General features: G+C 42.9%; 2 protein-coding genes across 39 annotated transcripts; both read right to left on the bottom strand.

The window, feature by feature from the left end:
* Positions 1-455: 455 nt before the first annotated feature.
* Positions 456-15854, bottom strand: LOC106585600 (glutamine--fructose-6-phosphate aminotransferase [isomerizing] 1). 2 transcript variants are annotated; one of them, XM_014171987.3, is made up of 19 exons: positions 15702-15854; positions 10447-10554; positions 9996-10103; positions 9726-9851; positions 9493-9551; positions 9236-9370; positions 9082-9143; positions 8873-8964; positions 8673-8787; positions 8319-8482; positions 7084-7179; positions 6799-6896; positions 6477-6597; positions 6027-6184; positions 3344-3458; positions 2495-2622; positions 1814-1981; positions 1146-1307; positions 456-1022 (listed from the first exon to the last, which is right to left on the bottom strand). In XM_014171987.3, the coding sequence occupies exons 1-19, from the start codon at positions 15706-15708 to the stop codon at positions 978-980; spliced, it is 2067 nt and encodes a 688-aa protein (XP_014027462.1). In that variant the 5' UTR covers positions 15709-15854; the 3' UTR covers positions 456-977. The 2 variants fall into 2 exon arrangements, with proteins under 2 accessions (XP_014027462.1, XP_014027463.1); XM_014171988.3 differs by having other exon boundaries at positions 8885-8964.
* A 1366-nt stretch (positions 15855-17220) lies between these two features.
* On the bottom strand, positions 17221-79481 carry LOC106585601 (AP2-associated protein kinase 1). 37 transcript variants are annotated; one of them, XM_014171990.3, is made up of 24 exons: positions 78460-79481; positions 64005-64123; positions 63169-63277; positions 62916-63058; positions 62575-62696; positions 62293-62374; positions 61784-61916; positions 61483-61586; positions 60744-60823; positions 60496-60650; positions 59403-59590; positions 58651-58869; positions 57687-57880; positions 57208-57395; positions 56995-57090; positions 56405-56500; positions 52555-52659; positions 52280-52351; positions 50604-50780; positions 48966-49000; positions 48331-48441; positions 47393-47584; positions 46592-46689; positions 43021-43334 (listed from the first exon to the last, which is right to left on the bottom strand). In XM_014171990.3, the coding sequence occupies exons 1-24, from the start codon at positions 78620-78622 to the stop codon at positions 43316-43318; spliced, it is 3000 nt and encodes a 999-aa protein (XP_014027465.3). In that variant the 5' UTR covers positions 78623-79481; the 3' UTR covers positions 43021-43315. The 37 variants fall into 37 exon arrangements, 33 of the variants coding, with proteins under 33 accessions (XP_082824696.1, XP_045562866.2, XP_045562872.2 ...); XM_082968572.1 differs by having other exon boundaries at positions 50604-50666; XM_082968570.1 differs by lacking the exons at positions 46592-46689; positions 47393-47584; positions 48966-49000 and adding exons at positions 17221-18624; positions 18737-18800 and having other exon boundaries at positions 42583-43334; positions 78460-79480.
* Positions 79482-121896: the final 42415 nt, after the last annotated feature.

Genomic DNA, 121896 nt, shown 5'->3' with positions numbered 1-121896 from the left:
ATAACAATGGAGAGTTCTCAATAGTCTCTGGAACAGGTCAGTAGACTAAAGCATGATTTAATGGAGACTTTCTTCTTGGAAGCACTTCAGATGTACAGTCAGGACTATATGTATTTAATGAAAATCAAATTTTTTATCATTTACGTCCCTGAGGCTCCATTGGCCCTTGAAATGCTGTCTGATCGTGTGGACATTAGGAAACAAATTTGAAGATATTTATATATCTGATCGGCTGGTCTACAGCCCACCCCTTACCCAGATCAACAGTCATTGCTCTATTATCAATCAGATCACATTGTGACATGATGTGGGTAAAAAGTTCCAGCGCACTTGTACAAGCTGAAATTCCAGGTATTATTTCCCAAAAAGGGTGTTATCATTTTCAAAATGTGTGTCATTTCTAACTCACCGTAAGCAAAAAAAAAAGTATATATATATAAAAAAAGAAATGTGACTTAACTGCACTGCCCCTTTAATAATTTACTCAACACACACAAGAGTAACATGAACATTTCAAACAACAGATGTTTCTCTAGCTGCGAAAGAAAACGGATCCCAACAGACCAAATTATTGCACCAATGAAACAGTAACTTCAGCAAGATTTTCATGTGCAGACTCTTGACAACAAACAGCTGAATTAAATGTAAAACCAGCAGCAAGTATCCAACATCTAAGTTATGAGCACTGTTGTGTATCATCCAAAATGGCTACAGCTCAGTCTTTTCTTCAGTTGGATCATTAACTGCCTATAGTCCAGTAACCCATGGCAGCACCCAAATGCCAACATTACTGCCAACCCTTCCCACCACTGACCCCCCCCAAAAAATCATATCTATGATATAACAATGTCTTCAGATGTGTTTTGAGAGAAGAGACAGATACAGTACATGTTTAGCGTACCAGAGTAACAACTGCATTAAAAAGAGCCATGACACACACAAAACAGGAACGTTTCTGGATCTTCAAAGGACACGTTTCACTCTACAGTCACAGACTTGGCCAGGTTCCTTGGGCAATCCACCTGTATTGGGAGAGAAGAGTCAGACATGTCTACATTTACCAAGAAACAACAACCCTAAGAAATTAGCTCCCCATTATGAATGCCTACAGTAAGAACCCAACTCAGTGACAGTGCAGTACTCACGTCAAAGCCCCTGAGCACAGCCAGGTGGAAAGAGAGCAGCTGCAGGGGGATGACACTCAGGATGCCCTGCAGACAGTCCACACAGTGCGGCACTTTGATGGTGCGGCTCGAGCTCTTGGCGGTCTCGTAGTCATCCTTGTCACAGATCACGATGGGTCGGCCCTGTAAACCAAACAAAAGGCATTATGCTTCCAGCACAACATTGTCATAACCTTTAACCTGGAGTTCAGTGTTGAAATGTGAAACTTTGGTCCTTCCCTGAATAATAGCTTTGTTGACTCGTGTCTCAAACCCAAAGCTTAGGTCCACATCTGTGGTAGATTAGTGAGAATGGTGATGTCATGTAGAAAATAACTCCTCCCTTGCACTTTGTGGTGAATGTGAGGCCCATTTGATATTACTGCATTGTGAAAACAAATCTAATGTGTAAAGTATGAAGCACTTAATATCCATGTCTTTGAGTTGTTATATTTCTTTTTAGCCTGGAAGGTAGGTGGTCACTACAACAGCAAGCGGACATATCACTACCAGAAAACAAAATGTTTATTGAAAGTGAGTTTAACAACCAGATAAGGTCATTGGCAATGGTTTACTGTGGTTCCAACCTTTCAACAGTTGATGCGGTGGAAAGCTAAATGGTGTTTGAGATATCATGCGTCAGTTCTTACCGCACGCGCCACCACCTGCTGCAGTGCATTCTGACACTTGGTGTAGGTGTGGTCTCTCATGATGATCATGATGACGGGCATGAGTTTGTCGACTAGGGCCAGAGGCCCGTGCTTCAGCTCCCCGGCCAGGATGCCCTCTGAGTGCATGTACGTGATCTCCTTGATTTTCTGGAGAGAGCGACACACCCAACACCTCATTCAGATAGGAAACCACATTCCCATACACATTCAGGGACACACAACCTCAGAAAAACACCATGCCGACATGACATAAGTTGAGTATGTATATCTTATCTTCTTAAATTCTAAAGGGAACAGTAGACTGGCCAGGGAACACTAGATCAGATCCAGGAGCACAGCAGACTGACCCAGCACTGTGTGCCTCAGATACTGGAGGATTGGCAATCAACAGAACTTGAAGAATCCCTAAATAGTGTGGAGAGACATTTCTAAATCAGTCTAATTAGTTGCTGTGATTAAAAACACTTCAGCAGAAATTCCAGCAGGCTAGACTCCATTAGGGCTTGCGTGAGGCTGAGGCAGAACAGTTATTGTGGGCTATTGGAAAGTGAAACAACTCTGGGCCAATCTTCTCCTGAAGTATCTTAACACAATGATCATAATCTCATTTAGGAGTGGAGATTCCTTTCAGGAGGCGGAGATGGAGGTGGGCGTGCTGACCAGTGCTCCCTCCAGGCAGGTGGCGTAGTGGTAGCCTCGGCCCATGATGAGAACACTCTTCTGCTGGTACAGCTCTGCTGCCAGCCTCTGGATCTCGTCATCCAGACTCAGCACCTCCTTTATCAGGTCTGACACACAAAGAGAGGGAAGAAGGAGGAGCAGCAGGTAAACACAGATAGAGAGACAGGTACAAAGAGGGAAAACAAATGAGTAATCTTAGTCCAAGGTTATGAAATGAGATAGCCCTACAAAATATTCCTCTTCCATTGGCGGTACATTTGGGAGAACATGTCAGAAAATCAATTTCATCTAACCAAACTCCTGGATGAAAGGCAATACAGTAACACCCATCCTATGACAGTCCAGCAGGCCACTGTTAACAGGTCCTGGAGACTGGGGTCAATGGGGGCTTGGGTCAGAAAGGGAGACCGTTTAACATAAGGCTTCGGGTCCAGAGGAGTGTGCCAGGGCAAACAGCCAGGACTGACCCAGCTGCTGAAGCCTCCTCCCTCCCCACTGTACACTCTCGTTCCATCTCCCTCTCTGAGGATACCTCCACAGCACAGTCATTGCATTAGCTCTCTGACAATGCATATTGTTCAAAGAAAAACAGCCCAGTTGGAGAAAGATGACAGATAGACAGACCGAGGAGGCCCGCTACAGGCCTCAGCTTTCCCATCCCTCGCTCTGGCTGTGCTGACTGTGACCATTACTTACTGCGGTCTATACTACAGTAGGTCAGTGTGTCGAATAATCTGCACATCCCTTTGAGCATCACATACACAGAGGTTTATGGTCATTAACAGCACAGTGCAATGTCTTGGTAGATGTGTGTAGGGTCTGGTCTACCTGGCAGAACTCTCAGGCCCTGGATGATCTCACATCGCCGTGGCTGCATGGAGATCCTGTCGTCGCACATCAACAGCGCAAACATGATCAGAGCCACAAACTGACTGGTGTAGGCCTGCAAAACAACAGACACAGCCAGACATAATGCATGCTTAATGCTCCAGCAAGAAGCAGACAGTACCGAACACAGAGGTCCCAGGTGTCTCCTAGATGATCTTCTCTCTTCCGGTTCTAAACAAAAGGAATCATAGTCTTCCCTCTCTCCATCCTGGGCCAGAGACTGCAGAACCCTTCGTTTAGCAAAGGGCCTGGGTTGCCAGATCCCCAGGTTACTTTGCAGTACAGTTATTGGAGAAGTAGAGTCTTGTCTGGCTGCTCTGGTTGCCAGCTCCACAGTAATAATATGCAACAGATGAGAAGTGGATGGAGAGCTGGGCTGCAGGATGGGCTGGACACAGATAGGGCCTCTATTGCAGGACAGGAGAGGGGAGAGCTAGCACAGTCTTATGGGGACACAATCTGGCAACACTACGGATGAACACATCCCCTGACAATAAGACACTAGGGCAGGAGGTAGCCTAGCAGTTAGAGTGTTGGGACAGTCACCGAAAGGTCGCTAGTTTGAGTCCCAGAGCCGACAAGGTGAAACATCTGTCTATGCGCCCTTGAGCAAGGCACTTAACCCTACTTGCTCCAGGGCCACCGTTTATAAAATGGCAGACCTTTGGCGTAATCCCACGCCCGATGGTGTCTAAGGGGGAGTTGGGATCTGCCAAAAAAAAAAAAAAAAAAAAAAAACTTTTCAATTGCACAAGTATAAGCCCCCACCAAATTATTATTACTAGCAAAACAAACAGCACAGAAACAGTCGGCCCCAACTACAGTAGAAGTAGAACCATGATGCGCTTGTTTTTCCTGCTTCTGAAAAGTATCACCACCACTCACACATAGGTTAGAAGGCTCTCCGTACCAGTTTAGGAGATCTAAAATCAACGTTCTTCAAGAGCCCAAGCCATTTGACGGGACCTACTGGACGCGGTTGTGCTAGCTTCTACACCTGCATTGCTTGCCGTTTGGGGTTTTAGGCTGGGTTTCTGTACAGCACTTTGAGATATCAGCTGACGTAAGAACGGCTGTATAAATACATTTGATTGCTCTAAAGCCAAAGGCATGGTTGTAAAACCATCACACAACTATTTTTCTTGACAGTACTGGAACCACAGTCCCTCACAACTCTGACAGTCCTAGCCATCCACTCAGATTTGTGGCAGTGCATTTAATCCGGTTAAAACCCCCATCACTCCATCCAGAATGTCAAAAGAGGACAGAGGCTCACGCTAGCCTGTCAAAACACACTGCCGCAACCATGTCCCCGAGAGGCCTCAAACGTGCCACACGTCCTCCTCAGGCAATACGGCATGATGAGCAGTTAAAAAAAAAATGATGTAAGGCCACAAGCATACTCCAGGTTCTATTCAGACAAAGACCACAGATGGCTCTCATTTGCTTACATTCCCTCCCTCAATATTTATTGTTTGGCTAAGGGGGAGAAGTGTATTCAAGAAGTGGTGCCGTCTCAACTCCAGCTATCCCCTTCATTCTCCCTGACCATGTTTAGCAGGCATAGTTGTGGACAGCCCCAATTCTGAGAACAAGACAGACATCACCAGAGTCATCCAGTTTAATGTTCCCCAGAAGGTTCATCTGAATAATATTATGAAACGATACAAAACGGAGTCAGCAGGAACATGTATTGAGCAGAGGGTGAAATACATAATGTCCTCTGATGTGCTGTGCGTGGGCATGGGCCAGACAAGCAGTAAAGGACAGCGTCTTTGAGGCGTGCTTTCCAGGCTTTCTGCGCTGTGCTGGGACCTTGGAGCTGCCGGAGGGTCCCTGAGCCAAGCCCGAGAGCCAGAGCAGGGAGGGACCGGACTCTCTTTTTCTACCCCCCTCCCCCCTCAGCTGCTGAGTGGAACTCACTCCAGTCATCTGCAACCCCACTCTGGCAATCTGTAGGATCAGTGCTCATAGTAGAAGGAAACCATGGATCCTTACTTTTTACAAGAGTAAAGATTAGAATATCAGGCACTATGTGTTCTGTGTAGAGCAGTGGAATACAGCAGTTTAAATAACCTCTCTTACAAAAGAATCCAGACACTAATTTCAGATGAAGTTCTCTAATTTCAAGGGAGAGAGGGGTTAACCACATGTTCTATGTATTGACATTAGCGCCCAAGTGCTTCAGGGTTTGCCTTAACTATACAGATACCACCAGCGCAGCATATTGGCGTGAACCTCATGTCCTTGCAATAATAAGTATACACGGGTGATTATATAGACCAAGCCAAAGTGAAACTGCCTCTGGACTTCGTAACGCCGCTCCGCCTAATTAGGAAGGAGACCATTCCATTCATTTCCAACAATCCTACTGCAGTCTGACCAACTGAAAACCTCTGGAGAGGGATAGGAGGAATTCCCCCGCCCTAATAGGCTATCCTGAAGGGAATTTTCCCCCCCACCACAGAAGTAAAAGAAGTTGACATAGCGGAGTATGGTGGATGGAAGGTCTCCTGTTCCGACAGCTGAGTGTCTACAGGACAGTACACTACGAGAGTCAGTATGGGAAAGGAATCAGTCAGGAGAAGTGCTACACAGAGCAGCAGCGAGCCGGTCTCCTCACCTTGGTGCTGGCCACTCCTATCTCTGGCCCAGCGTTGATGTGCACCCCACAGTCTGTCTCTCTGGAGATGGAGCTGCCCACTGTGTTGGTGACTCCCACCGTCAGGGCTCCTCTCTCCTTACAGTAGCGCAGGGCCATCAGGCTGTCTGCTGTCTCGCCTGCACACAAAAGGTAGCAATGCAAATCAGCACTCAGGATAGATACTGGAACAGGTTGGACTATGTGTATATACACCGAATACAATATCAGATTCTATAGACCGGAATAACTGATATCATCAGGTCTTTACGTTCAGCATCAATGCATGAAGTAAAGAGTGAAAGAAATTGCTTTGCGTGCATTGTTATTGGGCTGAGCATGTACGAGACATCGCTGAAGCTGTATTGTGTGGGGAAATGAGTAAACAAAGCGGCAATGTTCAGGTCCTTGAGGAGACAGCGATCCTCCCACCTGATTGGCTGATGAAGAAGCAGACGTCGTCACGGAACACTGGTGTGTTTCTATCCAGAAAGTCGCTAGCCAGCTCCACCATAACAGGCAGCTCAGTCAACTCCTCCAGTACCTGGCGAGTCTGTGGGGAAAGATCAGCACTGGATCACACATGACATCCACACTGAAAAACATGTTTCCATGTACAAACCAGAGTAAGAACTCACTTGTGTCTTTGTTTATATAGTTGTTTTTCCTATCTTGGAGCCTTAGGCTCTAGTTGACTCCATTTTATGCTGGTGATATCATTCCTGCCTTATAAAAAAGGTAATCAGTTACTCACTGCCACCCCTGCATGGTAGCTGGTGCCACAGGCGATGAGGATGAGCCGTCGACACCTCTGGATCTCTTTAATGTGATCCTTCAGTCCACCCAGGGTTACTAAGGATACAAACAGAATCAAAATACAGTAATCATGTCCATTGTTTGTATTCAGATAGAAATTGATCATGAGGATACCACCTTGATGGGTATAATGACAGGCATGAGAGGGGCATAGTGTGTATTGTGTAGTAACTTGAGTGTTTTGTGACTTGACTTGTGTATTACACTGGAAAGGTAATCTCACCTGTGTTGTCATTGAAGTTGACCCTTCCCCTCATGGTGTTGACCACAGACTCTGGCTGTTCAAAGATCTCCTTCTGCATAAAGGAGCTGTAGTTCCCTGAAAAATGGTCCAAAAAACACTAGATCAGAGTCCTCAACAACATCACTTCAAGCCTGTTGGCTTTGCTTTTTTATAAAGTGTTAGGCATTTTGTAAAGGTTACTGTTGACGCATGATGACCACTAAAAGGAAGCCAGTCTGGAAAACATGTTGTTTAGTGTTTTATAGCTGTTGGGAGGTAAATAACACAGGAGATAAATGACCGTAATGACCTTGCTCTTTAATACAGACATTTATCAGGCATGTCTTGACTAAATAAAATAAGCAAGAGCCTACAGGGAGATTGTTGTTTCCTCGCACGGCCCTTTGTGACAATGAAATACGAGAGGGTTTTGCAGCCCGCCTCTGCGGAGACAGAAATTTAGGTCATATGAATTAGGTTTATTTCAGCAGAGCTCCTGGAATGGAGGCTGAGGAGAGAGAGATAGAGGCAGAGGCTTTAATGATAGGACCACAAAGGATTGTCTCCTAAAACTGACTGGTAGTGTATTAGCAACCTCTGCTGGAGACATGGGGAGCAGCAAGCTCAATATGAAGTCCTGCTAATGACCCGGGTACAGTACTCTACATTGGTGATTGATGTAATCTCCATGATGGAGCCAGGGTGCCCCTTCAGTACCTTTGATGTCAGCCAGGCAACCCCATAAACACCTGGCTGTGTACGTGTGTGTGTGTGCGCGTACAGAGATTGATATTAAAGGTGTGCCTGTGGCTGCCACTCAGCCGAGGCGGAAAAAATAGGATTGTGCTCCATTTTTCAAGCACTGCCGTCGTTATTGACCAATCACAGTAGAAAACGTAGCCTTCACAGTGATAGGCAACAAGTGCGTCCAACAGCAGGACCAGCTAACATGCCCACTCCAGCTAACTAACATTATCAGTTTACAGAGTCACGTTTAACAACAACAAAAATCATTATTTACTCATCCGTTTTTTTTATTATTAATAATTCCTGTTGCATTATGCCGGCCCCAGTAAATATGACCCTTGTATAGTGAAATGATTCTGACTGTATTGACAATGATAATCAGCAATTCCAGCCATTCTTGGGTTCTCAAAGTCCTCGTAGCACCATCAACATCTTTAGAGGGTTGACCCATGACAGTGCTGTACCCCCAGCCCTTACCCTCCCCTCACCCTTCATGATCTGCTGCAGCTCCATCTGCAGGGTCTGGATGGCGCGGGCAGGGTGGTCTCCGGCTGTACGCTTGATGCGGTGGATGGTGAGCCGTCCGGCCGTCACTGCTGCCACGTCATCATCCTCCAGGAAGATCACACGGTTGGTGTGCTCAATCACCGCGCTGCCAGGACAACAGAGCAACAGTGAATCCAAGTTAATGATGTTGTTAATTCCCACTTTCCTAGGAGAAAACATTCACCAAACAATTGTCTAGACTGATTCTAAAAGTACAGTTCATCCAAAAAAATACATCTAACGTTGCATGAGTGGGATATGAGTAATATAGAGAATAACAGAGTGAGGAGTCTGACCTGGCATCAGAGGCAAAGTAGTACTCCACAGACTTCTTTTCCTCTGCGAAGAGCGTGTGGCAGGTGTCCTGCTCCATCCTGGGCAGAGTGGGGCAGCCCTTCTTGTCCTTACCAGCTGGGGAGATACAGTTGTGTTCTAGACATAAAACAGCTCCCGTCTGCTCATATTCCATTCTGACTCACTGATAGAGAGCAGTTACCTAATAACGTACATGATCGGTACAGGATAGGAATGTGATCTGTGGACAGCTTGTGGTCACTTTTCACCCCAATAAGCAGAGGACCTCCCCTCCTATTTACATACAAACATAAACAAGTACAATCATTACATAAAATTAAAAGATGCATGTTTAATGTATATTATTCCTTTCCAACTCAAGGAGTATGTAGAAATGCAGTAGCAGTGTACCGGGTGCCTACAGCCTCTCCTGGGTAATGGACACTCTTGAAGACCAGGACAAAAGCTCCTTCCTAGGAGAGCAGATAAAACCATGTTTATCACAAGACAGGTCAGAGGGCCTTGTTTCTGGACAGTTCTGCTCTGTAGATGAACAGGCTCCTACCAGCTGCTGGGTCACTCGCTCCACCAGAGTAGCAAAGCTGAGGTCTTCACTCTCACGGTTGTCATACATGTACTTTACCAGCTTGGCAATGGTCTCTGTGTCCGTCTCGGACTCAAACTCATAACCCTTGCTCTCCTGTGGAATGGGAGAGAGTCAGTCATGGAAGTCTGATAATTCTTGCTGATAGCCTTGGCTAATGAAAGAAACCAACTGCCTTGGGAAAAAAATTAAATATGTTGAAATGTTGCTTTGCTCACCAGGAATTTCTGCAGGTCTTTGTAGTTTGTGATAATTCCATTATGAATGACAATGAACTCTAAAAAAAAAATATAAAAAACAAAAATACACATATACACTTTAATAATAAATGTCCCTCGTTACTCTATATAGTCAGTCAACGTGAGACTACTACAACTAGCAGAATGTGATGCCTATACAGGAGAGAGGCCCTAATAGTCCTACAAGTTTAAGAAATGTCTATGGTACTGACCGTTGCTCTTGTCAGACCTTTGTGGGTGGCTGTTGACAGGGCTGGGGGCACCATGGGTAGCCCAGCGAGTGTGGGCGATGCCAAGGTGGACATCAAACTCCACATCCATGTCCATGTCCTGCTGCTCTATGGGGCAAACACAAACACTGTTGAAAGGCAAGCCTCAAATCAACTGACATGTACCCAACAAAGTCGTTTTGAGTCATTGGTATTTTAGGCATTATATTTATCTACTCAGTAAACATCCTTAGTGCTGACAACAAGTCTTACTTGTGAGCTCATCATCAAGAGCCTTCACTTTTCCGGACTGCTTGATCAGCTGAATAGACCGGGCATTGGCCTCCCATTCCTTGCTGTTCCCTCCATCAATTCCAACACCTGGTAAAAAGAGTCTTATTGCTACAGAGTACACAAATATGCCTCTGTTGAGTGATTTTGTAGCGGTTATTTTACACATGCTACAGTTTGATAGCAGACAGAGCATCAATGTAAGCGTGACTAGATTGACAGACCTGCTCAAGACTAAGGCATACAGTGAGGCCAATGGACAATCATTGTTTTTAATGTTAGGTGAGAGAACAAAAACATGACTCCTGTAGATAAGCAGAATAACTGACGCCTGTCGACAGGCCTACAGTGAGAGGGAAAGGCAGCTAATAAACATGCAGACAGACCGACGCAGACAGTGTTGAGACAAGCCGCCTTATCTCCCTCAGCTCACCGGCAGAGTCATAGCCACGGTACTCCAGACGAAGCAGGCCTTTGAGGAGGATCTCCAGGATCTCCCGGCGAGTCCTTGGCACGTGGTAGTTCAGATAGGCAAAGATTCCTGACAGAAGGAAGGAGCAGGGAGACAGATTTCAACTAGGAAGTCAAACAATGATATACGACAAAGGAATTTCACTACAACTCTTTTAAGGGATTAAGTGAACAAATCCTAATAGTGGGTATTACCTTTTGCTTTTGGTGGTCTGTGATTAGGTCAATAGAGACCAAATAAAGCACGCATGCTTTCTGTTCATATATGCCGATTGTGTCAGAAACGCTGAAGGTTCCATTGGCTAGCTAGCCAATCTGATGTAATCTGCAGGCAGTTGAATTATTGGCTCACTACAATTCACAGCAACAACTACACCAAGGATTTCTACACGTGCAAACGCTAACACACGTAAAACATTTTATAATGCTCTGGTGCCATTTATCATCATATAGGAATTGGAAACAATGGTGCTGTGTGTAACTACACAGTAGTTCACACACCTATCTGTTCCTGAGGGCACAGCCTGCCCTGGATGTTATCTGCAGTTTTTACATGAAAGAGAGAAGTCACCTTGAGAAATGGACAGTGGGAGACTCAGTGGAACAGGGTGTTCTAGTGTTGGGGCAATATGTTGACAGAAGGATCAGGTGCTCTAGGCTATGCTTTTGTGCAGTTCAGAACTCATCTGAGAAGAATGATACCAAATGAAAACGGTGCCATTTATTACAGACATGCCTGGCTGAACAGAGGTTGGCCTACATACCATCACCACCTGGTATGGCAACTGCTCGGCCTCCAACCGCAAGGCTCTAGAGGGTAGTGCGGACGGCCCAGTACATCACTGGGGCCAAGCTTCCTGCCATCCAGGATCTATATACCAGGCGGTGTCAGAGGAAGGCCTTAAAAACTGCCAAAGACTCCAGCCACCCTAGTCATAGAATGTTCTCTCGGCTACCACACGGCAAGCGGTACCGGAGCGCCAAGTCTAGGTCCAAAAGGCTTCTACCCCCAAGCAATAAGACTCCTGAACAGCTAACAGCTAACAGCTAACCAGACTATTGCATTGACCCCCCCAGTTTTACACTGCTGCTACTCTCGGTTTATTATCTATGCATAGTCACTTTAACTCTACCTACATATTACCTCAACTAACCTGTGGCCCTGCACATTGACTCTGTACTGGTACCCCCTGTATATAGCGTCGCTACTGTTATTTTATTGTTGCTCTTTAAAAAATGTTATTTTGCCATTTTTTACATTTCAGCTTATTTAGTAAATACTTTCTTCACACTTATTTTTTCTTAACTGCATTGTTGGTTAAGGGCTTGTAAGTAAGCATTTCACTGTAAGATCTACCAACACCTATTGTAGAGGTCAACCGATTATGATTTTTCGACACCGATACCGATTATTCGAGGACCAAAAAAGCCGATACCGATTAATCAGCCGTTTTTTTTATTGTTTTATTTGTAATAATGACAATTACAACAATACTGAATGAACACTTATTTTAACTTAATATAATACATCAATAAAATCAATTTAGCCTCAAATAAATAATGAAACATGTTCAATTTGGTTTAAATAATGCAAAAACAAAGTGTTGAAGAAAGTAAAAGTGCAATATGTGCCATGTAAAAAAGCTAACGTTTAAGTTCCTTGCTCAGAACATGAGAACATATGAAAGCTGGTGGTTCCTTTTAACATGAGTCTTCAATATTCCCAGGTAAGATGTTTTACGTTGTAGTTGTTATAGGAATTATAGGACTATTTCCCTCTATACGATTTGTATTTCATATACCTTTGACTTTTGGATGTTCTTATAGGCACTTTAGTATAGCTTCCGTCCCTCTCCTCGCTCCTACCTGGGTCAAACCAGGAACACATCAACAACAGCCACCCTCGAAGCAGCGTTACCCATGCAGAGCAAGGGTAAACAACTACTCCAAGTCTCAGAGCGAGTGACGTTTGAAACATTTATATTTACGTCATTTTTAGCAGACGCTCTTATCCAGTGCGACTTACAAACGCTGTTAGCGCGCACCCGGCTAACTAGCTAGCCATTTCACATCGGTTACACCAGCCTCATCTTGGGAGTTGACAGGCTTGAAGTCATAAACAGCGCAATGCATTGCGAAAGGCTGTTTGAATGAATGCTTACGAGCCTGCTGCTGCCCACCATCGCTCAGTCAGACTGCTCTATCAAATCATATACTTAATTATAACATAATAACACACAGAAATACGAGCCTTAGGTCATTAATATGGTCGAATCCGGAAACAATAATCTCAAAAACAAAACGTTATTCCTGTTACATTGCACAACCTTCAATGTTATGTCATACTTAAGTCAAATTCTGGCAAATTAGTTTGCAACGAGCCAGGCGGCCCAAACTGTTGCATATACCCTGACTGCGTGCAATGAACGCAAAATGACACAATTTCACCTGGTTAATATTGCCTGCTAACCTGGATTTCTTTTAGCTAAATATGCAGGTTTAAAAATATTTCTGTGTATTGATTTTAAGAAAGGCATTGATGTTTATGGTTAGGTACAGTCGTGCAACGATTGTGCTTTTTTTCGCAAATGCGCTTTTGTTAAATCATCCCGTTTGGCGAAGTCGGCTGTCTTTGTTAGGAAGAAATAGTCTTCACAGTTCGCAACGAGCCAGGCGGCCCAAACTGCTGCATATACCGTGACTCTGTTTGCGAGAGAAGTGACACATTTTCCCTAGTTAAAAGAAATTCATGTTAGCAGGCAATATTAACTAAATATTCAGGTTAAAAAATATATACTTGTGTATTGATTTTAAGAAAGGCATTGATGTTTATGGTTGGAGCAACGTGTACCTAAGCGATTATATGCAATGCAGGATAGGCTAGATAAACTAGTAATATCATCAACCATGTATAGTTAACTAGTGATTATGATTGATTGATTGTTTTTTATAAGATAAGTTTAATGCTAGCTAGCAACTTACATTGGCTTCTTACTGCATTCGCGTAGCAGGGAGGCTCCTCGTGGAGTGCAATGTAAAGCAGGTGGTTAGAGCGTTGGACTAGTTAACCTTAAGGTTGCAAGATTGAATCCCTGAGCTGACAAGGTAAAAATCTGTCGTTCTGCCCCTGAACAAGGCAGTTAACCCACTGTTCCTAGGCCGTCATTGAAAATAAGAATGTGTTCTTAACTGACTTGCCTAGTTAAATAAAGGCCAAAATCGGCGTCCAAAAATACCGATTTCCAATTGTTATGAAAACTTGAAATCGGCCCTAATTAAATCGGCCATTTCGATTAATCGGTCGACCTCTAACCTGTTGTATTCAGCGCATGTGACCAATACAATTTGATAAGCCTATTTGTACCCAATTTCCTGTGCCCTGCCCCATTTTCTTCATGACAACCATCAATCACCCACATAAGCTCACAAATAGAACAATGGCATAAGGTTTCAACAAACTAGTCAAAATAAACAAACCTAAATGATGAAGGCCAAGAGACAATAGCTATTCTTAGGATAACACAATAATCAATGACAAATTCCCAATTAGAGGATATAAAGGGGCGGTGATAAAATACTGACTATGTAGAGGCACTGCAAAAGGAAGCAGTGCAACAGAGCATCAATTGAGAGCAGACTGGCACAGGGGGAAATCGAGGAAGGGAGCGCGGGGGGAGAGAGATCGAGGAGGGGAGCGCGGGGGGGAGATCGAGGAGGGGAGCGCGGGGGGGAGATCGAGGAAGGGAGCGCGGGGGGGAGATCGAGGAAGGGAGCGCGGGGGGGAGATCGAGGAAGGGAGCGCGGGGGGGAGATCGAGGAAGGGAGCGCGGGGGGGAGATCGAGGAAGGGAGCGCGGGGGGGAGATCGAGGAAGGGAGCGCGGGGGGGAGATCGAGGAAGGGAGCGCGGGGGGGAGATCGAGGAAGGGAGCGCGGGGGGGAGATCGAGGAAGGGAGCGCGGGGGGGAGATCGAGGAAGGGAGCGCGGGGGGGAGATCGAGGAAGGGAGCGCGGGGGGGAGATCGAGGAAGGGAGCGCGGGGGGGGAGATCGAGGAAGGGAGCGCGGGGGGGGAGATCGAGGAAGGGAGCGCGGGGGGAGATCGAGGAAGGTGGAGGGGGCAAATGGGCAAGGCAAGGGCAAACAAGGCTCAGCTTTGTTCAGAACGAGGGTTAAACAGAGTAGGAAAAATAAGGCTCTCATAAAAATCTCAGTGCATGTCAGCATTACCACCATTATTTCCTTAGGAATTATCCTGCAGCAGTTCAGTATAAGGAGCATCTATTTGGGGAAATTTTATGACAGAGACGACAGTGTCTGATTGTCTCTTCTACTAATGGATTTCATAGTGCTAAGTTCCCACCACCATTAAAAAGCGAATCATCCACACTATTTATACTGGTTCTGGCTGGCTATTCAAAACATAGCTGGGCGCTTCAGGAACTTGTTGTAGAGTCAGCAGATGAGAGATGATGAGTGGAGAACTAATCCATCACTATTCTAATATTCAGACACTGACAGGTTAAAAAAGTAAACACAGCTTCCCATCATTTTAAATCCCTCTACCTCATTCGAATCAATGTGACAATCACTGTCTGTCTATCATCATCATCATCATCAGTACCAGTAGTGGTCTATATTCTAGCAAGGAATATAACTTTGCGCAGTGCGTGCGTTCTGCCAGTCCTGTAGCAAGCTAGTATGTAACCTGATGAAAAGAAGGGTAGTTAGCCAATGGTCGCTAATGAATCCAAGTATAGAGTATAACGTGACATACGATAACATCAATGACAGGAATTATGGAGCGATAAACTGTCAATCAAGTAGCTAACAACGGCTAGCTGGCTAGTTAACGTTAGCTAACTATGCTAAGTTAGCTAGGTACTTATTGGAAATGGGTGTGTAGCACACGTTTTACACACATCAAAACGCTTAGTCGCCCTCATGACAATTTGTTTGATAACATTGTTAGCTATAAAACATCTGATCCAGACAACTTACAAGTTCACTTAAAAGATATGAACTCAATAATTTGATGTTAGTAGTTTGTTTTGTCTGGCAAACAAACTAAGCTCTTTCTTTAGATGGAAGCTCAGCTGTCTGACTGAAAACATTGACATCTCTCCAAAACCAGTTCTGTGTTAATCTCACAATTTGCATGTGTAAACTGTTGAAAATGTACACCTATTTAATTTATTATATCTAGCTAACGTTACTTACCACACATGTCAGCGCTTCTCTTTCAAACTAGCTAGTTTACACCAGGCTCAGCTCAGTTCAGTGTTGCCAACTAATTTTCAGGGTAAATTGCTAGAGGCAGGTTGATTTGTTGCTAAAAGTTGCTAAATTACGTTGTGATGTCATTGCGTGATTACGTAAAACTGCGTCATTACGTAGAATACACAATAACGTTGCTCAAATTGACTGGCCATCTCGGCGAAAAGTATGATTCGACATTTGTTCAGGTACAGACTCCCACTCTTTTCTGTACAATTTTGATTGAGGCATGTTGATTGATGTTGTAAGTTCTGTTCAAGATCAAACATTCGTGACCAACTATATTCATTGGGTTTGGCTCGTCGAACCCGTACTACTGTTGCTGCAGTCAGCCAACAATGATTTGCAATTTGCTCAAATTGCTGCTGGCCTGCTGCTGACGTCACTCACAATGCACTTTTGCAGCCAGGCACGTGTGTTGTGACTGAGTGTGACAGAGAAAATCGTTTTTGTGTCATTTAGAGGGGAAAATACGTGCATTTTAGCGTTTGAGTCACTTTTCAAAAGTTGCTAAAAGTTCAAAATACATTTTTAAAAGTAGCAACATGTATTGCTAGGTGCTGTTTGACAAAAAAGCTGCCAGGGCAGTCTGAAAAGTTGCTTAATCTAGCAGCTAAATTGGCATCACTGGCTCAGTTTCTCGTCTGACGAGTCAGATGGTCCCGCCCCCTTTAAATTCCATTGAATGGGATCCAAGTAGCCTCAGCAGGCTTCCCTTATTGGTGCAACGGCTGTCAATCCCGATTTTTACCGCCTACGCACTCACCCTGACATAGCAGCAGGATGGAGATAGGATATCCGTGGGCGCGAGTGAGGAGATGGAAAGTAAATTTGTGAAGTGTCAACCAACCAACCAATATTTATTGGTGGCTATATTATCGTAAAAAATCATGAAAAAAAACATTTGCTTTTTTGGTCTTAATATAAGGTTTAGATTAGCAGTGTGGTTAAGGTTAGTTTTAAAATCACATTTAAAAATAAAATAAAACATTTAATAGGCAGGGTTTATGTCTGTGGTTGTGGTAACTAGTGACAACCGTATTTATTCAAAATAACCATATTTATTCCCAGTTTAGTTTGATAAAATGTTTTTGTGTCACCATATTCATTTGTTACTTTACATCTGCCTTATTTTAACAGACTGTGGACTGCACAGAAATGTGTTTGTGGATGATAAATTCCTAACAAAAATGTATAATTTAGAGGTTTTTAATTGCTTATTATACATTCACATAATAGTAACAGACTTATAAACCAACTCAAACTTTCCTCCAGACCACACTATCTGTGCACCATTTCCCCTGTCAGGTTGACAGATTATTTGGTTGCCAATTTCAAATCATATCAAACTGTCACATGTGCCGAATATAACATGTGTAAACCTTACTTGAAATGCTTACTTACCAACAGTGCAGTTCAAGAAAGAACTGCATTCAGGGCATTCAAGAAAATAATTTCATACTTAATTCAATGCATTTTATTTATTTACATTATACAGTGCACATTTGTGTTTTATATGGATGGAGTTGTGCTTTTTTAAAGGTTCAGTGCAGTCAAAATGTATATATTGAACAACAGCTGATGAACCAAAGGAGTGAAACAATTTTATCAGTGTTATTTCCTGATAGCTGCTGGTTGAAAATACAATCTACACAGGACCTTCTAATCAGCAGGTTTGCATGTGTGGGAGTTTCGGCTTTCCATGGTGACATCACCATGCGGTAAATTAATAGACCAATAAAGAGTTCCAAACCTCTCTGACAATGACAGCTAGTTCTCCATTCTCCCCTTTGCAAAATCCTTACTTGAGATGTAGTTTTTTGCTAAAAAGCTATTTTGCCCATGTAACAGTGTAGGTTCCGTCCCTCTCTTCGCTCCAACCCGGGCTCGAACCAGGGACCCTTGCACACATTAACAACTGACACCCACCGAAGCATCGTTACCCATCGCGCCACAAAAGCCGCGGCCCTTGCAACGCAAGGGGAAACCCTACTTCAAGTCTCAGAGCGAGTGACGTCACTGATTGAAATGCTATTAGCGCGCACCACCGCTAACTAACTAGCCATTTCACATCGGTTACATCCATTTGAATGGAAATCTTTTACAGTAAGGTACTTAATTGTTACCCAGAAATGAGTTGATATTGATATGCAAACGGCTGCATTGGGCCTGTAATAACCAATACTTACTGAGTTATATGGTGTGATAATACTAGAAACTGTAATAAATAAATCGTCAGACAAAAGTTGAAGCTGGAATCCTTCACCTTGGAAGCCTTTCAAAGCAAGCAGCAGGACAAAGACACTACTTCTTACCCACTGAAACGCATAGCCAGAATGACTTGACAGCTGACAATCTCTGAGAACTGCTATGAAGTTCAACGAGAAATCTCTCCAAATAACCCTGCAGTTCCTCTTTTACCACTGCTGTGCTTTAGACAGGACTCTACGATGCTCATGAATCTGCTATAGGATGGAGTCAGGAGTGGGTGCTGGAGGGGAGAGGGTAAGAAGAATGTCTGTAGAGTCAGTAATCTCCATTGGACTCAGCCTTGGACAACTTCCTCTTGCTCATCCTTCACCTGGGAAAGAACATGACACGTTAGGATAGTCTTGTGAAATCGAGAACTGGACCAACAGGCAATCATGAATCATCTCAAATTCCGCAAGTTATTTTGTACAGGGTATAAACCTGCTCTACCCCTTCCACTTCAGGGACATAGAACTGCAACATATTCTGAATGCCACTCTTCAGTGTGACCATGGAGCTGGGGCAACTGGTGCAGGAGTCCTGCAGCTTCAGCTTCACAGTGCCATCCTCAAAGCCGCAATACAGGACATCTCCACCATCCTCCTGCACTGTGGGCCTGGAGGAAGCCACATTAGTTAAGACTGATACATACTGATACTGCAATGAGCAAAGAGACACTTCTGACAACAGGGAGATGTCAGAAAAAGGCTAAATACAACAACTAATACCTGATTCGGGTATCCAGAAGCTCTTTGATCATAGTAATCACCTCATCATCACCATCTGAGGGTGCTGTGAAGACAAAGGGAACAGTTCATGCAAACATATACTTACAGAACTTACAGTGTCTTCGGAAAGTATTCAGCCCACTTGAAATTTTTCACATTTTGTTACAGCCGTGTGGCTCAGTTGGTAGAGCATGGTGTTTGCAACGCCAGGGTTGTGGGTTCGATTCCCACGGGGGACCAGTACGGGGGAATTTTTTTAAATTAAATGTATGCATTCACTACTGTAAGTCGCTCTGCATAAGAGCGTCTGCTAAATGACTAAAATGTAAATGTAAAATGTTTTTTTTTTTTAACCTCATCTATCTACACACAATACCCCATAATGACAAACTAAAAACAGGTCAAATGTTAGCGAATTTATTAAATATACATCACATTTACATTAGTAATCAGACCTTTTACTCAGTACTTTGTTGAAGCACCTTAGGCAGCAATTACAGCCTAGAGTCTTCTTGGGTATGACACTACAAGCTTGGCACACCTGTATTTGGGGACTTCCTCACATTCTTCTCTGCAGATCTTCTCAAGCTCTGTCAGGTTGGATGGGAAGCGTCGCTGCGCAGCCATTTTCAGGTCTCTCCAGAGATGTTCGATCAGGTTGAAATCCAGGCTCTGGCTGGGCCACTCAAGGACATTCAGAGACTGGTCCCGAAGCCACTCCTGCATTGTATTTGCTGTATCCTTAGGGTTGTTGTCCTGTTGGAAGGTGAACCATCACCCCAGTCTGAGGTCCTGAGCACCCTGGAGCAAGTTTTCATCAAAGATCTCTGTACTTTGCTCCATTGATCTTTGCCTCAATCCTGACTAGTCTCCCAGTCCCTGCCACCAAATAACATACCTACAGCATGATGCTGCCACCACCATGTTTCACCGTAGGGATGGTGCCAGGATTCCTCCAGATGTGATGCTTCGCATTCAGGCCAAAGAGTTGAATCATGGTTTCATCAGACAAGAGAATCTTGTTTCTCATGGTCTGAGTCTTTAGGTGCCTTTTGGCAAACTGCAAGCAGGCAGTCATGTGCCTTTTACTGAGGAGTGGCTTCCATCTAGCCACGCCCATAAAGGCCTGATTGGTGGAGTGGAGTGCTGCAGAGATGGTGGTTCTCCCATCTCCACAGAGGAACTCTGGAGCTCTGTCAAAGTGACCATCGGGTTCTTGGTCATCTCCATGACCAAGGCACTTCTCCCTCGATTGCTCAGTTTGACCAGGCAGCCAGCTCTAGGAATAACCTTGGTGGTTCCAAACTTCTTCCATTTAAGAATGACGGAGGCCATTGTGTTTTTTGGTACCCTTCTCTAGATCTGTGCCTCGACACAATCCTGTCTCAGATCTCTATAAACAATTACTTTGACCTCATGGCTTGGTCTTTTCTCTGACATGCACCAACTGTGGGACCATCTATAGACAGGTGTGTACCTTTCCAAATCAATGGAAACAGGATGTACCTGAGCTCAATTTGGAGTCTCATAGCAAAGGGTCTGAATACTTACAGTACAAGTCAAAAGTTGACACCTTTTCTTTCTTATTACTATTTTCTACATTGTACAATAATAGTGAAGATATCAAAACTATGAAATAACACCTATGGAATCATGTAGTAACCAAAAATGTGTTGAACAAAATAAAATTTATTATGAGATTCTTCAAAGTAGCCACCCTTTACCTTGACAAATTTGCATACTCTTGGCATTCTCTCAACCAGCTTCACCTGGAATGCTTTTCAAACAGTCTTGAAGGAGTTCCCACATACAGTATGCCGAGCACTTGTTGGCTGCTTTTCCTTCACTCTGCGATCCAACTCATTCCACACCATCTCAATTGGGTTGTTGTCGGGTGATTGTGGAGGCCAAGTCATCCGATGCAGCACTGCCTCTCCATTCTTGGTTAAAAAGCCCTTACACAGCCTGGAGGTGTGTTGGGTCATTGTCCTGTTGAAAAACAAATGATAGTCCCACTAAGCCCAAACCAGATGGGATGGCGTACTGATGCAGAATGCTGTGGTTACCATGCTGGTTAAGTGTGCCTTGAATTCTAAATATACTGCTCAAAAAAATAAAGGGAACACTTAAACAACACATCCTAGATCTGAATGAAAGAAATAATCTTTTTAAATACTTTTTTCTTTACATAGTTGAATGTGCTGACAACAAAATCACACAAAAATAATCAATGGATTTGGAGTCACACTCAAAATTAAAGTGGAAAACCACACTACAGGCTGATCCAACTTTGATGTAATGTCCTTAAAACAAGTCAAAATGAGGCTCAGTAGTGTGTGTGGCCTCCACGTGCCTGTATGACCTCCCTACAACGCCTGGGCATGCTCCTGATGAGGTGGCGGATGGTCTCCTGAGGGATCTCCTCCCAGACCTGGACTAAAGCATCCGCCAACTCCTGGACAGTCTGTGGTGTAACGTGGCGTTGGTGGATGAAGCGAGACATGATGTCCCAGATGTGCTCAATTGGATTCAGGTCTGGGGAACGGGCGGGCCAGTCCATAGCATCAATGCCTTCCTCTTGCAGGAACTGCTGACACACTCCAGCCACATGAGGTCTAGCATTGTCTTGCATTAGGAGGAACCCAGGGCCAACCGCACCAGCATATGGTCTCACAAGGGGTCTGAGGATCTCATCTCGGTACCTAATGGCAGTCAGGCTACCTCTGGCGAGCACATGGAGGGCTGTGCGGCCCCCCAAAGAAATGCCACCCCACACCATGACTGACCCACCGCCAAACCGGTCATGCTGGAGGATGTTGCAGGCAGCAGAATGTTCTCCACGGCGTCTCCAGAGTGTCACATGCTCAGTGTGAACCTGCTTTCATCTGTGAGGAGCACAGGGCACCAGTGGCAAATTTGCCAATCTTGGTGTTCTCTGGCAAATGCCAAACGTCCTGCACGGTGTTGGGCTGTAAGCACAACCCCCACCTGTGGACGTCGGGCCCTCATACCACCCTCATGGAGTCTGTTTCTGACCGTTTGAGCAGACACATGCACATTTGTAGCCCGCTGGAGGTCATTTTGCAGGGCTCTGGCAGTGCTTCTCCTGCTCCTCCTTGCACAAAGGCGGAGGTAGCGGTCCTGCTGCTGGGTTGTTGCCCTCCTACGGCCTCCTCCACGTCTCCTGATGTACTGGCCTGTCTCCTGGTAGCGCCTCCATGCTCTGGACACTACGCTGACAGACACAGCAAACCTTCTTGCCACAGCTCGCATTGATGTGCCATCCTGGATGAGCTGCACTACCTGAGCCACTTGTGTGGGTTGTAGACTCCGTCTCATGCTACCACTAGAGTGAAAGCACCGCCAGCATTCAAAAGTGACCAAAACATCAGCCAGGAAGCATAGGAACTGAGAAGTGGTCTGTGGTCCCCACCTGCAGAACCACTCCCTTATTGGGGGTGTCTTGCTAATTGCCTATAATTTCCACCTGTTGTCTATTCCATTTGCACAACAGCATGTGAAATTTATTGTCAATCAGTGTCGCTTCCTAAGTGGACAGTTTGATTTCACAGAAGTGTGATTGACTTGGAGTTACATTGTGTTGTTTAAGTGTTCCCTTTTTTTTGAGCAGTGTAAATCACAATGTCACCAGCAAAGCACCTCCACACCATCACATTTCCATGCTTCACGGTGGGAACCACACATGCGGAGATCATACGTTCACCTACTCTGCTTCTCACAAAGACACAGCGGTTGGAACCAAAAATATCAAATTTGGACACATCAGACAAAAACAGATTTCCACCCGTCTGTCCATTGATCGTGTTTCTTGGCCCAAGCAAGTCTCTTCTTCTTATTGGTGTCCTTTAGTGGTTTGTTTGCAGCAATTTGACTACGAAGGCCTAATTCACGCAGTCTCCTCTGAACAGTTGACGTTGAGATGTGTATGTTACTTGAACTCTGAAGAATTTATTTGGGCTGCAATTTCTGAGGCTGGTAACTCTAATGAACTTATCCCCTGCAGCAGAGGTAACTCTGTGTCTTCCTTTCCAGTTGCGGTCTTCATGAGAGCTAGTTTCATCATAGCGCTTGATGGTTTTTGTGACTGCACTTGAAGGAACTTTCAAAGTTCTTGACATTTTCCAGATTGACTGACCTTCATGTCATAAATTAAGTATGGACTGTTTCTCTTTTCTTATTTGAGCTGTTCTTGCCATAACATGGACTTGGTCTTTTACCAAATAGGTCATCTTCTGTATACCACCCCTACCTTGTCACAACACAAGTGATTGGCTCAAAATGCATTAAGGAAAAAAAAAATCCACAAATGACCTAACAAGGCACACCTGTTTATTGAAATTGTGGGGTTATTTTTCGGTTTTATGCTTCTGCAGATATTGAATGTGCAACTATAATTATGGTTTATAGTACATCAGAACTTAAACAGGACAGCAAAATGGGTAGACAAAGAGAACATTGTGTAACAAGGTGTAGGCAGCTGACTTAGTGATAGGAGGTTGTGAAACCAATCACAAGGGGAGCATGTGATGAACAGAGTGGAGAAACAACTGTATGAGTGAATAACAGGCAACTGAGTGGTTGCTGACTCTTGAGTATACACTAAGAAGATAAGATCCAACGCCTGGCAACATGTGATTCGCCAGGAGGCTGGGACCAGCCTGTGCGCCTACGATAGGCTGAGTAAGTCTAAACCACACTCAGCCTCTACTCTGACAGGCCCGCTCTGAGCGGGAACTATCTCTGTCAGAGTATTAAAGAAGAATTTTGTGCTTAAACAGTTAGTTCTCTGTTTTGCCCTGCGAGGTGTTACAGTGAACCCGTATATACGAAAATTTAATTTACCATTTATTATGCTTGACTAAATTCTATTAATAAACAGCTGAAAATATATTCAGTAGCCTAGTGTTAAATTCTGTTCTGATACCAGATTCGATTGAAGCAACCTAACAAAATGCATTCCAGGTGATTACCCATGAAGCTGGTTGAAAGAATGCCAAGAGTGTGTAAAGCTGTCAAGGAAAAGGGTGGCTACTTTGAAGAATCTCAAAAATAAAATATATTTAGATTTATTTAACACTTTTTTGGTTAACAATTTGTAAGTCGCTCTGGATAAGAGCGTCTGCTAAATGACTTAAATGTAAATGTTACATGATTCCATGTAGTAACTTGATGTATTCACTTTTATTTTACAATGTAGAAAATAGTAAAAAAATAAAGAAAAACCCTGGAATGAGTAGGTGTCCAAACTTTTGACTGGTACTGTATGTAAATAGTTTAATATTTAGACATTTTCTCAAAACCCGTTTTTGCTTTGTCATTACGGGGTATTGTGCCTAGATTGCTGAGGATTTGTATTTATTTCATCCATTTCAGAATAAGGCTAAAGTTGCAAAATGTGGAAAAAGTCAAGGGATCTGAACACTTTCCAAAGGCACTGTATATACACACTGTGTGTGGGGTACCATTGTTATGGAAAATTCTGAAATAATTAATAATAATGAGTTTGAAAGTTAGAGGGTCTAATATCATAGCCCCAAGACATGCTAACCTCTGCTGTTATTGGTAATGTTGAGAAGTTAGCATGTCTTGGGGGTAGGGTCTTTGACCAGCTGTAACTTTCTCACTATTCATTATTCACATCCGTAATCATGGTAGCATCCACGTTAATGTGGAAGTGTTTAGAGACATTCATGTTTGTCATGAGGGCGGCTAAACATTTTGTTGTGTATAAACTGTGTGCTACACACCCATTTCCAATAAGTACCTAGCTAGCTTAGCGTAGCTAGCTAACATTAACTAACCATTGCTAGCTACCTGATTGACAGTTTAACTCTATAATTCCTGTCATTGATGTTACCACTTGGCACGACGTCACGTTTTACTCCATTCTAGAATTCATTAGCGAACAATGGCCAACTAGCACTCTTTTCATCAGGTTACAAACTAGCTAGCTACAAGACTGGCAGAAGGCACGCACTGCGCAAGTCACACTGTTTTATTCATTGCTTGCTAGAATATATAGACCACTTCTGGTACTGATGATAGACAGTGATCACATTGATTCGAATGAGGTACGACGTCAATAGGGGGACATGCTAACCTCTCACATTACCAATAACAGGGGAGGTTAGCATGTCTTGGGGGTATGATATTTGACCCTCCAACTTTAGGCTTTTCCGTAACCACGGTACCATCCACATTAATGTAGTGTTTAGAAACATTCTATTTTTATTTACTATAATAAAGTTACTCCAAAATGACAATGTATTATTTACCATTGGACACAAAATAGTCAAACAACCAAAAGCAACTGCAAATACATCCAACAAGTTTGTGTGCAAGTCACAAGCTGGATGTAGTCATTGCGTGCCAGGAATATGGGACCAAATTAACTTGACTACTTTGTTTATAAGAATCTTTAGGGGTGTCAATAATTTTGATTCCGTACCTTTTGAGGGAAAAAGTATTACTTGTTTAACAAAATATATTTCTCTGAGCAATTGTTTTAGTATAAAATAACTTCCCTTTTCTTTGAAGCATACAATACAGTTCAGCACTTTATTTACTGTACATTGTCGTTATTGCTAATCTTTATCAAGGGTGTCAATTTCTGACCCCACTGTATATATCCTTGTTATAAAGCCTATCCTATGTTAAGTGCATGTCTTGCACAGCCTTATACAGTGATTGTGTTTGCTCCATGCCTGTATCTGCACGAGGGGTGTCCTCCTCATTGACAACAGGAAGTCCAGAGGTGAAAAAGTCCATAATGGCAGCAAACACATCAGGTTTGATTAACTTCCATTCCAGATCTATATCTGTCTGAATAAGAAGTCAGAAATGGAGCAATCCTCATCCGTTCTAAGCCATGATTGTCATATTCTAAAATATATACAGTGCATTCAGAAAGCTCAGACCCCTTGACTTTTTCCACATTGTTACGTTACAGCCTTACTCTAAAATGGATAAAATCAAATATATTCCTTAATCTACACACAATACTCCATAATGACAAAGCGAAAACAAGTTTAGAAATTTTTGCAAAAGTATTCAAAATAAAAACATGATTAACTTATTTACCTAAGTATTCAGACCTTTTGCTATGAGACTCGAAATTGAGCTCAGATGCATCCTGTTCCTATTTATCATACTTGAGATGTTTCTCTAACTTGGAGTCCACCTGTGGTAAATTCAATTGATTGGACAAGATTTGGAAAGGTACACACACCAGTCTATATAATGTCCCACAGTTGACAGTGCATGTCAGAGCAAAAACCAAGCCATGAGGTCCAAGGAATTGTCCATAGAGCTCAGAGACAGGATTGTGTAGAGGCACAGATCTGGGGAAGGGTACCAAAAATGTCTGAAGCATTGAAGGTCTCCAAAAACACAGTGGCCTCCATCATTCTTAAATGGAAGAAGTTTGGAACCTCCAAGACTCATCCTAGAGCTGGCCGCCCGGACAAACTGAGCAATCGAGGGAGAAGGGCCTTGGTCAGGGAGGTGACCAAGAACCTAATGGTCACTCTGACAGAGCTCCAGAGCTCCTCTGTGGAGATGGGAGAACCTTTCAGAAGGACAACCATCTCTGCAGCACTCCACCAATTGCACCTTTATGGTAGAGTTGCTAGATAGAAGCCACTCCTCAGTAAAAGGTACATGACAGCCTGCTTGGAGTTTGCAGGCACCTAAAGGACTCTCAGACCACAAGAAACAAGATTCTCTGGTCTGACGAAACCAAGATTGAACTCTTTAGACTGAACGCCAAGCATCACGTCTGGAGGAAACCTGGCACCATCCCTGTTACGTTCCCCAGTTTCTGTGTTGTGGGTTTGTATATGTGTGTATTTCAGGAAATGGCTTCCTGAAGTCCTAAGCAGCTGATTGGTCGGCCCCATTGATGATTGGAGCTCTGACCCCGCCCTCTCGTCAGGAGATACAGCTGTTTTCAATTACCGACTCCTGCAGCTTTAAAAGCGAGAGTTTCTTTGTTAGGAGGAGGGAGCTTCTGGGTATGTCCACAAAAAACCCTCTCACCGGACTTTTGAGTTTGCTAGGGACAAAGAGTCTCTGTTTAATCGCTGGTGTTCAGCCAGCAAAGCTAACACCTTTGCTGATATTCGGGAGTTGATGCTGTTGGAGGATTTTAAAAGCAACCTCCCTGATAGAATTGTAGTTAATTTAAATGAACAGAAATTAGCGACATTGGTCCAGGCAGCAGTGTTGGCAGATGAGTATGCTTTGACACACAAGACTGTCTTTGATGCGCCTCGTTTTGAAGGCCGAACGATTACATCATCATTGCCTCGATCGGGTCGCTTTTCCTCCGACGACCCTAAGCCTTTTCACGAAATCCGTGAATGTTTTTACTGTCACCAAAAGGGTCACGTGATTGCGGACTGCCCGGTTTTGAAAAATAAACAAACAGTCCCTGTCACCATCCCCTAAATTGAAAAGCGTGGGTTTAGTCCAGTCTTTGGCTCGTCTGTTGGACCAAGTTATTGATTCAGCATTTAGGAAACCGGATCCTATCTATGCTCCGTTTATCTCTGCCGGTTGCGTTTCCTTAACTGGAGAACAAGCGGATCAAAAGCACATACAAATCTTACGAGACACCGGGGCGGCGCAGTCAGTAATCGTTACTGATGCTTTAGCCTGGTCTCCTGAAACGTATATTTCATATTACAGGGTATAGAGACAAAAACCATACCTGTACCATTAAACTGGGTCCACTTAGTGTCAGACTTGGTATCAGGACTTTCCCGTGTTGGTGTAGTGTCTACACTGCGAGTAAAAGGAGTCACATTGCTACTAGGGAATGATATCGCTGGTGGTAACATCACTCCTGTGTTAGAGGTAGTAGACAACCCAGAAATCAAAACTACAGATGATAAATTGGTTCAAGCATTACCCCATGTTTTTCCTGCTTGTGCGTTAACAAGGGCACAACCTCGCAAGCTAGGAGATGTGGTGGATTTGGCTAGTTCCATTTTTGAGAAGGTTAATTTTCACTGTGGAAGCTAAAACTAAAGAGATCGTGCTCTCACTCGCCCATAACCAGGCGTGGTCCGGACATTTGGGCATCACGAAGACTTATAACCGAGTCCGTCAACATTTCTTTTCAGGCCGGGTTTGAAGTCTGACGTTGTCCACTTTTGTAAAACATGTCATTATGTCAACTCACTGAGAAAGCGAATCAAACAGTTCCTTGTGCGGCGCTCTGCCCAATTCCTGTGGTGGGGGAACCGTTTGAACGAGTGATAATCGATTGTGTAGGTCCGTTGCCGAAAACCAGGTCAGGTAACCAGTTCTTACTAACAATAATGTGCAGTGCTACTCGCTACCCAGAGGCTATCACTCTCCGTACTATAAACGGCTAAGACTGTGGTGATGGCACTAGTGAAGTTCTTCTCTACGTTTGGACTCACTAAAGTAATCCAAATTGATCAGGGAACCAACTTTGTCAAAACTGTTCTCAAATGTGTTCGACTGTATTTCCCATCAGGTCTCCAGTCCATATCATCCAGAGAGTCAAGGGGCCCTCGGACGCTGGCATCAGACGCTAAAGGCGATGCTACGCAAGTATTGCATGGATACCAGTACCAATTGGGATGAGGGGGGTGCCCTTTGTCCTATTTGCTATCAGGGAAACAATACAGGAGTCCTTAGGGTTCAGCCCTGCTGACCTTGTGTTTGGACACACCCCACGGGGTCCGCAAAAAGTTAAGGAGCATATCATATCTCCTACACCCAGTAGCGCCCCTAAAAATGTGTTGGATTATGTCAGTAAGATGCGGGAGACTGCACGCCGCATGTGCGTTAGCCCAAAAGTCTTTCTCCTCGTCTCAAAAACGCATGAAGTTACATGACAAAGATGCTGTTGGCCGTTCTTTTGCACCAGGGGATCAAGTTTTTGTTTTGTTGCCAATCCCTGGCTCATCTCTGTCGGCACGTTTTTCTGGGCCATATCTTGTAGAAAAGAAACTCTGACACCAATTATGTGATAAAGCCCCAGATCGTAGGCATTCTTCCCGTGTGTGTCATTAACATGCTGAAAGCATATTATATACACGTGACTCTCCAGATAGCTCCTCAGGTAAGCAGGTCCAGCTCTCCGTCTCCAGTGTGGCTGCGGTGGTGCTGAAGCCTGGCTGGGACCTAGAAGAGGATAAGGAGGACGGGTTGGAGTTACGCCATACATTACAGCAGTGTGAACGCTTATGTAATTCGGCGATGCTGAAAAAGTTAACCCCTCAAATGGAACATTTGGATAACAATCAAACTAATGATCTTATCCTATTGATAAATAGTTTTCTCAATGCGTTTCAGGACGTTCCAAGTCGCACGTCTATCTTGGAACATGACGTGGATGTGGGGAATAATGCTCCTATACGTCAGCATCCGTACCGGGTTATTGCTAAGCAAAGGGAGGTAATGAAAAGTGAGGTAGCTTATTTATTACAGAATGACATGGCAAAACCCAGTAACAGCTCCTGGAGTTCCCCGTGTATTCTCGTTCCTAAGGCTGACGGTATGTACCGCTTATGTACGGACTATCGTCGCATAAATGCCATTACGAAGTCTGATTATTTCCTCTACCTCGCTTAGATGACCGCATTGATAGAATTGGCTCTGCTGCATAGTTAGTAAGTTAGATTTGCTAAAAGGTTATTGGCAGGTGCCTCTGACCTCTCGAGCTTCTGACATCTTGGCTTTCGTTACGCCTGATAACTTCGTACAATACAATGTGATGCCCTTTGGAATGTGTAATGCACCTGCTACTTTTCAGCGCCTAGTTAACATTGTGTTCACAGATGTTCCAAATTGTACTGCTTACCTTGACGATGTGATGATTCATTTGTCTACTTAGTCTGATCATCTCACCACCTTAAAGTGCGTTTCAGCGGCTGAAGAATGCTTCTTTATCCCTCAATTTGGCCAAGTGTGAGTTTGGGAAGGCTACTGTGAAACTTAGGGAAGCAGGTGGGACGAGGTCAAGTGTGCCCAGTAACTGGCAAAGTGGAAGCAATTGTTGCTTTTCCTGCTCCCATGACTCGCCGCCAGTTGCGCAGATTCCTGGGGATGGTAGGGTACTATCGTACTTTGTAAGAATTTTTCGACAGTAGTAGCTCCCCTTACATCTCTGCTTAGTCCCAAAGTACCATTTAAGTGGTCCCAGGACTGTAACTATGCTTTTGAGTCCGCCAAAGAGCTACTTTGTAGTGCCCCTGTGCTTGCCACCCCAACTTTGACAAGCCTTTTAAGTTGGAGGTTGACGCTAGTATAGTGGGGGTGGGTGCGGTTCTTTTGCAGGAAGATGAAGAGGGAGTGGATCGGCCCGTCAGTTTCTTCTCCCGTAAGTTCAACTCGTGTCAGTCAAGGTACTCCACCATTGAACAAGAGACACTGGCTTCATTGCTAGCCTTACAGTTTTTTGAAGTATATGTGCGCTCCAGTGCCTTGCCTATACTGGTCTTCACGGACCATAATCCTTTAGTGTTTTTGAAGCAAATGTACAAATCAGAACCGCCACCTTATGCGGTGGGCTCTGATTGTATCCTTGTACAATGTACAGATTCAATATGTGAAGGGTTCGGCGAATGTGGTCGCTGATGCTCTATCACGGGTTTAGTAACTAGGGATGCGTGTTGGGTTTTGTTATGTTTTGGGGTGGGGTGGGGTGGGCGTGTTACGTTCCCCAGTTTCTGTGTTGTGGGTTTGTATATGTGTGTATTTCAGGAAATGGCTTCCTGAAGTCCTAAGCAGCTGATTGGTTGGCCCCATTGATGATTGGTGCTCTGACCCCACCCTCTCGTCAGGAGATACAGCTGTTTTCAATTACCGACTCCTGCAGCTTTAAGAGAGAGTTTCTTTGTTAGGAGGAGGGAGCTTCTGGGTATGTCCTGTGTTGGTTGTTGCTCAGAGATAGCTTCTTGGTATGTCCTGTGTTTCGTTGTTGGTCTGTATGAATTTTTGTAAAGTATTTTGTAGCCAGTCCTGCTGACGTTTGTATGCCATAGGACTGTTTTTGATTAGTGAAATTGTTCACTTTAAGTTTGTATTCTGTTTAATTTGTTCCCAGGGGGGGGCACCTTGGGAGTGCTTAGGCAAGAAGCCTGCGGGCATACATATACCCGTAGTATGTACTATGTCATTGCACACTAGGTAAGACCTGGGCGGACCATGCCCTGTATTTTGGTTAGTGCGCCAGTTGGTGCTAGTTAGTTAAGTTGTGGGTGGGTAGGAGAGGGGGCTCTAACTTTTTTACTTTCTTTGCTTCCATCCAGCCCCTTTTCCCCAAATTACTGTGTGAAGGAAAATTCCCTGTTAACGGTAATATATTCTGCCTCTGTCATCCTTACCCGCACCTGCAGTCACATACCTCTTTCACTCCACGGGGAATTGAGTGTAGCAGGGTGTTGCGTTCCCTCTTCCAAAAGGCGTGCTTAACAATCCCTATACTGAAGCATGGTGTTAGCATCCTGTTGTGGGGATGTTTTTCAGCAGCAGGGACTGGGAGACTGGTCAGGACCGAGGGAAAGATGAACGGAGAAAAGTACAGAGATCCTTGATAACCTGCTCCAGAGAGCTCAGGACCTAAAACTGGGGTGAAGGTTCACCTTCCAACAGGACAACAACCTTGAGCGGTCCAGCCAGAGCCTGGTCTTGAACCCGATCAAGCATCTCCTGGAGAGACCTGAAAATAGCTGTGCAGCAACGCACCCCATCTAACATGACAGACCTTGAGAGGATCTGCAGAGAAGAATGGGAGAAACTCCAAATACAGGTGCGCCACGCTTGTAGCATCATACCCAAGAAGACGCGAGGCTATAATCACTGCCTAAGGTGCTTCAACAAAGTCCTGAATACTTATGTAAAATTGATTTTAGTTTTGAATTTAATAAATTCATTAATTTCTAAACCTGTTTTTGCTTTGCCATTATGGGGTATTGTGTGTAGATTGAGGGGGGGAAAAAACTAATCAATTTTAGAATAAGGCTCTAACGTAACAAAATGTGGAAAAAGTCAAGGGGTCTGAACTTTCCGAATGCACATGTCATTTTTCTTACATGCTGACCGCTCGCGATGGTTGCAAAATAAATGTACACATGTTATTCAATCATTGAACCCACACTGCTCACGCGCATCTGCATGGCCAGGCACTAAAATAGAAATTGGATCCATTTGTGACGCTCAACGAGCTGCAAGTCCAGCCTCTCATCGGTTTTAAGGAGCATATACCCACGTGCCATCTCATTGGTTTTTAGGGCATATACCCACATGGGTGATTCTAAGATTAACTGAGGTCCTCACTCCAGTGTTGGTTGTAGTAATGCACAGTAAAGTTAGTTGCCAACCGTCATATAAAGTCCAAAGGAGATGAGAAACAAATTCGGTTTTTCCGAGGATTAATTGTCGGCGTAGTGGACCTTGTGCATTCCAGGTAAAACAAACCAATGTTTATATCCCAGGACAAATTAGCTAGCAACAGCAAGCTAGCTTGCCATAAATGTTTAATGCTTTTTGACTTGTCCCCGAATTAATTATTGGTTCAGAGTTGATATTTCAACCTGCATGTCCTAATCACTTCTGGTGTGGGTTAACAAAATCAACGTGCACGCGTCCGGCTTAGCATGTTACTTTAACTCTGCATTGTCGGGAAAGGGCTCTTAAGTAAGCATTTCACAGTGAAGTCTATACCGGTTGTATTCGGAGCATGTGACATAACATTTGATTTAAATGACTGTAAATCTTACCTTGGTTATGGTAATGAAGTCAGTACCCAAAAAGACACCCTTGACACCATAGATTCTAAATAGTTGCCTGAAGAAATGAAGTTACAATGTTGCCCAAGATAAGATAGGGCTGTAACAAGATGTCTATCAGACTGCTTGTTTCTTTCAAATGTGTAAAATAGTTTTATCCCATATTGGAAGGCATGGTTTCAGTAGCCTAAGTCATTAACCTAGCGAGGGGTGAGCAATAGGCTTCCCGGGGTGCAGTAAAATCCATTGTTCCTTGTTCGAGGACCATGCGACCTGGCAGAAACTTCAAGCTGTTTGGGTTGGGAGTGTCTTGAGTCTGAATGAGCGGCACAATACTGTCAAATCATTTTTGCTATTGTGGTGCTACAACACGTTATATAGCTTGTACAAAATAGAGACATTTACATTAGTGCCTTCAGAAAGTATTCATACCCCTTGACTTATTCCACTTTGTTGCGTTACATCCGAAATTCAAAATGGATTAGATACTTTTTCCTCACTGACACCCCATAATGACAAAGTGAAGATGTTTTGACATTTTTGCAAATGTTAAATGAAATATCAAATTTACATAAAAAAAATTGACTCGGGTGTGAATTCTTTAATTTGACCTTTATTTAACTAGGCATGTCAGTTAACAAATTCTTATTTTCAATGACGGCCTAGGAACAGGGGTAGAACGACAGATGCTTTCAAAATGGTGGCAGTGGCCATCTCCTTGTGACAATGTTGAGTGGAGTCCAATGCAGTCCAATGCAGTCCAGCATACTGATATGCACGCACAGCAAGGCTTAAGAAAAAACATTTTGAGCAGGTTAAATTCGGATAAATGGATCACCAGGATCAACCATGCTAAATAAAAACAACCAGTCACGCAAGATTGTAGATAATCTGATTAGTCACATGTACCACATGCTGACAATGAACAATTCAATTTGATGTAATGTGGACAGAAATGTTACTTCCAAAAACCCATTATGAAAATATTCCTTTGATCAAACTCCCACTGCATCATTAGGCAAGTAGGGATATTGTGCTGACTGGGCTGGTGTATTTCCGCCAGTGAGAGGCAAGCTGAGCAACTAGCTAACTAGTTAGCTATTAATGTTCTATTAAACCAGTTAAAAGGTATAACAGTTGCAATATAATTTAACTTTAGATGGAGCTACAATCACGTTAGCGCACTAGTCTCATATCTGCGTCAGACCTCGGCTTGGGTTATGAAACTGTTAAGAGCTACTATAGCTAGCTGCTTACTTACTAATTAGTTGAGGAACACGAAGTGATAGAAAACGTGAAAACATGCATTCCTACAGCTCATTGATATCTTCAGTACTCAACGAATCCACAGAGAGAAACTTACGGACTTCAAATTCTTAGAGATACCTGACCTGCTTGTAAGTCGCCATGTTTCTAAACAGTGACTCAATTTCCGTAAACTCTGCTGAGGGCGGAAACCGTCCTTGTATTTTTATGTAAGCAAATTGTGTATGCCTTCCTATATGATACACAACCACAAGGTAGATGAAAGGTACATTTTATAACATTCATTACATATGGGTGTGTCTCATGATGATAAACAAATGCAACAAATTAAAACTATTAAATTGACTTGTTTTGCATTCATTTATTGATCTTTACATAAGGAAATACAACAAATGTGTTCAAATATTTTGATATGGGTGCTTTTAGGTTTCAGCAGGTGAGGCTTGCTGTATAAACCAGCCACTTCTTTCCTATACTAGTCAGTCAGTCATAAATCAAAGACTTGATATTTCGTTCAGGAATTGACCTACAAAATAACGATTTTAACTACTAAACTTCACACAATAGCATTGCTGGGAATTAGCTGGCAAACAAATGTTAGTCAGCCGGAAGACAGAAGTTAAATAAAATTCAATTTCAACTTACTCTGTCGATTGTCTGTAGGCTTAGTCTTTATGCAGGGGGAATTAAATAACATTCATTTAACGTATAATTAAAAAGCATTTCCAAACGTGGGTCTTTGTAGACCCGTGCAGTTCCTTGGAGGTCAGTTCCTCTCTGCTTACCTCATGTCAAAATAAAAGTCGCCCACAAGTTCGTGCTTTTTTTGTGTGCAGGTGTGGCGCACTTGCGGGAATTTTATTTTGACATGAGGTAAGCGGGTCTACTACAACATACCCACGTTTGGAAAGTCTTTAAATGCATGTTCTATTAGATGTTTGTTTTTTGTTGTTGCATAATGACCAACCCTATGGACAATTGGCAGAGTAAAGTACAATTTATCTAACTTCTGGCTGACTACTCGTTTTTTTTAAAGCAAATTCCTACCAACGCTACTGTGTAAATACTATAGTTGCTAAAATAAACTATTGTAGAGTAAATTATAATTACTGCTGATGTAGTGTGCATTCTTCATTTGCACTGCAGATTAATTAACATATACAAGTATTGTATTTTTTTAACTATTTTTAAGACAGCGGTTCTTACTTTGGATCAAGTAGTTTAAAACCTCTGTATTGGTCCCCACCATGACCAGGTAAAATGCAGAGTCGTGGATAGCAAACATTGAAAAGTGCTTCAAGATTATTGAATAGTCAGCAGAAGACCATAGCCATATGAAATGCTGATATGGAGAAAAGAAAAACAGAAGGAATACAACATCTGGTGTAGAAGAGCAAAAAGGTAACCCTTACGGGTTTATGATGAAACCATGTGTTGACCATTTACTTGGAAGTGTATTTTTAGCATGTGTAGGTAGGTGTCTGATGCCACAAGTGAAAGTTATGGTTCAACTGTGTGTTTCGCTTGAGGTGCTTGACAAGGGTTGTAGTTATTCTGGCATGTTCTGCTAGGGGGTGCTGATTCTATAAAGGTAGAAATAGTGTGAGGTGCCATCGGTCTAACTAAAGCCTTGTTCACACTGGTAGTTTGAAATGACTCAAATCCTATTTTTTGCCGTATCCAATTCTAATCTTTTATTTTTCCTGCAGTCTGAACAGCCAAAAAGCACATGGAATCATATTTCAAGCCACATTTGTAACCACCTTCGTAGGTGGTTTGAAATCAGATACAAATCTGATTCCTGTCCATGCGAATTAAGTCTGAAGGGTCAAATCTAATTTGCCCTCAAGTGGTATTTACTGTTATTTGGCATATCTTGTTACTTGCTAGCTACTCTTGACATGACAAGAATGTGGTAGCTAACTAGCTTGCTGTTTACAAACAAATGAGTAAATGTACTAGAAAGCTAAACAGCTACCTAGCTGACTGCTGTGGCTAGCCAAAAAGGACTTTTGAAAGTTGGTTCATCTTATATCCTTTGCAGCTCTAAAAGTATTCCTACATTAAGATTAACATTCAAAGCAACGGGAAATATTAATGGCAGGCTTACATGCAGTAAATGAGGTGATTCTACTTGTGTGTATGTACTGACATGTATGTGTAACTGATACACTACATGTTAATGTTTTTAAATGTATGCAAATGTCTTTTTCGTTATGTTATGTGTCGGACCCCAGTAAGACTAGGTGTTGCCATTGGCGTCGGCTAAGGGGGATCCTAATAAATCAAATAAAATGTGGGATCCTTCCCCCACAGCACCCCCCCCACGCGTTTTCCATTGTTTTGGTCGAATTCCATTCATCTATTGTTGTCACCTTAGCTTGCTAAATAACTTCTGAGTGATAGGAAGCACGAGCACCACCAATCACTCTATACCACTGCACACACACACTTGCATACTCATGTCAGGAAATGACTGCCATCTGAACACATGGTCACTTGTAACTTGCTGTTTGGACAGTCAGTATTCCAAAACAGATTTGAAAAACTAAAATGATTTGAGCATTAAGGCCTGCAGTGTGAACAAGACTTAACTACATCACATTTACAAATCTTGAATCGGTGACTCAAGTGCAGGTATAATGTAGAAGTGCGGATTGAGAACATGATTGTGAATGTATAGAGTTCCTGTGAAGGTAGTATTAGAAGTAGATGCTGATTGGGAGTGTAGCGGAGGTGCTGATTGGGAGTGACTTTGCCGACAGTGCTGATTGTGAGAGTGGAGGACTTATAAGGCTTCACTTCTACAGCATTACCAACCTGCTCAGTCCAAAATTAAAGTAAACCAACACAAACTTAAATACAGCAGAGGCAGCCACAAGAAAGGACAAGCGTAAGGAGAAACTCTGACCTTTCACCTCTTAGGTATGTTCTGTACTGTATGCCCTGCATGTAGATACATAAGGCTGACTTTTGCAGCACTGACAGTCACGTGACCATGTAAAACAACTAAGTGACTAAGAAAGCAATCGGTGAAGGACAAAAAAAGGCTAAAACTCATACATTACAGCCTGACACGTGCAACATAATCCAGCATCTGATTAACATTATTATACATGATCAAATATGACAGCACTGCTAGAGGTACATTTAACCTACCTAGTAAGAAGTGTACACCACACAATGGGCTAAAATGGTCATCAGATTACTTCCAAAATATCAGACGTATAAGACACAAAGGAACCACTAAAGGAGGTCTTCCTATGGCCCCTGTAAGTGTATAACCCCTGGATGAGTAGAGGAATGGTAGTGACATCATCACCCTGAGAGACCAGGGCTGTCATGGGAATCCTTACTGGCCCTCACAGAGCAATGGGGAATGGACTAAGTATAAGAGCAGAGGGTCAAATTTGAGCGGTTGAGCCCAGAACGGGATATATAGTATACAGTTGAAGTCGGAAGTTTACATACTTAGGTTGGGGTCATTAAAGCTAGTTTTTCAGCCACTCCACAAATTTCTTGTTAACAAACTATAGATTTGTCTAATCGGTTAGGACATCTACTTTGTGCATGACAAGTAATTTTCCCAACAATTGTTTTCAGACAGATTATTTCACAATCACAATTCCAGTGGGTCAGAAGTTTACATACACCAAGTTGAATGTGCCTTTAAACAGCTTGGAAAATTACGTCATGGCTTTAGAAGCTTCTGATAGGCTAATTGACATCAGTTGAGTCAATTGGAGGTGTACCTGTGGATGCATTTCAAGGCCTACCTTCAAACTCAGTGCCTCTTTGCTTGACATCATGGGAAAATCAGCCAAGACCTCAGAAAAAAAATGGATGACTTCCACAAGTCTGATTCATCCTTGGGAGCAATTTCCAAACGCCTGAAGGTACCACGTTCATCTGTACAAACAATAGTACACAAGTATAAACACCATAGGACCACGCAGCTGTCATATCGCTCAGGAAAGAGACAGGGTCTGTCTCCTAGAGATGAATGTATATTGATGCGAGAAGTGCGAATCAATCCCAGAACAGCGGCAAAGGACCTTGTGAAGATGCTGGAGGAAACAGGTACAAAAGTATCGATATCCACAGTAAAACGAGTCCTATATCGACATAACCTGAAAGGCTGCTCAGCAAGGAAGAAGCCACTGCTCCAAAACCGCCATAAAAAAGCCAGACTACGGTTTGCAAGTGCACATGGGGACAAAGATCATACTTTTTGGAGAAATGTCCTCTGGTCTGATGAAACAAAAATAGAACTGTTTGGCCATAATGACCATCATTATGTTTGGAGGAAAAAGGGGGACGCTTGCAAGCCGAAGAACACCATCCCAACTGTGAAGCACGGGGGTGGCAGCATCATGTTGTGGGGGTGCTTTGAAGCAGGAGGGACTGGTGCATTTCACAAAATAGATGGCATCATGAGGATGGAAAATTATGTGGATATATTTTAGCAACATCTCAAGACATCAGTCAGGAAGTTAAAGCTTGGTCGCAAGTGGGTCTTCCAAATGGACAATGACCCCAAGCATACTTCCAAAGGTGTGGCAAAATGGCTTAAGGACAACAAAGTCAAGGTATTGGAGTGGCCATCAAAAAGCCCTGACCTCAAATCCTATAGAAAATTTGTGGGCCGAACTGAAAAAGCGGGTGCGAGCAAGGAGGCCTACAAACCTGACTCAGTTACACCAGTTGTCAGGAGGAATGGGCCAAAATTCATCCAACTTATTGTGGGAAGCCTGTGGAAGGCTACCCGAAACATTTGACCCAAGTTTAAATTGTTTTTAAGGCAATGCTACCAAATACTAATTGAGTGCATGCATGTCAAATTCTGACCCACTGGGCATGTCATGAAAGAAATAAAGGCTGAAATAAATAATTCTCTACTATTCTGACATTTTACATTTTTAAAATAAAGTGGTGATCCTAACTGACCTAAAACCGGGGATTTTTACTAGGATTAAATGTCAGGAATTGTGTGTAAAACTGAGGTTAAATGTATTTGGCAAAGGTGTATGTAAACTTCTGACTTGAACTGTATGTGTGTGTCCTTTCTGTATCTAATCTTCATCACTGGACCCAGACAAGAAGCTCTCTAAATTAAGCAAGGTTTTCAATCTGATAGAAAAGCTGAGGGCAAACTAAAGTAGGCAGAAAACCTCCCCACTAGACTGCCATATCCTCTGTGCATACCAACGGATTACTTCTGACAAAGAATATGATAGCTACCAGCACAGGGACAACGGATGTACCAGGGGCCTCATTTATAACCTTTGCAGACATTTTATTCAAAAATAGTTCAACTTTGCACCTGCCATACATATGCATATTTCCAGTTATAAAATCAGACCTGTGGTGAAACTGTGCGTCAACAGGCATTATAACACCGCCTGTAAAACCCCAGCATTCACCTTTTATGGTGACAACGCCCTTATTTGCTGTATACTTTGGAAGTATTGGAATTAGACCAAGACAGCATCTAAAGAAAATAGCAATGGGAAACTTCACCAAATGTCTTTGGAGGTGTTGGCAGAATATTTTCTTTTGCAGTGACATTTGCTTTATCTGACCGTGTCTGATAGAAGAAAAAAAAATTCACATTTTTGTGGACCTGTAAACAGATCGTTTTAATTCAATAATGTTTTGTATAAACTTTTTCCTGAACCAAAACATCCTGCACTGCCCGCAAATTCTACTTCAACATTGTCTACTCTGAAAAAAATGTTGAACTTCAGTAGGCCTACTTACAGTGGTAGCCTACACACTTCAATGCAAAAGATCAACTGTTTGTTATTAACTATGCTCCTCTCGAATGAATAGATCAAAAACGTGTAATAGCCTATCTAATAGGCCCAATTAAAAAGAGATGAGTATGGTCATTTATTGTATGGTTATGTCAGAAATATGAACTCAACTCGCACAGAAAAGGTAAGGAATGTATTCTGCAATGGTTATGATAAGCCTATACACCGAGTGTACAAAACATTAAGAACACCTGCTCTTTCCATGACAGACTGACCAGGTGAATTTCAGGTGAAAGCTATGATCCCTTATTGATGTCACTTATTAAATTTACTTCAAAATCAGTGTAGATGCAGGGGAGGAGACATGTTAAAGATGGATTTGAGACATGGTTTGTATGTGTGCCATTCAGAGGGTGAATGGGCAAGACAAAAGCATTAAGTGCCTCAATGGGGTATGGTAGTAGGTGCCAGCCCAGGAGCACCAATGTGTCAAGAACTGCAATGCTTCTGGGTTTCACACTCAAGTTTCCCCGTGTGTATCAAGAATGGTCCACCACCCAAATGACATCCAGCCAACTTGACAACTGTGGGAAGCATTCTTGTGGAATGCTTGTAGAGACCATGCCCCGACGAAATGAGGCTGTTCTGAGGGCAAAAAGGGGGGTGCAACTCAATATTAGGAAGGTGTTCCTAATGTTTGGTGTACGCATGTTTAAATGAAATATTGTCTACCCGAGAAATTTGACATTACAGTATTCAGATGTAGCCTACACAAACGTTAATGGAAAAGGAACCGTCTCTTCTACCGTTAAACTGCCCTTCACGTTGGATCGCATAGAGCAAAATACTTGAAATAGCGCATCTATTTACTATTGTAAAGTGGGTTTCATTAATTGAGAAATGGGATAAATTGTAGCATATACTAACTTGCTGTAGGCCTATAGGCAATTTTGTGAGTATGAAGCCATTAGTCAGAAATGGTGAGGAATTAATTATGAAATGATCATGGAAATGAAATAAATGACTTTAATTATTTTAGAATGCAAATAAAATAAATTGATTTTCGCTCTTCTCACTAATGACAAATTACTGTATGTTATATTTAGCTACCTGTTTTTGTTATGAATTCGAGTATTATATACAGTGGCTTCAGAATTCAGTATTCACACCCCTTGACTTTTTCCACATTTGGTTATTTTACAGCCTGAATTTAAAATGGATTAAATTGAGATTGTGTCACTGGGCTACACAATACCCCATAATGTGAAAGTTGAATTATGTTTTTAGAAATGTTAACAAATTAATAAAAAAATGAAAAGCTGAAATGTCTTGAGTCATCCCTTTTATGGCAACCTAAATGAACATTGTCTTAAGTCACAAGTTCCATGGTCTCACTCTGTGCAATAATAGTTTAACAGGATTTTTTTTGTGACCATCTCATCTCTGTACCCTACACATACAGATAATTGTAAAGTCCCTCAGTTGAGCAGTGAATTTCAAACACATATTCAACCACAGACCAGGGAGGTTTTAAAATGCCTCGCAAAGCAAGGCACCTATTGGTAGATGGGTAAAAATAAAAAAGCATTGAATATCCCTTTGAGCATGAAGTTATTAATTAGGCTTTGGATGGTGCATCAACACACCCAGTCACTACAAAGACGCAGGCGTCTTTCCTAACTCAGTTGCAGGAGAGGGATTTGTGGTGAGGCCAATGGTGAGTTTAATGGCTGTGATAGGAAAAAAAACTGATGGATCATCAACATTGTAGTTACTCCACAAGACTAACTTAAATGAGAGTGAAAAGCCTGTACAGAATAAAAATATTCCAAAACATTTGGAACAGTTTTGCAAGAAACTGCCAAAAATGTGGCAAAGAAATTAACTTTATACCCTGATGAGGAAAATCCAACAACACATTTGAGTAGCACTATATTTTCAAGCATGGTGGTGGCTGCATCGTTATGGGTATGCTCGTCATTGGCAAGGACTAGGGAGTTTTTTGGGGATAAAAATAAAATAGAGGTAAGCGCAGGCAAAATCCTAGAGGAAAACCTGATTGAGTCTGCTTTCCAACAGACAAATTCACCTTTCAGAAGGCCAAGCATACACTGGAGTTGCTTACCAGGACAACATTGAATGTTCCCTAGTGGCCTAGTTACAGTTGTGACTTAAATCAGCTTGAAAATCTATGGCAAGACTTAAATGTCTTGTCTAGCAATGATCACCAAACAATTTAACAGAGCTTGAATAATTTTAAAAGAATGTCCAAATACTGTACATCTCAGGTGTGCAAAGCACTTAGACTTACCAATAAAGACTCAGCTGTAATCACTGCCAAAGGTGATTATAACATGTATTGACTTAGGGGTGTGAATACTTATGTAAATGAGATTTCTGTATTTCATTTTCAATAAATAAGCAACATTTATATAAACATGTTTGCACTGTCATAGGTTATTGTGTGTAGATGGGTAAACATCCATTCAGGTTTCACATAATTCACTAAATGTGGAATAAGTCAAGGGGTATGAATACTTTCTGAAGGCCACTGTATTCCTGCACAAGGCTACTACGCTACTTTTCCCTTAATTGCAATGCAAACATTCAACCACTTCAAAATGCATATGCATAGTGGCAGGATAATCATTCTCACATCAAGTTCAGTTTTTATAAATGACAACATTTGCTTAAACTGCTGCATGCATGTTTTGGGGCATATTTTGTGTGTACACAGCATTTATAAATGAGGACCCACCTCAATTCTACTGCAGCAAAAAAACATTGATGACCTTGCGCAATATCAAGACTGATCGAAGTTTGTAAAGGACAAGATCTTAAGAGTTCTATGCTGTCCTGCAGTCCAGCCCCAGTGCTGGTGACAGCATGCAGTGTGTATGCCTTAGTGTAGTGTGCACAGGTGTGGGCGCCAATGCTGGTTCCCCTTCTCTGTAGGGAAGGATGGGATCTTTCAGGGCTTTTCTTGTGGGGCCTTGATGTGAAAGGGTGCAGAGACAAAGGGGTCTACTGAGCTCACCTCTGAAGTCCAGGAGTGTAAGGGTCCCACAGGTACTGAGCCCACAGCAGCCTGCCTGCTCACATTGGACAACACCCTCTGAGCTGTCACAGGTTGGTGAGGCAAAGGGCCCTCAAAGTGTCGGGAGTACTTGGCCAGGGCCTGTGGGCGGAAAGGCTGCGTGGCCACCTGGCTCAAGAGGGCTGGTTCAGGGGCCACAGGGTGAACCACAGCTGGGTGAGGGTGCTGGGTCTTGGGCTTCACGAAGGGGGCCTGCAGGAAGACGTCTGGATGCTGTTGAGCCACAACAGAGGGACGTTGGAAGGGGGCATTTGCAAACACGTCACCTGCCTCTTGTTCAATCCTGAAGGGGGATTTGAAGAAGACATCAGACACAACCTCAACCACCCTGGCTTGCTGGGGCATCTGGTGGGAATGAGTCAGGGATGGGGCACAGAGGGATGGGGTAGGTTGGTGGGAGGAATTGGAGAGTTGTGGGTGTGATAGGGATGGCTGGGAGGATGGGAGGGGAAATTCAGACCCCTGCTGCTCCTCTTCATCTGAATCCAGCAGCAATGGTCTGGAGCCACTGCAGTCATGGACCACACCCCTCTCCCTGGCCCTCCTGCCCTGCTCCTCCTTCACTCTCTCGTCTTCCTCATCATCGCTGGAGTGGATACAGCCCTCGTTTGCTCTGTGGCCTTCTCCACGCAGCTCCATTTCAGAACCCCCCTCGTCCAGCACAGCGTAACCGTTACTCACCCCTTTCAGCTCTGCAGAGGAGAGAAGGCACAGAGTAATGGATAAGACTTGAGATGTGTAAATGGAGACAAGATGATACATCAATTGAGTTGAAATTGAGAAACCTCCTGCAGCTCTGAAGACTACGGTCTGTGTTCAAGTAAACACCATGGAAACAGCAATAACAGCACAATGGTCCAACAGCAGAAAGCCAGCACGACTACATCAAAAACACATGTTCTACTCTATACAACACAATGTGACAGACAAGACTATTCAGCACTATCACCACAACAAAATACATTGTTTCCACTAATTGATTTCAGCAGACCTGCAACATTCTCTAAGCATATATACTCAATACCTCAACACAATTCCATGTACCATTACAGAGCAAGTAATACTGTCAGATTTAGGGTTGTAATTAGTAAGTTATATAAAGATATAGGGACTTGATAAGAAGGAAGTGGACCTATGGAAACAAGGAGTGAGAGGACTCACAGGAGCAGAAACAAAGAGAGAGGGGGGCAGAAACAGGGGCAGTCTTACCTTGGTAGTGCAGGTAGCAGGAGTTAGCCGGTAGCTCCAGAGGTATAGGGTTAGTGGCAGCCATTGTAGGGCACAGTTCAAAGTCAGCCAGAGGGCAAAGAGCTGGGCAGGGTGTGAGTAAGAGAAGAGCTAGAACTGTATCTCTAAGCTTCTCAACCTCCCACTGGATTGAAAAGGCAAGAAGCTAGGTGTGTGAGTTCTACAGTCAGTGAGAGCACTCAACCCCATGTAAGAGTGCAGTGTGTTAAGTGTGTTAGTTGCTTAACTGAGTGAGAGCACCGAGGTGTAATAGGATGATTGGGCACTTCCATACTGTAGCGTCAATGAGAACTGTGTTTCGATCAATAGGGCAAAAATATATATTTTTTTGTTTTCAAAACGCGGAGGCCCCTGAAAGCCATTAGCGCATTTATGAGCTGCCATACTGACAGCATTCGCTGTCTGAAGTGTGAGCCTTGGCATTGTTAGGGAAGTGAATTATGTGGGTGTGTGACTAAGCAACAGACTGCGTTAATCAGCCAAAGGATGCATACTGTGCCTATAGCTACTTGCTCTTCCAATCATCTCATAACACTAGGATATATTGAACTACATTTCCTACTGGTGAACTGAAAGACACCAAGGAGACTAGTTACATCCACATTTACATGTTTATTTAATGTTCCTTTGTTTTCTTTTTTTGCTTATTTCATAAAAATAGAAGGTACACACTAGATAACGCTTTGCTTTCACATATTAACATTTGCTGTTTGTTCATTTCAACAGTTTTCATCTAATCAAATTATACTTGTCACCGTTTCCCCTAGCAAACACACTAGGCACATCCATTTCACAGCAACACAATTAAAACTCTACTGGCAAGGCTAGACCTCTACTGAATACAGCACTGTGGTGTCTAAGAACAATATGATCACTACTGTAGAATTGCATAGGTTAGCTACACTAAAACCTGCAGAAGACTGAACTGTACAACGTGTTGATCAGAGAGAAAAATGAATAAAAACCAAACAAGAGTAGCTTTACTGATTATCTGTCCATACACTTCAGATTCCACAGGCCAATTTCTAAAACTTACTGTACAATATATGGTTTGGTGAGGGGTAAAACAATGTTTTCTCAAAGATACTAGCAGTAACATCAACGGAAATGTATCATTTTGCTTTGTATACTTTCAAGTATGGAAACAAAACTTTTTGAGATGCATTATACGGGTTGCATTTCAGTTTCTGAAATATTGTATCATTTTGATATGCCTCAGGAGGTAAATCAAGGGTGGGTACAATGTAGTGCATCACATCCACTGATTATGCTTACTGGGAGGAGGACAAAGATGAGTCAAGACAAACTTTGGTTCTGTTTCCAACAAATTATACTAAATTGCACTGTAACTTGTAAGTAGGTAGGCTAGATAGCTTGTGTGATACATTTAGGGGTTAACAGTAAAGGAGGAGGAAAATAAGGGACAGAGATATCAGGAAGACCCTTCCGTCATAAGCCCTGTTTTCAGAGGGAGGGCTTTAAGAGGTGGAAGAAATCTATTCCCTTCAAGCTACTAAATAAACTACAGCTCAGAGAAAGAAAATCAAACTAGAAATAGGTCAAAACCAGGGATGAGGTGTGATGACAATACCTCAATAAGGTACAGTAGGTAACAAGCACAGAGCTATCCTCAGAACACAACCAAATTAAGATAGGGAAGCAACTAGCCCTATGGTTTTAACTACGCTAAAATAGTCTTCCACAAGACCAAGAATAGACAAAAATACTTTGGACAAAAAGGAGGGACAGGATGGTAGTACTCTTAAATACAGCTTCATAAATAATAAACAAAAATACATTTTTTTCCATTCAAGTATATGTACTTGTTATGAACTTTATATATTCCATATTGACTCACTTCATACATTCATTCTATAGTACTATCAATAGTCACATTTATTCATACCATGATATATATATATATATTTTAAAATTAAAACACTTTCAAAGTAGTAGTTAAAGTACATTTTTAAAGGGAGAATGAGGACATTGAAACAGTGGTTTTATATACATAAGAGTTGGTGGGGAATGGATTTGTCCAGATTTAAGTTGGACATTACATCATAGGCAAGCAACATCAAGAGGTGTGTGTGTGTGTTGTATGGACAGGTAGATCAGACAAAAGGGAGGTGGATATGAATGATTATGAACATGTGCAACAGAGGCACATGGAACAAATAGAGAAACGGATTGCCTGTACTGTATGGCTACACCAGCGCAACACAAGCAGACAGACAAAACCCAAGCTGCACCTAGTTCTCGCTCTGCTGGCTCACTGGTGAATATCAACCGACTCATTAAACAACCACTGCACAGTTCTGTTGTACCTGCGAGTCTTATTCTCATGCTTATTTCCATGCTCAATATGGCACTCTTTTCTATCGCACACACTGAATTTACAGCTGCCAATGGGCCGATGATAGAAACAAACAAACCCAAATAAACCCAATACTAATTGGTGTATTCCAATTCTTATTGGAATACACATGACCAAAGGACAAGGGCATTCAAATGAATCACACACATTTAGAATAATACCACGATTGTGTCAACCTTTCCAGACAATTCTTAGACTTAAGGGCATAGTGGGAGGAAAGAAATGCACCAGCTCAATATAATCTTAAAGGAGGACTACAGGAAATTCATAGCATAGGAACAATAATCCCAGGAAACCTTGAGATAAACAGATTGTAGCTCTTACGTAAAGAACAGCCAGGATAAACATGGTTGCACAGTAAAGGAGATTGTTGTTGTAGTAGACCTGAATATCAGCGCCAGTTTGAGGGTAGCTGGCGACGCCTGTAGAGATCAGATGTTTACCGTAACCGTGGACATTGCACAAACACTTATGAGCTTACAATGGCAGACATCTTACAACATTTGCAACAGACAGCCAAACATTCCCAGGGGGCAGCAGTGGATCACAGCAGTTTGATAACAGTTAAACACACAGCAGAAGACCAAGGACTGACAGCTTATCGTCATTATTTGTCCCCCCCGTAATGCCCAATGCAAGCAGCTCTGGATAGTTCAGTCAGCATATGCTTTTCTAAAGGGCAACTGCTTTGCTCTATAGACTATACATGATCATAGCTGCTACAGGAAGAGTGCCTACAGATAACCAGGAGAGATAGAAGCACTGTACTGTTGTGTTACATGGTCAGACCTGTGACAAATAGCCAGGGGTGGATTGTATAAGTGATCAAACATTGTAGAACCAAGCAAAGACAAATCGGGTTATGGGCAAGCCAGGCAGTATGTGCATGAGGTGGGGTTGAATCTGCATGGAAGGACAATTAGGAATGTTGACAGATTGATGAAAGCGCGATAATGCCCATAGTGCAGCCAAGACAGAAGCAGACAATGTGTCAGGGCGGGGGGTTAATGCAAAGTTGTTACACCAACATGGGAATGCCAACGGCCACCATTGTATCACGCAAGCAAGAGATGGAGGCGGGGGCAAGGAGGCACACCGGAGAAAGTTTTCACTAGTCTATTTCACCTCGCAAGGTGCTACAGAAGTGCCTCTGCTGCCCCCTCTCCATCCCCTACGTGTTACGATTGCACGCTGCCCCTTCGACCTCTCTCTCCCAACCCCCCTAGAGGTCGATGAGCTGATCCACCAGCAGAAGGGAGCGGGCCATGTTGGGGATGCTGGACTCTGAACTGCCACTGTTGCTGCGCGAGTGACCACCTGAAACGTGCCAGAGAGAGAGAGAGGGAGACAAGGACATAAGGGGAGCAAGGAAGAGAGAAGAGGGAGAAAGGCGAACAAGCGGGTGTGAGAGTAATGTTTAGAGAGAGAATTTGACAGAACAGAGATCAGAACATAAAATGGCAAATAATTGAGAATCGGTGAAAGAGGGCGGAGAAGAGAGCAGAATGACAGGAGCAGACAGGGGTGAATGAGGGACGGGGGAAGAGAAGAAAGATACAGAAAGTAAGCTGAGGTTATCTATATGCAGCCGCAGCATTTCAGGGAAAGCGTGCTGGGAGGACATACTGTAAGTCGTCCTACCCTCTGGAAGAACTACTCCTTCAAGCTCTGCCTTTGGTGCTTCTGTTCTGACAGACTGTACAAAACAACTGCAGAACAGTGCCTCCTTTTGATCGGAACTGCCAATTCTTATTACCAATGAAAAGTGAATGAGAGAAAGCTAAGAGAAACCCACCGATGTGAGAGCATGCTAGGACGAGGGCTAGCTAAGGTTACAGCACAATCCAGCTATAAGTTGCTCTCATCAGGTGTAAGTGATTAACTAAGGTGTTAGCTAGGGTCTTCTCAGCAATGGCTGTGCTCATTCATGGTCACCTTGGGTTATATGGGTTAAGGAAGACAGCTCATACAGAACAGTACTCTGGTCTTCAGAAGATCTGTGTGGACCAACGAGACACATGGATCCAAACCCTATCTACATTCTGCTGGTCTACCTTACATACCTTGGTTGTTGGAGTTTTTGGAGATGAGCACAGGGATGGGGTCAAACTCGTCCTCAGTGCCCTTCTCCCCAGCCTCAGGTGGCTGGAAGCCCGACATGAGGTAAGCAGAGTCTGCAGGTGGAGGAGAGGAGGTGAAGGGATGATGGAGGGAGAAGGTTAGCACAGCCCAGGAGAGTGCGAGTGGGGGGAGGGTGCAGGGAGTAGAGACAGATGCAGCCAGAGCAGTCACAACGTTAGTACTAAGCCATGCATCTGATGTGGCTTTTGTAAATGAGTCAAGGGTCTGCAGAAGATCCCACAATGCTGTGGCTGCTGTATAGCGCTACAAATTAATACCTCACTGTTTGAACTATGAAGGGCGGTTGATACGGGCTGCCGACAGGTCTGTATCAATATCTAATTACCTTCTGAAATTATATAGTTCATCTTGATATTACTAATATGACAGTTTAACATCATACATTCAAAGGTCACTTGCCTTTGAACATGTATTTTAGTGTTTTGACTGAGCATTAAAGCTGAGAGATATTGCAGGCGTGTGGTTTAGTTTGGGCTGAACAGAAGTTGGAAGTCAGACTAGCTGAGGGGCGTTTACACAGGTAACACACTGAGTGTACAAAACATGACAGACTGACCAGGTGAATCCAGGTGATGTCACTTGTTAAATCCACTTCAAATCAGTGTAGATGAAAGGGAGGAGAAAGGTTAAAGAAGGATTTTTAAGCCGCGAGACAATTGAGACATGGATTGTGTATGTTTGCCATTCAGAGGGTGAATGGGGAAGACCAGGATTCATACAGACAGTACAAGTCAAATTCAAGTACTTTTTCAAGCACAAATATTTATTTTCAAGGATCATCAATTTGTAATAGCTCCTATTATGCAATTGTTTCTAGTCGCAGTCATCACTACCTTACAAGTTCAACTCAATAATACGGGTTTCACTTTATTTACTATGAGTGGTAAGTCAGTACTGATGATGTTGACTGATTTCCTTATATGAACTCTAACTCAGTAAAATCTTTGAAATTGTTGCACTTATATTTTTGTTCAGTATACATATTATTAAATGGTCTTTATATTTCACTAAATGACATGAAAGTGAATTCTGACGGTGTAAAAAGCCATTCGTAGACTCAAAAATATTGTCTTCTATACCCATTAGAAGAAAATTAAGTTGTGTTTGACACAATTTACATTTCTGGGGAACCCACATGGGTCCCAGACCCCAAGTTTGGGAACCACTGTACTACTAACCTCTCTCCCTGCTTGCTTCAATGCTTCCTCTCTCTGTGTATCACCTTTGCAGCCTGACTCACCACTGTCTGTCTCACTACTCTATGCCGAAAAGGTATTTTGTTATAAGAATTTATAGTAGCCCATGTTTGGATTACAGCTAGTTTAATTTCAGTCAACTGGTCCTGCTGAGGTCAGGTTTCGTTCAACATTAGCGTCTAACTTAATCCTTCTAGCCAGCTAGTTATAGCTAGCTACCTGGCTAATAGCCAGAGCCTTTGAACTACCTAGCTAGACACCTGACTGAAATATAAGCGACTATTTACCAGTTGTACACTGGGGGGGGGGGGGGGGGGGGGGGGGTCTGACACGGCAGGAGTCAAGGGATGTTAAAAGAATTCCCACTGTCAGCGGTGTTCCTTTGCTACTTGCAACTGTAGGTCTGGGCTGAGGTAGCTCGTTTCACCTCTCGACCCTACGTCGTAGGCGGAGTTTCCCGTTGGACAGAGTAGTGAATGAACGCGCTGCTAACAAGGCAAATCCGGGAGATTAAACGCCATTTCCCAAATAGAAAGGTACTTTGGAAGTACCAACTTGAGAAAATGTCTGATTTTGAAGGTATTCCAGTAGTTGAATTTCAGAGCGCCAAATTCATGTTCTAAGCACCTTGTGCAAACCCTGCAAAATATTTTTTTAAAGTGCCTTTGAATGGGGTATGGTAGTATTATGGTAGCTAGGCGCACAGGTTGCAACACTGCAACACTGCTGGGATTTTCACGCTCAACAGTTTCCATGTGTATCAAGAACGGTCCACCACCCAAAGGACATCCAGCCAACTTGACAACTGTGAGAAGCATTGGAGTCAACATGGGCCAGCATCCCTGTGGAACGCTTGACACCTTGTAGAGTCCATGCCCCGACATATTGAGGCTGTTCGTTCTGAGGGCAAAAGGGGGTGCAACTCAATATTATGAAGGTGTTCCTAATGTTTTGTACACTCAGTGTACAGTACATGACAGCTGGTGAGAGGGTCTTACCAGCAGGTGCTTGGGCAGTGCCAAATGAGACAGGAGACAGCTCATCCAGACAGGAGGCAGAGCCTGCAGGGGCAGAGGAGCAGGAGGATGGAGGTACACAGACAGTTTGAGCCCCAGGTGTGGAGGTGTGAGACAGCAGAGAGCAGCCCAGCAGAGAATCCTCCCCAGCTAGAGGGTCTGAGGGAGGAGGGGCCAGGGCACAGGATGTAGGGTGGAAGAAGGAAAGAAAGTGAACACAGGCCATTAACCCAAACAGGGAGAAAAAAGCTTGCTCACCCTCTTCCCACAGAAGAAAGTTCAGACTAAAAGTAAATGTGAGCTTCCTCTTATAAACGGAGTATACAAAACATTAAGAACACCTGCTCTTTCCATGACAGACTGACCAGGTGAATGCTATGATCCCTTATTGATGTCACTTGTTAAATCCACTTCAAAATCAGATCAGTGTATATGAAGGGGAGGAGACATGTTAAAGAAGGACTTTTAAGCCTTGAGACATGGATTGTGTATGTGTGCCATTCAGAGGGTGAATGGGCAAGCCAGAATATTTAAGTGCCTTGGAACATTGTTTGATAGTAGGTGCCAGGTACACCGGTTTGTGTCAAGAACTGCAACGCTGCTGGGTTTTTCACAATCAACAGTTTCCTGTGTGTATCAAGCATGATCCACCACCCAGAGGACATCCAGCCAACTTGACGCAACTGTGGAAAGCATTGACAGCAACATGGGCCAGCATATCCTGTAGAACGCTTTCGATACTTTGTAGAGTCCATGCCCCGACAAATTGAGGCAGTTCTGAGGACAAAGGGGGTCTGCAACTCAATATTAGGTGTTCCTAATATTTGGTATACTCAGTGTAAATTTATCCTCCAAGTAGTACCCTGCTCAAACCCCAGACTAGTAATGGTACTGTGCTGTATGTAGTAGTTGGACCAATGACAGGACCATGGTCCATTAGTGTCCTCTAGCGGAGCAGACCAAAAGCTGAGAAGAAAAAAACTGCCCCTTGAATGATGTGGAGAGGTCAAACCCAGAGGCAGCACACACGCTCTATTGCTCAGCAGTAGCTGCCTTGTTCCCAGCTCCAGCCTATTTTCACTGGCTGCAGGGAATGTCAGCCATTAAACATTCACACTTTGCACATGTTCATCTGGAGCAGAATCAGCACTGCTAATCAACAGTGCACTGCAAATGTTTTCCTGTTCACCTTTAAGAGTACGTCATAGTAACGGATCACTGCGATAAACCGAGACGCTCGCTGTCACAACCATTCCAGACAGTCTCGTTAACAGCAATAAAAGAAATGGTGACAGGGAATAATATTTTGCTGCAGGCAAACCTGTCAGCAAAGCCTGGCAGGGCATGTTTGAGCAGGCTACTGATAAATGACCTGATCCTTTCAACACCAAGCAATAGTTAAAACAAAGGACACCACAACTAAGCTCCTGAATCAAGACTGATATGCCTGTATGACGTTGATGGCAGAAATAACACCCAATCTTAGTGAAGGCAAATCCCTCTGTGTTATCCCAATGCATTGTGGCCTCACACACAGAGCTATGCTGTGTGTTCACTCATGCACGCCAACTGATGTATGGCAATAATGCAATAACACTACTTATAATTCAAGGCTGATACAGAGGAGCGGTAAAAACAGTAAGGTATAGGGCACTAACCTGGCAGGCTGGCTGAGGCTGTCTCCAGACCAAGGATCAGAGAGTCCACATACATATCAGCCTTAGCCGCTGCTGAAAATGAAACAGGAGAGATGGTTGGATAAAGAAATGAACGAGAAGGACAGAAGGAATAAAAAAAGCTCCAGGTAATAAAGTATATGAGAGTGATTTGAGTTCATTAACAACCAGAAGCATCTCTCATATCTGGAGAGGATACAGGAAGGGGAGAGACAGGCATGCAGACAGGCAGTCAGGCAGTCAGAATAGCCTGATACCATTGCTGTTGCCCTCTCCACAGCTGCTGAAGGGGTCAGCCAGGGGCAAGAGGTCAGGGAGCAGCAGACAAGTCTCAGGGGACTTCAGTCCCTCAATCAGCTTCTCTGTGAGCCATCCAAACAGAGGGACAGGAAGAGGGAGGACCGGGAGGGAGAAAGGCATAGAAAGAGAGGAAAGGAAGGGAGAATTTGCATAAGCAAAGTAGGAGTAGAGGGAGAAAAGAGATGAAGGCTCATTTAGGTACCACTGAGAACATGGCAATTAATTATGCTATCAAGATGAGCATTAGTTGGTAAAGGGTAACGCTCACAAGGGGTAGTAACGGTTAGTTCTTGGATTTGTCATTATCCTACTGGCTGCGTCATGTTTTTCCATTAGGCAGCCCTGTCCCTCTTGCTTTCCTTTTCAGCAGAGGGGCATAAAAAAAGATTAGGAAAAAATAAAATCAATCCTAGTGTGATAGAGATCACAGACCATGCTTGAGTAGAGGACAGGTTAATTTCAGCTGGGCCCACTGTATTAATACCATTCATGTCAAACTGGTAGTGGAGCGAAACAGCATGCCTTCAAAAAGGGACTGTGTACGCTGATCGTCTTAAACCATCAACACATAAATCCATCCAATCAAACTGAGACAAAGACAAACAACTAGCAGCTAGTGTCAGTATCTCATCTGTATTTGGTCATTAGTTGACAGATTCATTTCAATATGGCAGACAAGCATTGCCAAATAGTCTAAAAGAGCAAAATGTCAGCCTATACAAAAAACATACCAGGGGTTAGCTACCATAGCGCCATTCCACACACTAGGCCAACATCACTGACTGACCTTACATGACTCTTCTCCACTTTCATCACTGAAAAAGTGTTGGATCACCCAGCACTACCGGACTGATGGCATCCTTGTTAAGTCAGCTTTGCTGGGTGTGCCAGGTGTGCCACAGACAAAACAGGAGAACTGTCTTCAGGATATGTGCCTCTCCAGCAGGTTAGTACATCCAAACAGCCTGAGTGCAAACCAGGTGCATGCGTGTGAGTATCTTCTGGGTCAAAAACCTCCTCTCCATACATACTTACAGGTGACTGGCTGCTATGGGGGGACAGAGGACCTTGGGCAGGGGCTCAGAATATGACACAGCACAGCTGCCCATTTGCCCCCTTCACTAAGGGATAAAGGTCATAGGTCGTAGGTCAATGCTAACAAACTGCTATGATACAACGGCTGTGCATTCCAGAGCCATATTTAGATATATGGCTCTGGTGTACTCCTCGTTTGGCACCATATGACAGCAGCATGCACTGATCTGTGAGGAAACAGATTCTCTTTCCAATCGCCTTTATGACATATTATGAAAATGGAATAACTAGACTAGATAGTAGGACCATCCCTTCTGAAATATGCTGTGGCGTAACAGGTTTGGTGGGCCTTACATCTGGCCTGTGGTTATGTGAACTTCTGCAGACACTGTGCAGAGCTCTCCCAACAGACATTTGGGCTCCCGAGTGGCGCAGGGGTCTAAGGCACTGCATCTCAGTGCTAGAGGCGTCACTGCAGACACCCTGGTTTGAATCCAGGCTGTATCACAACCGGACGTGATTGGGAGTCCCAAAGGGCGGCACACAATTGGCCCAGCGTCATCCGGGTTTGGCCGGTGTTGGCCGTCATTGTAAATAAGAATTTGTTCTTAACTGAATTGTCTAGTCAAATACATAAAAGGTTACAACAGCAGTGATGCAGTTACTGTTGTCGACTCTACCTGTGCTGTGCAGCAAGTAAATCCTTAGGGCACTGATGGATAGAGAACACTGTGTAGAAGAATGTGTGAGTGGGGAGAGGACAGAGAAGATTAACCACACCCTGCTTATGTAACAGCCAGAGGCTGCCTTTTATCCCCTCAGTCCCCACTGACTGTTCGACTGTCTCTGGAGCCACTCTGTGGGCCTTTACACAGACCAGACTGAGCTAAGACAGTGTATTGCTCCTGTGCCATTTGGAAAAGCAGTCAACTACCAACTGAAGGAAGAGCTCAGATGTGATGGTAAACTTTCCCACTTTTCTCAGTGACAAGGGCATTCTGAAGCAGGCACCTCCAGAGGTAGGCTACAGTACAGCAATCCAATTAATAAAGTAGAATGTGTCCTTCTGGTAAGCAGGCAAGAGTGCAGTTAGAGGCACGGGTCCACAAGTGTGAGGCGATCCAGCTAAGGTCTGTATTCATAGGAGCTGAAAGGGAATCAATGAGTGCGTTGACTGCGCTAACAGGACAGGGACAATAGCACAACAGAGCAAAGCCATGTAATCTCAGAGTCATTATATAAACAATGGCTTTAAAAGGACATGAGCTAAAGGACATACAATACATGGCCAAAAGTATGTGGACATCCCTTGAAAATAGTGATTCGGCTATTTCAGTTGCTGACAGGTGTACAAAATAAAGCACACAGCCATGCAATCTCCACACACAAACATACTGCAAATGGTCTTGTTTTATTTTACCTTTATTTAACTAGGCAAGTCAGTTAAGAACAAATTCTTATTTTCAATGACGGCCTAGGAACAGTGCCTTGTTCAGGGACAGAACATATTTTTGACCTTGTCAGCTAGGGGATTCGATCTTGCAACCTTTCGGTTACTAGTCCAACGCTCTAACCACTAGGCTACCTGCCGCCCCAACTGAAGAAGAGCTGTGACTTTCAATGATGTCACCTTTCCAACAAGTCAGTTCGTCAAATTTCTGCCTTGCTAGAGCTGCCACGATCAACTGTAAGTGTTGTTATTGTGAAGTGGAAACGTCTAGGGGTAACAACAGCTCAGCCACGAAGTGGTAGGCCACACAAGCTCATAGAAAGGGACTGCAGAGTGCTGAAGCACGTAGCGCAAAAATCGGTTGCAACACTCAGTACTGAGTTCCAAATTGCCTCCGGAAGCAACGTCAGCACAAGAACGGTTCGTCGGGAGCTTCATGAAATGGTTTTCCATGGCCAAGCAGCCGCACACAAGCCTAAGATCACCATGCGCAATGCCAAGCGTCAGCTGGAGTGGTGTAATGCTTGCCGCCATTGGACCCTGGAGCAGTGGAAATGCGTTATCTGGAGTGATGAATCACGCTTCACCACCTGGCAATCCGACAGACAAGTCTGGGTTTGGAGGATGCCAGGAGAACACTACCTGCCCGACTGTAAACTGTAAAGTTTGGTGGAGGAGGAATAATGGTCTGGGTCTGTTTTTCATGGTTTGGTCTAGGCCCCCTAGTTCCAGTGAAGGGAAATCTTAATGCTACGGTATACAATGACATTCTAGACGATTCTGTGCTTCCAACTTTGTGGTAATAGTTCGGGGAAGGCCCTTTCCTGTTTCAGCATGACAATGCCCCCCATGCACAAAGTGAGGTCTATACATAAATGGTTTGTCGACTGGCCTGCACAGAGCCCTGACCTCAACTCCATCAAACACCTTTGGGATGAATTGGAAAACTGACTGCGTGCCAGGCATAATTGCCCAACATCAGTGCCTGACCTCACTTATGCTCGTGACTGAATAGAAGCAAGTCCCCGCAAAAATTTTCCAACATCTAATGGAAAGCCTTTCCAGAAGAGTGGAGGATGTTATAGAAGCAAAGAGGGGGAACAAATCCATATTAATGCCCATTATTTTGTAATGAGATGTTCGATGAGCAGATGTCCATACTTTAGGCCATGTAGTGTATACAATCCACCAACATGAGTGTCTCAGGAACATCTATGTGCAAGAATTGAAAAACACGATGGAGGATTGATGTTGGCAGGACAGACAACTGGAACCTGCCACTTCATTCCACAACAATGTTGCATGCTGGGAAAGAGCATTACCTGGAGTGTCAGAGAGGGAGAGTGTGTTAAAGGGGTCCGGGCCACTCAACATCTCTGAGCCTGCATCCAAACTCAGGATGTCAGCAGATCTCTCAGCTTAACATCACACAGGGAGAAAGAGAGAAAGAATGAGAGCTATCAGGAGAATAGGGGGAGGAAGGATGTTGAGGTTTATTACAGTTATTGATCTAATTGAAGTCAACAAGATGTCATTGAGGACAACAGAGCTGAGGATAACACAATAAACAACACTATTGAATACTAGTTTCTGATTGGCTAGAAGGGCTTTCTAGAACGCGGGACAGTTGGATGTCTCTGGGAAACCTAATCATGATGCAACAAAGCACTGCACATGCATACCGTACTTGCTACAAAGTTACAGAAGCTAACAGCTACACAAACCAATATTAATACATTGTAAATGAGGAAAAACGGAGGAAACATTTGTCTTAATGATTTAGAGAAGAAGCCAACACCTAAAAACACATGAGGACACCACATGGGAAATATGTAGAGATGAGGGAGGGATAATAACGTAGGTATGACACAGGGAGAGGGAGGAGAGCAGTTGAAAACATGGACAGCCTTACCTGGGAAAGCCTTGCCTGTAGCACCAGCAGCAGAGACAGGCTGCAGACCTGGAATGAGGTTCTCTGTGGAGAGGCTGGCCCTCTCCCCTGTTGTAGCTGTCATAAAGACATACACAATTAGGTAATTGAACAGAAGTGACGCTTTTTTTCTATCTACCACCTATCCATTGCACTTGCAGATGTGTATACACAGATTGGGCATTGTGGTCTTACTCTCGACCAGCTTGGTAAAATCCTTGTTGAGTAGCTCCTCAGCAGTGAGCTTGGAGAAGTTGTCGTCACCAAACGGGTTCCAGCTGCCAGACGGTGCAAAGAGAGCTGTTTGGGCAACGCCCTCACCTGGCTGGTTCACACTCTGCTGGGAGGAGCAGGGGGAGCCAGAGGGGGTAGTGCTGGCTGACCTATAACACACATACGGAAACACAAAGGTTACAGTGGAAATCATCCATCTCATTCATCTTATGTACAAACGAGTCTGTGCAAATATAGAGCATGTAAGCAAATAGGGGTGAATTAAAAGTCTGAGTTAATTGTTGATTGAATAGACTGTTTATTCCTGTGTTAAACTGGGCTATAAAAGGGGGTGTTTATACGGTTGTCTGTTGTATATTCATTGGCCTGAATCTCTCTGTGTTAGTAGAATAATTGGACAGTTGATTGTTAGTTCATTGAGATTAGTTAATTCAGCTTACTTGGACTTGTTGAGGCTGGCCTCGGCTGCAGCCGCCTGCAGTAGCTGGGTGGACCTGCTGACTGGGACCCCAAACACAGCACTGTGGGTGACGTCGCTCAATATGCGCCTGTGGCCACCCCGGGGGCCCATCTTTGGGGAGGAGGGGGGCGTCAGGGAGCCAACCTTGTGGAGCCCACGGCCAGATGCCAGAGGCTGGGGAGGAAAGGCAGTCATGAAGATTAGGAAAAAATATCACAGGGAATATGAAAAATCAGGGAGAGAAGGAAGGAAATTACAGGTTGATTAGCCATTCTCTAAGAGGATATTATTTTCATTGTATCCCAAAATACAGAATCATTGCAAAACCACATTCTACTGGTTAGTGAAAAGACATGGTTGGTTAGTGACAAAGCGCCAGTGTGGGGTCTTGAGGATGATCAGTTATTGATTATATTTTTGTTGTTGAGAGAGAGATTTGGAAGATACAGAAAAATAAATAAAACACAGGAATCAAGAGACAGAACTGAGTGGTGACAGGTTGCAGGAACAGAGATGTTTCATGACAACCTTAGACATTAACCATAGTGAAAGGAAAAGCAGCCAGACAGTTTCTAAATCTCATCTTTTTGGTTTGATATCTTTGAACACTACGCAAAGCATGAAATATGTCTTTGAAGTTAGAAAAAACTACTAAAAAGATTAAAAGATGACTGTCTTTACATTGTTTGTTTGCACCTTATTGCAGACCTGATGTTTACAGGACAAATCCAAGAGCAAGTATTTCATTTTTTTTTTTTTTTTTAATACATAGATCAATAAAACATGTAGTTATTTTAAAGGGAAATAATCAAATTCAAATGTAGAATGCATACAAAGTCAGTGTTAGGTGATTAGCTAGATTCGAAGGCCCCAGACAGAAGGAGGTTAGCCCCCCTGCCCCCTGTCCCAAAGAGCAGCAGGCTGCCTGAGGGGAGGGTGGTTACCGTGGGCTCAGAGTCACAGTCAGAGTCGGAATCAGGTGCAGCAGGTCCTGTGGCTGCAGGCTTAGGGGGAGCTGCTGTTTGGGGGGAGGGGGGCACAGGGCCGGCTGGTGGCTGCAGAGGAGCAACAGGACTAGCTTTGGGCTGCACAGCCACAGAGCTATGGGGGGCCGGCATGGGAGGCTGCTGCCGTTTGTAGAGGCTCTGCACCAGCTGATGCTGCTAAGGGATAGGATAGTGGGAAAAACACAACCAGTGCTCAGGAAAACCTCTCCCTACTGTCTCATTTGGCCAAGTTTGGGATGAGTTATTGCTCTGAGAAATGCAAACCAGTTCGCCACATGTAAATACCCTTCTGAGCCCTGTGTTTTTCATGAAACTTGTCATTTACATGTGGTGAACTGGTTTAACAGATCAGAGGGGAGTTTCTGCTGAGTCAAAAGTTATTCAGTTTGATTCAATTTAATTCAAAACCACAAGGTCATTCAGAGGTCCTGATAAAAGTGCACTCTGCATAGAAACAAAAGTTGGAAGACAATAAATGGATACAAAACAAACAATGGCGTCCTTACATACACAGCATGAGCATAGAGTGGACCATGGTCATGACCAAGGAGTCTCCAACTAAAACTATTTAGAGAAAGTAAATGGAATATTGCAGTGAAATGACTTCATATTATTGCCAAATGGCAACAAGACTGTCAACACAATGTAATATATAGTGCCTTTAGCAGACTGATATGAGATCTGCCCACCTGGTTGACTTGCTGATGTGGAATGAAAAAGGCTGCTGCCTGCTGCTTCATGAAGAGACCCTGCTGATGCTGGGGCGTGGCCATGGGTTGCGAAGAGGTGGTCTGAGCCAGTGGGGATGTGGCCTGTGCAGCAGGTGCCTGCTGAACTGATTGGACAGCAGCAGCAGGCTGGGCAGCGGCTAAAACACCTGTAATACAGTGAAGATGGTTGTCTTGTAACAGCCCTGCTAAACTACAACCATTGAGGGAATGCTTCTTTTGAAATCAATGAAAGCTGCTATACAGCCCATGTCACGCTCGAGTTGCGTCACATCCAATGGCAGCGTCCAAGCTCAAGAATCGCTGCGGTTCAATTCTCTGATGCACGTGTTCATTCCATCTTGTGAATTGAAATAAAGTTGATTGTGGTTGTATATGGCCTTGACTATACACATTTGCTTATTTTACTAAGATTTACATTTTAGTCATTTAGCAGCTAGCTACAATGATTATGTTCACAGTGTAAACAAAAGCAACTTGTAAAATTAAAGGATCATTCAGTACAACCCCACTAGCAACAATTGAATGAGTACTTGCGAAAAAACTGGACTAAAGTTATTGTACTTATGCATAATCAATGAATATGGTACAGTAGGGGAAAATAGAATAAGATGCCCTTCCCCTCTGCTCCTCTCCGCTCTCAAAACATGGCCCTGTGTAGTAGGTAATACGTCACATTGAACCGACGCTGATGGCAAAGCCACGCGTAGTGGAGCTCAAGTATAAGGGTGACTTCATAACAATGGACTGAAACAGACATGCTTGAAGCTCCTATCCGTCTCTATACAAGCATATGGACAGACAATGTCACCAAGGGCTCATTAATTCAAGCCTTGTACTGCTGGACAAATTGAACCACTGGGATTACAAGGCCATGTTATGTCAGCCAAAGACGTGGAACATTTCAATACAGGATGCCCATCTTGGTGAGTGCTTTGTTACAGGATAAGATACTTTCACTGCTAGCAGGCCTCAGCTCACACATCATCAGATCCTTACGGTTCAAGCTTTGAGAAGCAGAGGTGGTATAGAGGGTAGTGTACTGTATGCGTACCTATGGGCTGGGGCCCTCCTGCAGCCACGTTGGGTCTCTTGCGTGGGGTGAGGGCCGGCTGGATGGGCAGGATGCCTATGGGCTGGGTCCCTCCAGCTTTGGGGCGTGAACGGGGTGCGATGGAGGTCTCCATTGTGGGGACGGGGTCTGTGAGCCTTGGAGGGGGAAAGGCAAGGCAGGTTATCATTGCTGGAGCTTGACATATTTAACTATAAAAAAAAGGTCAGATACTCATGCTCTTCACTCACCTGGCTTTGGATTGACTTTTTTTGGCCACAGCTTCGCTGGCTCTGATTGGTTCGGGGAGTTTTGTAAGAATAGGGGAGTTCTGAGAAGGTGAAAAGAGTTTGAGTACTATGCTTAGATATACTACCCAACTAAAATCAATAAGCTTCACTCAGATTTCTAGTTTAAAAGTTTTCCTTCGGTCACAGAGCGGGAACAAGGACCCTTTATCATTATAAACGTCTGCATGACACATGATTGCAGCAATTCAATGATCAGTTACAGATTTCATGAATCGGCTTTGAGTGTCTACTTTGATGCCTCTCTGGGAATGTGGTCTGAAATGTGCCGTGTCAGATGATTGAGTGCTGACATTGCACCATCAATGCAAAGCAAAGGGGCCTAGGGGATGGAGGGCAGCCAACTGGCAACAATCACAAAGCTCCCTGCTCCCCCATCTTCTGGCATTTTACACAACACTTATGTTGCTGTCCAAAACAATAAGACATGAATAAAACATCTTAAAATGTGAAAGCTTCTTACGTTGAAAAATAAATAACATCTAGTACAGTGCCTTTACATACCATCTCTTACTTTCAATGATGTATGTACACCTGGCATTAGGAACAGGCAAGATAACAATTCAGATAAAGTTAAAAAGGTCCTCTACATTATGACCCTTTGAAATATATTTGGTTGTAACCTTTGTCTCCAGGGAGATTTTCTAGTACGGTTGTTATTACTGATGGTGAGGTGACTTACATGTACGTTCTGGATGGGGCATTCTATCCCAGCCAGCCTGAAGGCGAAGTAGGACACTTGGTAGATATCTGGTCTCTTCTCAGGGTCAGGCTCCAGCATGTATCCTGATGAATGGAAAAACATTTGTTGGTAATGATGATACGAATACATTTCACTCATTGAACTAAAATACTTGGGACTGTGTAAGACAGAAATGGCACAGAGAAAAACAGAGACAGAAAACAAAGGCAGAGCCTTGACTCTCTCACACACAAACACATGGACCAGTGAGTATAATGTGATGGGGAGGATGGCTACTCACTGATGAGGCAGTGCATGTCCGGGGAATAGCGGGAGTTGTCTGGAATAGTGAAGCTGCCGTCACAGATGGCCACCTGGCTCTCCCCAAACGGCAGGGTGAAGTAGCACAGCTTATACAGCAGGCAGCCCATAGCCTGCAGAACCACAGCACAGTGAGCATCAGCACACCTTGTATTAACTTGGCCTCAAGCCAACTGTGTAGTGTAGGGTGTTCACCCATAAAATTATTCATTCATTGGTTTATACAAATATGTCCATTCAATAGAGAATTGCATCAAAAACAAATTGTCCAAACCCCATGTCTCTTGTCATTTGGACACACCTACTCATTCAAGTTTTTTTTTTACTTTTCTACATTGTAAACTGAAAACTGTACTTTGACATTCATTTCGCAGTACCCTCTTGAATTGCCCCGTTTCTCCACACATTCTAGAGCAGTGAGTGAATGCCCTATATAGTGGAGAGAAACCAGTCAATCTCTCATGGTGATATAGCAGCATGCCAACTCACCCAGATGTCAGCCTTTGTAGTGATGACCGTGCCATTATAGAGGTTGATCATCTCTGGGGCTCGGTATGACAGAGTAGTGTACCTTACATGGGAAGGAAGGGAGCACACCAATTTAGGAAGGACTTCAATCACAGATAAATGTCCTCAACAGGGTTCACTTGGCACAGTTAAACCCACAACATCCCAACCTGTTGTACTTGTTGGTTCACTAGACTAAAACTATCAAACCACTTTCATGTGTTCAGTATTCCAGTTGAGGTGAAGCTCTTCAGAATCACTCACTTCTTGATTTCCTCCTCCACCAGTGGAACGCCCTCTGTCTGAGGGTTCTGGAAGCGGTTGGTGGCACTGCCAAAGTCACACAACACATAGTGTCCCCGGTCATGGAGCAGGATATTCTCCACCTGCAGAGGAGACAGACACACAGATGACTCCTGAGACGATCTTCGAACAGCGTTTAACATATTTATACACTTCATGGCTCACTTCTCATGCTGACACACATATGCAGCTAGGACAAGTATTAAAGAAAAACTTAAAAGGCCATGATAATGCCAATGAGGCCATTAAAGTGTAAGTAAAGTGTAGACTGAGGGTGTGTGTGTGAAGCTAGGTGCTCGTGCCTTGAGATCTCGATGGATGATTGGCGTCTTGCACTGGTGGAGGCGGGCCACGGCCTCGCAGGTGTCACAGAAGATCTGCAGCACCTCTGCCTCAGTGAAGCCTGTCTGCAGACGCTGGTTCATCAGGTTCACCACCTGCCCACCTGCAACAAACCAGGAAGGACTTACAACGGATTTGGATAAAATGAGGTATGAGGTTTGTGCCCTAATGAAACCACTAAAGCGCTTGAGAAGGAAAGAGGGGCAGAATTACCACGACAGAAGTCCATGAGGATGAGGACCTCCCAGACATCTCCTGCTCCAACTGCAGTTATACTGGAGTCCAGGAAACCCACAATGTTCCTGTGGCCCACGAGGTCCCTCTGAACACACACACACACACACAATTGGTTCATATTTTAGAGAATATAAAGAACCTCATACATCTCTGGTTGGCTTTCCAGTTCCAAACAGGCTGCCATAACAATGGTGTTCTTTGTTTGTTTTTTGGACTGACAGAGAGTGTACTGTTCTGCTCTAGCTTACTGCCTATGAGGAACTGCCAAAAGGTTGGAAGTAATAATGATAGCCATTCTGTACCAATTATGCCCCCCAGGGTGTGGCTGCAGGGCTAGTTATCTTACAGCATGGCCTCCAGTAAGGCAATTGACGCCCAAGGGGGCGGGGGAGTTTAGCTGCATTAATGCCAATTCAACATATTCAGCAGCAGGCTCCAACTGGGCTAAGAGTGAAACACTTACTACCCACCCTCCTGCCCCTTCCCTCCATCTTCTCTCTGTATATGTTTCAGTTAGTCTTGTCAACCAACCGCTTCAATATTCAGCAATTCACACACACTCCCATATCACCTCTTCCAGAACAAAAACAACCCTCTTCTTTGATTTGTGTAATGTTGCTCTATGGTTCTACATCCGCTTCACTATAGCAGAAACACAGTGATCCAGTGGTTTCCAAACGAGTCAGTGACCTCACACAATCATTTGCCCCCTTTGTCTAAGAGCCTCACCATATAGCTATTAGCTAGGTGTGTATTCTACGTTGGACTGAGTGACAGACCAAGCAGGGCTCCAGCCCAGAGCCTGTTCTCACCATGATCTGGATCTCCAGCTCGCAGATCTGCAGGTCGTGCTCGTTGTTGACATACATCCTCTTCAGAGCACAGCGCACCCCCTGGTTGGTCCGCACCAGGAACACAATGGCAAAGCCTCCTGTGGAGGGAAGGAGTGAGAGCGCAAGAAAGAATGCAGAGGATGCTTAATTTTTAGCATTGACCTGTGACTGGGTCACCACTGAAGTCAGCTGCAATGTCAGCCAACTTAACAGGAACGGAATACAATAAACAACATGAAAATGGCTAAATATGGAGCGACAAATGTTCGCTTCGTTACACTGGTTCACCCCTTAAGCCAAATGATGATCTTTGACCTTCAAATGTCAGCGACAGTGACTGAATCAGCCCAGAGTCATAGACAGTCAGCCTCCTCCAGTCTCTCTGCTCAGCCTCAATGAATGAGTCAAAGCTGCTGATGCTGCTGAGAGGCTGACTGAGCAGAGCAGAGAGGGCATCCTCCAGTCTGTCCATTACCTCATCATGACAGCAGCACACCACACAACCCTGGAAACGTGCCCCCTCACACACACCTCATATAAACACACACTTTATGACCCTGTATAAACAGTGGGGGTGGCAAAGTTAGCTGGGAAGATACGTTATGATGTGTTCAGTCAGAGGGAGCTGTGATAAAGGGCGGCTCAAAATAGCATTGGGTGAGTCAGCAGTAGAGCCGAGACATAGAAAGACTGCAGGTATTGGAGCAGCAGCACTGACTGGAGACAGTGAAGAGTGCGAGATTCCATCATCCGGCTACTAGAAGAACATTGTACTGACACAGGGCAACTGGCAAGGCTCCAAAAGGGCCCTTAAGTCGGTCTCTCTGTCTCGCTCACCTGCTAATTCAGACACACAACACCACTAGTGATTGCGTATGTGGCTGGCTGTGCCCACTATTTGTTTCTGTTGAACAAGGAGGCAGTGCTGGCATGCTTTGCTCCATGCGTGATACATCACTGGGCTCTTTCATCTACACACCTTTCACACACAGCAAGGGGGCTGGCCTTTACCTCAATAAAGAATAATTCCATCAGATGGGCAGGGTTCAGTAGAAGCACTGTCTGGAACTTAACATACGGTGCATGTATCTCAGCTAGACTTCTCACATTGTCCAAAGAGAGGTAACAGTAGTGCATTTATGTCAGTGATGCAGAGCTGGTGTTTTGAAGGATTGGTGGCTCTGCAGTGTTGTAGCAGCACAATGCTGTAAGGTGTGAGTAGTATGTGTGTCTGTGATTAAGAATTATAGGCTAGTAGTAGCTGAGCTAATGCTCGGAGGGGTTGGTTGAGAGCTCTGCCGTGCTGCTGCATTGACATGCACTACGCTAAATAAGCACCTCCAGGTTCTGATCAGAGCAGAAACATATGGGCCAGGACCAAGTTTCACTAATCTGAATAAGAGATTGACTTTGTATTGGTTCATCTCTCTGCTGCACGCACACACAAGCACCATCAACACACAGACACTTCCCAGTGCAGGTGGCTTGGTACTGCAGTGGCATTTCAGCACCTCACCTTAAACCACAGAAACAAGGCTCGTCTGTCCTCCTGAATCTTGTAGATTATTTTTTAGAGGGGCCTGCTGCATGCTCTGGGAAGAATCAATACAAACTGGGAGGTGGCTGTACATTTGAATGCAGAAGATAAGGCACTACAGAGCACCTGCAGCCTGTACAACAAGTGAGGTCTAAATCAAGCCTTTGAGAGCATTAGGCTACTGGACAACTGCTTCCTTGTCTATTTTCACTGCTGACACAGCTAGGCCTAAAGCATTTCAACCCTGCAGTGAACTCACTAGGACAAACACACAGTCAGTCCTATTAGAGGAGCCTGCTTCTGCTGCTCAGAGAGGCCTGTTGGTAGCCAGCCCTGTGCTCTCCCAGCATGCTGTCTATAGCTGCCTGCGCTGAGCCATGCCCTGGGCTGAGTCATCCAGCCTGCCTCACATCACTAAGCCAAGGACAGCTCCCCTCCACGTGATCTGTCTGTTTGGGGTTTGATCAGAGGCTTTGCACCACAGCCTTCAGTTCCATAGGAGCTACTGCTGTACAATGAGTATCAGTTCAAATAATCAGTGTGGCCTATACACTCAGTAGAATGGTAAATGTACGACCAGTGGAGGGCCAAGCTAAATCTGTTAACATCAACTCATATATTCATACAAATGTATGCAAAATAGAGTGTATCCAGCAAAGCCTATCTTGTCCCCGTTTCAAAGTTAATATCAGAATACCTTGTGGGAGCAAGCACAAACATGTAGACCTACACACAACATGGAGTGTGTGTGTGTGGGTGGTCCTGTCTGAGCTGACGTAGGGTTTGTCCTGCCAAGCCACTGCTAGTTTGCGCCATCTAATCTCAGGCACCTACGTGAAATTAGAGGGATTAGCCACCTTCTTAAGTAACATGCCACAAGCAGCACATTGACTTTCACCAGACTGGACAGGCCAACAACAAGTACATTATAAACATTCCCCCTTAACACTGATGACAGCCATTATAATACCCCGCTGTCCACTCAACCAAACACAAATAAAAAAATGTAAGTGTTTTGGCATACAGTTCAGGAAACAATGATAGACAAGCTCCATTGCAGTGATGACAAACAGCAAACTATAAATAAACATGACTACTACATGGTTTATAATCATGCTCACTGAGGCGTCTGCATTATGCTGCATCCTGCTTGGAGAAGACAATTCTTCTGGCACTGTCGAGTCTCCAGTCGGCATTAATATTATATTAACCCAGCTTGCACCAGCTGATACTCGTTGATAATTCGAAAAATGAAAGACAGTTGGTTTTCCCAGCATGCCCCAGTGGTTTGTGTGTGCGCTCTCTGACAGTGGAGTGAGAGGGGCAGGCAGGCTTCTGCCATGACAATGTCAGTAGTAGAGGGCTAGTGTTACCATACCAGCAGTAACGTTACACGCCTGTAAACTGGAGTAAATGACCCACCTTGTTGATACTGTAAAGAGAACGTGTTGCAGCTAAATGCTTTCTGGTTTTGGGATTGCTGAGAGAACAGGGGCAAAACTGCTTTGACATTTCCTGCAAATGTGACCCAGCAATACCTCAAAACCAGCTGAACAAAAATAGCCTGAAGGAAAGCAAATCTACAGCCAGAAAAATGTATCCATGGAAAAACATTCTAACTAACATTCATCAAAATGTGTGATCTAATGGAGGGCAAGAGTTGTTTGAGGGAGAGGGTCATCTCAGCTGGTTCTACCACTGGTCCCAGACCAGTGAACCACATAAGCAGCCTCTTCATGCATGGTTTGAGAATATTCAGAAAGTTATCCAGTTAGTTATACTGAGTGATTTTACTGTGCTTGACTGTATCATCCAACCCCCATGTGTCACTGTCTCCTCTGAATGACACACTCACTTTCATAGAGGAGTAGTCCTAAGCCTGCTGAGAACTGAAAGTGAAGATATCCAGGCATTCAACCAGGGGTGGTACAGACTGAAACATGGTGTCCATCTATTATTCAGCAACAGGCCCTCAGTTGACAGAATGGCACATTCACTTTGACCATGGTCATGTGGATCAGCGTAGCATTGTCTCTAAAGCAGAGCTTTAGTGTTTGGGACACACAGCGTCAGGCTCAGCAGACTAGACTGTGGGTGTAGATGGCTCATTGACGGGACAGTACTGCGTAGAGCATAGGGATATGGTGTGGGGAGCAGCAGCCTAATGGGTTAACGGTGTAGACAAGTAAACAATGCAGACAGCAGCACACTGAGCCAATAGCATCAATCAAGAAGAATGGTAGGCGGGCCGAACAGGCCCCCATTAACATTGACAGGGCTGTAGTGGTGCGGGTTGAGAGTTAAGTTCCTTGGTGTCCACATCACCAATGAACTATTATGGTCCAAACACCAAGACAATCATGAAGAGGGCACGACAAAACCTATTCCCCCTCAGGAGACCGAAAAGATTTGGCATGGTTCCCCAGAACCTCAAGTTCTACAGCTGCACCATCGAGAGCATCCTGACCTGTTACATCACCACCTGGTATGGCAACTGCTCAGCATCTGACCATAAGGCGCTACAAAGTCATGTGTACGGCACAGTACATCACTGGGGCCAAGCTTCCTGCCATCCAGGAACTATATAATAGGTGGTGTCAGAGGAAAGCCCATAAAATTGTCAGAGACTCCAGTCACCCAAGTCATAGACTGTTCTCTCTGCTACCGCACGGCAAGCAGTACCGGAGCGCCAAGTCTAGAACCAAAAGGCTCCTCAACAGCTTCTATCTCCAAGCCGTAAGACTGATGAACAATTAATAAAATAGCCACCGGACTATTTACATTGACTGACCACCCCTCCCTTTTGTACACTGCTGCTACTCACTGTTTATTATCTATGCAGTCATTTCACCCCTACCTACATGTACAAATTACCTCATCTAACCTGTACCCCCGCACACTAATTCGGTACCAGTACCCCTTGTGTATAGCCTCGTTATTGTGTTACTTTTTATTATTATTTTTGACTTTAGTCTTTTTGTTAAATAATTTCTTAACTTTTCTTGAACAGCACTGTTGGTTAAGAGCTTGTAAGTAAGCATTTCACGGTAAGGTCTGCACTTGTTGAAAGCAGATGAACAGGCTACAGAGAAACCAACATGGGAAACGTGAGAGCAGTACTCGGCAATTCCACAGTAACGGGATTATGCTTTGACTCTTTCACTTTAAATGTACAGTCGTGGCCAAAAGTTGAGAATGACAAATATTAATTTCCACAAAGTTTGCTGCTTCAGTGTCTTTAGATATTTTTGTCAGATGTTACTATGAAATACTGAAGTATAATTACAAGCATTTCATAAGTGTCAAAGGCTTTTGACAATTACATGAAGTTGACGCAAAAGAGTCAATATTTGCAGTGTTGACCCTTCTTTTTCAAGACCTCTGCAATTCGCCCTGGCATGCTGTCAATTAACTTCTGGGCCACATTCTGACTGATTGCAGCCCATTCTTGCATAATCAATGCTTGGAGTTTGTCAGAATTTGTGGGGTTTTGTTTGTCCACCCGCCTCGAGGACTGACCACAAGTTCAATGGGATTAAGGTCTGGGAAGTTCTGGCCATGGACCCAAAATATCAATGTTTTGTTCCCCGAGCCACTTAGTTATCACTTTTGCCTTGTGGCAAGATGCTCCATCATGCTGGAAAAGGTATTGTTCATCACCAAACTGTTCCTGGATGGGAGAAGTTGCTCTCGGAGGATGTGTTGGTACCATTCTTTATTCATGGCTGTGTTCTTAGGCAAAATTGTGATTGAGCCCACTCCCTTAGCTGAGAAGCAACCCCACACATGAATGGTCTCAAGATACTTTACTGTTGGCATGACACAGGACTGATGGTAGCGCTCACCTTGTCTTCTCCGGACAAGCTTTTTTCCCCAGATGCCCCAAACAATCGGAAAGGGGATTCAGAGAAAATGACTTTACCCCAGTCCTCAGCAGTCCAATCCCTGTACCTTTTGCAGAATATCATTCTGTCCGTGATGTTTTTCCTGGAGAGAAGTGGCTTCTTTGCTGCCCTTCTTGACACCAGGCCATCCTCCAAAAGTCTTCGCCTTACTGTGCATGCAGATGCACTCACACCTGCCTGCTGCCATTCCTGAGCAAGCTCTGTACTTGTGGTGCCCCGATCCCGCAGCTTACTCAACTTTAGGAGACGGTCCTGGCGCTTGCTGGACTTTCTTGGGCGCCCTGAAGCCTTATGCACAACAATTGAACCGCTCTCCTTGAAGTTCTTGATGATCCGATAAATGGTTGATTTAGGTGCGATCTTACTGGCAGCAATATCCTTGCCTGTGAAGCCCTTTTTGTGCAAAGCAATGATGACGGCACGTGTTTCCTTGCAGGCACCCATGATTGACAGAGGAAGAACAGTGATTCCAAGCACCACCTCCTATTGAAGCTTCCAGTCTGTTATTCGAACTCAATCAGCATGTCAGAGTGATCTCTAGCCTTGTCCTCGTCAACACTCACACCTGTGTTAACGAGAGAATCACTGACATGTCAGCTGGTCCTTTTGTGGCAGGGCTGAAATGCAGTGGAAATGTTTTTTGGGGATTCTTTGCATGGCAAAGAGGGACTTTGCAATTAATTGCAATTCATCTGATCACTCTTCATAACATTCTGGAGTATATGCAAATTACCATCATACAAACTGAGGCAGCAGACTGTGAAAATTAATATTTGTGTCATTCAAAACTTTTGGCCACGACTGTATGCCAAACAAAAAAAAAACAACATTGATTTCAAAGTTTAATAAACCATAAAAACTCTATGCACAGACTACTTAATTTCCGAAAACGAATTTAGTGGAAGAATTGTGCAGATGCAAACTTCGGTAATGGAATTATGGTAATATCTCCCTCATGTTTTATTCAACCACATTTTTCAAAAATCTATAAATATCTGCTCTGAATTAAGATTCAAAGAGGTTTGCAGAAGTAATGGGGTGTCAGCTATGACATGGCACCTTGAGTTTGAAAAAATATATTTTGGTTACTGAACTACATTAAGTGAAGTGGATTTACACCCGGTAACAGAATTACATCATGGGTCCCTGATCTGTACTACACAGAAATGCATCATTATGGATATGAGTGTCATTCTCATCTTGTTTCACAAGTTTGGACATCACAGCACAGTAGAGTACAGTGCAATACAGCACAGTTCAGTTCTGTACAGTAAAATATACTGTACTTTTCTTTACTGTATAGGACATATTCTACTGTGCTCTAATCACTACTGAACTGTATTTTATTGAAGTGTAATCTACTGTGCTCTACTCAATGTACTGTGCTATCCAAACTTGTGAAAATACATATGATAGGTTTTGATTTGGTCCAGCGGGGTCTGTCTGTGGAAGTTAAAATCAAGGACGGGGTGGACTGTCCAAATAATTTGTACTACTTTTCAACATCCATGGATGTCCGGAGTGGGTCTGTGCTCAGTGGGTGAGGATGCTGGTTAGTGAATGGAAAGAGTGGGCTCATGGGTACGTGTCAGTAAGAGCTGAGAGAGGTGACATTAACTGGAGAGAGAGAGAGGGAGGGCTTGTCCAGATGCACTGTTTTAGCACTCTTGGTTTGACCACCAGACACAGAAGTCAGGGGCTGAACATAACAATATGCCAGTGGAAGGGAGGACAGTAGCAGGTGGCCCAACTGTTTGTGACTATGATTTCCCATTGTAGCCAATTCAGTTGCAGTAATTCCGTTACAGATTTTTTGGTAATTCTGTTAATAATTGGTACGAGTTTTAATCACTTAATAATTCATAAACAAAATTGATATCAGTAAAATCACTACTAAGACACCAATGTCGATGAAAATTTGTGAATCAATTTATAGGTACAACACAATCCCGCCTCTCCTCATGAGCTGTCTGGCCCTTACCGAGAACCACATACTGTATTTTTAACAGGGTCGTTAGCAATTGAGTTTTCAGAATATTTTTCCACCCACCTAGCTCAAATTCTAGACGTTGGAATAAAACAAAACTACAGCATCCATAAAAGAACCATTGTACTTAAAAATATGCTGGAGATTTTTGTAGGGTCAACAGTTTTTATAAAGGTTTAAAAAAAATAAAGTCAAAATATATATAAAAATAAATAGCTCTCACGTGCCCATTAAGAACCAACGATGTGCTACCTTATTCAGCTGAGGCGCAGACGTTCTACGGAACCCAAACCGGCGCACTCGTGTGCCATCGTGCATAAATGCATTTTGTCCCCCCACACCAAACGTGATCACGACACGCAGGTTAAAATATCAAAACAAACTCTGAACCAATGACATTAATTTGGGGACAGGTCGAAAAGCATTAAACATGTATGGCAATTTAGCCAGCTAGCTTGCACTTGCTAGCTAATTTGTCCTACTTAGCTAGCTTGCTGTCGCTAGCTAATTTGTCCTGGGATATAAACATTGAGTTGTTATTTTACCTGAAATGCACAAGGTCCTCTACTCCGACAAGTAATTCACACATAAAACGGTCAACCGAATTGTTTCTAGTCACCTCTCCTCCTTCAAGGATTTTTTCTTTGGACTTTACATGGCAATTGGAATCTAAATTTCATAGTATTACCACGACGACCGACCGAACTCAGTTCATCTTTCAATCACCCACGTGGGTATATAACCAATGAGGAGATGGCACGTGGGTATCTGCTTCTATAAACCAATGTGGAGATGGGAGAGGCAGGACTTGCATCGCGTTCAGCGTCACAAATAGAACTGACTTCTATTTTAGCGCTTGGCAAGGCAGATGCTCGTTGGTATAAATGTATTTTGCAACGCACGCGACACGAGCGGTGTGGTAAGCATGCAATGCACCTTTAACAGAAAGCCACCATCTTACAGTTGAAGTCGGAAGTTTACATACACCTTAGCCAAATACATTTAAACTAATTTTCACAATTCCTGACTTTTAATCCTAGTAAAAATTCCCAGCTCCCAGGCTCATGGGGGTGTGGCCACTGACTAGAAATTCCTGACTGATGTCTTGAGATGTTGCTTCAATACATCCACAATTTCTCTGCCTCATGATGCCATCTATTTTGTGAAGTGCACCAGTCCCTCCTGCAGCAAAGCACCCCCACAACATGATGCTGCCACCACCGTGCTTCACGGTTGGGATGGTGTTCTTCGGCTTGCAAGCATCCCCCTTTTTCCTCCAAACATAATGATGGTCATTATGGCCAAACAGTTCTATATTTGTTTCATCAGACCAGAGGACATTTCTCCAAAAAGTATGATCTTCGTCCCCATGTGCAGTTGTAAACCGTAGTCTGGCTATTTTATGGCGGTTTTGGAGCAGTGGCTTCTTCCTTGCTGAATGGCTTTTCAGGTTATGTCGATATACGACTCGTTTTACTGTGGATATAGATACTTTTGTACCCGTTTCCTCCATCATCTTCACAAGGTCCTTTGCTGTTGTTCTGGGATTGATTTGCACTTTTCGCACAAAAGTACGTTCATCTCTAGGAGACAGAATGCGTCTCCTTCCTGAGCGTTATGACAGCTGCGTGGTCCCATGGTGTTTACACTTGCGTACTATTGTTTTTACAGATGAACGTGGTACCTTCAGACGTTTGGAAATTGCTCCCAAGGATGAACCAGACTTGTGGAGGTCTACAATTTTGTTTGAGGTCTTGGCTGATTTCTTTTGATTTTCCCTTGATGTCAAGAAAAGAGGCACTGAGTGAAGGTAGGCCTTGAAATACATCCACAGGTACACCTCCAATTGACTCAAATGATGTCAATTAGCCTATCAGAAGCTTCTAAAGCCATGACAATTTTCTGGAAATTTACAAGCAGTTTAAAGGCACAGTCAACTTTGTGTATGTAAACTTCTGACCCACTGGAATTGTGATACAGTGAATAATAAGTGAAATAATCCGTCTGTAAACAATTGTTGGAATAATTCCTTGTGTCATGCACAAAGTAGATGTCCTAACCGACTTGCCAAAACTATAGTTTGTTAACAAGAAATTTGTGGAGTGGTTGAAAAAGAGTTAATGACTCCAACCTAAGTATGTAAACTTCCGACTTCAACTGTAAATAACAACTAACTTTTTGATCAATGTGTGTTTCAACTATTTAACTGTACTAGAACGCTTAAGGCCGCAAAAAATTTACATTTTGGTTATCGGTATTAGGTTTTTTGTCAAGAAAAATATCAAATATTGGTATCGGCCAAAAATGTCATATAGGTGCATCCCTACTATTTATGTTGTTTACAACTTTTACCTTTACTCCACTGCATTCCTAAAGAAAATGTACTTTACTCTCACACGGTTTCCCTGACACCCAAAAGTAGTCGTTACATTTCGAATGCTCAGGCAGGACTGCAATATGGTCCGATTCACACATCTATCAATATAGCTCATCATGTCCCCATCTGCCCGTAATAAAAAAACAAGAAAATCATGCCGTTTGCTTAATATAATGAATTTACTTATGACAATTTAGTACTTTTTCCACCACTGTACTTAAGTACAATTTAAACCATATTTTACCTATGTTACCGGAGATGCCTTTTTCTTTCTTTGTATCGGTATTCGCGCGCATTTGATATTTCAAACTATGTCAAGGAACATTTTTAAACTAATACCGGGTCGCTGATTATTGTTTTGATAACAAACATTCAGTCATGTTACCGAGCTAGCTAACAACCTGGTAACTTGACAGTAGGTTCAGGCCAATTTTATTGGCACAGGAAGAAAAGGTAAAGGGTCTGCTAGTCATGAGATGTGCTTCAAAAGGTAGGATTTCTATTGGTCTAATGTAAGCCTAAAGTAAATAAATCTATTTCTTTCTGGTGCTCCTTAAATTCTGTTTGGTGTCTAACGTTTTAAAATTGGGAGCAGTGTGTATAGGAGTGTTTGTGGGAGAGAGAGTGGTGTGTGTGTGTGTGTGTGTGTGTGTGTGTGAGACGGAGTGTGTGTGTGTGTGTGTATTAACTGAAGAGTAAAGGGTTCATGCAGTGTTTTCCACTGACACAATGACATGCAGATCCTTACGCATGTATATTCGTTCCTCCCATTCCTCCAGCCAAATCACAGGTAGGCCTTTGCAAATGTGAGCAAATCAGCCATACAGTGCCATATTCTATTATACACTGAACAATGTGAAGTTCAACTCAATGTGTTGTATTGAGTAAGTGTGAATTTCAGTGACAGGTTTTTGGAGAATGTTTAGAAAACGTGGACAAGCCTCTGGGGGACGGGGCAAACAGGATGCTAGGCCACTTATTTTTACACCGTGGTATCGCGACACTACTAGGTATCGTAATATTTAGCCTGGTATCTTTTGTAACATTTTTGGTACCGTGACAACACCATTTCTGATACCTTTTAATATTATTTCTAGTCAGTGGCCACACCCCCGTGAGCCCAGACATCCCATTAGGCGTCATATAACCGCCGCGTCTTCGACAGAGGATAAAACCCACTCCTGAAGAAATTCACACCAGACTAGAAAACATGCAGCTGACGCAACATGTTAAAATAGTTTGCACTACAACTCTACGAAAGGACAAGACCATACCACGTGGAGCATTGGCTACAAGGCTGGAAATGGTTAAACTGAGACCATCAATCCCTACAGAGTAAGAGCAAATCTTAGATATGTAATTTCTAGCTGCAGACTAGTAATTATACAAGTCTAGAAAGAGAATACCGACAACCGCTGAAGCATCTATCCTATGAGAAGATTTCCGAATGGTACTCTGAAATATCCATTCTAACCACCTACAACCGCAAAAGACATTGTGACTTCTGGGAAAGTTAACCAGAGACTCTGATGAACCCTACAGGACGATTGAATATTCCACCAGAGAAGACAACGGCATACGGCGTAAATATATAAATTACAATTATCCTCGAATGAGCGGCCATTCACGTGCAAAGGATTAGCATTTCAATTAATATAATTCTAGACTGTGTGTAGTGAATCCATTTGGTCTTACCCACTCTTTCCCAGTCCCCAACCCTTTCCTTTTGTCTTCCAAGCAGTCATATCGGATTAGCCCACTAGGGACTTTCCTATCATTGTTAGTAACCAATATCTACTGTCATGTATTTCTGTGATTATTTAGTTAGTTACAAATTGGCTTAATTATTTATTATATTGCTGAATCCTTATGGAAACTAGGGTTTGTGCAGATAACCAAGAATTTTACAACGTTTGGAATGAGACTAATGAGCTAACAATAAATAATCATTAATGGAAGACTAATTGAAAATATCTTAAGAGTCGATTCGGGAAATCGAGACTAAACATTTTTTTTCTGTGGTGCCCCGACTTACTAGTTAAAGTTTACATGATAATTGTAATAATAATTACAGAGAATTGATTTGATAAAATAACAGTGTTGACATTTAATGATAGTCACAGACACGACAAAGGGAATATATTTCTTAAACGCTGTTGAATATTCCGATAATATGGGGGTGGTAATAGCATTTCTTTCACATGATCCATCAATTTATAAAAGTGCGCCTGGGTAAGCGTCATCTAATAATTATAAAATACTTTATCTGGACACCGTTTTTGATATTGCTACTACACAAGTAACCATTTCACTGTACCCTTTACACCTTCTGTATACTGTGCATGTGACAAACTTAGATTTAATTTGATATAGTGCGTGTTTAACAGAGACGGTAATGTGAACAACAACATGACCAGCACCAAAGTCAGATTAGGATACAGGCCAAGGACTAGATAGTATATTTTTACCTGGAGTTCACACTTATTGTAGGCTACTACTTTTACCATTTTTAGTCTTGATGTCTTTGGTTGTTTACTACACTACTCACTCAGTTTAGTACATGGCCTCACATGTGAATCCTTAAAGAGATGTGGGGCTAAGGCTTAAGAGGGTGTGAATGATGCTGAATGGGTGTAGACAACATGCTCTCCAGTAGGTGTAACAAAATATTCAAGGGCCATTTTCTCAAAAGTGGGGTTACAAGTTTATCAACTCTCAAAGCAGAATTACTTTCCCATTGATATACCATTTTCCAGCTTAGTCTACTTTTATCCAATGTAAAAAAACACAATTCCAAATGTTACATAGGACCAAATCCAGATGGTGGGTAACACATTAAAAACTGCAAACATTCTCTACAGCCCAAGGCAAAATGTGTAGAATTGCTTGAGATGAACTGAAACGTACAAAAAAGTATCTCCGCTGTAAAGAGGGGGGCCACTAAAATGTACGCATACCCGCAAGCAACTGTGGCCCCTCATGATGACTTCAGATTCTGGTCTACCAAACATATTAAGAAATGACAATGACAAAGCCAGATAATCATCAACATCACGTGAAGGAGAACATAGCTCAAGAGGTAAGGTGTGTCAATGTTCCAACCAACCCTGTGAAGCAAATGCACACACCCACAAAAGTCAGTGACCAAAGACAAGCCGCGAGGCCAAACCAACACAACTCTCCCAATCTAAAAGATAATGTATTGTGTGGAGCATGTGCTAATTTATTGCCTTAAGTGACAGGCCTCCCCACTGTGTGCTGCCATTCCAGTCACTCCCAGTAGGCCTTGGAGCATCTATGCCTTTTAAGTGTATTCTCCATCCTCCATTGACAGGAGATTAATGGTGAACACATATACAACAGAAATTAATTGGGAACAATATGACCCGTTTGCCTCCTACAGTCCTCATGTAGCAAATTGTACTGATACCCTGATCTAAAATCGCACATTTTTTTATCCCCTCCATTTGTCATCAAGAGTTGTGACTCAAGTCAGAAGATAATGTCTGAGCAGACTTAAATGAATACCTTGTTCCTCCATTCTTGAGGAATGGGGGCTAGAAATGTTAGCCTATAATGTATGTCAGTTATGATGAGGTGAGATTCCAATTCCAGGGCCATGTTCCTCCTGTGAAAGACCAACCAGATGGACAATCCTGAATGATAGAAATGCTTGATACAACCTTGCCCATGTCCTAGATGCCCCATCTGCTTCAGGATGCAGACTGTCCAGTTTTTAGATTCCTATCACCATCCGTCTGGTGGTCATATTCCAAATGAATCCTGACACTACCAGTGACACCACAGCTGTTTTAGGGCGCTCACAGCTGTTACAGCAGTTGCATACCATACCAGAGCTTCCAAGGCCCCCAGGCATAGGCTAGCCTAAGTCCTTATTATTGACCATGATGACAGAATTCTTGATAACACCAACAATTAAAATCAAAGCCAATCTGTTATTCCGAATTAAAATCAAAGCCAATCTGTTATTCCACTATTTGCAAACAAAAGCAGCTAATGTTAGTTTATGTTAGATTGAGATCATGGCATGGAGGCCAAATCACAGCTTGGTCTCATAGACATTTTAAATCTGGGACACTGAAATTCGTATATGTTACATTGTGTATAAGACAGAAGGTTACTTATGACCGTTTGATTGGGGTGGATAGGTGGGCGTATAACGCGAACGTCTAGCAACCCAAATGTTGCGTGTTCGAATCTCATTAGACAATTTTAGCAACTTTTTACTACTACTTATTATTTTTTTAACTAAATTTGCAACTACTTAGGATGTTAGCTAACCCTTCCCCTAACCTAAACTTAACCCACAGTGGAATTCGTAAGATATATACGTTTTGCACATTCACAACATATTGTAAGTTTTGCAAATTCGTAATATATCATGCGAAATGGATGGACATCTGTAATTTAATGCATACCATACGAAACGCTACATATCGTAAATGAGGTATCTCGATTTACGTACAGAATTTTTTTATAAATGTATTGAAACCAGGTTGCACGTCATCAGGGTAAACTTGCTTCGAACCCAAACTCGCTTCCAACTTGGCACTAGTGATATCAGGCAATGTTTGAATAGCAGATCAATTACTCTAACGTTAACTCACCTTCAGCAACAGTTTCATCAACGGTCACTTGATACCGTCCAATGGTGAAAACCCGTCCAATAAAACTGCCACCGCTGCTGATCGACCCAATGCCACCTCCACCTGCTCCAGAACCAGGCCCGGAACTCGCAAGTTCCCGGCGTGAATCGAAGAACTTCTTCATTTTCCGGTGGTGAAAGCCAAGTGCCGATTGGTTTGCAATCAATACCTATCCACAAGAACGCCTAGCTAGCTATTCGATTTGGATAATTGAATGACCGTAGCCAATTTAGGTTAGTTAACAAGCTAGCTATCTTATTGATGAGCCCCCTCGTTCGATTTCCAGGCGCTAGCTAGCTAGCTACCAAGGTGTCGACTGTCATAATAGCTAGCTAGCTAAATAGCCAACTAGCTAGCTAACTCACTATCAGCATATGCGTTAACACGGGTTAGCTATTAACTAAGGTTATTGCTATAACATTAGCAATGGATAATCAGTTAGCTAGTGGTAGCAAATAAATCCTTTCTAGCTGGCTTTGACAGTTGTGTTGGCAAACTGCTAAGCTAGCTAGCTACTCTGGCCAGCTTGTTCTAGTTATTTACAAACATCATCACCCATTTTCAGCGTAAAGGCATTTAGCTAGCTATTTCACCCGTTTCTCCAGAGCACTTGGTGTAAACACCTGAATACTCACTGGTTTATCTTCGAGCATTAGCTAACTAGCTGCCTAACGTTAGCTACGTTGGTGTCCTAGTAGCTAGTAATTCATAGCCAGCTTTACTCCCGTGGACAACAACTGATCTGCCTGGGCGCAACGTCGATGACAAACTGTGCAGATCGGCGCTACTGTCAGTTAGATTCCGTAGGGCTTTAGATCAGGCAAGTTACACCGTAGATAATGTTTGCACCTTCGAACAATCTAAGAAAACCTTTCTAGCTTTACAAGGTTCTTCGTCGCGAAGGACCGTGTACTGTGCTAAATTTTGAAAATAAAAATAAATACACTAATATGAGTGACGTTGACCTAAATGAGACCGGGGAATTGTAGTCCCTACAAGGTATGTTGTGGAATCGGCGGGTCGCCTTCAAAATAAAGGCCCCCCCTTTGAAACTGATGCAAACAGTTAAACATTCTGGAATCATGACCCAATTTGACTAGATAATGCTAAACTATTTTGGAATGATGTTATATAAATTCAACAAAAGACAATTAGTTAATTTGACCAACAAAAAATATTTTTAAATCGTACTGTGGATGTCCTTATGAAAAAGATTGCAGCATTCTGAAGTTATACTACACAATGACTGCAAATACTGCATCCAAAATAACACCGTTTTTTTACTGCAGTAATTTTGCAGTACACTAGTGCAGTACGCTGCAGTTACTCTGCAATTACTGCATCCAAAATACCAGTCGACTGCAGTTACTGCACTTTTACTCCAGTTTTAAAACTGAAATCTTTTTTGTAAGGGTGTATTATACTTCAGAATTGCGTTGGGGGCATACTAACAGTGCAATGTATAGTCTTACCTATGGATCTTGGGTCCATTAATAGGAAATCACATCACAATTTAATATATTGTGCATATTGGACATTCATATTGCAATGTAAGGCCTTACCCCATTTCATGGACCCAAAATCTATAGGTATCAGCCTACTCAGTGACACTCACAGAACACAACTGTGAAGAGTTTTCACAAATGGGGTATTGTTTGTAGATGTAACATAACAAAATGCGGAATAAGTCAAGGTGTATGAATACTTTCTGAAGGCACTGTATAAGGCCAACTTAAGCTGGAGACAGCAATGCTAGAATGGGTGAGGTCTGGGAGCATAGTGCTGATAACATTGGACCTATCATGGAAAGCAACTCTGGACCTGCCAGGAAAACCGACTCTGCACATGCCAGGGAAACTGACTCTAGATGTGACAGGGAAACTGGCTCTGAACCGTACAGGGAAACTGGCTCTGGACCTGACAAGAAAAAGGATTCTGGACCTCACACTGGCAGAGAGCTAGGAGATCGGTAGAGCTCTGGGCCTACTAGAGGAACTGGTAACTGAGCCTAGTCGGGTAAGAGCCTGATGGCCCACCGGAGCTAGGGACTGAGGGCCGAATAGTGCCGGAGACAGCAGACCCAGTATAACTGGAGACCGAGGACCTAGTGCTAGGGACTGAGGGCTGAAGAGGGCTGAGAACCTAGGGAGCTATGGGCTGACTGTCTGGAGACAGCAAGCCTAATGCAGCAAACTTTGGGCCGAGTAAGGCAGGATGCTCTAATCCTGGCGTGCTAGGCAACTGTCTACCAACTAAGGCAGGGGGCTGCGATCTGTGCAGGGCCAGAGACTGCAGACCTACAGACAGGGCACCTAACTTACAGCCTGGCAGGGCAAGGGGCTGTAAGCCCGGCAGGCTAGGACGCCACTTACCCAATAAGAAATGGGTCTGCAATCCAAGCAGGGCAGGAGACTGCAGACCTACAGACGGCGTAGCTAATTTAGGGCCTAGCATGGCAGGGGGCTCTAAGCCTGGCGGGATAGGACAATGCATACCCAATAAGGTGGGGGTCTGCTGATCACACCAGGCTGTGACTGGAGGGGAACCAACGTCTGGGCTGTACTTGACATCTGCAGGAGCAGCAGGCTGTGGCTTCATCCTAGGAGCGGGCAAAGAATCCACAACAGCTGGCTGAGGTGGGTGCAGACCTTGGTGTGGTGGACTGTGCACTCTGGAGTTGTGTCAATATGCTGAGGAGCTTGGCTGCTTTGGGGAGCAGAAGCGGACGCAGCGCTTTCGTGGCTCCCCGAGTCAGCCGGGCTGAGAGAATACGTCTTCCTGAGCTCTTCCTGCTCATGACGCAGGTCCTTGTATTCCCTCTGCAGCTCCCAACTGGAGAGGGTGTGGTTACTCAATGACCACAGACAGGACCTGGAGCAGGGCTGGTAGTCTCTTAGATGAGAGAGGTGTGTAGCGCCTTGCAGCTCATCTTCCACAGGTGCATGACAGCTTCGTGTGGTGGTGTGGGCTGGTATCTCTTTGGGGCACCCCAACATCTCAACTACAGCAGGTTCAATTCCATCTCGAAGGATCATGTAAAAATGGCTAGCTGGAGCCGTCTGAGTGGTTGGCTCTTCTGAGCCCTCACCCGCTAGTGACTTAAACTAGTGGTCTGACCCCACTAGAGGGGTTCCGGAAAGAGCCAGGCAGATGTGCCCACATCGAGTTTTATTATCTTAGTCACCACCACAGTTACACACACATCTACATCAGAAGTTATCTTGTGGTTCTATGAAAGAAAGGAAATAATGCATATTAACACCGGTAATGCAGCTATATAAATGAAGTCTGTACATAGCCTAGATAGCATACCATTACACACACACACACGGTAACACAGTAGGCCTACTACAGATACATCTCAGCTGAGAGGGGCTAATCACTGATGAGTCTAGCTGACAGTCAGGATTTATGGCCCCATCTCCCCAAACAGCTAGAGATCTTATCTGATCATAGGAGGCATCTTTGCTAATTACTAGGCCAAGGCCGTAAATCAAGTGTGGATGTTTGAGCTCACCAGACCATTAAGAATCTTCTACAACTTACAGGGATGCAAACTAGTCACCTTTCGGCGAAGTTCGCGGTTTTGAATCCAAAATAAATCAAATCAAATGTATTTATTTGTCACATACACATGGTTAGCAGGTGTTAATGCAAGTGTAGCAAAATGCTTGTGCTTCTAGTTCCGACCATGCAGTAATATCTAACAAGTAATCTAACAATTTCACAACAACTACCTTACACACACAAGTATAAAGGAATGAGTATGAATATGTACATAAAAATATATAAATGAGTGATGGTCGAACGGCATAGGCAAGATGCAGTAGATGGTATAGAGTACAGTATATACATATGAGATGAGCAATGCAGGGTATGAAAACATATGAAGTGACATTGTTTAATGTGGCTAGTGATACATTACATCAAGATGGCAAGATGCAGCAGATGGTATGGCGTACAGTATATACATATGAGATGAGCAATGTACGGTATGAGAACATTATATAAAGTGGCATTGTTTAAAGTGGCTTGTGATAGATTTAATTACATCAGATGGCAAGATGCAGTAGACGGTATAGCATACAGTATATACATAATATAAAGTGGCTAGTGATAAATTGATTACATCAATTTTACCATTAATAAAGTGGTTGGAGTTGAGTCAGTATGTTGGCAGCAGCCGCTCAATGTTAGTGATGTCTCTTTAACACTGATGGCCTTGAGATAGAAGCTGTTTTTCAGTCTCTCGGTCCCCGCTTTGATGCACCTGTACTGACCTCGCCTTCTGGATGATTGCGGGGTGAACAGGCAGTGGCTCGGGTGGTTGTTGTCCTTGATGATCTTTTTGGCCCTCCTGTGACATCGGGTGGTGTAGGTGTCCTGGAGGGCAGGTAGTTTGCACCCGGTGATGCGTTGTGCAGACCTCACTACCCTCTGGGGAGCCTTCCGGTTATGGGCGGAGCAGCTGCGGTACCAGGCGGTGATACAGCCCGACAGGATGCTCTCGATTGTGCATCTAGATGACCTACGTGATTCGTGTAGATCCGATGAGAAAAGTGGTGGGGGGGTTGGATCACTACTGGCTGTAAGCAAACAAGTGATGCTCGTTTGGAGCAATACTGGCTGTATCCAAGGCTCAGCCAATCGTTTACATAACAGAATGCTGCGCAGCACGCGACTGAAGAAAGAAGAGACAACCAATTTACTAGTTACAGCATCAGCACGCCCTCTGGAAAGTCAGCTTGTCAGTAACAGCAGCGTGTCCCCTGAACGATAATGAAGAGGTAACGTTGGGTGAGAAGCCTGACCACGGAGACGGGGGTGAGAAGGTGAAGAAGCATACTTCATGAGCTGTAACTAAAAAACTACTGGCATTTGGAAAGTTTGAGGTGAGGGAGAAAGTGTGGTGGAACAAGTATTAGCATTAAGTATCTTGCTAGCTGGATCGAATTCTCCATTAGCTAGCCAGCGAAATGTTGAGCAACATTGGCCAACTTACTGGACCCTGGCAATCTGCGTGAAATGTTAACTAGCTAACGAACTAACCACAATCTGTTAACTAATGTTTTCCCTCTACAGTATGTGGTTAATTTTCAGAATGAGAGAATTAGGTGAAAAGGAGGCATTGCTTGTTAATCAAGTGGATTCAGGGATCAAGTGTATCTGGAGCTGGGCCTGGTTTAAGCTGGATGCCACTATAGAAGTGAAAGGAACACCACACACTTTCCCTTTTTCTCACTTTTGCTGGCACATTGTAGAACAGATGTCCACAGGCAGAAAGTGTACAATGTAATAATGTGCAGTGCAGTGCAGCCCAAAGATAGTTTTGGTTGTGTTGAATTTGACAGTAACAGGTGTGTGTGAGTGAAGGGGATTATACATTTTTTTACTCAGTGAATGTTATTTTTGTACACATGTAGCCTTGTGCACTTAATTGATGTCTATAGTGGCCACTATAATAGAGCAAAAATAGAAAGCCTGTTTCTTTCATTCTATTTCTACTTTAAGATGTTTTTCTCACAATTGCAATATTTATGTGTGTGGTCACAAGCGTTCTATTATAAAGGCTGTCATGGCTAACTGCAATATTAGTGTACTGTTTTTTCTGAAGACGTAGTGTCATTTGCAGTAAAGTCTAGGCAATAAATAACATTGGATTGCATTCTTTACATTTTTAGCTGTGAGTTAGGATCATGTTCTTTGTTGTTTAATTAGTTAAAACCTGTATTTCCCCCTAGCAGGGATTCTTTTTGCATGTTTCAATGCAACTTAAAAAAAGTGTCACCTTTTTGGGCCCTCAGCCATTTGCATCCCTGAACTTAACTGACTTTAGCTTGAATATAACACACTCTTTTTCAGTAGTTGAAACATGCACTTAGTACTTGTGATATTAGCTACAAGCATACAGTAGGTAGGCCTTGAAATACATCCACAGGTACACCTCCAATTGACGTCAATTAGCCTATCAGAAGCTTCTAAAGCCATGACATAATTTTCTGGAATTTTTTAAGTTGTTTAAAGGCACAGTCGACTTAGTGTATGTAAACGTCTGACCCACTGGAATTGTGATACTGTGAATTATAAGTGAAATAATCTGTAAACAATTGTTAGAAAAATGACATGTGTCATGCACAATGCAGATGTCCTAACCGACTTGCCAAAACTATAGTTTGTTAACAAGAAATTTGTGGAGTGGTTGAAACACTTAGGTTGGAGTCATTAAATCTTGTTTATGTAAACTTCCGACTTCAACTGTACATAGACACACTTTACTCAGAGCCAGTGGCAGGTCATTAGTAAAGATTGAAAAAGTAATTGCCCTAGACAGCTGCCCTGGGGAATGCTTGACTCTAGCTGGATTATGTTGGAGAGGCTTCCATTAAAGAACACCCTCTTTGTTCTGTTAGACAGGTGACTCTCAATCAAAAATATAGCAGAGAATGTAAAGCCATAACATACGTTTTTCCTGCAACAGATTATGATCCATAATGTCAAAACTTTACTGAAGTCTATCAAAACAGCTCCCACAATCATTTTATTATACATTTCTCAGCCAATCAGTAATTTGTGTAAGTACCGTACATGTTGATTGCCCTTACCTATAAGTGTGCTGAAAATGTGTTGTTAATTTGTTTACTGTGAAATAGCATTGTATCTGGTCAAACACAATTTTTTCCAAAAGTTTACGAAGGGTTGCTAATAGACTGATTGATCGGCTGTTTGAGCTAGTAAAGGGTACTTTGCTATTCTTGGGTAGCAGAATGACTTTTGCTTCCCTTCAGGCCTGAGGGCACATACTTTCCTATAGGCTTAGATTGAAGTGATGGCAAATAGGAGTGCCAATATTGTCCGCTATCATCCACAGTAATTTTTCATCCAAGTTGTCAGAACCAGGTGGCTTGTCATTGTTGATAGACAGCAATAATGTTTTCACCTCTTCGACAATTACTTCAAAATTACAGTACTCATCTTTCATTACAATGCTTGCCTTTCATAGTTTGGTCAGTTATGAATGGATGTGTAGGTTCAGAATTTGTTGTTGTCATGTCAAATTTTTCTAATCTTGCCCATACATTTTTTTTTTTTAAATGTAGTTTGCAATATCAGTGGGTTTTGTGATGAAACTTCATTTAAGGTGCTCCAAAGCTTTTTACTACCATTCTTTATATCCTTTATCTTTGTTTCATAGTACAGTTTATTCTTCTTTTTGTTCAGTTTAGTCATGAAATTTCTCAATTTACAGTACGTTTACCAATCGGCTGTGCAGCCAGACTTATTTGCCATTCCTTTTGCCTCATCACTCTAATTTACAATTTTCCAATTAACAGTATTTACAGTCATTTTCTTAATGAGTGCATGCTTATTAGTAACTAGAATAAGCAATTTCATAAATGCGTCAAGTGCATTGTCTGGTTGCTTCTACACACCACAGACCATCAAATATTATTTACATCTTCAACATAGGAATCAGTACAAAACATCTTGTATGACCTCTTATACACTTTGGAACTTTGGTGTTCCTTGATATGGCTATTATATTATGATCACTACATCCGATGGATTTGGGTACTGATTTAGAGCAGATTTCTGCATCATTAGTAAAGATATGATCAATACACGCGGATGATTTCATTCCTGTGCTGTTTGTAAATACCCAGACTGAACCAGGTTGCAGGCACTGGTTACAATTTGAAGCTTTTTCTTGAGTGGACAGCTAGATGAAAGCCAGTCAATATTTAGGTTACCCAGAAAATATACCTCTGTTGATATCAAATATTATCAAGCATTTCAGTGTCATTTCACTTGTGACAGAAGTGTGCAATGTTTGCAGTGCCACACATTGATTCCTATGCAACCAGTTTATCCCCAAGTGATGTCACAGAGCAATTGACATAAATTCAACTGTTTTTTAGAAAGGAGTGGCTCCTAATCAATGATTGGAGATTTTATTTCTGAGGCTCCATATTGGTCATCACTAGTTACCACAGCCACAAAGTCATAAACCCTGCCTATTTCTACCCTTTCTCTTCTTAAAATCAGATGTCAAACCTAACCTTAACCACACTGCTAACCTTATGCTTAACTCGTACCTTAAATTAAGCCCAAAAAAAGCAACATTTATTTTCATACATTTTTACGATATAGCTTTGTGGCTGTGGTAACTAGTGAAAACCCTCTGTATCCGTGAGTGCACAAATTCTCATAGCCTCTCCCAGGAATGTGGGACCTCATTTTCTCATGCCGAAACCCGATTAGATAGATACCAGTAGTTAAATCAGAGTTAAATGTCAGGGCTGAGGAAGATGGCGGATGCAGATGTTTTGTTTGAAACGGCTGGCATATCGAGTGGAGATGAGTGAGAAGGAATGGATTACAGTGGCAAACAAGAAGGGAAATAAGAGAAGTAAAGTGGTCGTGGAATCTAGTAAATCCAAGCCTTGTTCTGACAATTGTTTAGTTGGAGTGAGGGTTTTGGACTGATGGTGTTATCTGGGAGATCTATTTGACATCTCAATGAAAATCATAGATCCGTTGGATGAGTTTGCGTCAGTGGGGATAGCAAGAAGTGGGTTTATTATTATTGTGTGTCCAAGGAGCAGAAGGAGTGTGCTTTGCACTTGAATTTTTTTTAATCAGATTGGAATGGGTCGTGTGGATCTGCGAAGCAGGGTGCCTATCAAAGTTTATTGCTGGAGTTGCACTAGAAGTGAGTGTAAAGGAAGTAACTGAAGAAGTAGATGCAGTGGTTGGTGCACGCAGACTGACCTGTATGGTTGATGAGTGAGGAATCTCACTCCATCCATTCTTTTGTTCTTGGAAGAAGAGTCTCTCCATTCGCATGTATTTTTGGGTTATGTGAGATACCCTGTAAGAGCCTTTGTGCCCCAACCCATGCAGTGTGATAAATGTAAACTATGTGGACATGTGTCAAGTGTATGTAGTTGGGAGTATCTTATGCCAGTTGAGACGAAATGCTGCAACTGTGGTGGAGGGCATGCGCCTGAATTCATGAAGTGCCCTGTTGGGGTGAAAGAGGATGGGTTTTGTATTTGTCACGTCCTGGCCAGTATAAGGGTTAATTGGTATTGTAGTTTGGTCAGGACGTGGCAGAGGGTATTTGTTTTATGTGGTTCGGGGTGGTGTTTTGGTAAAAGGGTGTTTGATTTAGTATTTCCGGGTTTTTGGTTTATGGTCTATGTTTATGTATTTCTATGTGTAGTCTAGTAAGTGTGTTTCTATGTAGAGTTAATTGGGGTGGACTTCCAATTGAAGGCAGCTGTGTGGTGTTGCCTTTGATTGGAAGTCCTATATTAGTTGGGTGTGTTTGTCTGTGTGTTTGTGGGGAATTGATTGTGAGCACTGCTGTTCTGTGGTTAGCCTTGTGCCTTGCCAGACTCTGTATATCGTTCGTTCACTTGTTTTGTTATTTTGGAAAGTTAATAAACGTCAAGATGAGCGTACCTGCTGCGTTTTGGTCCTCCATAACCGACGAAAATCGTGACAATATTTTTACATTGTATCTGATGTTTTTTTCCCCCCGTTTCCCGCAATGGATTTCTGTTTTTTGTTCACCACCCGTACAGTAGGTGGAAGCATGCACGTTTAACGTTTGTTTGCGGACCGTCATAATACCAGAGAAGAAGAATTAAATAGCAAAAATATTATATTTGCAATGTCACTAAGCAAAAAAAATAAAACATCAATATCCACTACAATGTCAAAACATGATTTGTCAGGAGTTCAGAACCATTTATTTATACGACTATCGTGTATCAACATTAGCTAGCTAGCTAACGTTATCATGTTAGCGACGCTAGTCAGCATAGGCTGCTAGATGATAATCAGCTTGCGTTAGCTAGCTAGCGTTAGCTACCTAGTTAGCAAGCTCTAGTCCAATGAAAACCGAAGCAAACCTGATGATTAACATCTAGCTAGATGACCAGTGGTGACAGTGAGGTCCTATGAGATTCAAGGCTTTAATAAGTGCCATCATGAAGAAATAGCAAAGAAAATACTGGTTGATGAGCAAACTAAATTAGCTGGCAAGGTAGCTATGACAGTTACCAGTGTGCATGCACAAATGCAGAACGGACTGCGTCTGGGACTGGATTTCCCCATCTAGCTAGTAGAGGGGTAAAACAAATGCCATTACACAGATGCAATTATATACTGCTCAAAAAAATAAAGGGAACACTAAAATAACACATCCTAGATCTGAATGAATGAAATAATCTTATTAAATACTTTTTTCTTTACATAGTTGAATGTGCTGACAACAAAATTACACAAACATAATAAATGGAAATCCAATTTATCAACCCATGGAGGTCTGGATTTGGAGTCACACTCAAAATTAAAGTGGAAATCACACTACAGGCTGATCCAACTTTGATGTAATGTCCTTAAAACAAGTCAAAATGAGGCTCAGTCGTGTGTGTGGCCTCCACGTGCCTGTATGACCTCCCTACAACACCTGGGCATGCTCCTGATGAGGTGGCGGATGGTCTCCTGAGGGATCTCCTCCCAGACCTGGACTAAAGCATCCGCCAACTCCTGGACAGTCTGTGGTGCAACGTGGCGTTGGTGGATGGAGCGAGACATGATGTCTCAGATGTGCTCAATTGGATTCAGGTCTGGGGAACGGGCGGGCCAGTCCATAGCATCAATGCCTTCCTCTTGCAGGAACTGCTGACACACTCCAACCACATGAGGTCTAGCATTGTCTTGCATTAGGAGGAACCCAGGGCCAACCGCACCAGCATATGGTCTCACAAGGGGTCTGAGGATCTCATCTCGGTACCTAATGGCAGTCAGGCTACCTCTGGCGAGCACATGGAGGGCTGTGCGGCCCCCCAAAGAAATGCCACCCCACACCATGACTGACCCACCGCCAAACCGGTCATGCTGGAGGATGTTGCAGGCAGCAGAACGTTCTCCACGGCGTCTCCAGACTCTGTCACGTCTGTCACGTGCTCAGTGTGAACCTGCTTTCATCTGTGAAGAGCACAGGGCGCCAGTGGCGAATTTGCCAATCTTGGTGTTCTCTGGCAAATGCCAAACGTCCTGCACGGTGTTGGGCTGTAAGCACAACCCCCACCTGTGGACGTCGGGCCCTCATACCACCCTCATGGAGTCTGTTTCTGACCGTTTGAGCAGATACATGCACATTTGTGGCCTGCTGGAGGTCATTTTGCAGGGCTCTGGCAGTGCTTCTTCTGCTCCTCCTTGCACAAAGGCGGAGGTAGCGGTCCTGCTGCTGGGTTGTTGCCCTCCTACGGCCTCCTCCACGTCTCCTGATGTACTGGCCTGTCTCCTGGTAGCGCCTCCATGCTCTGGACACTACGCTGACAGACACAGCAAACCTTCTTGCCACAGCTCGCATTGATGTGCCATCCTGGATGAGCTGCACTACCTGAGCCACTTGTGTGGGTTGTAGACTCCGTCTCATGCTACCACTAGAGTGAAAGCACCACCAGCATTCAAAAGTGACCAAAACATCAGCCAGGAAGCATAGGAACTGAGAAGTGGTCTGTGGTCCCCACCTGCAGAACCACTCCTTTATTGGGGGTGTCTTGCTAATTGCCTATAATTTCCACCTGTTGTCTATTCCATTTGCACAACAGCATGTGAAATTTATTGTCAATCAGTGTTGCTTCCAAAGTGGACAGTTTGATTTCACAGAAGTGTGATTGACTTGGAGTTACATTGTGTTGTTTAAGTGTTCCCTTTATTTTTTTGAGCAGTGTATATTTAATTAGTTTACTCCAGTTAGGGGAGGTAGGTTTTGGGGAAAATAATAAGGAAGAAAAATACAATAAAAAAAAAAATTACATTTTTAAATATATATGGGGGATTGGAAATGATGCAGACAATTACATTGTTGTTAGAAGCCACAATATATCTGCAATATTAAAGCTGATCAACCACCTAAATAAAAAAAGTATTTTGCACCCCTCAAATTTTTACAGCCTGAATTGAACATTTATTAACTTGATTGTCACTGGCCTGCGCACAATAGCCCTTAATGTCAAAGTGGAATTATGTTTTTTGAAATGTTTACAAATTAATACAAAATGTAAACCTGAAATGACTTGAGTCATTAAGTATTCAAGCCTTTTGTGATGGCAAGCATAAATAAGTTAATGAGTAAAATGTGTGCTTAACAAGTCACACTAAGTTGCATCGACTCACTGTGTGAAATAATAGTTTTTACATTATTTCTGAATGACTACCTTCTCTGTACCCCACATACCATTGTCTGTAAGGTCCCTCATTCGAGCAGTGAATTTTCAAGTATGGTGGTGGCTACATCATGTTATGGGTATGCTTGTCATCGGCAAGAACCAGGACGGTTTTTTTTTATAAAAAGAAAGAGCTAAGCACAGGAAAAATCCTAGAGGATAACCTGGTTCAGTGTGCTTTCCAACAGACACTGGGAGACAAATTTACTTTTCAGCAGAACAGTAACCTAAAAAGGCCAAACATACACTGGAGTTGTTTACCAAGACATCATTGAATGTTCCTGAGTGGCCTAGTTATAATTTTTAATTAAAATCAGCTTAAAATCTATGGCAAGACTTGAAAATGGCTGTCTAGCAATGATCAACAACCAATTTGACAGAGCTTGAAGAATGTAAAAAATAATAATGTTCAAATATTGTACAATCCAGGTGTGCAAAGCTCTTGGAGACTTACCCAGAAAGACTCACAGCTGTAATCGCTGCCAAAGGTGATTCTAACATGTATTGACTCAGGGATGTGAATAATTATGTCAATTAGATATTTATGTATTTAATTATCAATACGTTTGCAAATATTTATGGGGTATTGTGTGTAGATGGGTGAGAATTATAATTTAATCAATTTTGAATTCAGGCTGTAACAACCAAATCTGTAATAAGTCAAGGGGTGTGAATACATTCTGAAGGCACTGTACCTCCTCCCTATAAGCTGACTCGTCATTGTTCATTATCAGGCTTGCAGCCATGGTGACGTCAGCAAACTTGATGGAGTTGGTGTCGTGCAAAGCCATGCAGTCGTGGGTGAACAGGGAGCACAGCAGAGGACTGAAGACAAACACCTGGGTTCCCATGTGTTAACAGTCAGTGTGGAGGAGATCCTGTTGCCAATCCTCACAGTCTGTGGTCTGCCCATTAGGAAGTCCAGGATGCAGTTGCACAGGGTGGTATCCAGACCCAGGTCTCTGATCTTGGTGTTGAGCTTGGAGGGAATAATAGTGTTGAACACTGAACTGTGGTAAATAAACAACATTCTCACATAGGTGTTTCTCTTGTCTAGATGTGTTACGGCCACGTGAATAGCGATGGAAGTGGCATCTTCCGTGGATCTGTTGGAGCGGTAGGCAAATTGGAGTGGGTCTGGTGTGCCTGGCATGCTGGCCTTGAAGTGGGCCATGACCAGCCTCTCAAAGCACTTCATGATGACAGAGGTGAGTGTGACGGGGCGATAGCCATTTGGGCATGTCACCTTGTTTTTCTTGGGCACTGGGATGATGGTGGTCTCCTTTAATTAAAACCTCTACAGGATCGGTGGGTCCCCCGCAGGACGGTTGAGCATAGGCTAATGTGATTAGCATGAGATTGTAAGTAACAACAACATTTCCCAGGACATAGACATCTCTGATATTGGCAGAAAGCTTAAGTTCTTGTTAATCTAACTACACTGTCCAATTTACAGTAGCTGTTACAGTGAAATAATAACCAGGATATTGTTTGAGGAGAGTGCACAGTTATGAATTTGAAAATGTATTAATAAACGAATTAGGCACATTTGGGCAGTCTTGATACAAAATCTTGAACATAAATGCAATGGTTCATTGGATCAGTCAAAAACGTTGCACATACTCTGCTGCCATCTAGTGGCCAAAATCTAAAGTGCGCCTGGGCTGGCATGATACATTATGGCCTTTCTCTTCAAAGATGATGATACAAAAAAACGCATGTTTTTTCTTTGTATTATCTTTTACCAGATCTAATGTGTTATTCTCCTACATTAATTTAACATTTCCATAAACTTCAAATTGTATTCTTTAGAATGGTATCAAGAACATGCATATCCTTGCTTCAGGTCCTGACCTACAGGCATTTAGATTTGGGGATGTAATTTTAGGCAAAAATGTAAAAAAAGGAGTGGATCCTTAAAAGCAGGTGGGTACTACAGCTTGGGACAGGAACAGCTTGAAGATGTCAGCTAAGACGTCCACCAGCTGGTCAGCACACACTGAGTACGCGGCCAGGGATGCCATCTGGGCCAGCAACTTTGTAAATATTCACTCTTTTGTGAGTCCTTCTGGGTGAGAAGATTGCATGGAGAAGATTCTTGCTGGCTAATGATCTTGTACAGTTCGCTGAGTGCCGCCTTAGTGTTTGCTTGTGGCGGTATGTACAAAGCTGTTATAATAACACACATGAATTCCCTCAGCATATAGTGGGGTCGGCATTTTAGCATCAGAAACTCCAGGTTGGGTTAACAGGAGCTCGCAATGTTTTCAACTTCGGTACACAAGGATTTGTTTGAGGAAATATACCCCTGCCCCCGACTCTTAATCGTAGCCGCCGTGCGATCCATTCGGAATATGGAGCCTTTTGGTTGAATAGCAGAGTCGAGTGTATTGTCCTTAAGCCACGTCTCAGTAAACACAAAGACACTGCATTCCCTGATGTCCCTCTGCGATTGAAGCCTTGCTCTGAATTCAAAGTTTATCTGAGTTCAAAGTTTACAATGGAAACCGATGCAACCCTGCTGGCTATGTGGCTAGCTACATGACCAGTGGTGCCAGTGAGGTCCATATGAGATTCAAGGCTCTAATAAGTGCCATCATACAGAAATAGCAAAGAAAATAATGTTTCATGAGCTAGCTAAGTTAGCTAGCAAGGTATACCGGTTAACAAAGAGGATGCTAGCTAGCTTAATTTGAATGCATGGCAGGACCAGTTTTGTCAAAGATCGATGGTAGACCGTCGTCTTTGGTGTTGTGTCAACATTCAACCAGGATGAACTGTTGGCAAAAACGCCGGCACATACACATATGCAGCGCTCATGCAATGCAATGATCTTTATTATCTGTAGTTAGTACACAAACTCACATAGCTATGAGCGAGCATGTTGAAAACAGTAAAGTAGCTAGCTATATGTGTTATCTCCATTAGCTATACATCTTGCAATTGCATAAAAAAATACATATGACAAAATACACTATATATACACAAAAGTATGCGGACACCCTTTCAAATTAGTAGATTCGGCTATTTGACAGAACCATGTATAAAATCGAGCATATAGCCATGCAATCGCCATAGACAAACATTGGCAATAGAATGGCCTTACCCGAAAAGCTCAGTGACTTTCAGCGTGGCACCGTCATAGGATGCCACCTTTCCAATAAGTCAGTTCTTCAAATTTCTGCCCAGCTATAGCTGCCCCGGTCAACTGTAAGTGTTGTTATTGTGAAGTGGAAACATCTAGGAGCAACAACGTCTCAGCCGGGAAGTGGTAGGCCATCCAAACTCACAGAACAGGACTTCAGAGTGCTAAAGCGCGTAGCGAGCAAAAAATTGTCTGCAACACTCAGTTGTAACTCTCCCTACCGAGTTCCAAACTACCTCTGGAAGCAAAATCAGCACAAGAACTGTTCGTCAGGAGCTTCATGAAATGGGTTTCCATGGCCGAGCAGCCGCACACAAGCCTAAGATCACCATGCGCAATGCCAAGCATCGGCTGGAGTGGTGTAAAGCTTGCCGCCATTGGACTCTGGAGCAGTGGAAAGGCGTTCTCTGGCATGATCAATCTTCACCATCTGGCAGTCCGATGGATGAATTTGGGTTTGGCGGATGCCAGGAGAACGCTACCTGCCCGAATGCATGTAAAGTTTGTTGGAGGAGGAAAGTTTGTTGGAGGAGGAATAATGATCTGGGGCTGTATTTCATGGTCCAGGCTAGGCCCCTTAGTTCTAGTGAAGGGAAATCTTAACGCTACAGCATACAATGGCATTCTAGACGATTCTATGCTCCCAACTTTGTGGCAACAGTTTGGGAAAGGCCCTTGTTTCAGCATGACAATACCCTGTGCACAAAGCGAGGTCCATACAGGAATGGTTTGTCGAGATCGGTGTGGAGGTCTGACTTCAAACACCTTTAGGATCAATTGTAACGCCGAATACGAGCTAGGCCGAATCGCCCAACATCAGTGCCCGACCTCACTAATGCTCTTGTGGCTGAATGGAAAAAAAGTCCCTACAGCAATGTTCCAAAATCTAGTGGAAAGCCTTCCCAGAAGAGTCGACACTGTTATAGCAACAAAGGAGGGACCAACTCCATATTAATGACCATGATTTTGGAATGAGATGTTCGACGAGCAGGTGTCCACATACTTTTGGTCATGTAGTGTATCCCTCAATACATTGCGTATTAGTCCATAACATCTGACATTTTGGCTCGTAGTTCTTGCACAGGAAAGAAGTGGAGACCGTTTTCAGGGACCTACCAAATCACAATAAACTGTGAACAGCGAGGGGGATGAAACAACCATACGACCGACCACTAGGTGTCATTGAATACCCACAGATCAAATCAAATTGATTTCAACAGTACTTGGAGTCCACTAGTTTTCTACACTGGTGTAAAATGTCACTATTCCATATCATTTTTATATTAACATATCTGGGACATTTTGGAGAACACTTATGGATCCATTAGACACATACATCTATGTATTTTCTCTCTAAACTGATTTGACAACTGATTTGTATTTCTGGATTGAGGTGGGGTTAACTAAATGAGAAATGGCAATCAAGGGGAAATGGAAATACAACATACATTGTGATATCAAATGCCTTCTTACACTTTAAGATGGGGGACGCAACCAAGCCCACATGAAACCATTCATGAAAACAAATGATCTGAAGTACATAGGCCCTTACCAGCTGACTATAAAAAAACAACAATTATTATAGATACCCCAAAGTAGATTGAATGGGCTTGTCATTCACACAGTATTGAAGAAACACCAAGTGCATTTTTATCTAAATATGGGTATACGAGGACATCTTGTGGTCATAGGGTTTTTCTTCAGTCACTAGCTATCATAAAAGTGTATCCCCCTTCACAAGCTCGATGTTGAGCGTGTCCCCTTTCCTATGCAAAAATGTGTATGCACTTGCATGAAATGCAATGAGATATATTTGACGCAGGTATTTACTCTGCGACATGTATTTTGATTGAGTAGATCGAACAAATATTACTGTACTTGCGTTTTTGTACTCCTCTACTAGCTAGCTACTGTAGATGGGTCAGTCCAGTCCCAGAGGCAGTCCGTTCTGCATGCCTTCTTGACTTCGATACAATGTGTTGTCATGCATTTGTGCATGCACACTACACTAGTAACTGTCATAGCTACCTTGCCAGCTAATTTAGCTAGCTCATCAACCAGTATTTTATTTACCATTTCTGTACGATGGCACTTAGCCTTAGAGCACCACTGGTCATCTAGCTAGCCGTTAGCCAGCAGGTTTATCGGTTTCCATTGGACTAGGAGAACATTTGACATGCTGTAATGGTGCGATGACATGCCCTCAGTTGATGAGATCATAAAAAATGTCCCTCTTAGGTACCCCTCGAAAAACCTAATTTAATTACAGCTAAGTGTTCAACACAGTTCAGTCTGTTATCTTAGCTAGCTAGCTAATGCCGATACACCATAGTCATGGGTCTGCAAAATCAAGCAAATAGTATAGTACGGAACTCATGACAAAAATCATGTTTTGACATTATAGTGGCTATTGATATTTTGCTTTGTACTTTGCAAATAGGTCAATAATCCAGAGAGGGTGTAAGGCACCGGAACGGCAGGTGGGCTCAGGGTCAGGCAGAGGTCGGTAATCCAGAGTAGTGGGGCAAAGGTACAGGAGGGGTCAAGGCAGGCAGAACGGTCAGAACCTGGAAACTAGAAAACAGGAGCAAGGAACAGGCCGGAGCAGGGAAACAAAACACTGGTAGGTTCTACAAACAAAACGAACTGGCAACAGACAAACAGAGAACACAGGTAATGGGGAAGATGGGCGACACCTGGAGGGGGTGGAGACAAGCACAAGACAGGTGAAACAGATCAGGGCATGACAGTTTGCCCTGTTAAAATGTTTCATATACACCCTTTAATCTGGTAAACTATAACATGGAGAGAGGATGTTTGTTTCATCACTACTCATTGACTACAGCTCAGCGTTCTACACCATAGTGCCCTCAAAGCTCATCAATAAGCTAAGGACCTTGGGACTAAACACCTCCCTCTGCAACTGGATCCTGGACTTCCGGACTGGCCGCCCCCAGGTGGTAAGGGTAGGTAACAACACATCAGCCATGCTGATCCTCAACACAGGGGCCCCTCAGGGGTGCGTGCTCAGTCCCCTCCTGTACTCCCTGTTCACTCATGACTGCACGGCCAGGCACGACTCCAACACCATAAGTTTGCAGATGACACAAGTGGTAGGCCTGATCACCGACAACGACGAGACAGCCTCTAGGGAGGAGACCAGAGACATCGCCGTGTGGTGCCAGGACAACAACCTCTCCCTCAATGTGATCAAGACAAAGGAGATGATTGTGGACTACAGGAAAAAGATGACCGAGCACGCTTCCGTTCTCATCGACGGGGCTGCAGTGGAGCAGGTTGAGAGCTTCAAGTTCATTGGTGTCCACATAACCTACATGGTCCAAGCACACCAAGACAGTCGTGTAGAGGGCATGACAAAACCTATTCCCCCTCAGGAGACTGAAAAGATTTGGCATGGGTCCTCAGATCGTCAAAAGGTTCTACAGCTTCACCATCGAGAGCATCATGACTGGTTGCGTCGCTGCCTGGTATGGCAACTGCTCGGCCTCCGACTGCAAGGCACTACAGAGGGTAGTGTTGTTATCATCTATGCATAGTCACTTTAATAACTACCTACATGTACATATTACCTCAACTAACCGGTGGCCTCGCACATTGACTCTGTACCGGTACCACCCCTGTATATAGTCTCGCTATTGTTATTTTACTGCTGCTCTGTAATTACTTGTTACTTTTATTTCTTATCTGTATTTTTTTTTTTTTACTGCATTGTTGGTTAGGGGCTTGTAAGTAAGCGTTTCACTGTAAGGTCTACAGCTGTTGTATTCGGCGCACATGACTAATAACATTTTATTTGATATCATTTACGGATTTATTCCCTGTCAGGAAATCAGAATGCTTTCCTCTACACCTGTATTTATACAAGTATACAAGAAATGCAATGCTTCTAAAACAGGGCCAATCAGCACATACTTGAGCAGATGCATGACTTGTTGAGCTTCACCTGCAAGAGGTTCAAGCTCTAATGACTGTGTAGCCATTTTTCAGAAGCTAATGATTTACACAGGAACAGCCCATGACCTGACATTTCTTTAGAGTCTAGAGAATCTGAAATCTAAGGGAGAGGGGAAACAGCATGGCTAATAGCAGCTGGTTTCTAACTTGGTGACAGATACACTGCATAAAGTGCCTTTTGAGTGACATTGTGCTTGAGGCTAAAGGAGAACATTTGACATGCTGTAATAATGCGATGACATGCTCTAAGTTGACAAGATCCCCTCAAAAAACCTAATGTAAGTGTACAACACAGTTCAGTCTCTTCCAAAGCCGTGAACACACACCTCAGAAAAAGGAAACAGAAATCAACAGAGCAGAAAATCGAATGCAGATTTCCCTGCTGCATAGGCTATTATCCAAGAAAGACCATGATGTTTAAGTGTTCTGTTCTGCATACTTTAATCCTCAGTAGTCAACACAAGCTCATTTCTCAATTTTCCTCTGTTCCTCTGAGTGCTAATCCCACAGAAATGACATGTTAGGACACTAGAATTGACACATTATTTCAGCTGTTTTCCTTTACAGCAGAGTAGGCCTGTCTTCAGTTTTCTGGCCTAATGTAAATAAACAGCAAGGTGCATAATGGGAATACACTGCATCCAAAAATAGATGTACAGCTCTGTGCTTGCACAAATATTTATACTCTGAGTTGTGGTTTATATATTTGTGTAATAATTTTATATGTGAATGGAATATGTCAGTGCATGTTTATCGGTCCAAGCTATGGGATGTGCTCTCTGTCACAGGAGTCCAGTAAAAACTGGAGTCAAGCTGTTAGACCCACACAATGCTTCCTCAACTGGTGGGCTGCTTCTGACAGCATTGACTAGGAAGGTGAAGGTGTAGATGGGCTCTGTGACAAAGCCAGCACAGGTGACGAGAACAGCGATTCTATCTATTGTAAGCACTTATAGCAGCCATTTAATTTAGATGATTCTTCCTGATAGAATTGATTGGATATCCCTGATAACACTTTTCAATTTCTTTATCAATGCTGATGCAATAACCTCTAATTTGCTTAACAATATAGACACAGATTATTTTGGTGCATTGATTCAATGATGTTTCTAGAGACAATATCTCTCTCATCATCACTAAATGCCTAGGTTTACCTCCTCTGTATTCACATCCCACCATACCTTTGTCTGTACATTATACCTTGAAGCTATTTTATCGCCCCCAGAAACCTGCTCCTTTTTCTCTCTATTCTGGACGTCACAGACGACCAATTCTTATAGCTTTTAGCCGTACCCTCATACTCATTCTTCTCTGCTCCTCTGGGGATGTAGAGGTGAATCCAGGCCCTGCAGTGCCTGGCTCCACTCCTACTCCCCAGGCGCTCTCTTTTGATGACTTCTGTAACCGTAATAGCCTTGGTTTCATGCATGTTAACATTAGAAGCCTCCTCTCTAAGTTTGTTTTATTCACTGCTTTAGCACACTCTGCCAACCCGGATGTCCTAGCTGTGTCTGAATCTTGGCTTAGGAAGTCCACCAAAAACTCTGAAATCTTCATCCCTAACTACAACGTTTTCAGACAAGATAGAACGACCAAAGGGGGCGGTGTTGCAATCTACTGCAGAGATAGCCTGCAGAGCTCTGTCCTGCTATCCAGGTCTGTACTCAAACAATTTGAACTTCTACTTTTAAAAATCCACCTCTCCAAAAACAAGTCTCTCACCATCGCCGCCTGCTATAGACCCCCCTCGGCCCCTAGCTGTGCTCTGGACACCATATGTGAATTGATTGCCCCCCATCTATCTTCAGAGCTCGTGCTACTAGGTGACCTAAACTGGGACATGCTTAACACCCCAGCCATCCTACAATCCAAGCTTGATGCCCTCAATCTCACACAAATTATTAATGAACCCACCAGGTACAACCCCAAAGCCGCAAACACTGGCACCCTCATAGATATCATCCTAACCAACATGCCCTCTAAATACACCTCTGCTGTTTTCAATCAAGATCTCAGCGATCACTGCCTCATTGCCTGCACCCGTAATGGGTCAGCGGTCAAACGACCTCCACTCATCACTGTCAAACGCTCCCTGAAACATTTCAATGAGCAAGCCTTTCTAATCGACCTGGCCCTGGTATCCTGGAAGGATACTGACCTCATCCCTTCAGTAGAGGATGCCTGGTTATTTAAAAAAAAAAAGCCTTCCTAACCATCTTAAATTAGTCATGCCCCTTTCAAGAAATTTAGAACCAGGAACAGATATAGCCCTTGGTTCTCCCCAGACCTGACTGCCCTTAACCAACACAAAAATATCCTGTGGCATTCTGCATTAGCATCGAACTGCCCCCGCGATATGCAACTTTTCAGGGAAGTTAGAAACCAATACACACAGGCAGTTAGAAACGCCAAGGCTAGCTTTTTCAAACAGAAATTTGCTTCCTGCAACTCAAACTCTAAAAAGTTCTGGGACACTGTAAAGTCCATGGAGAATAAGAACACTTCCTCCCAACTGCCCACTGCACTGAGGATAGGAAACTCTGTCACCACCAATAAGCCCACTATAATTGAGAATTTCAATAAGCGTTTTTCTACGGCTGGCCATGCTTTCCACCTAACTACCCCTACTGCATTCAACAGCACTGCACCCCCCACAGCTACTCGCCCAAGCCTCCCCCATTTCTCCTTCTCCCAAATCCATTCAGCTGATGTTCTGAAAGAGCTGCAAAATCTGGACCCCTACAAAACAGCTGGGCTTGACAATCTGGACCCTTTATTTCTAAAATTATCTGCCGAAATTATTGCAACCCCTATTACTAGCCTGTTCAACCTCTCTTTCGTGTCGTCTGAGATTCCCATAGATTGGAAAGCAGCTGCTGTCATCCCCCTCTTCAAAGGAGGTGACACTCTTGACCCAAATTGCTACAAACCTATATCCATCCTACCCTGCCTTTCTAAGGTCTTCGAAAGCCAAGTCAACAAACAGATTACCGACCATTTCGAATCCCACCGCACCCTCTCCGCTATGCAATCTGGTTTCAGAGCTGGTCATGGGTGCACCTCAGCCATGCTGAAGGTCCTAAACGACATCGTAACCGCCATCGATAAGAAACAATACTGTGCTGCCGTATTCATTGACCTGGCCAAAGCTTTTGACTCTGTTAATCACCACATCCTCATCGGCAGACTCAGTAGCCTTGGTTTCTCAAACGATTGCGTCGCCTGGTTCACCAACTACTTCTCTGATAGAGTTCAGTGTGTCAAATCGGAGGGCCTGCTGTCCGGACCTCTGGCAGTCTCTATGGGGGTACCACAGGGTTCAATTCTTGGGCCAACTCTTTTCTCTGTATACATCAATGATGTCTCTCTTGCTGCTGGTGAATCTCTGATCCACCTCTACGCAGACGACACCATTCTGTATACTTCTGGCCCTTCTTTGGACACTGTGTTAACAACCCTCCAGACGAGCTTCAATGCCATACAACTCTCCTTCCGTGGTCTCCAACTGCTCCTAAATACAAGTAAAACTAAATGCATGCTCTTCAACCGATCGCTGCCTGCACCTGCCCGCCTGTCCAGCATCACTTCTCTGGACGGTTCTGACTTTGTGGACAACTACAAATACCTAGGTGTCTGGTTAGACTGTAAACTCTCCTTCCAGACTCACATCAATCATCTCCAATCCAAAGTTAAATCTAGAATTGGCTTCCTATTTCACAACAAAGCATCCTTCACTCATGCTGCCAAACATACCCTCGTAAAACTGACCATCCTACCAATCCTCGACTTCGGCGATGTCATTTACAAAATAGCCTCCAATACCCTACTCAACAAGCTGGATGCAGTCTATCACAGTGCCATCCGTTTTGTCACCAAAGCCCCATATACTACCCACCACTGCAACCTGTACGCTCTCGTTGGCTTTCCTTCGCTTCATACTCGTCGCCAAACACATTGGCTCCAGGTCATCTACAAGACCCTGCTAGGTAAAGTCCCCCCTTATCTCCGCTCACTGGTCACCATAGCAGCACCCACCTGTAGCACGCGCTCCAGCAGGTATATCTCTCTGGTCACCCCTAAAGCCAACTCCTCCTTTGGTCGTCTCTCCTTCCAGTTCTCTGCTGCCAATGACTGGAACGAACTACAAAAATCTCTGAAACTGGAAACACTTATCTCCCTCACTAGCTTTAAGCACCAGCTATCAGAGCAGCTCCCAGATCACTGCACCTGTACATAGCCCATCTATAATTTAGCCCAAACTACTACCTCTTCCCCTACTGTATTTATTTATTTTATTTATTATTTTGCTCCTTTGCACCATATTATTTATATTTTAACTTTGAACTTTCTTCAAATTATAAATCTACCATTCCAGTGTTTTACTTGCTATACTTTATTTACTTTGCCACCATGCCCTTTTTTGCCTTTACCTCCCTTATCTCACATCATTTGCTCACATTGTATATAGTCTTATTTTTGTCTACTGTATCATTGATTGTATGTTGTTTTACTCCATGTGTAACTCTGTGTTTTTGTATGTTGTCGAACTGCTTTGCTTTATCTTGGCCAGGTCGCAATTGTAAATGAGAACTTGTTCTCAACTTGCCTACCTGGTTAAATAAAGGTGAAATAAATAAATAAAACATAAAATTGTGGCTTACTTCAGAACAGTGTACAGTTGGTTCACACCATTACTGTATGTGTGCAGGCCAGGCCAGGGGTCTCCCCGACTCATTCTCTTATCAGCCCACAACATTCAGCCCAAATCTGAAAGGGTGGACAGGAAGAGAGAGGGAAGAAGGGAAGAGTAAACTTCCTTTGGAATGTGCCTCTCCTCAAGCACAGGGTGGAGCGCTCTGAACAGACTGCCCACAGAAGGAAGCGCAACCGAGTGTAAAATAATGACCTCTTCTCCACAGGACTGTTGAGCTCATGTAATCTCATGTCTCCACCTGAGCCTTCAGAAACGTTGGATATAGACACCAGCATACAGCCTTCTGTAAGACAGTGAGGTGAGGAGCTCTCAAATCGGCCTATACCAAGACGATCTGCCTTCGATTGCCCTCCGCCATGCACAGAGAACAAATAGAGCAGGTGCCCTGGTTCTCCATCTGCAGCCCAACCACAGGTTCTGTTAGTGATTAATATGTAGACCACCCCTGGCCCCCCAGCTCCACAATCACAGCTACCTACCTAGCTGCTGATCAATATCAGCCCTGGCTCACATAACAAAGCCCTTTTTAGTCTTCGTTAGGTCGCAATCACAAGCACAGATAACGAAGACTTTCTACTCTGTGCCAACATCATGAGGGTCAGATCTTGTCCCATTTGAGAGCAGCCTCATTAGAAAATGTCTATATTTGGTGAAATCGCTACATAAATGGAAGCAAAGATTTGAGAGGCGGTTTAAGGTACTGTAGATAGAATTAAACTTTGCAAGCACCAGACTGCAAGTTCCTAAAATTGCAAAAAAGTGGCACAATCGCTAACCTTAAAAATAAAACCTAATTCGCTGCACATCACCCTAACCTTAAAGATATAAATTAATTTTCACATCATTCATAACTGTAAAAAAACAAGTTCATTGCACATCATCCCCATCTCTAACAAAATACAACCTGATCAGCAGTAGCAGCAACACAAGGAGGCGACACCACAAGGGGCAGTGGAGTGGTTTCTCTTAGTTGACAACCTCATCCAAATGAAAAACTTTGCGTTTCTATTATTCATTTGCTTGATCTCTGAGGGGAGGCTATTCCATAGACAAATGGCTGTATAGAAAAATGTGCTCCTCGCAGTACTGTTTACGCTTGAAATTGTACAAGACGTATCACTAACTCTGGTATTATAAGAAATTACATTATCATTATGGAGAAAATCAAGATTACAAAAAAAAATCAGTCCCACAAACGTGTTTTCATTAATAGCAGTCACTTGACTTGATAAAGGAGTGAAATGATAGAAAGACTAAAAATTAAACATTTTCAGAACTTAACCATATCATAGCCTTTCTAGTAAGCACATTATACACAGCTCACGTCCTATAAACAATTCTAATCACTTAGCTGGAGGCGGAATGATTTTTCTTATGTTTGTCTGTCTGTTTGAAGATGGATCAGAGGGAGATTTAGAGTAAACAGCAGAGGAAACTGAAGCTTAGGTGATAGCAGATTGTTTCAAAGATGACCTCGACAACAGAGCTCCTTTGGGATCATGGTCAAGCCTCAGAGTGTAATAGAGATGAATACAGATTATTAACACCTTACACAATTATCAAATTTTATTTGTCACATGCGCTGAATACAACAGGTGTAGACCTTACCATTAAATGCTTACAAGCCCTTAACCAACAATGCAGTTAAGAAAATATTTACTAAATAAATGAAAGTTAAAAAAAAACGTAACAATAAAATAACAATAATAGTGGGTACCGGTACCGAGTCAGTGTGCGGGGGTACAGGTTAGTCGAGGTAATTTGTACATGTAGGTAGGGGTAAAGTGACTATGCATAGATAATAAACAGTGAGTAGCAGCAGTGTAAAAACAAAGGGGGGTGGGGGGTTTGTGGTCAATGCAAATAGTCCAGGTGGCCATTTGATTAATTGTTCAGCAGTCTTATGGCTTGGGAGTAGAAGCTGTTAAGGAGCCTATGGAGTCTATAACTTGGGTGACTGGAGTCTGACAATTTTTGGGGCCTTCCTCAGACACCACCTAGTATATAGGTCCTGGATGTCAGGAAGCTCTGTAGCGCCTTACGGTTGGATACCGAGCAGTTACCAGGCGGTAATGCAACTGGTCAGGATGCTCTCGATGGTGCAGCTGTAGAACTTTGAGGATCTGGGGTCCCATGCAAATCTTTTCAGTCTCCTGAGGGGAAAAGGTGTTGTCGTGCCCTCTTCACGACTTTCTGTAGCAATGGACGTGTTTAGATCATGATAGTTTGTTGATGTGGACACCTGCTCCACTACAGCCCCGTCGACGTGAATGGGGGTGTGTTCGGTCCTGTAGTCCACGATCTTCCCCCCAGTCTTGCTCATGTTGAGGGAGAGGTTGTTGTCCTGGCACCACACTGCCAGGTCTTTGATCTCCTCCCTATAGGCTGTCTCATCATTGTCGGTGATCAGGCCTACCACCGTTGTGTTGTCAGCAAACTTAAAGATGGTGTTGGAGTCGTGCTTGGGCACGCAGTCGTGGGTGAACAGGGAGTACAGAACGGGACTAAGCACGTACCCCCGAGGGGCCCCCGTGTTGAGGATCAGCGAGGCAGATGTGTTGTTGCCTACTCTTACCACCTGGGGGCAGCCCGTCAGGAAGTCCAGGATCCAGTTGCAGAGGGGAGGTGTTTAGTCCCAGGGTTCTTAGCTTAGTGATGAGCTTTGTGGGCACTATGGTGTTGAATGCTGAGCTGTAGTCAATGAACAGCATTCTTACATGGGTGTTCCTTTTGACCAGGTGGGAAAGAGCAGTGTGGAGTGCGATTGAGATTGTGTCATCTGGGCCTCCCGGGTGGCGCAGTGGTCTAAGGCACTGCATAGCTGTGCCACCAGAGATTCTGGGTTCGAGTCCAGTCTCTGTTGCGACCAGGAGGCACACAATTGGTCCAGCGTCGTCCGGGTTAGGGAGGGTTTGGCCGGCAGGGATATCCTTGTCTCATCGCGCACTAGCGACTCCTGTGTCGGGCCGGGCACAGTGCATGCTGACCTGGTCGCCAGGTGTACGGTGTTTCCTCCGACACATTGGTGCGGCTGACTTCCGGGTTGGATGGGCATTGTGTCAAGAAGCAGTGCAGCTTGGTTGGGTTGTGTTTCGGAGGACGCATGGCTCTCGACCTTCGCCTCTCCCGAGTCCGTACGGGAGTTGCAGCGATGAGACGAGACTGTCACTACTACCAATTGTATACCACGAAATTGGGGAGAAAAAAGGGGTGAAAAAGAGATTGCGTCATCTGTGGAGCTGTTGTGGCGGTATACGAATTGGAGTGGGTCTAGGGTTTCTGGGATGATGGTGTTGATGTGAGCCATGACTAGCCATTCAAAGCACTTCATGGCTAACATTGTATCTGTGCTATGTTAAGTTTCTGTTCTCATACATCTTGCTGTCATAAATGTTTCAAAGCGAATACTAAAATGTTAATGTGATTTAACTTATGGCTGTGCTCCCTGCTTAAGGAAGGGTTGGTGGTGGTATCTAGAACATGCTCCTGATTTAAAAATGTGGTTGGATGGTTGTGTTGTAAAGGGCAGAGCACGATCTATTTATGTTGAGTCAAGTTAAAAACAGATGGTATTCTGTGATGGAAGATCACTAACAAGAGTCAGCCATATCACTTAATCATTAATGGTGAGACTGCATTAGTTAGCTTTGCTCATGGAGTCAAATCCCACTGGGCACAACCTGGTTGAATCAATGTTGTTTCAATGTAATTTGTCAATGTATTGTGACATGGAATCTATGTTTAAAATACATTGGATTCGCAAAAAGTCACCAACATAAGCTGTTGTTTTGAGGGTGAAATTGCAACCACAGGATTATGCCATCTTGCTAACCAATTTTCAACATAGACAAACCTTATATAAAATGTTGAATTTGTACTTTTGATACAACGTCAGATCTTCAACATTAGGCTGGGGCCCAGCACCTCCTACGTGATACTCTATGTACAGCTGAACTTTGTTCTCCCATCCAGGGTTTTAGCCGAGCCCAGCTTAGTTTTGATATGTCACTGACTTCTACCAATGTGTTATCGTGGAAATTATTATTGAGAATCCTCCACTTAAAAATGATATACCACCAATAACACTATTTAGGCATACAGTTGAAGTCGGAAGTTTACATACACCTTAGCCAAATACATTTAAACTCAGGAATTGTAAAAAACTATCATTCAATCCGAGTAAGAATTCCCTGTCTTAGGTCAGTTAGGATCACCACTTTATTTTAAGAATTTGAAATGTCAGAATAATAGTAGAGAGAATGATTTATTTCAGCTTTTATTTCTTTCATCACATTCCCAGTGGGTCAGAAGTTTACATACACTCAATTAGTATTTGGTAGCATTGCCTTGAAATTGTTTAACTTGGGTCAAACGTTTTGGGTAGCCTTCCACAAGCTTCCCACAATATGTTGGATGAATTTTGGCCCATTCCTCCTGACAGAGCTTGTGTAAATGAGTCAGGTTTGTAGGCCTTCTTGCTCTCACACGCTTTTTCAGTTCTGCCCACACATTTTCTATAGGATTGAGGTCAGGGCTTTGTGATGGCCACTCCAATACCTTGACTTTGTTGTCCTTAAGCCATTTTGCCACAATTTTGGACGTATGCTTGGGGTCATTGTCCATTTGAGGCCAAGCTTTAACTTCCTGACTGATGTCTTGGGATGTTGCTTCAATATATCCACACTTTTCCTTCCTCATGATGCCATCTATTTTTGAAGTGCACCAGTCCCTCCTGCAGCAAAGCACCCCCACAACATAATGCGTGCTTCACGGTTGGAATGGTGTTCTTCGGCTTGCAAGCCTCCCCCTTTTTCCTCCAAACATAATGATGGTCATTATGGCCAAACAGTTCTATTTTTGTTTCATCAGACCAGAGGACATTTCTCCAAAAAGTATGATCTTTGTCCCCATGTGCAGTTGCAAACCGTAGTCTGGCTTTTCTATGGCGGTTTTGGAGCAGTGGCTTCCTCCTTGCTGAGCGGCCTTTCAGGTTATTTATTTATTTATTTAACCTTTATTTAACCAGGTAGGCAAGTTGAGAACAAGTTCTCATTTACAATTGCGACCTGGCCAAGATAAAGCAAAGCAGTTCGACAACATACAACAACAGAGTTACACATGGAGTAAAACAAATATACAGTCAATAATACAGTAGAAAAATAAGTCTATGTACAATGTGAGCAAATGAGGTGAGATAAGGGAGGTAAAGGCAAAAAAAAGTAAATACAATATAGCAAGTAAAACACTAGAATGGTAGATTTGTAGTAGAAGAAAGTGCAAAGTAGAAATAGAGAATGGGTTCCAAAGGAGCAAAATAAAATAAATAAATATGTCGATATAGGACTTCTTTTACTGTGGATATAGATACTTTTGTACCTGTTTCCTCCAGCATCTTCACAAGGTCCTTTGCTGTTGTTCTGGGATTGATTCGCACTTTTCGCACCAAAGTATGGTAATCTCTAGGAGACAGAATGTGTCTCCTTCCTGAGCGGTATGACGGCTGCGTGGTCCCATGGTGTTTGTACTTGATTACTATTGTTTGTACAGATGATCGTGGTACCTTCAGGCGTTTGGAAATTGCTCCCAAGGATGAACCAGACTCGAAGGTCAACAATGTTTTTTCTGAGGTCTTGGCTGATTTCTTTTGATTTTCCCATGATGTCAAGCAAAAAGGCACTGAGTTTGAAGGTAGGCCTTGAAATGCCTCCAATTGACTCAAATGATGTAAATTAGCCTATCAGAAGCTTCTAAAGCCATGACACAATTTTCTGGAATTTTACAAGCTGTTTAAAGGCACAGTCAACTTAGTGTATGTTCACCCACACAGACAGCGTGGTGAAGCTGCGCCTCTTCAAAATCAGGAGGCTGAAGAAATTTGGCTTGTCACCAAAAACAAAGTTTTACAGATGCACAATCGAGAGCATCCTGTCGGGCTGCATCACCGCCTGGTACGGCAGCTGCTCCGCCCATAACCGTAAGGCTCTCCAGAGGGTAGTGAGGTCTGCACAACGCATCACCGGGTGCAAACTACCTGCCCTCCAGGACACCTACACCACCCGATGTCACAGGAGGGCCAAAAAGATCAAGGACAACAACCACCCGAGCCACTGCTTGTTCACCCCGCTATCATCCAGAAGGCAAGGTCAGTACAGGTGCATCAAAGCGGGGACCGAGAGACTGAAAAACAGCTTCTATCTCAAGGCCATCAGACTGTTAAAGAGCCATCACTAACATTGAGTGGCTGCTGCCAACATACTGACTCAACTCCAACCACTTTATTAATGGTAAAATTGATGTAATCAATTTATCACTAGCCACTTTATATTACATAATGTTTACTTACCCTACATTACTCATCTCTTATGTATATACTGTACTCTATACCATCTACTGCATCTTGCCGTCTTGATGTAATGTATCACTAGCCACTTTAAACAATGCCACTTTATATAATGTTCTCATACCCTACATTACTCATCTCATATGTATATACTGTACTCGATACCATCTACTGCATCTTGCCTATGCCGTTCGGCCACCACTCATATTTTTATGTACATATTCGTACTCATTCCTTTAAACTTGTGTGTATAAGGTAGTTGTGAAATTGTTAGATATTACTGTATGGTCGGAACTAGAAGCACAAGCATTCCGCTACACTTGCATTAACACCTGCTAACCATGTGTACGTGACAAATACAATTGATTTGAAACTTCTGGAATTATAAGTGAAATAATCTGTCTGTAAACAATTGTTGAAAAAATTGCTTGTGTCATGCAAAGTAGATGTCATAACCGACTTGCCAAAACTATAGTTTGTTAACAAGAAAATTGTGGAGTGGTTGAAAAACGAGTTATTAATGACTCCAACCTAAGTGTATGTAAATTTCCGACTTCAACTGTATATAGCAATTTCGAAGTAATCAACATTTATTGTTTCAATTCAACAAAAAATAGACAATACATATAGGCCTAGGGTTTCAAGCTTTGGTTGATTTAAAATGTAATCTACAAGTTAATAATTAATATGTTGGATTCACATCTCAACCAAAAATCTAAGTTAAAGATTAGGACTAAATCCAACATATCAGTTATTCATTTGTAGACTGGAATTAAAGGCAGATTAAGTCAGTGGCACAGATGGAACTATCCAAACAGAAGATTCATCTCCTTTAAATGTTGATATTTGGTTGAGTTGACAACAAAACAATTCAATATAACTTTTGCAATAGAGTAAATAGCCTGTTAACTTGTCGATAAATTATATGTTGGATTCACATCTCCAACTCAACCCAAAAAATGTAATTCAATAAGAGTGAGTGGCTCAGATTAAACTATCCAAGCAGTAGAGACAGTGCCTTCAGAATTGTTCATAACCCTGGACTTATAATTCCACATTTTGTTGTTACAGCCTGAATTCAAAAAGTATTAAATATATTTTCTCACTCATCTACACGAAATACACCATAATGAAGTGAAAACGTTTTCGATTTTTTTGCAAATGTCTTCAATGAAATACAGAAATATCTAATTTACATAAGTATTCACACCCCTGAGTCAATACATGCTAGAATCACCTTTGGAAGTAATTACAACTGTGAGTCTTTCTGGGTAAGGAGCTTTGCACACATGGATTATATAATATTTGCACATTATTCTTAAAAAAATTATTCAAGCTCTGTCAAGTTGGTTGTTGATCATTGCTAGACAGCCATTTTCAAGTCTTGTCATAGACTTTAAAGCAAATTTGTGTATACTTGGCCTTGTGTTTAGGTTATTGGCCTTCTGAAAGGTGAATTTGTCTCCTAGTGTCTGTTGGAAAGCAGACTGAACCAGGTTTTCCTCTAGGATTTTGCCTGTGCTAATCTCTATTGTGTTTATTTTATCCTGAAAAAAAACTCTAGTCTTGCCGATGAGAAGCATACCCAGAACATGATGCAGCCACCACCATGCTTGAAAATATGACGAGTGGTATTCAGTGATGTGTTGGATTTGCCACAAACACTTTTTGTATTCAAGACAAAGTGAATTTATTTGCCCAATTTGTTTTGCAGTTTTACTTTAGTATTTTACTAAAATCAGGATGCATGTTTTGGAATAATTGTATTCTGTCTTTTCACTCTGTCATTTAGGTAAGTATTGTGGAGTAACTACAATGTTGTTGATCCATCCTCAGTTCTCTCATCACAGCCATTAAACTCTAACTGTTTTAAAGTCACCATTGGTGAAATCCCTGAGTGGTTTCCTTCCTCTCTGGCACCTGAGTTAGGAAGGATGCCTGTATCTTTGTAGTGACTGGGTGTATTGATACCATGCTCAACGGGATATTTAATGTCAGCTTTTTTTTTTTTTTTTTTTTTTTACACCTACCAATAGGCGCCCTTCTTTGCGAGGCAAACCTCCCTGGTCTTTGTGGTTGAATCTGTGTTCGAAATTCACTGCTCGACCTCACAGATAATGTCATAGTTGTCGTCGGTGAATGAGGACCAAAACGCAGCAGGTACGTGAATGCTCATCTTGATTTTTAATTACTCTCAAAATGAACATACAAAAATAACAAACACGAAAAACGAACGAACGACAATAACAGTCTGACTAGGCACACGGCTAAGCACAGAACAATCACCCACAAATAACACATACAAACACACCCTAATATATGGGACTCTCAATCAAAGGCAGATAGACAACACCTGCCTTCAACTGAGAGTCCCAACCCCAATCAACCAAACATAGAAACACACACACTAGACTAACCATAGAATTAACTAAACATAAACCAAAACCCGGAAATACTAAATCAAACACCCTTTACACAAACACACCACCCACGAACCACATAAAACAAATACCCCCTGCCACGCCCTGACCAAACTACAAAACAATTAACCTTATATACTGGCCAGGACGTGACAGATAATTGAATGTGTGTGGTACAGAGATGAGTTAGTCATTCAAAAAACATGTTAAATGTCGATATTTGATTGCATTGTCAACCAAAGATAAATTCCATATTACTTTTGTAATACAGTAAATGGCCAAAAGAGTAACACATCCATTGCCACAGAGGTTTCTGTAACTATAATGTCCTCTTATGTAATCATATAAAGCGTGCATGTTCAAGATAGCATTCAAAGGTTGCAGATATCAAATCAATCACTTCCCAACAATGCAGAATACAATTTGAAAAAATAAATAATAATAAAGTCTGTGGAGATCTTCACAATTGCTATAATAAAGAATCTCAAACCGCATTGATCACTTGCACTATGCATACAGTAGAGTACATACTTTTAATGCAATATCAACTGCAATCAAGGTCATTTGGTTGTGCTCTAGAAGATGAATTGCATTGATAACACAATACGTTGTATAAACAAAATGTGACATTGTATTCCCATTTGAACTGTGTTGTGCTTGTAGATGGTGGAAAGCACAGCGATAGCACATTTAGATGACAACTAAACCAAAAATCTGTCATTGTTTTTCCAGTGGAATTTGTTTGCTTTTAGATCGTTGAAAGCATAGTGACAACACATTGGGAATTCATCAAACTTTTGGCTGTCTTTTTGAGTGAGTGAATGTAGGTTGAAATCTCAGTGATTAACCCCTGTGCGGCCTCCGTCCCGTATGCGGGACGGACATCCAGCAAAAAATCATATCGCCATTAGCATAACAACATTTAATATATCTTTTTTTTCAAATTTTTTTTTCAAATTATATCGTTTTATAGATACACCTCTCCTGAATCGAACGTTGTCAGATTTCAAAAAGGCTTTACAGCAAAAGAAAAACATTAGATTATGTTAGAGGAGTATATCGTAAAAGTAGCCACATAGCCATTTTCCGACCAACCACATGCATCACAAATAACCAAAAAACAGCTAAATGCAGCACTAACCTTTGACAATCTTCATCAGATGACACACCTAGGACATCATGTTACACAATACATGCATTCTTTTGTTCGATAAAGTTCATATTTATATATAAAAACAGCATTTTACATCGGTGCGTAACGTTGACTAACTATTTTCCCTCAAATGCATCCGATGAAACAGAGCTACAATTTACTAAATTACTATTCGAAAACATTTTTAAAATGTAATATTGTCATTCTAAGATTTATAGATGAATATCTCTTGAAAGTACCTGTAATGCCAGATTTAAAAATAACTTTACTGGGTAATCACACTTTGCGATAAAAGGGGATGCGATACTCAGAACAATAGGCTAGCAATAGCAATAGGCTAGCCATCTTGGAACAATCGCATATCACATCTAGTCTTGTATACTATTGTCAATAATCCCTTACCTTTGGTTGTCTTCATCAGAAAGCACTTCCAGGAATCCCAGGTCCACAACAAATGTATTTTCGTTCGAAAAAATTACTCCTTTATGTTCCAAGAGCTTGTTCTTGTTAGCACGTATGAAGGCTGCTCCAAAACTTCCGTCGGCCACGGGACAGCCATTTCGAGAAAATGCTTTTTTTTCCCATTTAGGTTCGTTCAAACATGTCAAACGTTGTATAACATAAATCTTCAGGGCGTTTTTCAACAAGAGAGCCAATAAGATTCGAGGGGGACGATTGCATTGTGTTTCAAAACGTTTCGAAAGGGGAGGGTAACCAGGGGCGCCGGCGTCATAATGGTGATGGCCCTCTCCGTGTGACTACGTTCCACAGCGTCGCATTCATTCAGTTTTAACAGTAGAAGGCTCAAACCAATTTGTGAAGACTGGGGACATCTAGTGGAAGCAATAGGAAGTGCTCAATGAACCATAGCTCACGGTGTGATTAATAGGCAACGTGATGAAGTTGAGTTCGCAATTCAGAATTCCACTTCCTGTTTCCATCTGTCTCGGGGTTTTGACTGCCATATGAGTTCTGTTATACTCACAGACACCATTCAAACAGTTTTAGAAACTTTAGGGTGTTTTCTATCCACAAGTATTAATTATATGCATATCCTAGCTTCTGAGTTTGAGTAGGATGCCGTTTAAAATGGGCACGAATTCTTTTCAAAAATCGCTTTAGCGCCCCCTATCCTAGGGGAACGCCAAGAGGTTTTAACATCAACCAAATATGACCCAATTGTCCACATTGAATTATGTTATTTTGTTTTTTACCTTTATTTAACTAGGCATGGTGTGCCCATTTGGATGTTGCCTTTGACAGTGACAAATTTGAAAAGCAAAAGGCTCACTCGCTCACCATTAAATTAATTAAGCAAGGTTAAAAGATAAGTTGTCCTTCAATGGCCTTCATATTTTCATAATGACACTTTATTCTCCATTTTGTCTTATGACTCCCCAAATGCATAATTACTCATAATTTAGTACCAGTTTCAGTATTCCCCTTCAAACATGTATGACAACAAGATGTTGTCTGAGGACAGTAAATCTGAGTACAATGAAAATGACACCTTAAGGTCACATGAAGTTCACGCAGGTGTAACGTAGTTAAAAACGTGCCGTAAGATCACTTCACAGCTACAGTTGAAGTCGGAAGTTTACATACACTTAGGTTAGAGTCATTAAAACTCGTTTTTCAACCATTCCACAAATTTCTTGTTAACAAACTATAGTTTTGGTAAGTCAGTTAGGACATCTACTTTGTGCATGATACAAGTAATTTTTCCATCAATTGTTTACAGACTGATTATTTCGCTTAAAATTCACTGTTTCACAATTCCAGCGGGTCAGAAGTTTACATACACTAAGTTGACTGTGCCTTTAAACAGCTTGGAATATTCCAGAAAATTATGTCGTGGCTTTAGAAGCTTCTGATAGGCTAATTGATATCATATGAGTCAATTGGAGGTGTATTTCAAGGCCTACCTATAAACTCAGTGCCTCTGCTTAGCATCATGGGAAAATCAAAAGAAAAATCAGCCAAGACCTCAGAAAAATCTATTGTAGACCTCCACAAGTCTGGTTCATCCTTGCGAGCAATTTCCAAATGCCTGAAGGTACCACGTTCATCTGTACAAACAATAGTATGCAAGTATAAACACCATGGGACCACGCAGCCGTCATACCGCTCAGGAAGGAGATGCGTTCTGTCTCCTAGAGATGAACGTACTTTGGTGCGAAAAGTGCAAATCATTCCCAGAACAACAGCAAAGGACCTTGTGAAGATGCTGGAGGAAACAGGTACAAAAGTATCTATATCCACAGTAAAACGAGTCCTATATCGACATAACCTGAAAGGCTGCTCAGCAAGGAAGAAGCCACTGCTCCAAAACCGCCATAAAATAGCCAGACTACGGTTTGCAACTACACATGGGGACAAAGATCATACTTTTTGGAGAAATGTCCTCTGGTCTGATGAAACAAAAATAGAACTGTTTGGCCATAATGACCATCATTATGTTTGGAGGAAAAAGGGGGAGGCTTGCAAGCCGAAGAACACCATTCCAACCGTGAAGCACGCATTATGTTGTGGGGGTGCTTTGCTGCAGGAGGGACTGGTGCACTTCAAAAATAGATGGCATCATGAGGATGGAAAATTATGTGGATATATTGAAGCAACATCTCAAGACATCAGTCAGGAAGTTAAAGCTTGATCGCAAATGGGTCCAAATGGACAATGACGCCAAGCATACTTCCAAAGTAGTGGCAAAATGGCTTCAATCCTATAGAAAATTTGTGGGCAGAACTGAAAAAGTGTGTGCGAGGAAGGAGGCCTACAAACCTGACTCAGTTACACTAGCTCTGTCAGGAGGAATGAGCCAAAATTCACCCAACATATTGTGGGAAGCTTGTGGAAGGCTACCCAAAACGTTTAACTCAAGTTAAACAATTTCAAGGCAATGCTACCAAATACTAATTGAGTGCATGTAAACTTCTGACCCACTGGGAATGTGATGAAAGAAATAAAAGCTGAAATAAAGCATTCTCTCTACTATTATTCTGACAATTCACATTCTTAAAATAAAGTGATCCTAACTGACCTAAGACAGGGAATTTTTACTAGGATTAAATGTCAGGAATTGTGAAAACTGAGTTTAAAATGTATTTAGCTAAGGTGTATGTAAACTTCTGACTTCAACTGTAGCTTAAAATGTTGCTAATGGAGCTACCAAATTTGATTATTTTCTATAGATCAATTGGTTTGTCAAGGAGGGCAGTCACGTGTATTTGCAATCAGATGACCACTGGTTCGAGCCCGGTATGGGACATAGACAAAGTTTCCACTCTCCTTAGAGTAAAGCTGCCTGTTCCCCTGTGTGACTTATACAGATATTCCTGCTGCTTTCATTCCATCCTTTGGCATGTCGCACTTTGGCATGTCACCAAATATACATCATCCTCAGTGGACCCTAATACCACAATATTGTGTGGAGCGGGAAAGACGCCGGATGGATCTGACTAGTGGCTCCCTCAGGGCTGAAGAGCAGCATAAACCGGGACATGATGAGGTGACATGACCACAACGGATGGCTTCATTAAGTACATGGTTACAAGCCTCTCCCAAGAAATCAACTAGAATAGGCTAGCAATAAAACACTGTGGAAACCAGCATTGTTGATATTCTTCTGTGTAGTTTTATCAACAGTTATGTGATTTTATCCTAATCCCATGTGTCTAAGTAATGTTCAGAGGAGGAACAGATTCGGTGTACGAGCCCCTTGTGGGTTACATAAACATCTTTCCCCAGAATTAAATGATTCACACCTGTAATCCCCAGCTAGAGTGGAATAGAATGTAGTCTATAGAGGCACAGGAAGTAACCTAATACTCAAACAGGCTGTTAACCGTGTGGATAAGTCGTTCATGAGAGTCCTCACCTCTGGAGGTCACAGACGAAGCTTAAACTTTTATCATCACCAAAGAGGTTCATGGAAGGCGTCCAACTGCACAGAGGCACCATGAATGCATGCAGGAACACACTGTATGCCTGGCTGAGAACCATACGTTGACAAACAAATGACCAGCTACCGCGAGCAGAGCAGAGAAGTGTGAACTAAAGACGCCATAAGAAGGGGTGTCATACACGTCGGCACTGCGGCTCCTATACTGTGAGCCCAGCAACTTAGAACTTCATTAATTGTACACACAAAAATAAGACAAAAGATACTGGCAGACAAAACAGAGCTCCGACTTGAAATAACAAGCTGTAGGAGGGTGTGCTTTCTCCCTCGGATTCTATTTCAGAGACTGTGCCTTCTTTCCCCAGATCATTAGTCATATAGAAACTTTTCATTGCACACAATACATTTCAAGCTCACTGCTTTTTTTTATGGCAGTATCTGTCAATCACTTGTGTGACCCCAAGATGGAAGAAGCGCTAAAATATTTGTGTATTCCTATAAAGCTAAAAAGCTATTTTCTTTCTGTTCTTCCCGTCTGTCTCATATTGTCTGTCCCACACACCTTAGAAACAATTAAACTCATTCAAGGGTATAATAAAAATGCTTCTTCACGTTCACACAATGTGCATTTGCCTAATAGCCTACTAATTAAAAACCTTTTTAGCACCATTCTTAACACTTAATATTGTGCACAAAACACATTCAGATTTGAATATTTTATTGACTGATTAAGTCTAGTCTGTGTGATCAGTGACATGGTGAGATTAATTTCCCTCATGCCTATTTTTTATTTTAATTCATTGCTTTCTGACTGAAATACAATTTGAAAAGGTAATATTGTTTTTGTTGCTCAGGGCCAGTATTACATTTGATGCATTAGAGAGGGCTTTTTCCATTATGTTTCTTTTGTTTTCCTTGAACTGAGGAAGAGTTCAATACCAACATCAAGCTGTGAGTGTTTTTGACAAGCTGAATACTTGCATACTGAATACTGTTCAGCATGTGCTGTCAGGAATCGTATCTTACACTATAATCGTATTTTAGATGATAGTCTATCATTTGAAACCACCGATGGCTGAATTTACAGCCATTGGCCCTTGGCCTCAGGGAGGTCACCTAGGATACTAGGTTCTGCTTTATGATGACTCTTAACTTCTTGGAAGTCACTCAGGGGCTGAGTTCAGATTTAAGGGGGCCAAGAGTTTAGATCTTAACAGTGTGCACGCTGTGTCAGTATTTGCAGTATACTTCAAGAGCAGGGCCAGATGTTGACCATCATTCCTATCCCAGTGCCTAATCCCATTAGGCATACCTGGACCAAATGGTAGCTGATTTATGATCTATTACATTGTTATGATTGTCTTTTAGGAACAGTCAGTCACCTACCAATTGTGTCCTGCAGACAGGAGTCTGGTCTACTGACCCTATATCTGCTCTCTAGACCAGAGGATTCAGCTGAGCTGCCCAGAGATGAGTAATGAGCCTCAGATTCACTCACTGGCAGTGTGTCCCAATCAGCAGAGCCAGCCTCTGAAAGACTACTGGCTGACTATCTCACTCACTGGCTAAACCTGGTCTGCACGAGCCCCAGACAGTAAAAGGATAATTTCTATGCTATATTGGAGATGGTTCAATTTACTCAGACCGTGTCTTGTATGTTTCTTTCCACACATAATGCTGATCAAATTGTAAGGAAGTGGCCAGGCATGTCTAGAAATGTCTATGATAAAGCTCTGGGCCCAGACTAGTACAAATTAGGTTAATCTAAGATCTTGTGCTTTTGAGGAAAATCTTCCTTACAATTTGATCAGGTTTATGTAGAATCATACAACAAACCAACCTGCAGATCATAATGCCTTGTCATGGTGTCAAAGCATAGATACTTACTACTAAAGGATTGGTTACTAAAGAGGAAGGAAACAAATTATTATGTCGTAATGAGATTAATGTATGGCATGAACTGGAGAAATGATTATCTATCTCCACCATACTGGCTCTTATATGACACTAATTCCTAAGGATGATATATGGTTTTGTCAGCCAGCCTGTGTCTCCAAACTTTGGTGGAGATATTTGCCAATTATCTCCTCTTCCTTTTCAGGGAAGATGGGTATGATCCAGGAGAGATATGGATTACAAGCATTGGCTCTGATCATCAGATAGAGGGAGAGGTGATGTTTCAGATACTTCTTACAGGTGGGAAAGGGATATGTGATTTTGTTAGTATCTGTCAATCAATGCAATGAAAGACTGAATCAAACTATCAACACATTGTGGCCGAATGGAGTTGTTATTTGGGCGTTAATTAGTCAACAAGGTACTCTAAACTTAACTGCATGGAAGAAATTTCCCTGTGCTTTTCTTTGGTTCTGGTGGATTATTAATCACAATTCTGCTCAGATGGGTGGGTGGTGACTGTTTGAAATTGCCCTCCCAATACATAGTGGGTAGAGGCAGGCTGGGAAAGGATTAACGAGGTATGAGATTGGGCAGTGGGCCCAAGGTTATTGCCCCTGGCTCCCTATAACACAGCCCCGCAGTGGTCCAGACACCAAGGAAACATCTCTGCCTCACTCCATCCTCTAGTCTCGAATCTCAATGGGAGACAAAGAGTCATAATTAGCATTGATGATTTATAATCTTATAGACAGCTGTAGTCAAACATTTGTGGCTTAAACTTGACAAAGTTCATTAAAAGATTATCTGATGCTTCTGGGTCAAAACAACGGCAGCAACAGTCACTATTAAATGTATCTATCTAATCACAAAGCAATCATGAGGCTTTAACCAAAACAAGAAGTTGACATATTGCTCAGTCTACATTTAGCAATCTTGATGGCAACAGCATGAGTGTGATCACAGAGCATTTTTTAAATGCCTCAAATAAACGACTGCCAGTACAGAACGTCTAAATGTCTAGTAATTACCACAATTAGCATGGGGAAGTGCTAGCCCCTGGGAGCGGAGAGCAGAGAAGTACTAGTGCCAAGATAATGGCACAGAACATTATGTAATCACATTATCTCTGCTGATAATGGCATAGAGCATTATGTAATCACATTATCTCTGCTGATAATGGCATAGAGCATTATGTAATCACATTATCTCTGCTGATAATGGCATAGAGCATTATGTAATCACATTATCTCTGCTGATAATGGCATAGAGCATTATGTAATCACATTATCTCTGCTGATAATGGCATAGAGCATTATGTAATCCCAGGGAGTTTCTGCTTGGCCCACAAGTTTGTGCAACACTATAAAATTAAATGAAGAAAATATTGTATTGAGTATGTACTGTATATAGCTACAGCATGATGCACAGCAAGTAATATTGGTATGCAAAATAATACTTGCACTGACCAGTATAAGTCATCAGACACGATCTTTCTCAAATTTCTGCAGTTGTCTGATCAGAAGAAACAGTATGGTCACTTTGGTGGATTTGTTGTGAAGTGCTTGACAGTTGCCTGTTATTACCAGATCAAACTGACAGCAGATTTTGATATACTGTGTTACCTTTCGACTTGCATGGAGTATTTGTGGTATTTGGTTAGGAAACAGTCATTACAGTACAATGAAGAGCTAATTTTATATCAATTAAAAACACACACACACACACACACACACACACACACACACACACACACACACACACACACACACACACACACACACACACACACACACACACACACAGTAACACCTGCTTGTACAATTATACATTTGACATGAGGTAGCACCTGCTCATCCTCACAGCATGCCCTCTGACCTGGGGAGGCACAGTACCTTCAGAAAGTATTCATACCCCTTGATTTATTCCGCATTTTGTTGTGCTACAGCCTGAATTCAAAATGGATTTAAAAAAGTAATAATTTTCACCCATGAACACACAACACTCACATATTGACAATGTGAAAACATGTTTTAAGAAATGTGTGAATTTTTGTTTTAAATGAAATGCATAAATATCTAATTTACATAAGTATTCACACCCCTGAGTCGATACTTTGTAGAAGCGCCTTTGGCAGTGATTTTAACCGTGAGTCTTTCTGGGTAAGTCTTCTATCCACACCTGTATAGTGCAACATTTGCCCATGATTCTTTTCAACATTCTTCAAGCTGTCAAATTGGTTGTTGATTATTGCTAGACAACCATTTCAGGTCTTGCCAAAAAAAAATGTGTTGTAAATATCGAAACGTAATCAATTTTATATTCCGGCTGTAACATACAAAATGTGGGAAAAGTCACCGGGTTTGAATACAGTACTTTCTGAAGGCACTGTAGTTCTAGTTTCAAGCTTTATTGTCGCGTTCACGAGTACAGTGAAATGTCGTCTTTCTTGCAAACTCTTTTCCAAACAATGCAGTAATAAATATCAATATATAGTACTGTAAAATAAGGTAAAGTAGAACAAAAACACACAAGAAATCTCTGATCCACACTGTTCCTCTACTTGAAAAGTACTCATCTATTCCTTATGTGTGACTAGTGCAGAACTGCTCAGCGGCTGAGACCTCTCAATTTCTCCAACAACTGGCTCCAATTCCTTTAAGTTGGTTCAGCACTCAGTGTATTTGAATTGGATTCAACTGTGCCTTGTTCTGTGGCAGGAGCAGACCCATGGGGACAGTGGGGGGGACTAGATGCAGGGCCTGAGAAAAAGAATGGAATGTCTGTCCCAATACCATTATACTAGTGATGTATACTGCACAGTTGAACCCAAAATAAAATCAGCACAGGAATTATAAATAATTGTATAGGTTAAAGTCAAATATCTTGTTTTTCTGTTTAGAAAGCATAACTTGTATCTCTCAAGGGAATGGGGGCTTTTAACTTGAATCACATACAGACATCTCCTATTGGCTAGGGCCAGGTTCCCACAGGCTGCCATTGGTCACGGCCGCACATGGCCGCAATCATGTTGACAAAACGAAACCCAGACCTCTCCAAGTTCACAATTGCCTCATGCATCCCCACCCCCACTTTCCATTGTCTCCTGTAATAAAAACAACATGTGATATCTCTTGAATTGCTGATAATGCTAGAGGAATAAGTGCAGTATTGTTTGTTCAGCCATTATGAACCAATTTCACCAGAAAACCCCCCGTTCAGACACTATCTCACTGAGCCCTGTTACTTCAGTCTGGAAACAGAACAATTAGCATAAGCACAGCCGTCCCTTCTCAAGCTGTATCAATCACTGACCCACAGCACATCATTTTGTGAAACTTCACATTCTGTTGCTGCCTACTGCTACCTCATGATTACCCTACTGCATGCAGACAGTTGTGTACTGTCTGCATGCAGTCTCATCTCTTGATGTGCAGTTTTTCCAACAGTCAATAAATAAATGTTATCCCTAGCTCTGATCCTAGACTTACCTATGCATATCTGTATGTTGAATATTTAAAACATGTGCAGTGTGTACATTAACCATGCCTGCAGTCAGACGGGGAGTGGGTGAATGGGTGAGTGTGGAGGGGGCATGTGGAGTTGAGG

The sequence above is a fragment of the Salmo salar genome, chromosome 24 (assembly GCF_965601325.2).
Source record: "Salmo salar chromosome 24, fSalSal1, whole genome shotgun sequence".
NCBI lineage: Eukaryota > Metazoa > Chordata > Actinopteri > Salmoniformes > Salmonidae > Salmo > Salmo salar.
This window is presented reverse-complemented; position numbering and strand designations above follow the sequence as displayed.

Bases quoted from the DNA above. Each gene is read 5' to 3' on its own strand.
- LOC106585600 (XM_014171987.3), bottom strand. The intron at 9,852-9,995 runs GTAAGACTTGTT...TTTGCCCCATAG, and splicing joins TCTTGATGATGAGCTCACAA to AGCAGCAGGACATGGACATG. The intron at 8,483-8,672 runs GTCAGACTCCTC...TTGTCCTGGCAG, and splicing joins TACTTTGCCTCTGATGCCAG to CGCGGTGATTGAGCACACCA.
- LOC106585601 (XM_045706910.2), bottom strand. From the start codon at position 78,622: ATGAAGAAGTTCTTCGATTCACGCCGGGAACTTGCGAGTTCCGGGCCT. The intron at 63,278-64,004 runs GTGAGAACAGGC...GTGTGTGTTCAG, and splicing joins AGCTGGAGATCCAGATCATG to AGGGACCTCGTGGGCCACAG. The intron at 62,375-62,574 runs GTGAGTGATTCT...TTCCCATGTAAG, and splicing joins GTGGAGGAGGAAATCAAGAA to GTACACTACTCTGTCATACC.